General features: G+C 37.4%; 10 protein-coding genes and 1 pseudogene across 20 annotated transcripts; 6 read left to right on the plus strand and 5 right to left on the minus strand.

Annotated features, from left to right (window-relative positions):
* The first annotated feature begins 12,804 nt into the window (after positions 1–12,804).
* On the plus strand, positions 12,805–15,614 carry LOC142638790 (uncharacterized). 3 transcript variants are annotated; one of them, XM_075812868.1, is made up of 2 exons: positions 12,805–14,086; positions 15,236–15,614. In XM_075812868.1, the coding sequence occupies exon 1, from the start codon at positions 13,659–13,661 to the stop codon at positions 14,064–14,066; it is 408 nt and encodes a 135-aa protein (XP_075668983.1). In that variant the 5' UTR covers positions 12,805–13,658; the 3' UTR covers positions 14,067–14,086; positions 15,236–15,614. The 3 variants fall into 3 exon arrangements, with proteins under 3 accessions (XP_075668983.1, XP_075668978.1, XP_075668973.1); XM_075812863.1 differs by having other exon boundaries at positions 15,241–15,613; XM_075812858.1 differs by having other exon boundaries at positions 12,806–14,086; positions 15,208–15,613.
* Positions 15,615–19,431: 3,817 nt separating this feature from the next.
* Positions 19,432–24,842, minus strand: LOC142611210 (S-adenosyl-L-methionine-dependent tRNA 4-demethylwyosine synthase). Its single transcript, XM_075783261.1, has 8 exons — positions 23,847–24,842; positions 23,026–23,141; positions 22,478–22,653; positions 21,515–21,705; positions 21,285–21,371; positions 20,306–20,463; positions 20,022–20,232; positions 19,432–19,935 (listed from the first exon to the last, which is right to left on the minus strand). The coding sequence occupies exons 1-8, from the start codon at positions 24,699–24,701 to the stop codon at positions 19,792–19,794; spliced, it is 1,938 nt and encodes a 645-aa protein (XP_075639376.1). The 5' UTR covers positions 24,702–24,842; the 3' UTR covers positions 19,432–19,791.
* A 1,478-nt stretch (positions 24,843–26,320) lies between these two features.
* LOC142611198 (putative methyltransferase PMT28) lies at positions 26,321–32,727 on the minus strand. Of its 2 annotated transcripts, XR_012839980.1 has the most exons (9): positions 31,327–32,727; positions 31,075–31,224; positions 30,201–30,471; positions 29,946–30,038; positions 28,831–29,005; positions 28,304–28,546; positions 27,849–28,043; positions 26,489–26,769; positions 26,321–26,386 (listed from the first exon to the last, which is right to left on the minus strand). XR_012839980.1 is itself a non-coding variant. In XM_075783247.1 (8 exons), the coding sequence occupies exons 1-8, from the start codon at positions 32,203–32,205 to the stop codon at positions 26,571–26,573; spliced, it is 2,205 nt and encodes a 734-aa protein (XP_075639362.1). In that variant the 5' UTR covers positions 32,206–32,726; the 3' UTR covers positions 26,321–26,570. The 2 variants fall into 2 exon arrangements, 1 of the variants encoding a protein (XP_075639362.1); XM_075783247.1 differs by having other exon boundaries at positions 26,321–26,769; positions 31,327–32,726.
* A 12,834-nt stretch (positions 32,728–45,561) lies between these two features.
* Positions 45,562–52,958, minus strand: LOC142619482 (DUF21 domain-containing protein At1g47330). The gene is made up of 12 exons (XM_075792604.1): positions 52,591–52,958; positions 51,758–51,834; positions 51,557–51,640; positions 51,131–51,244; positions 50,866–50,952; positions 50,517–50,656; positions 50,340–50,427; positions 47,959–48,032; positions 47,597–47,787; positions 46,770–46,966; positions 46,301–46,347; positions 45,562–45,982 (listed from the first exon to the last, which is right to left on the minus strand). Exons 1-12 carry the CDS (start codon positions 52,763–52,765, stop codon positions 45,835–45,837), a joined length of 1,422 nt encoding a protein of 473 aa, XP_075648719.1. The 5' UTR covers positions 52,766–52,958; the 3' UTR covers positions 45,562–45,834.
* Positions 52,959–56,536: 3,578 nt separating this feature from the next.
* Positions 56,537–59,925, plus strand: LOC142644004 (VQ motif-containing protein 19-like). Its single transcript, XM_075818718.1, has 4 exons — positions 56,537–56,562; positions 57,777–58,035; positions 58,710–58,946; positions 59,896–59,925. The coding sequence occupies exons 1-4, from the start codon at positions 56,537–56,539 to the stop codon at positions 59,923–59,925; spliced, it is 552 nt and encodes a 183-aa protein (XP_075674833.1).
* Positions 59,926–60,370: 445 nt separating this feature from the next.
* Positions 60,371–62,381, plus strand: LOC142644212 (uncharacterized). The gene is made up of 2 exons (XM_075818872.1): positions 60,371–60,875; positions 61,615–62,381. Exons 1-2 carry the CDS (start codon positions 60,494–60,496, stop codon positions 62,241–62,243), a joined length of 1,011 nt encoding a protein of 336 aa, XP_075674987.1. The 5' UTR covers positions 60,371–60,493; the 3' UTR covers positions 62,244–62,381.
* A 1,722-nt stretch (positions 62,382–64,103) lies between these two features.
* Positions 64,104–66,592, minus strand: LOC142607404 (uncharacterized). The gene is made up of 7 exons (XM_075778877.1): positions 66,323–66,592; positions 66,128–66,235; positions 65,920–66,050; positions 65,489–65,589; positions 65,055–65,114; positions 64,491–64,669; positions 64,104–64,380 (listed from the first exon to the last, which is right to left on the minus strand). The coding sequence occupies exons 1-6, from the start codon at positions 66,540–66,542 to the stop codon at positions 64,585–64,587; spliced, it is 705 nt and encodes a 234-aa protein (XP_075634992.1). The 5' UTR covers positions 66,543–66,592; the 3' UTR covers positions 64,104–64,380; positions 64,491–64,584.
* A 9,074-nt stretch (positions 66,593–75,666) lies between these two features.
* Positions 75,667–85,962, plus strand: LOC142605542 (uncharacterized). 3 transcript variants are annotated; one of them, XM_075776962.1, is made up of 9 exons: positions 75,667–75,881; positions 77,625–77,684; positions 78,048–78,404; positions 80,476–80,587; positions 80,661–80,720; positions 82,073–82,177; positions 82,901–83,012; positions 84,568–85,031; positions 85,118–85,961. In XM_075776962.1, the coding sequence occupies exons 3-9, from the start codon at positions 78,130–78,132 to the stop codon at positions 85,730–85,732; spliced, it is 1,743 nt and encodes a 580-aa protein (XP_075633077.1). In that variant the 5' UTR covers positions 75,667–75,881; positions 77,625–77,684; positions 78,048–78,129; the 3' UTR covers positions 85,733–85,961. The 3 variants fall into 3 exon arrangements, with proteins under 3 accessions (XP_075633077.1, XP_075633062.1, XP_075633070.1); XM_075776947.1 differs by having other exon boundaries at positions 75,685–75,881; positions 77,625–77,676; positions 85,118–85,962; XM_075776955.1 differs by lacking the exon at positions 75,667–75,881 and having other exon boundaries at positions 84,550–85,031; positions 85,118–85,962.
* Positions 85,963–88,094: 2,132 nt separating this feature from the next.
* Positions 88,095–114,255, plus strand: LOC142608665 (uncharacterized). Of its 4 annotated transcripts, none has more exons than XM_075780369.1 (9): positions 88,095–88,259; positions 91,147–91,206; positions 91,566–91,922; positions 109,625–109,736; positions 109,814–109,873; positions 111,220–111,324; positions 112,044–112,155; positions 112,825–113,282; positions 113,369–114,255. In XM_075780369.1, the coding sequence occupies exons 3-9, from the start codon at positions 91,648–91,650 to the stop codon at positions 113,969–113,971; spliced, it is 1,725 nt and encodes a 574-aa protein (XP_075636484.1). In that variant the 5' UTR covers positions 88,095–88,259; positions 91,147–91,206; positions 91,566–91,647; the 3' UTR covers positions 113,972–114,255. The 4 variants fall into 4 exon arrangements, with proteins under 4 accessions (XP_075636484.1, XP_075636493.1, XP_075636479.1 ...); XM_075780378.1 differs by having other exon boundaries at positions 91,642–91,922; XM_075780364.1 differs by having other exon boundaries at positions 91,147–91,198.
* Positions 114,256–115,179: 924 nt separating this feature from the next.
* LOC142622220 (agglutinin-like) lies at positions 115,180–119,678 on the minus strand (annotated as a pseudogene).
* A 4,529-nt stretch (positions 119,679–124,207) lies between these two features.
* On the plus strand, positions 124,208–131,843 carry LOC142622346 (uncharacterized). Of its 3 annotated transcripts, XM_075795795.1 has the most exons (18): positions 124,744–124,881; positions 125,182–125,269; positions 126,425–126,741; positions 126,988–127,065; positions 127,171–127,391; positions 127,650–127,742; positions 127,888–127,971; positions 128,186–128,302; positions 129,365–129,470; positions 129,565–129,627; positions 129,775–129,828; positions 130,070–130,127; positions 130,454–130,530; positions 130,728–130,798; positions 130,880–130,937; positions 131,030–131,089; positions 131,212–131,274; positions 131,413–131,843. In XM_075795795.1, the coding sequence occupies exons 3-18, from the start codon at positions 126,454–126,456 to the stop codon at positions 131,533–131,535; spliced, it is 1,614 nt and encodes a 537-aa protein (XP_075651910.1). In that variant the 5' UTR covers positions 124,744–124,881; positions 125,182–125,269; positions 126,425–126,453; the 3' UTR covers positions 131,536–131,843. The 3 variants fall into 3 exon arrangements, 2 of the variants coding, with proteins under 2 accessions (XP_075651909.1, XP_075651910.1); XR_012841892.1 differs by lacking the exon at positions 125,182–125,269 and having other exon boundaries at positions 124,208–124,881; positions 129,565–129,677; XM_075795794.1 differs by lacking the exon at positions 125,182–125,269 and having other exon boundaries at positions 124,208–124,881.
* The last annotated feature ends 10,607 nt before the right edge of the window (positions 131,844–142,450 follow it).

Consider the following 142,450-nt stretch of genomic DNA (forward strand, 5'->3'; position numbering starts at 1 on the left):
CAAGAACAGTTATGGGCTCAGGCCCAATGAGCCTTAAACAATATGAATTTGTAGAGTGTGGGCTTGAAACCCAGGTTAGAAGCGTATGAGGATTAAATGACAAACTAAAGATTGCAAATGCTTGGAAACAACAAGGAGTATAGTCAATCAGCCTCCTCGGACATAAGCCACGAGTTGTTCTTATATTATCTCTCTCTTTGTTTCTTTTCTTTTTAGGTTACAAAAAGTCCGTCCCCCATTTCTGTCTTAAATTGCTCTTTATATATTACTCTTTTGAATGCTTTGTACACGTGTTGCCTCACCTCCCCCTTAGACTAGATATTTCTTTTCTCAGTGCCTTTGAATAGTAACCAGAAGTTTCTCTTCCACTGTTCAAGTGTCACTTCCCCATAAATGCGGCCAGGGTGGTAGGTGCAGGGTTTTTAATGTGGAGGTAGCAGCCTTTATCTTTGACATTTCTTCAACACCGGTGCTTCTGGGGCGTTCTAGGGTTCACCCCTTTTAACCATTGGCCTTAACTGTGTCATCCCCTAACCTTTACTATGAAATCCCGAGTTCTTCGGTGCTCATCCGAGGGTAAGTTCACCCTCGGCTGGATCCTCGGATCCTCGGCGTATGGGCCGACCCATAGTACTAACAACTTCTAAACCCAGGGTCAGGTCGGCCTTCCTTAACACGGCCCAAAAGGCCCACGTTCCCATCAGGATCTTTTTACTCCCCACAATAGCCCCTCAAAACTCTAATTTTCAACGTCCGAGGAGAAAAATAGGGTTTTGATCCGACGAGAACCTACTCTACTCACTTTGCGAGTAATGGCACGTGTGGAAATCGTTTCGCGTCCCAGAGTATGCCATTTGGCGGTTTTATTTTGAACAACGCGCGTATTTATTACTGCCAGTTACATTTTGTCCCTCACGTTCAACGGTGAGATGGACATCCAACGGCCCTCATCACTCCACGAAATTTTAGGCGGGACAAATATAATTTCGAGGCCGCCTTTTCGCACGTCGTGACGCTTCGGGAACCTGCGCCTTCATTTAATTCCTCTGGGGGTAATCCCATCAAGACATCAGCCATCATTCCTTACTTGCAGAAAACCGTGGAAATTTGCACTCCTTCAACCTTGTAAGTTCTTGCTCCTATTCTTAACCTTTTTCTCCCTGATATTTGTCCTCGGCTATCACTACAAACACTATCCCTTTTAGAGCTTAGTCTATCGTTCCTCTGTAATGGGAAAATTCAAGTGTCTAGTTGATACCGCCGCTGGGATGGAAGACTTTAGAGCCAAATACCGTATTCCCAGCGACGTAGGGTTAGAATATTGCCCGGCAACAGTCGTGGCCGGTTCAAAGAAGGAGGGAGAGGTTATCATTCCTATGATAGCCTTTATAGAGGGTGGGATGACCCTTCCAATGAAACCTGTAACAAGGGAGTACCTTTGCAACCACCGGTTGTGTCCCGATCAATGCCTCCCAAACGTTTTTAGAGTGTTGGGTAGTGTAGATGCTCTAAACGAGCAAATGGGTTTAAACCTCACATGGCACGATGTCGTGTTCCTATATGAGTCCCATAAACTCTCTAAGGTAGGTTATTATATTAAGTCTCGGTCTAGCACCGTTAGGCTAATCTCCTGTCTGCCCAAGTCAAACAAAGGCATGAAGGACGACTACTTGATCGTGTCTGGGAACTGGCACGACGGCTTCCACTGCCCAGTTGAGTGGGGGGACCCAGGTGCGACGCCGTAGGATTAATCTCCCCACGACACAACTTCTCCTAACACACACACAGAAATGCGTATTCGTACTTACTTAAATTTGTTAAACATCTATGTAAATCTGACCAAGTTTGTTTGTTTTGACGTCTTTTTTGCAGATAAGCAACACGTGCGTCCTCGTCTGAGTCACTGTAACATCGCAGATCTAAACCGGGTACTTCGCTCCGAGGTGTTCGTTAGTGAAGACCTACAACTCCGGGCTGCTCACCTTATTCTTGGGTACACCCCCCTTTCCAAAGACTTCCAGGAGATAGAGAACGCCATAATTGCGGGCGACCGAAGACGAAAGAGGATAAACGTAGCTCGGCCCCATTTTTTGGACGACCGTGACCTCCCGGACGCTCCTAACACCATTTTGTACAACCGGCCGATAGCAGCAGTCCCCCTCGCCGTGCACTCACAAGCAACTGTCGTTCCAGAAGAGCAGGTGTCTTCTTCACACACACTTGATGACGAGATAGACCAATTCCATCTCGAAGACACCGAGAGACCTCGCGGGAACCAGTTTGTGGTACTTTCCGACGAGGAGGAAGAAGCCACCGAGGCCTCTGGAATTGCAGGGTTTGTGGTTGCCCTTCCGGAGGACGAACTTGAAGAAGACATGGGAAGAATGGAGGGTCTCCTCACCAATAGGGCTGCTAAGGTTGCCGAGAAAAAGAGGGGGACATCTCAAGTTCCCCCATCCTTACCACCTCCCCTTCCTCCAACTGAGCCAAAACTTCCAACCGAGGATCCGAAGAAGAAGAGGAAGGGGGACAACGAGGGGACGATTAATAAAGACCCCAAGAAATCACGACAACAACTCCCACCGGCCCAGCAGCAGAAGGTGGATAAGGGCAAGGGTAGGGCCAGCTCGGTTGAAATCGGGGAAATCAGGGACGAGGCTGAAGTGCGCCGAGCACCGACCACCTGGTCCCCCGATTTAAGACTGGACGGCGCTCCCATCTCCTGCCAGTCCAGTATAAGGGCGGTTCAACAAGGCCATGCCCACCACCTGGCCGAGGTCCTGGAACGCCCTCTCCTGCTGCCCAAGGACATGGAGACCTTGGAAAAAATGGGCCAGCCACAACTATTCCTCTCCCTAAAAAGAGACTTAGCGCTGGTAAGTGTTTCTCCTTTTAACAATATTTATAAGTAAGTTTGTTTTTTTACTGTTCCTAACTCCATCATACTTTACTACAGGCTATTCAGGAGGTCTTCGTAGCTGAGAAGTTTATTGAAGACACTCGGAAAATAGCCAGGACTGAGCTCGAAATCAGGATGGAAACTGAGAAGTCCTTGGGCACAGCCCTTGCTGCGAATGAGAAGTTGACCTCAGAGGTGGCTGATCTGAGGAGAGAGAAAAATGGGGTCGAGTCAAATTTGAAGACCATGAAGACCCAGATAGAAGGACAGCGCAAGCTCCTTCGTGAAAGAGATGAAGAGCTCTCCCAAGCTCAAAGGGAGTGCTCGGATCTGAAGAAGGAACTGGAGTTAATGAAGAAAGAAGCCAGCTCCTTCCAACTTTCTCTCCTCGCCGCTAAGCAGGAAAGTTTCGATGAAGGGGTAGCAACCACAGAGGAGCAGCTGACAGAGGAGTTCGCGGCTTTATGCCGGGAATACTGTCAAAAAGTATGGGGGGAAGCTTTAAACGCAGCAGGAGTTCCTCCATCTTCGGATCTGAGGAAATCCGAGAACGTTTGGCTTCCTCTGGAAATACAGGAGATTGAAGAGGCTCCTGCTGCAACTCCTACCCCCGAGACAATTCTTCCTGCTCTTCCTCCGGTGGTAACACAGCAGATTCCTGATCCTACAGAACCTTCTGGTTCCCACAAAGAGAAGGAAGGAGGAGGGGATGCAGAGAAGGGCTTGAGCCAGACAGCAGAACCCAACGTCCTTTCAATGAAGACAGCAGATAAGGGAAAGCAAGTCTTGACTCCCTTTGAGCTAGAGTTGAGAAAGACCGAGGGCACCAGTACCTCTCAGCAAGATCCTCCTCCACAAGCTTAGGACTTTAACTTAGGGCTTCTCCTTTTCCATTTTTGAATTATATATGTAATGTACATTTAACGGATTAATGAAGAACAATCTCGTTTACTTTTTTATTTTGGGTTATATCTATTTTTACTTTATTCTTTTTGTACTTATTACAAAAGCTTCCCATTAAGCCATAGCAGAAGTTTCTCGGAGTACGCAAATCTAACTCCAAGGACTGCACAATCATAACTTCCACATAATCACGCGTATATTATTAAAGATTCAATAGAAGGTGACATGGTTAATATATTTGAATAATGCCTCGATTAAGAAGAACAGAGGGCCTGATCATACGATTAAACCTTTGTAATACATAGCTTTGTTTCTAGTAAGATGTAAGATCCGAGTTAGGAAACAGTAACGCCTTAACATCCAGACATAATAAGAGAATGACTTTGATAAGAGTTGTGGTCAGAAGATAAGATTTAATCAATTCTCCGTTTGACTCTTAAAGGTTATAACTTCAAAAGTAAAATTCCCCAAAGCAGGAGGTCCGAAAACCCAACATAACTGAGATTCTGTTTGATTCTAAAAATTGTAACTTCAAATGTTAATTTTCCCAAAGTAGGAGGTCCGAAGACCCGACATAACTAAGGTTCTGTTTAACAAATGACAAGACATCAATTTCCACAAGGTTTGTGGTCCGAGGACTGCATTTAACCAAGTTTCTGTTTGATTCTTAAAATTGTAACTTCAAATGTTAATTTTCCCAAAGTAGGAGGTCCGAAGACCCGACATAACTAAGGTTCTGTTTAACAAATGACAAGACATCAATTTCCACAAGGTTTGTGGTCCGAGGACTGCACTTAACCAAGTTTCTGTTTGATTCTTAAAATTGTAACTTCAAATGTTAATTTTCCCAAAGTAGGAGGTCCGAAGACCCGACATAACTAAGGTTCTGTTTAACAAATGACAAGACATCAATTTCCACAAGGTTTGTGGTCCGAGGACTGCACTTAACCAAGTTTCTGTTTGATTCTTAAAATTGTAACTTCAAATGTTAATTTTCCCAAAGTAGGAGGTCCGAAGACCCGACATAACTAAGGTTCTGTTTAACAAATGACAAGACATCAATTTCCACAAGGTTTGTGGTCCGAGGACTCGCACTTAACCAAGTTTCGTTTGATTCTTAAAATTGTAACTTCAAATGTTAATTTTCCCAAAGTAGGAGGTCCGAAGACCCGACATAACTAAGGTTCTGTTTAACAAATGACAAGACATCAATTTCCACAAGGTTTGTGGTCCGAGGACCTGCACTTAACCAAGTTTCGTTTGATTGTTAAAATTGTAACTTCAAATGTTAATTTTCCCAAAGTAGGAGGTCCGAAGACCCGACATAACTAAGGTTCGTTTAACAAATGACAAGACATCAATTTCCACAAGGTTTGTGGTCCGAGGACTGCACTTAACCAAGTTTCGTTTGATTGTTAAAATTGTAACTTCAAATGTTAATTTTCCCAAAGCAGGAGGTCCAAAGACCCGACATAACTAAGGTTCTGTTTAACAAATGACAAGACATCAATTTCCACAAGGTTTGTGGTCCGAGGACTGCACATAACCAAGTTTCTGTTTGAGTCTTAAAATTGTAACTTCAAATGTTAATTTTCCCAAAGTAGGAGGTCCGAAGACCCGACATAACTAAGGTTCTGTTTAACAAATGACAAGACATCAATTTCCACAAGGTTTGTGGTCCGAGGACTGCACTTAACCAAGTTTCTGTTTGATTGTTAAAATTGTAACTTCAAATGTTAATTTTCCCAAAGTAGGAGGTCCGAAGACCCGACATAACTAAGGTTCTGTTTAACAAATGACAAGACATCAATTTCCACAAGGTTTGTGGTCCGAGGACTGCACTTAACCAAGTTTCTGTTTGATTCTTAAAATTGTAACTGCGAGCGTCAGAGCTACTCATAACTTTGAAATACAAACTAACAAAAGCTCATTTTATTAATAATAATACCTTCTAAGATTATTTACATTCCATGGACGTGGCACAATCCGTTCATCTAGATCAGCTAGCCTATATGACCCTATGCCTGCTACTGAAACAATGCGATAGGGGCCTTCCCAGTTAGGTCCCAGCTTACCCCAAGCCGGGTTCTTAGAAGTGCCTACAACTTTCCTTAATACAAGATCACCAGGTGCAAGTGGTCTTAGCTTCACATGGGCATCATATCCTCGTTTTAGCTTCTGCTGATAATAGGCCATTTGGACCATAGCTACCTCACGCCGTTCCTCAAGTAAATCAAGATCTTTCTCTAGAAGTCCCTTGTTATTCTCTGGGCTAAAAGAACTTGTCTTTAGAGTAGGAAAACCAGATTCCAAAGGTATCACCGCCTCGGCTCCATAAGTCATAGAGAATGGCGTTTCTCCAGTGGATCTGCGCGGTGTGGTCCGATACGTCCACAGGACATGAGGGAGCTCCTCTACCCATCTACCTTTCGCATCGTCCAACCTCTTCTTGAGCCCGTTAACTATGACCTTGTTAACGGCCTCGGCTTGTCCATTTCCCTGAGGATAAACAGGGGTGGAATATCTGTTTATGATACCCATGTCACCACAATACTTCCTAAAAGCCTTACTATCGAACTGGACACCATTGTCAGAGATGAGTGTGTGTGGTACACCAAATCTAGTAACGATGTTTTTCCATATAAATTTCTTTGAATCGACATCTCGGATATTGGCTAAGGGCTCAGCTTCAACCCATTTAGTGAAGTAGTCTGTTCCCACCAGCAGCCATCTTTTGTTGCCAACAGCCCTCGGAAATGGCCCTACAATGTCCAAGCCCCACTGTGCGAAAGGCCAAGGGCTGGAGAGAGGGTTAAGAACCCCTCCAGGTTGGTGGATATTAGGGGCGAACCTCTGACATTGATCACATTTTCTGGCATAGTCCTGAGCTTCCCTCTCGCATATTAGGCCACCAATAACCCCGAGTCGTGGCTCTATGGGCTAAAGACCTTCCCCCAGTGTGGCTCCCACAAATTCCCTCATGCAATTCCTCCAGTAATGCCTCTGTTGATTCAGGGTGCACACATAACAAATACGGTCCTAAGAAGGATCGTTTGTATAGCTTCTGGTCCTCGGACAACCAGAAACGCGGCGCCTTTCGACGTATCTTTTCTGCTTCAACCTTGGCTTCGGGAAGAATGTCATTTTTAAGAAAAGATATGATCGAATCCATCCAACTAGGACCAGGCCTTATCAGATGGATGCGAGGTGCGTTAGCAGTTACAAGAGAAGGTTCTACCAAATCCTGAACGAGGATAACCCTTGGTAACCCTTGAGCCGAGGACGTTGCCAACGTAGCCAAGGAATCTGCATGAGTGTTTCCACTCCTAGAAACGTGAGCTAAGGAAAAGGAGTCGAATTCAGCCTGCTGGCATTTGACCTGAGCCAAATATTCCTGCATTCTGGGGTCTCTAGCCTCCATGGTTCCCATGACCTGGCCAACCACCAACTGAGAGTCTGAGAACACATGGATTTCCTTGCCACCCATCTTATGTACCATTTTCATGCCTACCAAGACTGCTTCATACTCGGCCTCATTGTTAGTAGCCGAGAAAGCCAATCTCAAAGATTTTTCGAAGACAATTCCTTCAGGGGACATTAGAACAAGTCCAACACCAGACCCTTTTTGATTAGCAGCCCCATCCACATAAACTCTCCAAGCCGAGGGCGATACGGTTGTAATCACACCAACTGATTTTTCACCCATGTGTGCTTCTTTTGAAGCTTCTTCTAGCAATGGTTCAATAAACTCTGCCACCAAATCAGCGAGGACCTGTCCCTTCTCCGAAGTGCGAGGCTTGTATTTAACATCGAAGGCTCCCAAAATGGTTCCCCATTTTGCCACCCTGCCAGAATAATCAGCACTACGCAGCACAGCCTTAAGAGGCAACTGGGTCAAAACAACCACAGTATGAGATTGGAAATAATGGGGAAGTTTGCGCGTGGCATGGACTACAGTCAGAAATGCTTTTTCCAAGGGCAGATAGCGCACCTCGGCCTCATTCAAGGACTTACTAACGTAGTAGATCGGTCTCTGTACTCCGCTTTCATTCCTTATAAGGACTAAGCTCACCGCGTGAATAGCCACGGCCAGATAAGCGAATAAAACCTCGTCCACCTCAGGGCGAGATAAAATAGGTGGCCGAGAAAGATATTGCTTAAGCTGTTGGAAAGCTAAATCGCAGTCCTCAGTCCATTGAAACCTTTTCTACTTGTGCAACAACTGAAAGAAAGGACGGCACCGGTCAGCTGACCGAGAAATAAATCTATTCAACGCAGCCACCATTCCAGTCAATTTCTGAATCTCTTTTGGGTTCCTAGGCGGCTGCAAATTCTGAATAGCCTTAACCTGCACCGGGTTTACCTCTATGCCCCTATGAGTAATCATATATCCCAAGAACTTTCCAGATCCCACGCCAAAAGAACACTTGGAGGCGTTAAGGCGCAACTTATACTTCCTTAGCATCTGGAAGGTGTCGGTCAGATCTGTCATGTGCGATGGTACTGCCTTACTCTTCACCACCATATCATCCACGTATACTTCGATGGTTTTCCCCAGTTCAAACATTCGGGTCATCATTCTTTGATAAGTAGCCCCAGCGTTTTTTAATCCAAACGGCATGACCTTATAATGATAGTTCCCGGTTGGAGTAATGAAAGCAGTCTTCTCCTGATCCTCCAACGCCAAGGGAATTTGGTGGTAACCCTGGAAGGCGTCCAAGAAACTCATCCGAGGATGTCCAACAGTAGCATCTACCAGTTGATCAATCCGTGGCATTGGGAACGAATCTTTAGGACAGGCCTTGTTCAGATCAGTAAAGTCCACACATACTCTCCAATTACCGCTCTTCTTTTTAACAACAACAGTATGAGCCAACCATTCAGGGTAGAAAACTTCTTTGATAGCCCCCGCCCTTTTGAGTTTAAGAACCTCTTCCTTCACAGCCTCAGAATGCTCTCGGGAAGATCGCCGAGGTGGCTGCCTCCTCGGAACAATGGCAGGATTGACGTTTAGACGATGACAAATAAAGTTCGGATCTACGCCTGGAGCCTCATAGGGGTCCCACGCAAAGACATCTAAATTATCCTTCAGAAATTTCAACAATTCTATCTTCTCTTGGGGTGGCAAAAGTATGCCAACTTGGAAGAACCTCTCTGGATCATCTGTTATTACAAACTTCTCTAACTCCTCACAAATAGCCTCGTCTCCTGTCATCGCTCCGGGTGCCTCCGGAGCTGTTAATTGCTATGACTCCTGGATGGGCAAGGTTGATGACTCAATTTCCGACTGACGAAGCACCGCAGCCGATATGCATTGCCTAGCCACTACCTGGCTGCCGAGGATTTCCTCAACATGCTCCCCCGAGGGGAATTTCACTTTAACATGTAAGGTAGAGGAGACAGCTCCCAGAGCGTGCAGCCATGGCCTGGCGAGGATGGCTGTATATGGAGAGTACGCGTCAACCACAATGAAATCCACCTCAACCGTTTCTGTGCCGGATTGGACGGGTAAACGGATCTGTCCCTTCGGCACAACGGCCCTCCCTTCGAAGCTTATAAGTGGGGAGTCGTAAGGGGTTAAATCTTCCAACTCCAATCTCAGCCCTTTAAATAGATCAGGGTATATGATATTTGCACCGCTGCCCTGATCTATCATCACCCTCCTCACATCATAGTTCCCTATCCTGAGGGTAACCACAAGAGCATCGTCATGGGGCTGGATAGTCCCTACCTTATCCTCCTCAGAGAAACCCAAGACAGGTAAAGTACACTTTAATCTCTTCGGCCTGCTACCTATATCCTCGGCCTGCGGATGGGAAACCGCCATCACCCTGGTGGGACCTGAGCCGGTCCTACCAGGTGCGGCGAAGATAACATTAATTGTTCCCAATGCTGGCCGAGATGAACTGTTCCTCTGGTTGTTTGACCCAACTTGACTGACCTCGCCCAGGGGCCGACACAAGTGCCGCTTCAACTTTCCCTCACTGACGAGCTGCTCTAGATGGTTCCACAGAGTCCGACATTTCTCGGTAGTGTGACCCACATCCTGATGATACTGACAAAACAGGTTTTGATTTCTTCTCGCAGGGTCCCCTGCCATCTTGCCGGGCCATCTGAAGAAGGGCTCTTTACGAACTTTTTCTAATAACTGATGCACTGGTTCCCGGAAGATAGTATTTACAGCCTGAGGTGCTGCCGAGCCAGATTGTCCGAAGTAATCCCTCCTCGGTTTGTTGTTGTGATATCTGTCCGACCTGAAATCCCTTCTCTCCTGTGGGATAACCTTCTCCTTTCCTTTTCCCTGTTGATGGTCTTCCTCTACCCTCTTGTATTCATCAATACGATCCATAAGACGGCATACGCTACGGACGGGCTTTTTCGTCAAAGACTTTCTTAGGTCGTGATCAGTAGGGAGACCCACCTTAAAGGTATTAAGCGCCACCTCATCAAAGTCGTCATCTATTTCATTAAACATCTCCCAGTATCGGTCGGAGTATGCTTTCAGTGTCTCCCCTTCCTTCATGGCCATGGATAGTAACGAGTCCAATGGCCGAGGGACTCTGCTACACGTAATGAACCGCGAAGCAAATGCCCTGGTTAGCTCCCCAAATGAGCCTACAGATCCTGATTTGAGACCGTTAAACCATCTCATAGCCACAGGTCCCAAGCTGGAGGGGAAGACTTTACACATCAAAGGCTTGTTGTGAGAGTGCACTGCCATCCTTTGGTTGAAGTGACTCACGTGCTCCACCGGATCAGTCCGGCCATTATAGATGGTAAACGTGGGCTGGGTGAACCTCCCGGGAAGCCTCCCCTCTCAATCCTCCGTGAAAACGGAGATTTAGAGAGTTGGTGCAACGCCCTACTCATGGTATCGTTGCCTAAGCCCCTAGAACGAAACTTCTTACGTCTGCTTGTTGGTTGATCGTCCTCTTCACCGGAGGATGTTGCGCTGGTGGGGGAACGTGACCTTGAACTGTAGACAACCCCCCTATCTTTCTCTGAGGAAGAACTAGACGAGGACGGGGAAACCTTACGTTTAGCACGGCGTAACTTCCTCTTCAAACGATTGATTTCCTTCTGCATGGATTTAGAACCCTCATCGTGAGTAGTGCTACCTCCTCCATGAGTATGGCTAGCGCCTGGGTATTCTGTATGGACGCTTCCCTCACGATCCCTACGATGTTCAAGACGTTCAAAGTGATCTTCCGGTTGTGATCCTTGTGACTCTGCATGGTGAGAGCCTAAGCCTGCCATAATATCCCTACTTCTTCTAGACTAGATTCCCACAGACGGCGCCAATTGTAAGCGCACACTGTACCTGATCCCAAGAACAGTTATGGGCTCAGGCCCAATGAGCCTTAAACAATATGAATTTGTAGAGTGTGGGCTTGAAACCCAGGTTAGAAGCGTATGAGGATTAAATGACAAACTAAAGATTGCAAATGCTTGGAAACAATAAGGAGTATAGTCAATTAGCCTCCTCGGACATAAACCACGAGTTGTTCTTATATTATCTCTCTCTTTGTTTCTTTTCTTTTTAGGTTACAAAAAGTCCGTCCCCCCTTTCTGTCTTAAATTGCTCTTTATATATTACTCTTTTGAATGCTTTGTACACGTGTTGCCTCACCTCCCCCTTAGACTAGATATTTCTTTTCTCGTTGCCTTTGAATAGTAACCAAGTTTCTCTTCCACTCGTTCGTGTCACTTCCCCATAAATGCGGCCAGGGTGGTAGGTGCAGGGTTTTTAATGTGGAGGTAGCAGCCTTTATCTTTGACATTTCTTCAACACCGGTGCTTCTGGGGCGTTCTAGGGTTCACCCCTTTTAACCATTGGCCTTAACTGTGTCATCCCCTAACCTTTACTATGAAATCCCGAGTTCTTCGGTGCTCATCCGAGGGTAAGTTCACCCTCGGCTGGATCCTCGGATCCTCGGCGTATGGGCCGACCCATAGTACTAACAACTTCTAAACCCAGGGTCAGGTCGGCCTTCCTTAACACGGCCCAAAAGGCCCACGTTCCCATCAGGATCTTTTTACTCCCCACAGATATTATAATTATTCAGTAGTGAATAAATTTTCACTTGGAAAAAGTATAAAAATATCTACTAATTAAGTATTATATACAATTTAAATTGTATTATTAGAAGGCTTTAACGAAAGACAATTCTTATATAGTACTAGAATAGTGCTCTGAACTCTCATAAAGGAAGTGAACCCCATAGTGAATTTCACATGTGAAGTTACCTTTTTGAGAGTTCGAAACACTAGTGCTTTGAACTCTCATAAAAGAAGTGAATTCCATAGTGAATTTCACATGTGGAGCTACCTTTGTGAGAGTTCGAAACACTACTTTGAGACTATATATCTAAACAAAAGCCAAACTTTTATGGCATTAAAGATTCTTGTATTTTTTACCCAAAATTTTTTTTATCGTATTATATTACTGGAAAGAAAAAAATTTGCATGAGCCAAACAAATAAAAATCGTACGTATTCTAGTTTATGATTCATCAAGTGTAGTATGTCTGACTTTTATTTTCTATCTTAAAATTTCATTATGTTATAAGAAAAGAAAAAATTATAGTAATCAGTGACATTCTGTCATCACACACAAAAATTATATGTATATGCCAGGTACACCATATACCAGCTCCATCACACATTCCTTTAGTTAAGTATAAAGATGAACAGACAGTATTCATTTATTAAACTCGGTTCTATTTTAATTCAACTCGTGAAAACAATGGACGACGAGGAACTAGGAAGCCAAACCAGATCAGTCTACCTCGTGGGTTTGGTTTATTTATGGTCTTGGTCTTGTTTTTTTTTTTTATATAACAATGAACTATGAACTAGGAAGCCAAACCAGATCAGTCTACCTCGTGGTCTTGGTCTTGTTCATATATGTAGTTCTATTTTATTTTATGTTTTTGGTTCATATAGTTGTATTGTTTATTTATTTTAACTCCGCGAAACTTGAGCCACACAATATCAATCATGATGTTGAAGCAGCGAATATTCATAGTCATCAACGATCAGTAACCACAGACCAGATTAGCCGTACACCTCAAGACTAGCTCATCAAACCTCAGAGACTCGAAACCCCGGAAGAGACACAACAAGTGGTCAGACAGACACTGAGTCCGAGTCGTACAGTGCACTAACCTTAGCTACGTAAACTAAACTCCGCATGCCCTTTTCAATCAAACCAAAAGAACAACCTTTGCTTCCAAGTTCCAACCCTTATAACCCTAACCATGGTTAACTAACCCTTCCCCTAAATTTTTTTTTTTTTTCCCTCTCTTCGCTGCCTTACAACCACACTTCCTTCCTAGTCTTTATAGCTCTGCAAGGAAAGAATATATGATACATAGGGATGGGTTGGATAAACAGTCATCAAGAGAGAAAAGGGAAAGATGAATTTAGTGGCTTTTCAGCCTTTAAAGTTTAAGGAATTTCTTATTCTATTCATTGGGCTTTGGATGAGAGAGAGAAAGAGAGGGAGAAAGGGATGGTTTCTATGGGGTTTTCAAAATCTAGATGTTGGTCAAAGATATTAGTACAGCTGCTTTAGGATCTTTTTATAGCGAGAGAGAGAGAAAGTTGTGAACTTGGGATTAAAAAAGTACTGGGTCTCTTTTGGAATGATTTTTGGAAACCAATACTAGAGGCAAAAAAGGATTTGAAATTTTGAACATCAAAGTTAATGAAAGATTTTGATTTTAAGTGGTGTGGTTTCTTGTTTGTGTTATAGGGATATTTGGGTACACATATTAATATAGCAATAAGATTATTTGTTTGTACTTTTGTTGATTGAGATATATATATCTATAGGTTTAGATTGAGAAAGATCGATGGGCAAGAAGAAGCCCCAAAAAACGAAGGAACTTTCAGTAGCAATAGCAGAAGCTTCAATAACAGGAGATGAAGGCCAGCAACAGCCACAGTCTCAGACACCCAGAAAGAGAGGCAGGCCTCGCAAGATCATTCCTGAAAGCCAAGATAAAAAAGAAGATGAAGAAGAATCAGTAGCTAAAGAAGCTGAAGATACTACTAATGAGAGTCAATCGAAGAAAGTTAAAACGGGTGAGGAAGAAGAAGAACAACAACAACAAAAGCTAAAAGGAGAGGGTTCTTCTGCCTCTATGGGATTGGGAGCTTCGAAGAAAGAAGAGGGTCAGGCAGGGAAGAGGGAGGTATTACCAAAAGAGCCTCCAAGAAGCAGAGCTAGGCGAAAGAGTAAACCCAGAAAGAGCAGCTAGCTGAGAGGCTTAAATTAGTGGTAATATTAATTTAAGCCCCACTCTTTTATTTTTCTTTATTATTACGTCTAGCAAATCAAGGAATAGATTTTTCCTTCCTTTTTGTTCCCTTCATGCTGTGCAGCTTCCCGATTCACTATTTGCTTCTCTCTTTTAATTCACAAAGAGAGATTAAAGGGCATAGCTTTCGTATTGATTGCTTCAAGTAATTGTGCTTATCATTCTGTATTTGACTATTTTCTTCGTTTTTCCTTTCTGGGTCCGAAAAAAAATCATTTTTCTATATAAGCAAAGAAGCTTTAAGAAATTTAGAACTATTGTTATATCATCTTCTTTACAATTTCTATTGTACAAAAAATTGGAATTACGGTTATTTTATTTAGCGTACATGGAAGCTTTGAGACCTGAAAGTAGAGGTCCATTTCTTAAGTTAGATTTGTTTTTCAGGGTTTTTAATGATACAGAATATTTTTTTGAGAGTTTTTGCTATGGTAGCTTTTTATTATCCGATAAAATATGGTAGAATAAGCTTTTTTATTCTCACTACAAAAAAAAGTCATATTAGAAGAAAAGAAGTAGTAAAAAAGAGGAGAAGGAAAACAAAAGAAGATACAAAGAATGAGTGAGTTGTGGGGGAAGCAAGAAAGAAATAGTTGGGAGAGATGTTGCCATATGAAAGGTAAGGTGGGAGAAGCAGCTGGTGTAGAGTAGCTAAGATTGGAAAACAGAAATCGAATTTTACGAATTCAGAGAGTTGGTGCCAGTGCCAGTGGCAGTGCCAGCTTTGTGCGATTACGAAGAGACAAACTAATATTTGATGCCCAACTCAATGCCTATTGCACGTGACGGTCACGTTCCAATAATGAAAAAAAAAAAAATATATATATATATATATATAGGAATTTACTAACATAGGCATATTTAGTAAATTATTTTAAAAAAAATTTTATTGAAAAACAAAGAAATAATTAACTATTTTAACAATTTTTTTAATTTTTTATAAAATGTAACTTGTCCAGTAAACTAATAGAAGACTGAGTTATGAATTTTAGTTAACTTAATTAATAAAGTTTTAATAATTGTATAAAAAATTTAGAGTTTAATTTTTGTTGACGCTAAATATTAACTGATATTTTAATAGGATGGTAATGGGCTATTATCACGCACAGAACAGAACAGACGCGGTCGAAGCTCTAAAAAAAATTTGGAGGACTGATAGTTGACAGGGCTTGACGCTTTTGAACGTGGAATCCACGGCATTTAAGGGCGCGTCAGTGACACACACAGGAGATGAGCCCAAGTTTCATAAACCAATGGGTCTTATAATAAATATATATTGGCGGAGTCAAAAAAGAAGAAAAAAAGTAGCAGAGCTGTGACGTTGCAGAGTGAGTGAGTGAGTTGAGAGAGACGTCCTGGATATGTCTTATGGACTACAGGATTTTTATGAATGACTCAGGACGTTCGGGTACACTAACTTTATTGCACACTTCTCTATTTTTTGTGCTGACAGAAATCATTATTATTTTTTTATTCAATAACTTAGGATTTCATCAAAAAGGTTAGAGATAGAGAGACTCTCTAGTAGTGTATTTTGAACAATAAATTTTAATATTTAAATAATTTTTTACATTTTTTTATATATATTTTTTTATATATATTTTTAAAATATAATAATATTATTAGAATAATATTACTAAACGGCCTCATACGTTCTTTCTTTCACTATTTTGCAATCCATGCTACAACTTAGACCGGTACACATGTCAAAGTGGCGATTGAATTGTGATTTTTTTTTTTTTGTGTAAATGACGTAATTCAATTATATTAACAAAGGCCGGTTTACCACTTACTTTTGAAAACTTTTTAAAAGGTTTGAAAAAACTATCAAAAAAAATTATTTACTTTTTCATTTTTTTATAAAATATTTTGTCAAATAATATTTTTATAGGGAAATGTTAACTAATGCTTTAAAGCAGAGCTATTTTTAGAAATTATTTATTGAGAAAATAATAAAATAATAAATATTGTTGACAGTTTTTTATATTTTTCATGAAAGATGTGAGGAATTTTTTTTATTATAATTTATTAACGATTGTCATAGGTATTCATTAACATTATTCTTCCTAATATATGCCCAAGCATACATTAGCAAAACTCTATTAACAAATATGCTATTAACAAGCATGTAATTATGTTTTCTTATTATTGTTTATTAACAATTATGCATTCATTAACGTGATCTTTTTTAATATATGCCCTGCCATACATTAGTAAAACTCTATTAACAAATATGCAATTTTTTAATATATGCCCTGTCATACATTAGTAAAACTCTATTAACAAATATGCAATTATTATGTATTAGGTAAGGATGTTTAAACAATAATTTTCAGTGTTTAAATATCCTCACATGTATTTTTACTATACTTTTTTACCTACATATATTTTTATAACACTTAAAACAACAAGAAATCTTTAACCAAATCACACCAAAATGTTTGTGAACTTTTATTTGATTACTTAAGGGAAAAGAAACACTTAATTGAAAATCTCTAACCAAACATCACCAAAATGTTTGTGAACTTGTATTTGATTACTTAAAGGATAAGCAACACTTCAACCAAAAAAAATAAAAAACAAAAGGGATAAAAAACACTAGCAGCTGTCAGGCCCAGGCTTTGACCTTGCTTGCTTTCGGTGGGACCCTAGCGTATCCCCATCCCCTAGTGGGGGTTTCGCTTTCAAACTGAAACTAGTGGGTACTGTTTGATTGAAGTATATTAAAACCGAAAACCAAACCAGACCACACCGAGTATGGATTGAAGATACATGTTGGTGACCGTTTGTTTTAAGCGACTATATCTATTGATTCTCAAAGGAACTAAAAAGAGAGACCTTCTCTATTTGGGCGACATGCAGAAAGGCTCGTGCGGATTGGGTCAATATCACACGCATCTATCCCCTATAGTTTAAATTTAGTGTTATTGATCTATTGGGTTTGACAAATGGTGAAATTGCTCGGGTTAATTTTTAAACAGACTATTTGATTAGAGGTATACGTCGGTGCTCATTTGAGTTGTCATAAGAAATTATCATATCAATGTCCAACCAAAATACCTAATACATTTTTGTTTTATAGAAGCAAATACCTAATACATTAATAGAAGTTCTAGGAAGGTATAGGCAAATGATCATTTGGCCTATTAGCACTTTTGCTAGTTGTGGGGTGAGATCCGTGAGTTGAATTTCCGTAATAGCAAATAAATTATCCAACAAACACTATTGTTTCTCGATTCCATTTAAATACATTCTTTCGTTAATTACCTACCTCTCCTTCAATCTCTCTCCCCAAGCCGACCCAACTCTTCTCGTTTCCTTTCTTGCCTTCACGGCAGCAATTTTGTCGTAAATGCTGCAGGGGCAATGGATGGGATCATGTGGTTGTGTTGATTGGCAGCAAGATTTAGCAATGGGTTCCTTTCCATTCAACTCCCCAACAAGATTACATTCCATTCTAGTCATTTTCTTTCAAACATAAGAAATATTAATTTCTTGACGTTCTTTTATATTCCATTCCGTTTCCTTTATAAACTCTCAAACATAATGCTAGGATATATTCATTTCCTTTATAAACTCTCAAACATAATGTTAGGATATATTTGTTAGGGAGGGAGACTGGGAGAGGAGGAAAGGGGGGATGGGAGGAGAGAAATGGAGAATACAATACGATAGAAAGAAAGGTGCCAATATTATACTCCGACCAACTTTTCCACTACTCTCCCCATCTCTCTCCATCTAAAACTAGGCTTAGACCCTCACATTCTCGGTTGCAAATTTCCCTTTAATAAATCCCATGGACCAACCACGCTTCTCTCATGCAAATCCAGAGAATTTCTTCTATTTTAGGGTAAAGCAAATAATAATAATAATAATTGAGAATACCCAGCAAGAAAAGAACAAAAAAAAGAAAGAAGAGAAAACAGCTGTCCTATTCCTCAATAATGCTCCTGAGATCATTTCAGTCCAAAAGCGGTTACCACTCGCTGCATCTTCTAGCTCAATTAAAAGTGAATGAAATTTGGCTAGGTTCGTTTATTAATTTTCCAGTTTTCACCAGTCCCCACCGCAGATGAAAGATCCCATGTCAGGGCAGAATGTTTTTCACTCCCTTGTTTACAATGTGACATGATTTTTCTTAACTAAATTAATAAGATATGAACCATATAAACATTTGACTCTTTAACCATTTTGTGAGAATTAACCATCTGATTACAATTGAAGGCATGATAATTTGTCCACAATCGAATAAATGTTCTTTTTCAAAAGAATTAATACAATGATAGCTCACAAACGAGAAAAAATGTTGGGAACTGGATAACGTATATGCCTCAAATTACATGATAATATCCCAATAATTCCCGAGAAAGAAAGTTGGAAAATGGATTGGATGGGATGAATATGGCAAGAATTGAATTTTCTTCACCCAACTTCCATGGCAATGGGTTTAGTACAAGAAGCCACTTGAAATTCAAAGGTTAGGCCATTTCTAAATATAGAAGGAACTTTCGCAGGTCAAGAAGTAGACAGGGATATACAGCGGCTTAAAGTATCATTATACTGCATAGAACACTATTATCATCATGACACTCAGAAAATTAAGAGAAATGCTGACTAGTCAGACAACTGGAGTTCAAGAAAGGTAACGCATACTTGGTCCATGATGAGCCAGTATCCTCAAAGTCGGATAATGAAATGGATGAACCTTAAGGTTCCAAATCTGTCTCGACTTAACATAATCAGGAGCGAACTTATCCAAATGCTTATGTACACTGCAACTAACAGCGTTGCTGACTAATCTGGACAGCTAGAGTTCAAGAAAGGCAAAGCATACTAGGTCTGTGATGAGCCCATTTCCTCAAAGTTGGATAGTGAGCCTTAAGGTTTCAAATCTGTCTTAATTTTTTCAAAATAGTGAACAAATTACCCAAATGCTTATGCACAAAAGTTAAGTGAGGTAAAACACTAGACTCATTTCTACTGCTCTATAATAGAGTTGCAAGACTCAGATAATAGCAGTTAATATCTGGTTCTGCATTCTATTCTCAAAAAAGCAGACAGCTGCAATTTGTCATCAGATGATAAACAGTAAAGCTACCCCAAGATATAGAAAGCAGGTTAAAAGGGTGATGCGCAAGCAAAAGGGGCCTACATTCTTGATTTTGGTAGTATTCAACCTATACCGTTAAAATTATGCAATTTGTCAACTACTGTCAACAGTTTCCTCATGAAAATAATTGATGGGACAAATATACATCAGACGTATTTTACTCACAAATAAGCAGTTTTCTTAGACCAAAACTAGTAAGCCAAAATCTTTGACACTCATATATTTAATTGATACATCAGATAAAACCACCAATAATGTTTTCCTTGAATTTCTAAGAATTGAATTTTCATACAGATGAAGCAATGATTGACCTCTCTAACCAAGCAATTACAAAGTATAACCTTGACAAAACACTAGGTACTACAAAGTAACTTTTTAAAAACATATTATTAAAAAATAAACAAAAATGTAAAAGACAAGGGCAACATGCTATCACATCAACCTGGACTTTTGGGCTCTCATCAATTGCCAGTTAGCCAGAGTGCAGTAAAATATAACCTATAACTAATATAAAATTTTTCCTGTCAACTCAACTAATTCAAGTGTCTAACCTGGTCAGTCAGTGCTGGATTTGTGGCGTCGCTCCTTCTTATACCGAGACTGACCCGGATCAAATCCACCTTCTTCTGCTCCATAGACAGCCCATGATGGTGTGGCAGCCATGTAATCCATGCTGCTAAACGGTTTTCTAGAAGCCACCTGCATTTCCAATGATAGTAAAATCAGTACCTAAAAAACCTATCAATCTAAATTAAACCAGAAACAAAAATGGTGCTGTTTCTAACCAAGTTGTGGAACTTTTCATAATCTATCCATGTGAACCACTTGCCGTTGACCTTAAACTTATCAGTTTTTGCCAGGAGTACACAACAGGAGTGCACATGTTCACATGCAACCTCGTACTCCCCTTGGCTTCTTTGAGCTAAGGCCTCAGAAAAAGATTTCACATCAGAATGCCAGGGTACATTTTCCATTGTCAATTTTGATGTAGCAGACCTGAAAAGTGATCAAAATGATCATGCAGTTCAAGAAACCAACAGGGATGGGGAAGAGTAGGGGGGCAACTCACGTTCCACAATATGTAACACCTTTGATTTCAACAAAATCAGGTTTTCCAATGCTAAAGAGCTTAGAATAAGCATCAATGTCTTCTGTATTCCAGCCTTTCACCAGAGTCAAGCGGTAGACAGTTCGCTGTTGTTTCTCCCTGAGAGCTTTTAAGGAGTCCTGCCAAATATTTCCACAGGTATTAAAATGATAGTTCCAGTCAGTTAAGTTATACCAAGTTAAAAGATCAAGAAAAGGAAAGCAGAGTGGCAGTGAGACATATTGTGTTACTTCATAACATGCATAGAAATTTGGGACCAATTATCAGATGGTTCACGGGTCCCAGAGATTGACATCTTTAAATAACAGCCATATGATAGTCAGTCACTTGAAGAAAAAAAAATTTATGATATGCAGTATTTTGAACCAACTGCTGTGCTGCTATCTAATTTATAACTGACATCTACATCAGGACATAGACAAAAGCAGTGAAGAAGTAAAGACAGAAACTGTGCTGCCCACCCCCCTTTTTCAACCTTCCAATTAGCCACAATTTGATCATTGCTGTTCATTTGATATAGAGAAAGCATCTAGACCTCTTTGGCTTTATACCAAGGATGGTGTACCATCATGTTTATATAGGATCTTTTCTCACTAATGGTTCATCAGTAGGATTTGTAAGTGGATTTCCATCAACTTTATTATTTTTCAAGTAAACCACGAAAAAAAAAAACAAAGGAACCATTGGAGCCAACCTCTCTAAAAATCGAAGAATAGAAAAAAAGTTGTATTTTCTTCTGTGATAAGAAGTAGAGCAAATAATGAATTCAGTAGGAGATTTTTTATTTATTTGAATTTATGCTTTCTTAAGAGTTGATCTCTACAGTGCATAGAGGTTAATCAATTATCTAAACAGTTTGCAAACAGTCAGACTACGATCACAGTAGAGGTTTTAGTGCCAAATAGTTTTAGCTCCTAAATACTGAAAGAAGTTTACATACAATGAAGCGCTCCCAAAAATCCCCAAAGAGTGGCCTATCAATTGCCTTCAAGCTATCCTTTGTCGCAGCATCTACGCTTACATATAACTGCAAAAGTCACAAAAAAAAAAAAAAAATATATATATATATATATATATATATATATCAATTGGGTTTGCAATTGATTAGACTTGCAAGGATCTTCTGATGCAAGATTCTTTTTGACAAAGAATTTACTGGGACATGCAAACCTGGGTAACAGGCCTCAGCATTTCAATTTTTTCAGGAAACTGTGCATTTGTTACAAGGAAAGTAGAAATCCGCCGCCGGTGCAGCTCATCCACAAGTGTATTGATCTCTGGGTACATAATTGGTTCACCAACAAGTGATAAGGCACAATGCCTAGGTGAGAGACCTTCCATTAACCGCTCCAATGTAACGCCTGCATGAACAGATTCTTGGGTCAAGGGTAGACAAGATTTTTTTAAAAATATCAACAAATATACCAACACAGAGATGGATATGGCTATATATATATATACATACACAGCAACACAGACATGCATAAAAGCTGAAAGGGATTTGCACAAAATGAAAAAGAAGCATAAGCCATGTGTGATGCAGGACAGTAGTAGGAAAAAAGAGACAAAAGGGGCAAAGGAGATAAACAGAATGAATCCTAAGCTTCACCAACTAGAATTTGTCTGTAAACCCAACACATCACAACCTAAGGGTGTTTGCCATCACCACCAAACAAACAGAAGCACATTCTCAAATAATAAAATTCTTATTCCAATTGTAATGTCCTTCATGATCACAAGAGCACTAGTTTAATAAGGTTTCAAGGATTACATCCATATGGAAATATCTAATTGAATCCCATAAAACCCTCAACATTAAAAACCAAATTCAAAAATAAAAATAACTTCACATTCAAAAATAAAATCTGAAATAATGTTGGTGCTCCTTGCATCAATGTGTTAAATGAATTGAAGTCACCATTTTTCAGCCAAAGCAATCACCATATATCTTTGACGATACCAAGGCCAGACCAGGCAATTTCATATAAGGGTCTACCATACTTTTCAATACCAGGGCTCAACCTGCAAAGAAAAAAGACCGCTACCCAGAATTCTTTCATTTGCTTAAACTATTGCACGCAGGTTTATTATTTTAAAGGATTATCCAACCAGTACAGAAATAAAATAAGTTACCAGGAACTCCTTTCATTTGCTTAATCATATTTGTATGCAGGTCTATGGCAGAATTCACAATCTCTAAGGGATCATCCATCTTCCACTGCCAACTCTTTCCAACAGGATTTGTATGATGTCTCCAACAGAAAACACATTTATTGGCACATGCCAAACTAGGGGTTGCCTCCATGCACCTGTGTCATACCATAGTTTGACAAATTTAAACTGCTAGCTGGGGCAACATGATATTTATAGTTTTATTAAACATGAATAAATTCAACAAAAAAGTATGTAGCCTCAGCAACCACCAAAAAAAAAAGAGAGCGAGAGAAGAAAAAATGGGCTGTGTAGAAACAGAGAACTCTATATTTACAAACATAGAAAACTACAGAATCTTGGTTATGAGATAGAAGTTCTCATTAGTTTTCGTTCAAATTTGATTATCTGACGAATGTTTCCTTAAAATTGGCCATATTGTTGGACAATCAAATAAAAATGGAGTCATAATCATGAAAACCTAATATGATGGCAAAAACTTCATAACAAGTTAATAAAGAACCAATTACCTGTGACTCTCAATTCCATAAAATGAGTGCTTGTAGCAACCTCCTCGGCCTCTAAGCTGAGACTTGGTCCATCTACAAATTTTCACACCACTATGTGAACCAATGATTTTATATCCCTGCAAATGTAATGTCATTTTAACAGAGCCAATAAAAATATATATATATATATATGTAGAAAATAATTAAAAGAGTGCAGCTCATAAAGTGCTAGACTGGAAGATGTGAGGGTAGTAAATTCATTCTAATGATCAAAAGAGGGAAACTGGAAATATATTATTTTCCAATTTATTAAGACCTACATTGCACCACTATCTTCAGAGCCATACAGAGTAAAAAGAAAAGAAATTCTGAACTGTCAATGTATAAGAGAAAGACAAAATTTAACACATACTACCTGTGTAACTTCTAATTGCAGCCTTCGCAGGTACTTCAATACAAGTAACAGATAATGTTTACTCAAGTATACAGGGCACGCATGAGAGACCCTCTAAAGAATTGCAACTTATGGTCAATGTAATCTTATAAAATCAACAATGGAAGGAAGAGAAACCCATTCAATGGTGAGAGACCATTCATACATTGACCGAATTACTAATAAGTTATAACCTCCTTATGCTTCGATTCATAAGCTAACCCACTGAGCAAGTTTTGATATGTGTTTGATATGTTCAAGAATTCTATAATAAGTACTAACATAAACATCTCTAGTAGCTCTAACTCAAGTATTGAATTGACCCCATTCAACGAGGACCGCAATTCAAAACTCAACGGTAATTCAAATCGACACATTTCTAAAAATAGCTACAATAAGACAGGCATACCTGCTTCTCTAAGCTTGCTCTAATCGCCGGAGTCACCATATCTTTTTTCCCATTCAACTTTCCATTAGTTTCAGCCACTGCCACCGCCTTCTTCCTCAGCGGCGCTTTCCCAGCAATATCCTCAACATCAACAATCTCCGAACCCTCGCCACCGCCTTCTTCTTCTTCACTATCCTCATCATCAGCAACACTCTCACCATCACTCTCAGAAACCAAAACTTCTCCACCACCATTTTCGACCACACCACCATGTTTCAAAAACCCAACCACCTTAACACTCCAAGCATCAAACACCTCATCTACATCACCGCTATCCACATCTCCTTCCCAAACAGGCAAAACCTCCCTAGCACCCATCGCTCTCATCTGCTTCGAAAAGTCCCTCGCAACCGAATTGAATGTGGCTCCGTAAGCCCCACTCCCGACGCCGAAAACCGCGAAATTACAATTCGAGAGCAACAGAGACCCAACCCTAAAGTCATCGGCGCTCTCCGCAAGCCAGTTCGCGAAGAACTTAGCACTCGCGGGAGCTTTACCATCTTCCCAAGTCGAAGTTACGATCAAAACTAGGGTTTCTTTCGGAAGATCTTCGGGCTCGTAATCTTTGGGATCGACGAGGTCGAATGCGAGATCGTTTATCGCTAAGAGATCGAATAAGCGTTGAGCTAGGGCTTTGGAGGTACCTGTTTGAGAAACGAAGAAGAGCTTCGGTTTCGAAACGGAGCGATCAGGTTTAGGGTTTTGTAGAGAGAGTTTGAGTTTTCTTAAGCGGCGAGATTCGTAGAAGCAGTAGAATGTTGAGGCGGAGAGGAGAGCTAAGAGAGTGAGTCGAGCTGAGACAGAGGAAAGGGACATAGTTGGTATTATTTTAATTATTTGAATTTTTTTTGTGTTTTTACAGAAATTTGAATAGTTTTAGGGACATGGCGGGGTTTATGCTCTCGGAAACGAATGAGAGCTTTGAGAGTGAAGAAGAAGAAGAAGTGGCGCTTTGGTACGCGAAGATGGTGGGCCGTGTCTCAATTCAACTGGGTGTATGGGCTTTATGGGCTTTAAGTTAAGGCCCTTAGTTTTGAGGTCAAGGGATATTTTACATTTTTACTAGCGCACAATGTGAAAACGTGACATTTATTTAAAAAAAAAAATTTAATCTTTTTTTTATAGATATGTGATGGAATGTCAACCTATGGTGTCAGTTCTATAATAACTATGACTAATTTTAAACATGTTTCGTGTTGACGATGTAAATATAAGACCGATTTTAAATACGTGTCGTGTCAGTGTCACATTCAATGCATTGGAGCACTGGATACAAACCAAACACTAGAACATAAAAGTAAGCGCCAAATCAATTTGTAAACGTGTGATGTGGGCATATGACCAATTTTCAACATGTGTCTTGTCAACAAGGAAACCCAATAATGGAGAGATGAATATACTGAATGCAAACATAAGATTAATAACTTTGCCTTTCATAGACTGTATGGTGTTGGATTATTTTGTAGGGCCTGCCCATTTTCATATTTGCATTGGGTCACCATGGCTTTTAGGTGTTTTAGGTGGAGTTTGTGATGTAATTTTGTGTTAAAACGTCTTTCCATCTCCCTTGTGTCTATGTATTTGTTTCTTAAAAAAAAACACCTGATCAATTTACATATCCTCTTAAAAGGAACAAAATTTGCATGTGAAGCTATAGGGGGAATATACTTCTATAATACTGGTAGAGAACGGTTAAGATCATTTAAAAACAAAAGGTCCTACATAGTGACATCTAGTTTTTAGTTGCTTTGCCTAGGAATTTTTTCTCATTTGCGTTGCTTCAGTCTTGTTATGAAGTATGAACATACTGCCAGAAACAATAGGAACCCATGGCATTTGATTAGACTTTCAAACTTCCTGGCCTTCGGCCATTTAATCTATCAGTGGACTTATTTCAGAGTCGGCTATATTTAGGCCTTGTAGGCAAAATATATTGCCTCCCAATTTTTCTTTCGGCGTTGTTTACAGATAATGCTCAAGTAAGTTCTAAAGTTCATTTCAAAACACCACATCTCAGAAGGAATGTGCTAGCTTGCTTGCTTTTCAGAGTATATCAGGAGTCAGGACAAGTGGACAACTTTCACATGAGAAATAATCTTATAAATTGCCAAATTGGAATCTTGATTCTTCTTGAACAAAAAAAAAAAAAAAATTGTGTAGTTATATACAAGGTACTGAAATCATTGCTAAATATGAGTATCAAATATAAATGATATCACTTTTCGGGATGGACTCATCTAGTTGCTGAATAATATATATTTTCTTGATAATTTCATAATTACAACAATGCAGAAGTGGGATATCTTGATTCATTTTTTGATATATGTTTTGACTAATATGAGTTCTGTCCCCCAAAAAAAAGCATCGATTGCAACACTCACCCCCCCCCCCCCCCTCTCTCTCTCTGTCTCTCCCCCTTCTCACTTTCTTTCCTCTTTACATTGCAGAGTCCAAAATAGAAACAGCCAGGAAAACCTAATATGGTGATGTCCAATTAGTATCTGTGTTAACACAATCAAGAATCAGTATAGTTCACACCAAAAATGAAAAATCAGTATATGTTTTTTTTGGGGGGTTACAAAAGGGAGCCGAAAAGCTTTCACCTTGTCTTCTTTGTAAAAGAGGACAGAGCATTTTCTAGAAGAATTTGTGGCCATATTGTCACAAGTCACATAGATAGAGATTTTAAGGTCGCCATAAGGTTTTTTGCGCGCATATGATACCCTCCTTGTCCTGAGCATAAGTCATTCGGATCTCCCAGTGCAAACTTCTTAATATTCCCTCCAGTGGGTCCAATATCTCGACCTTATCACGTATAATAGTCCAACCTCCAGGCCGCAGAATACGATCCATCTCAACAACAATGGATACAGGCTTATTACACCTGAAAAATAGCATTTAAGTGGGAAGACAAACATCACCAGTAAAGAAAGTACGTCTGAAAGTTCAAACACTAGCTTGGATAATTACAGAATAGACTACTAGGCGGTGGTTTAAAGAACACCTATAATAACAACAAAAACAGCCAAAAGTAAAGGGGTATAATGGCATCATGACATCCAAAGTCCTACAAGACTATCAAGCAATAGGATAACATACTTGAAGGCGAAATAAAAGCTATTATTTGCAAGATGAGGACTATAAGAGATCTGAATCCATTAGACCAACAATGATATTACACTTCAGTTTTTAACAATACAAAATATTTTTTGAAATTCTTATGTTAAATTTATATATTTTATTTTACAGCATTGGAAATCATTAATGACAATTTTATCAGAGAACATATACAATACCACCACAGTAAATTGCTACTCAAATACTGTCCCCAATAAGCAGAGCAAGGCCAAAGTATCTGCCTGTCTATATAATGTTGCTAGGGTGCATGTATTTATTAAACTCTTTTGAGTCCTTTTTCACGTACATAAAATTGATCTGTGTTCCCAATGTCTTCCCCCCAACCCATCATTATATGCACCAAATCCAAGAGTGGTTTTTGAGACCAAGGTATCTCCACATTGAAGTAACATCAAATCCCTACTATAACAATTTTCAGGGAAGAAAAGAATATCCCATATAAAAACATTGAAAGTTTGCATATATATGTAAACATCTTAATCTGGAATCATAAAACTAGCCAAGTAATGCTTACTGACAAGATGAGTGATTCAGGCACTAATAATCTAGGACATTAAAATAAATAAATAATTGAACCTACAAAATGAATATTGCCTGTACATCCAAGCAATGACCTAAGGGATGATTCATTTGTAGGGTGGTTTGGACAGATGGGTTTAAGCAGTCAACTAAGACTGCAATAAACTTAGTTAATGGGTAAAGCAAAATTAGATTGCAAACTCGTCTTCATGATACCCCACTAACATATATCCTTACCAAGAAAAATAATATAAATTAAAATAAGTTGCAATCTACAGATAAATTCACATAAAGTCTGTAACTAACCTGTTCTTGAGCCGCGAGAAGAGATGATCAGCATGCAAAAGATCATATGATCTTGGGTAAGTACCAAAAGACTCACACCAATCATGGTAGACGCCAACAAGCCCACGCTCATAAATGAAAGGAAGAGTATCAGGTGCATGGACTGGGACTACATTCATCACCCAAACCTTCTGTTGAGAGAGAGCTGCAGCAAATCTGTACATCACATGCACATTATTACTTTACTTTTTGATATATTTTATGGAGTTAAATATTAAAAAAATAATAATAACAAAAAACAAAAAGAATAAAAAAGCCCATGGAACCAGAAGGAAGGAGACAGGACTAAGTGTCTAAGCAAAAAGAAAATGCAAACATTTTGTACATCTTCTGACCCTTCAACACTAGAAATTTATATAAACAAGCAGTACAAGAATCATAGGAAAATTAATTATTGAATTCTTTTGGCTGCATACCCTCCATAGATGGCTTTCATGTCCATCACGTTCCGTATATTTGACCAGTCAATACCAACTCCAGTGAGATAAGACTTGTCAACAATAGCTTTCCAGTGTTTGGTGTCTGCAATCACTCTTTCTTTGTCATTCAACCAGTCAGGATAAGTGTCAAGCCTCTTAGGCCATTCCTCGGGCCATTCTGTCCCATGTTGTTCAATTGCAGATGGAATGGTGTGCAAGCAAGTCTTTATAGGAACATACCTGTTCAAAGAAAATATTGCAGTTACCAAGTAAATGGGTATAAAACTGATATAGACAACATGTAAAGGGGGAAAAAAAGACAGTTTCTCAAAGCTAGTAAACATATAATGATAAGGTGTATCCATCATTTTCCAGTCAGAATGTTGATTCTACTTTTTATTTCTAAAATGGAATTGTAGGTAACCCACACTGATAATGGCTATCACTTGTTTTAAATCTATATTTCAAAATAACAGTACTAAACAGGACGATAAATTTAGTAAAGCAAGCTCATCTTGGCATACCAGGCTGCATCTGGATTTTCATTTTCCTTGCATAGCGGTGGATTTTTCTTCCTTCTCAATTCATATATACCATTTGATTCAGGCTTCTGATATATTTTGACACCAACTTCACTGACTTCATCAGTTTTATGAGCCAGAATATTCCAACAGATAGATGCTGTTAATCTGGACATGGCTGGAATGAGAAGACTGTTTAGTAAATATAATACTTTTTTTTTATAGGCATAAATATAAAACTAACATGCGCCCCCTTAGGGCACACAATAATATACAATTTGTGGAAAAAGTTTTAGCGGGAATTGAAAAGGTTTTGATAGCTTTTTCAAATCCTGATAAAACTTTTCCAAAAACGGATTTGTTAATGTATGCCCTAATGGCATACATTAACCGGACTCTACTTCAATAGATTATGCAGAAACCAAATAAATTTAACCAGTTCTTGCACATGTGGCAAGAAGAAACAAAATAGAAGATTGGTAGGCATTAATGTAGCATAGGAATATAGGATCCATAAACTGACCCCAGAACAGCAGGATAAGACTTCCAAGTTCCAAGAAGTTCACCACACTTTATCCCACTTAACAAGTTAAAACCTAGTCGTGATCTACCATTATGTAATAACAAGTACATGCATCTGGCCACTTCTTTTTAAGTACAAAGCCTGTGAAGCATACCCCCTTGACTAGCAGAATATGACTAGCACATAAAAGCTATTGCAAAATAGTGGGTAAGGTGGTGGACCGTATGCACCATTCTAGAAGACATACTTGATTGCCACTGACAAGGGAGAAATGATAAAAAAGTGGAAAAGTAGAGGCACGTGCAACCTTAGTTGGCTGCATCATTTAGAACGAGAGTAGTCCTAGGTTCAACTCAATATACATGGGATACTACGAATGGCTGGGTACTCAAACCCACTGCACACATGCATCAGTATGTCAGTTGCTTATAAATTCTAGTCATCCATCTAATCCTCTCAAATGGATGATAGCCTAAAGAATAAAACAATTATATAGGTGATATAAATGACACATAACATTTTTAGGAGAGATACATGTGTTAAGAAGAAACAAACAACATCATAGTGTCCAAGGAAACCACTCTTAGATGCCAACCTTCCTCTTCTTCAATGCTTTCATATTTAGTTGACAAAATAAAGTATCCACCGGGCCTTAAAATCCGATTCATCTCTAGGAGGAGCTTACCCCCTGAAAGCAAAAAAATAATAAGAAAGCTCAACTAGTAATTTGATATTAAAAAAAAAATGAAGCTTAATAAATAAAAATAGAGAAGAAAATTTAATAAATAAATAAAGGCAAAAAAAAAGACAAAAATTGGAAAGAAGGAGAAAAAGGTAATGAAAGACAAACCATTAGAATGCCAAGACAAGCCACACCCGCCACAATGAATAGCATCGAATGCAGTACTAGGAAAAGGAAGCCTTCTAGTTCCTAAAGGGCTGACTAAAGCAGGAAAACCACGCTCAAGGGCAACCTGGGCTACGTCCACTAGGTCATCCTTAAAGCCTAGTGACAATGCTAGTACCTCCTTATCAAGAAGAGAAGCTGAAAAGCTTGAATCCGTACATCCGATGTCCAGTACCAGACGGATATTCTTTCCCCATTCAATGTCTGGCACCATCTATCATATGCCAATCAAATTTCAAAGGCTATATATGCTAAGGATGAAACTATGGTTCTAACATTTACTCATAAAATGCAGAGAACAAGGGATAAAAGAAATAATAATGACTTGCAGATTCCAGGCAGCTGAGCAGACAGAAACTTAATGTCATCTATAGGTGGATAAGTGTTTCAAAGTGTGTCTTGATTTGTCCATTGCAATTAGTGAGTACTGGAGTTTTTATCAAGGAAACATCATTAGCACAATGCTATATATTTGTGTGGTCTTAGTTGGGAAATTATAATATTCTTTACATTCTAAATAACTAGGCACACACAATTTGTTTGTGCATTGCATTGTCGTTGTCACATAAAATAGGATGGTGGGCAGCTGTGGTTGGGGTGCTGGAGGTGGGCGTGGGCATGGTCCATAGACATCACAGGGAGGTGAGAGCTGCAATGGTAAAAGCTAAAATCGCGGGGTATCCTGCATTGCAAGTGGTAGCAGTAGTGGGTGGTCGGGGTTATATCTATTTCTTGTGTTTTATAGATCAGCAAAATCACTAATATTCTCAAGAATTAATTCAAAAAAATCAAGACCTTTGGAACAGGAAAAACTCACCTCTTCAATGGACTCAAGGTAGTGAAGAACTCCACCCTTGAACTCAGATTGGTTTTGAGGAAAAGTAAGATACTCTCCAGACTCCACCACCCAACTGTGTTTCTTAACAAATGCTGCAAGTTTTGGATGGGCCACATTCTTGTGCAGTATCTGCACTAAGAGAAGAACATTACCATGAGGAAGCATCAGGCAAACTTGCCTCTCAATATAACAAAATACACAAACTACATCATACTAGACGCCTGCATATACCTTCAATTTGCTCTCAGGCCAACGCACTGGCATCCCATAACCATCATGAGGAAGTGGAACAAGACACATCAGAGATGTTCTTGGGCAACTCCTCTCTGTATGCCGATAGCTCTGCAGCTTAGTTGTGCCACTTTCAATATCAATACAAGGCATATAATTATGCTTGCTCCTTGTACTACACAATTTCCAAAAATAATGTGCTTTTGGATCAAACAATGGACCTTTTATCTTTCTCTTCCTTCCCCTATTCCTTAACTCACCACCCCCATCTTCCAACTTCTCCTCAGATTCCTGATCCACTGACTCAGCCAAATCACTGTCTCCTTCCTTGTCCCCATTATCTTCACCATCAATGTCTATCCCATCCTCACCATCCAAGACCTCCTCTTCTTCTTCTTCTTCTTCTTTTTCTTTCTGTAAATCTTCAGCCTCAGATTGCTTTGGCTCATCATTCTTTTTAGCAACTCCCTGAGGTAACTTTTTACCTTTCTCTCTCTTCTCCTTTGCTACTTCTTTCTCATCCTTTTTCCCAGACTTATGCTCCTCCTCAACAACCAAAGCCACAGAACCATTAACCCTTTTATCATCTTTCCTATCCAAATCAGATTCAACCTTCACCCTCTTATCTTCTTTACTAGATTCATGATTTTCCATTTGTTTCTTCTTAGATTGAGTCCCCGAATTACTTGGCTTAGTGTTGGTCGATACAGGTTCAGCAATGTCATCAAAACTTTCCCTTTGAGAGACCACAGATGAGGAAGTAGAAGAAAACATAGACCACACAAAGATGAAGCATAGACCCAATACAGCCACTGCTGTCATCTTCAAACAGAACCCATGTGGGCGTTTTGCTTGGCGACCAAACCGAGCTATTGCCATCTCTCTCTCTAACCCCTTAGTATGTAAATCAAACAAGGAAATCTATACCATACCCCAAGTATTCAAATCCTACCCAAAATGAAAATAAGATTCATATGATCTAGATTCTCAAAGTAAAATAAAAGGCAAAGAACTTAAGAATCATAAATAGGAAGACAAAGTTCAACTTGGGTTTTCAATTAAAGCAAGAAAAACTGAGTGCTCAAATGGGAAAGTCATGAATCAAAGAAGAGACCTTAAAATGTAAAAGATCTTAGAAAAAAAACAGTAGAATAGAATTTAGAGGTACCCCAGATAAGAAAATTTGCTATAGACAATGAGGTTTCAGCTAAAATTTTATTTTGAAGTAATGTCACCTAATGAGTTCCACCTTCAAAGTTTGGAGAAATTTCTTTTTCAGAACAAAAAAGTGAAAGAGAAATAAAGAATAGCAATATGTGAGCATAGAGTGAGTGAGTGACTGACGGAGTTTGTATTTACAGTACAATAATAAAAATCTAAATAAATAAAACAATTTTTTTTTTTTTTTTAGTATATTGCAAAAGCGGAGGAACTGTTGGGATTACATTGTCCCTTGGAAGAACCCCTTTTGTCAACTCGGAGAATCGGGACATGTGGGTAGACAGCGCTATTAGCGGAAAGGGCCAACGGCAAATGACCCGCGTTTGAAGCTTAAGAGGTACTATGAGTCAATGATGTATGACTCTGATGCGTTTTATGTTGTTTTTGTTAGGAAAAAATGAGTACTATAATTTATGTCTGTTTTTTTTTTTTTTTTGATAGGAATAATTTATGTCTGTTTGATATGCCTAATCACAATTAGTCTATTAATTTTCCCTCTATTGGTGGACTAAAATTAAATTGTTAGTGTGGGATACCCAAGGACCGAGGATGGAAAGCATCGTTGTAGCCTTCAATTGTTCTTCCAGAAGAAACATCCATGGCCCGAGGAGTGAGGTGGTCCAAGGAGAGAATGGAAAGTGACGAAGCGTCCTTGGGGGTTAAATGGGATCTTTGTGGGAAATTTCTTGTAAAGTCTCACATGTTCCTTCGCATTAAATGGTTGGCAACAATTTTAACAGTTGCATTAACGAGGAAGTGACCTGAACAGTGGATCTACAGCTCAGCAGCTCCTTCCACCACCTTCACCATAAGTCTAATGGGACAAGTGTCCTAAGGAAATTTAGGAGAATTGAAGATGGAGGGTTAGGATGCAAGATGCTATGAAGTATATAAAGGAAATAGACTATCAAATAAAGGGAATTCAGCGAGAATTGAAAAAGGGAGATAATAGCTAGAACAGTAATTGAGAGAGAGAGGGAGCAGTATTTGTAACACCCAAGAATATTGTCCTCGGGCAAACTTATAAAGATCTACTTACACATTTAAATCTTAGACTTCTGATTGATCCTATTCTACTTGTGTCCTCGGGCGAAACTCAAACTTGTTCATCCCACTCTCTTTACAAATATCTATTGATTTGGGCCGGGTTTGGGAGTATCGATCTCACTATTCTAAGTGGGCTTGGGCCCTAGAAATCTGTGCTCTTACAATTGGTGTCGTCTGTGGTGAGTTTGAAACTTTATCTGATAAGTCATGGCCAACCTGGAGCAGAATAGGGAAGAATCTGTTGCTTCACAAAGGGAGAATCTGTTTGTTAATCTAGAACAAAGGAGAGGCAGGCACCATACACTGAGTGTTGTGGTAAAGTCATACCATACGAAGCGCACTTAGTGGAGTCATTCGAGGTAAGGGAGCCAAGTCTCACACGACCATGAGACACGAAAGTTGCAACATGAGATAGATCACTTGCGCAAGAAACTACGAAGAAGGGAGCGTGACAGAAGGAATCCATCACCCCCATCAAGTGATGGATCAAGGGGAAGTAGGGACCGCTCGTATCACCATAGGTCAATAACTCCATCCAACGAGTCCTTCTTAACCTCCTCTCGTCGGGATAAGCTAGAAAAAAGGGCAAATACAAGCGCAGGCAAGGGTCATCTCACCAAAGCATGGGAAACGATGTGATGAGCAAGGCACTTCAACAAATTTCTAAATCACCCTTTGTAAAGAGAATTAACAAGGCCAAGCTTCCTCATTAGTTTTCACAGCCAACTTTCACCGTTTACAACGAGAGGACTGACCCTATGTAGCATGTGAACCTCTTCACTCAGAAGATGGCAGTTCATTCTAGTAATGAAGCCCTTATGTGCAAGGTTTTCCCTTCCAGCCTCAAGCTAATAGCCATGCGATGGTTTGATGCCTTAGAAAAGGGGTAAATAAAATCATTTGAAGAGCTGACAAGAGCGTTTAGCGTTAGATTTATAACATGTAGTAGAATCCTCAAGCTAGTAGATTCTCTTTTATCCATGACAATGAGGTAGGGAGATACTCTCAAGACTTACTCGGACAGATATTGGAAAACGTATAACGAAATAGATGGAGACTTTGAGGATGTGGCAGTGAGAAGTTTCAAGGTAGGGCTCTCGACGGAGCATGAGTTAAGGAAGTCATTAACAATGAAGTCTGCTCTAAATATGCGCCAGCTTATGGGTCGCATAGATAAGTATAAATGAGTGGAGAAAGATCAGATATAGGGAAAGGGTAAAGCTAAGATGTTCCCGGAGAAGAGGGATCCTCGGGGAAGAGGATTTTATAATAATCGGCCCAGAAGGGATTTCCCTAATCAGACGTCATCTACAGGGGCTCAAGTGGTTAATTCATTGTTTAAAGAGCCAGTCTATCAAACACTGGATAAGATAAAAATAAAGAAATCATATTTCAGGTGGCCCAATAAGATGGGTGGGGACCCATCTAGGAGGAACCAGAGTCTATATTGCAATTATCATTAGGACAAAGGGCACACAACAGAGGACTGCAAATCTCTACGAGCTCACCTAAATCAATTGGTGAAGGTAGGGAAACTCGATCAGTTCTTGGATCAGTCTACGAGTCATTATGGGCACTTGGCAGCTGGGTTTCAAAAAGGATGGAGCTCCTCGGCCGACATTAGGCACTATTAGTGTGATCTTTGCCAGGCCAAGAGGTGATGTTGGGGCCTGTTCGGGGGTTATGCCTGTGGTTGGGGGCCCTAATTCAGAGGACAGGAATCGAGCTCCTAAAAAAGCTAAGATGACGACTACCTATACTTTAGGTTTTTCTAAGAGGATAAAGTGGGAACACTCTAGCCGCATGATGATGCTTTAGTGGTCATATAAGGATTGGTGGGTATGATGTAAAAATGGTGCTAGTTGACTAGGGAAGTAGAGTAGAGATCATGTACCCTGATCTGTATAAAGAGTTGAATATAAAACCCGAGCAATTAGAAAGATATGACTCACCATTGGTGGGTTTTGATGAGAGGATGGTAGTCTCCCGTGGGATGATAAGGTTACTTGTGCAAACTAAAGACGAGGAGGTGCAGGTTAACTTCATTATGGTAGAAGCTTATTCTCCTTACATCGCTATTTTGGCTAGACCCTGTCTTCATGCTATGGGTGCAGTGTCTTCAACTTTGCATCTGAAAGTCAAGTATCCCACACAAGGAAGAGTAGGGGAGCTGGTTGGTAGTCAAGTAATGGCTGGGCAATGTTTGGTGTCAGCCATCACACAGCATCTTGTGGATCCTATTGTGAGGGAAGAAGAGTGAATCCCATAACAACTAAAAGGCCCCGAAATGGGACTTGGGACTGAGGTGCTTGAAGTGTTGTCTGATAAGCTAGAAATGGTTGTGATTGGATAGGACGAGGGAAGATATTTTCAGGTGGGGTCCCAATTGTCATCAGTGAAAAAGGCAGCGCTGGTGAAGTTTTTGGGAGATAATATTAATGTGTTTGCTTGGAGTACTTATGACGTACCCGGGATAGATCCTGAGTTTATATGTCACCGGTTGAACGTGAATCCAAAGGCAACCCCACGAAAGCAACCTCCTCGGCGGTCATCAAAGGAGCATGTAAAGGCAATAAGGGTAGAAGTAAACAAACTTAAACAGGCAAGGGCGATTAAAGAAATTTTTTACCCCGAGTGGTTGGCTAATACCATGGTGATAAAGAAGAAGAACGAAAAGTGGCGTGTGTGCGTGGACTTCACGGATCTGAATAAAGTTTGTCTGAAAGACCATTTCCCCATTCCCCAGATTGATCAATTGGTGGATGTCATTGTTGGACATCCTCGAGTGAGTTTCTTAGATGCATTCCAAAGGTATCATCAGACATCTTTAGCATTATCCGATCATGAAAAAACTGTTTTTCGCGCTTCTACTAGAAATCACCACTATCATGTAATGCCTGGTCTTAAGAATGCTAGATCCACATATCAAATAATGGTGACATGGATGTTTAAGTAACAAATGGGAAGGAAAGTGGAAGCGTACATTGATGATATGGTGATAAAGAGCAAGCAAGTTGCAAAGCACTTAACAAATTTGGGGGAGATGTTCTCAGTGTTGAGGGAACATGGATTGTGCTTAAATGCGTCTAATTGTTCTCTTGGGATCAGCACCGAGAACATCTCCCCCAAAGGACTGAGGGGCACAACAAATATTGCTTGAGCTCCTCAAAGGCCAATACACACTCCTCGGTCCATTGTTCAATAGGTTTATCTCTCGGTCAGTAGATAGGCGCCGTCCATTTTTCTAGCTTTTCCACAAATGGAAGAACTTTCAATGGACCAAGGAGTGTGTATTGGCCTTTGAGGAGCTCAAGCAATATTTGTCATGCCCCCTAGTCCTTTCAAGGCCCGAGAAAGAGGAAGTCCTATATGCGTACTTGGCAATCACAAATTATGCCATCAGTCTAGTTCTGGTCAGGAACGAGAGTAGGGTACAAAGACCTATATACTATGTTAGCAAGTCCTTGTAGGAAGCTGAGACACGTTATTTACCCCTGGAGAAGGCAATACTGGCCATTATGCATGCCACTAGGAAACTTCCTCATTATTTCTAGGCACATACTGTGGCTCAGCTTCCCCTATAAGCCCTTTTACGAAAATCAGACTACATGGGCAGAATTGCTAAGTGAGGAACCAAGCTAGGGCTTATGATGTCAGGTATATTCCTTGTACTGCTGTAAAGGGGCAAGCATTAGCAGATTTTGTGGCAGAGTTCACTGACAGGGTACAAGGTGAAAGGGAAGGAGTTGTAGGTGTTATAATTACTTCGGCCTCTAATATTCCTCCCTGGGAAGTGTACACTGATGGAGCAGCTAACCGAAAAAGAGAAGGGGTAGGGATTGTGCTGGTAACCCCTGAGAAGCTGGTAATAGAGAAATCGTTGCAGTTGGGTTTTTCGGCTATTAACAACAAGGCTAAATATGAGGCTTTGTTAGTTGGGATGAAAATGGTTGCACAATTGAGAGACGAGGTCGTAGAGCTGTAATTAGATTCTCGGCTGGTGGTTGGCCATGTCAATGGGGAGTTTAAAGCTCGGGATGAGCAAATGCAAGGGCATCTTTCTAAAGTTAGATTAGCTCAAGTCCATTTCAAGAGCTTTACTCTAAAGCAGATCCCCAGAGGACAGAACTTTCATGCGGATTCTTTAACTATGCTGGCAACTTCTCTGGGGCCAAATTTACCTATGGTCGTTATGGTTGAAGATATAACTAGTTCCAGTCTTGCAAATAAGCCCTTGGCCAAGATACGTAGCATCCAAGTTGGGCTGAGCTGGATGGACCCCTTAGTGACTTTTTTTAAGTGAGGTTTGTTACCCGAGGACAAGGGTGAGGTGGAGAAGGTACGAACGAAGGCTCCCCGTTATTGGTTATCTGAAGAACATAAGTTGTACAAACGTTCTTATACGGGACCATACTTATTGTGTGTGCATCCTGAAGCAGTGGAGCCCTTGTTGGAAGAATTGCATGAGGGGATATGTGGGAGTCATACAGGAGGAAGGTCTTTGGCCCAAAGGGCCCTCACCCAAAGATATTGGTGGCCAAGTATGTAGAAAGCTTCTTAGGATTATGTGAGGAGTTATAACCAGTGTCAGAGATATGCCCCAAATATTCATCAACCTAGGGGAGTCTTGAATCCACTTTCCAGCCCTTGGCCATTCGCTCAATGGGGCTGGGACATAATGGGACCATTTCCCCGAGCTATAGAAAATCGAAGGTTGCTTCTCGTTAGGATAGACTATTTTACCAAGTGGGTAGAAGCTGAGCCATTAGCTAACATCAGGGATGTGGATGCAAAAAGTTTTTTTATGGAGGAATATCATCACCAGATTTGGAGTCCCACACACATTGATTTCAGAAAATGGTCTCTAGTTTTATAGTAAAGCGTTCCAAAGAGATTGTGGGGAGTTGGGGATCAGAAACAGGTATTCTACCTCTGCTTATCCTCAAGGGAATGGTCAGGCTGAGACTACTAATAAGGTCATACTGTCTAAATTGAAGAAAATGTTGGATGATGCAAAGGGAAAGTGGGTGGATGAATTGCCCCACATGTTGTGGACTTATCGTACCACACCCCGAAGATCAGCTGGAGAGACTTCTTTTTCAATGCCATGTGGGGCAGAAGTAGTAATCCCTCTAGAGTCAAGTTTCCTACCCTAAGAACTGATCAGTTCAGCGTTGATGAAAATAACTGTTTGCTCTCGAACAGCTTGGATGTGCTTGAGAAAAGAAGAGGGGTGGCTGCAATAAAGATGGCACATTATCAGTAAAGGCTTAAGCAAGGATATGATAAAGGAGTGAAGTTGAGGCCACTAACTCCAGAAGATTTAGTTTTGAGAAAGGTGGTGGGGACCGCAAAGAACTTTGCCTGGGAAAAATTAAGACCCAACTGGGAAGACCCATATAGAATAACATCAGTGGCCGACATTGGAGCCTATTACCTGGAGGACTTGGATGAAAATGTAATTCCACGTCCCTGGAATGTAACTAATTTGCGACGTTCTTACTATTAATGATATGGGCTTCTTTTTATTCATTTCTAGCTCATTTGTGCTTTACTGTGGTTACAATCTGTGGGGTAATCGCATTGTGTGAAAAGTTTTTAAGTGTTAAACAGAACCTCTATCTTGTTCGACTCCTCGAGCCACAAACCTTGGGTAAATTAAAATTTGTATGAAAAGTTTCTAAGTGTTAAATAGAACCTCGGTCATGTTCGACTCCTCAGGTCACAAACCTTGGGTAAATTAACCTTTGTATGAAAAGTTTCTAAATGTTAAACAGAACCTCAGTCTTGTTTGACTCCCCGGGTCACAAACCTTGGGTAAATTAACTTTTGTGTGAAAAGCTTCTAAATGTTGAACAGAACCTCGATTTTGTTCGACTCCTCAAGTCACAAATCTTAGGTAAATTAACCTGTATGTGAAGTTGTCTAAGTATAGAGTGAAGTTATGAGCTTGCTTGCTTTCTCAAGGTACAGGCACAATGCAAATGGGCCTTTTAAGATTCCAAATTCAACTTAAGGTAAGTGTTGTTTGAAATTTATACTAAGTTTCAAAACGTTGCCTTAAGAGTCAGTCTAGTAACTTTCTTAAACTTCTTGCTAGAGTAAATAGTAAAGTAAAGGAAGTTGATTTAGTTAATCAAAGGTTAAAATATTATAAGTGTTATGAGGAAATGAAAATAGCTGGAAATACAATCAGACAAGTAAAGCTTAGATAAATGAAAGGTTATAAAATAAATTTTAATCGTTTTCATTGAAATTTGAGAATTGGATTACATTAGAAGGAAAAGGGGGCATAAACTAAGCTTAAGCCCATTTACACAGTTGGGTAGTTGCCTCTAAGCCCAGAGCTAAATTACGTTGATGTTTCTTTCTCTTTTCCTCCCTTATTTTCTTGCTCTTTCTCCTTTTTCTTCCTCTTCAGCTGAGCCACTTCAGCTACCTTTTCTGTCTCCACATCCACCACATTCACCGGGACTAGCTGTTCTTGCCCTTTCTCTATAGTTGATGTGGCAGATGGAGTAATGGTAGGCTGGGCCAAGGAAAGGGTGAGGGCAGAGCCAGGATCCACTAGAGGCTGAGGGGGGCTGGGGGCCAGGCGCAAGTTTGGGGGGTAATATACTTTATCGGGAGCCCTAAGCTCTGATTCAGTATCAACCCCAACGGCAGTGAGGGCCTGACCCCATAACTCAAGGCAAAAGGCCCAAGCGACGTCCCTAAGTTGGGCGAATAGACTTTGGGTAGTCTTAGTCATGCCCTCGTCATAGACCGCCTACTCGGCCTTAGTCATCTCGGTGTCCTTGGTCACCAGCTACTTTTGCAGTTGTATGAGCTCCACCATAGTTAAGACCAACTTGTTTTCAGCCTTCTTTTGAGCCTCTAGAGACTCTGCAACTTGTTTTTCGAAGTTGTACAAGGCAACTTCAGCATTTTTTCAAGACTTCTCTGCCTCGGTCAGTTAGGCGAGAGTCTTTATAAGCTTCTAATCAGCCTCGGCATGAGCCTTTTCAGTTACGTCTAGCTTGCCTTCAGCCTTACGAGCCTGATCTAGAGAGTGGTCTATCCATTCTTCGGCCATGAAGGCTGCTTGTACAGACTGCAAGATTGACACAAGTTAGTGTTTACATATTTGTTATTTTAGTTCATGAAAAAAGGGAAGTGATAATATACCTTAGCAAGGTCTCTCTTCAAAGACAAGAAGACCTCACGTTTCCTGAAGGACCTAAGCTCCTGCATGTCCTCGAGTAGGCAGAGATTTTTCTCTAAACACTCCGCCACAAGGCCTAACCTGCCCATTTAGTGGTCTCTTAAGTTGGTGTCGTCCTTAACAGGGCCTCTCAAACTCATCATAAAGAAGGGTCTCCAAGTAGAAGGTTTGGGCGGCTGCTCCCCTTCGAATTCTTTTTAGGTACCAGAAGAGGTACCTTTCTTCTGTTGGGCCCTAGTTATTCGGGCCTCTTTGTTTGGGGGTTGCTAAGAGGAGCAAGTGATTTATCCTTCCTCAGTACCTTTAGGGCCCTTGTCTCCTTGGCCCCTTTTCCTCTTTTTCTATGTGGCATCACCATAGGATGCGTGCCTGGGAACAGGAGTTGGTGGTCTAGGCACCATTGGCATCACAAGAATTGCTAGGGAAGAATCCCCAGTATGGGCCTTAAGTAAGGCCATGAGGTCTGGAGTTTTTTCTTCAAACACCATCCCTTCTGGAATATTAGCTTCTTTTTGGCTAGAGCTAGCTTTTGCAGGACATGAAGGGTGGTGTAAGGTACTAAGAGCATCTTGTTGGTAAAAGACCTTGAAATCTTTGTCTGTCACTTCTTGGACAAGTTCAAAAGTGGGCTCTTTAGCTTCTTCATCCGAAGGTAGGGGTTGCTCTTGGGAGTATAGTATTTTGGTTACGAGCGGGGCTGGAAGTTGAGCGTCCTAGGTTCCAAGTGGAGGAGGTCCTATTGTCAAGAAGTCAGGAACTGCAACGTCAATAAAAGCTAGTCTGGGGTCTTTAGCTTTGATTACGTTCTTAGGACTTTGGAAGTGTTTAGAGATAGGGTTGAACCCGAGGATCACGTGCACTACTTGAAGCTGATTGTCCTTGTGAAGAAAGATCTCTGATCTAAGGATTCGGTTTAGATTGAGAAAGTTCACAAGGTGCTTGCTCGAGGCGGTGTGATGTTCATCTGCCAAGAAACATGCAACATAAGTTATGAAAAGATTCTTATAAAAATTCTTTTTTATGCATAAAAATTCTTTTTTATGCATAAAAATTCTTACGTGTGTCTAGTGTCTGTAGAAACCCTACCTGGTTCCCCCTCTTAGGTAGGACAGTGCAATCCATCATGCCAGTCTCCCAAGACGATAAGAAAATCCTCGTCCATACCCTTATTTGATTCTGGCATGCATGAAATTAACCTCACGGAAGGAAACCTACATTTGATGTAATAATTGGTCCCTTTTCCCTTTTTCCCCTCTCTGGCAGCTGTGCAGTTGTACACCCAGTTTATGTCATGCCATGTGAGGTTGGTCCCCATTTTTTGATTTATCATATCTACACTGCCGAGGACTCTAAAGACGTTCAGGGTACATTGGGTAGGGGTTAACCTATAGTTCATAAGGAAGTCCCTAGTGATCCTACCCATGGGGATTTCCATCCCGCCTTCTATGAAGGAGATCATTGAAATTATCACTGATCTTGGAGCTCTATTCATAACTAACCACTCTCCTGACTCATAGTGTTGGAGTTCAACACCATCAGGGATCCTATATTTGGTCCTAAAGGTAGCCATGCCTTCGGGAGTATCTACTAACTTAGCAAATCTACCCATGGCAATTTATGGTGAAGGAGATAAATAATTTAAGCAAAAAATAAAAGAATCTGGACGCACCTACTAGCGATGGAAGAATCTCTCCTCAGACTGTTGTTTCAATGAAAAAGTGCGAAGTGAATAAATGGGGCAAAGGTACCTCTAGCCTCTCCTTATATAAAGGTGAAAAATGAGCGGTAAAATTTCCGCTCATAAATGAGAGTAAACCAGAGTCATAGGATCATCATCGTATAGTACAACATGGGGGGACAAGCAGCTGCCTGACACCGTAAATGTGAGATCATGGATACTAAAGTGTTAGGAGCGTGCTAATGACAGGTGAAGAGACGTTACTACGTGGGAACGTGTTGGGCATGTACAGATTGTGGTGGTACTGCTAAAACCTCACTTCTTACCTCAATGGAAAAAGCAAGGTTTTAGGGGGCTAGTGTGAGTAGGGTTGTCCACGGGTCGGGCCGGGTCGGTTATTGACCCAACCCAGACTCGACCCGCCGGCATCGGGTAAAGGGCGGAGTAACCCGAAACCGACCATCGAAAAAATCGATTGGTTCGGTTTCGGGTGATGGTTAGCGTCGGTCGGTTGCCGGAATTAAAAAAGACATCAAAATTTGAAAAAAAAAAAAAAAGTCGCTGGAATCTGGAATTTTCGCCGGAAATTGGATTTTTTTTTTTTTTTTTTTTTTGAAATCTGCATTTTTTTGGCTAGAAATTGCTGGAATTTGGCCGAATCTGGCTGAATCCCACCACATCTAGCTGGATCTAGTTGAGATCTTACCAGATTTGGCTTGTTTTTGCAGGATTTGGACGGATTTTTTGTAGTTCTGGTCGGGTTTGGGTTGCTCAGGTTTTGGAGATGCAAACCTGCCATTCGACTCGCCGGTATTGGTTTTTAAGAATGGAAACCTGCCGCCAACCAATTGGACCTTTAGTTCGAGCCAGAATCGGATTAGCGTCGGGCGAGTTAGCCTGGTTGTTGGGCTCCGGTCAGGTCTAGACAACCCTAATTGTGGGGACCCAAGGACCGAGGATGGGAAACATCGTTGTAGCCTTCAATTGTTCCTATAAAAGAAGCATCCATAGCCCAAGGAGTGAGGTGGTCCGAGGAGAGAACGGAAAGTGGTGGAGTGTCCTTGGGGGTTAAATGGGATCTTTGTGGGAAGTTTCTTGTAAAGTCTCACATGCTCCTCCACATTAAATGGTTGGCAACAGCTTTAACAACTGCATTAATGAGAAAGTGATCTGAATAGTGGATCTACAGCACGGCAGATTCTTCCACCACCTTCACCATAAGTCTAATGGGATAGGTGTCCTAAGGAAATTTGGGAGAATTGAAGATGTCGGGATAGGATGCAAGATGTCATGAAGTATATAAAGGAAATAGACTCTCAGATAAAGGGAATCCAGCAAGAATTGAAAAAGGGAGATAGTATAGCTAGAGCAATAACTGAAAGAGAGAGAGGGAGCAATATTTGTAACATCCAAGAACATTGTCCTCGGGCAAGCTTGTAAAGATCTACTTACACATTTAAATCTTAGACTTCTGATTGATCCTATTCTACTTGTGTCCAAGTGGGCTTGGGCCCCAAAAATCTGTGCTCTTACAGTTAGGATTCCGTCTAAAATAGACTCTAATGATTTCATTTTAACCCAAACTTTAAGAAGCCAAAATTTAACCGGTAAAGTTATTCGTGTGACTACCTTGAGAGTAGGTCAAACCTTAATGGAGTAATTTGTTTCTCCAAAAGATTTAAACTCTGTCAATTTCAACAGAAGTTTCAACCTTGCATCAAGGTGTGCAACATAATCTCCGAGATCTAATGTGAAGCGAGCGTGTTGTTTGTGAAGGGGTTCATATAAAAGAATTCCAAATGTTTTGGAGTTGCTATGCTGTGTTGTTTGTGAAGGGGTTCATATAAAAGAATTTCAAAGGTTTTGGAGTTGCTATGCTGATATCAATGAGTTGTATACTAAGTCAATAGAATCTAAACCCAAAGGTTTTATTATTAGTTTGTAAACTCTTTCGTTTATGCGAATTGTTTTGTTAGGGTACATTATGCTCAGAGTGGTTTTTTTTTCATTGTAAAGAAAATTTCCATTCATTTTTCACTTCACTACCAAATTGCTTTGTTACTTTACCAATATTGTGCTTGATTTGGTAATTGCGAGTAAACTGCTACATGTGATTAAATTTACAAAAGTTTCTAAAAAAAAAAGATTAAATTTACATAAAACTTTGTTGAATTCTTATAAGTTAAGTAGCATTGGGCTCAAAATAGAAACTCCAGTATATTTTTCCCAAATATAAATAAAAGGCAAAAACTATAAGGAAAGAGTAGAAAACTTTATTAAGGGTGTATATGAATTTAGGTTCATTAGAGCATTCAAATCCCGAATTCCTATCTTATTTTATTTTACCATCTCAAAAAGCTATTTTATCAATTATACCATATCATTTTACAAAACACTCAACATTCCAAATTTTATTTTCCTATTTTACTCATTAAAATAATATAATTCAATCTCTCTCTCTCCATCCCAACATAAAAAAAATATTATTTCATTTTACAATTGTGCTACAGTACCATCACAAATTTGTGATGGTACTGTAGCACAATTTTAAATTTTTTTAGGATACCAGACCAATACAAGGCCAAATTCTGGGGTTTGAAGAGAGTAGAAAAGTATTTCTGATGGTACTTACTCACAAATAAGTGTTCTACTTGATTATCAAATCCAGTATTCTGATGTGATTTTCACAGAAGATCTACAATACCATTTGCAAGGCCAATTGTGAATGCTCTTAGAATAGAAAAGTGCCTTTTTAAGTACTCCTTCCATTTCGTTTTATATATATATATATAAGATAGAAATTCTACTCTAACCTAATTTAAATGTATATATGAGTAAAACTTCCTCCAAAAAACTTGAACATCGGCCTTTGCTCCTCACAACCCACACCCCACAAACACTTATACTTATAGAGTGACCATCTCACCAAAGGTGTGCGGTGGTCTTCCATCGCGTATTGTTGATCCTCTACTCTTTATATAGTCATTCACACAAAGCTCCATTTATCTTTGAACTTTTGTTTGTTATAACTGATACCTTATTCTTGACAGTAAAAATGAAATTTTGTTTCCTCTCTTTTCTCGTGTGAAAGGCTGCATTAAATGGAACTGATTTACAGTTTGATAAATTTAGCTTATGTCTTCAGTAATTCAGTTTAATTTTAAATACAAAAAGCCACAATCAACTTAAACTGATCATCTAACAGACACATTACCGTGCATCAAAGACGAGCATCTCTTTCTATATAATTACATTACATAATTCCAGGCAGTCTAACTAAAAAATTCAAGTTGGGTAAGCCACTGTTCTTGCCAGGTAAATTCCCAACTTCTGTTTTCTAAGTAAATCAATGTTCCTATTACGAACCAATCCTCAATGAGTCCACTAAAGAAACTTGGTTTGTTGTGGTTGGTGGGGAGTTTGGGATTGGAGTGCTGGTGGGGGAGGGCTGTGGTGAATTCAACTCAGGAGCTTTTTCCTGAGATGCATGCATGTTGACCTTTATCCTGCATTCACAAGCAATAATGCCATTTATGAGGTTCATAAACAATTTCTTATTTGGTTCAAGCACTAAATACATCATGGAAAATCAAGGAACAAATGTGTTCTTCAATTTGCTGAGAAGCAACGGACTAGGCAGCCCCGTCCTTCCAGCTTAGCAAAAGAACCCTTGTCAAGATGCTTGTGATTATTGAAAAGTGAAACAAACTGAATGATACCGATGTTCACCCTTTCATCATTTTTGGTGGAAAGATAAGTTGCAGGCTTCACGTATATATGTAGGCAATATAACCAAATAATGCAACAAAATGGTTACATTTTACCTGTTATGGATGTTGACATACTCATCGGTTTCATCCAATATTTCCTCCTGACACAGGCAAACATTTAAATTGAGATCACCATATAAAACAAAATTCAAATAGAAACCCCACACTTTAAGAGGGGCTGTTCTACAGAAGCAGATCAGTTACTTATACCCAATATTTCTTTAATTAACTAAAAGCATCCTTGAGTATTGGGCTCAACCATGTATCCCTTTTACCCTTTTTAGAAAAGTAAATTGAAGAGAATTGGTCCATCAACAATCCCTATAAAATATGGGCATGCATTTCATTTACAATAACCATCATAGTCATCATCATCCTTGTCATTGGGAAAGCTGTCTAAGACAACACAAAAGCAGGACCAGAGGATGTTTGGTCCCAAGCCCATTGATCTGTTCCTCAAGTTTATATGGTCATGATTTTGTACTGAAGAATGCTTCTTCTTTTTTTAGTAAGAAAACGTTACCTGAAGAAGTTCTTCAATGACATCCTCCATGGTAATTACACCAACAACCTCTTCATTGGACGGGAACTCTGGAATTGGAAGATTTTCAATGTCCAGAATGCAATATGAACAACCTCTATGTCGCTTTTTATAGGCAGTAGCTTTTGATTCTGCCCCCAAATCTTGGGTAGCAGAAGTGGTACTAACATCAAGATTTTCTGGTTTTACATAAAGCAGATTAATCATAAATTGTTCAAAAGAAACAGATGGAGAAAATTAAGGCACTAGGTGTGACAAACATATAAGGCCATATCAATCACAATATATTTTTTACAAATGATAAAAGTACCATGAGTTGTGGCCTAACCAGTCATAATCAAATCATTAACTGGGGCATATTAATTAACCACATGGAGAAAATGACACATACATGAGTTGTGGAATGGAAATATTAGTATTTGAAATAAATAAAGCAGAGACACCTGCTGCAATTCCAGGATTCATATATTTCAGGAACCAATAAGGTATTGGAATTGTAAATAAGGTGGAGACATCACTGATCAGGAAAAAAAAGGGGTACAAAATTGGGACATGAGAAATCAGGAACAATTTAAGGGAAGAAAAGTTCATGAATCATAAAATGATTGAAATCACATGGAAAGATGGGACACATACACCCATTAAGAAATACAGTTGTTACACCACTATCAGTAGGATAATATGGTAAATTAAATTATCAAACATGTGATTTATGGTTCAAAAAGACCTGAAACGCAAGAAAGTTGCTGTTACAAAAATAGGATAAAATATGTACAGCATCCTTCTATTCCTGCTTCCTAAATCCTCACCTTGTTCTGGTGATGCCTTAGAACTGCCTCTGTGCTTTCTACAGCTATCCTTAAACTCAAGTTGTTCACTCTCTTTACCTTTATTTGATGTATCTTTTTTCTCATTTAGATCCTTATATACAACAGCAATGTGGCTGTGACCCTTCTGAAATTCATTTAGAATATCATACAGAGGCATGTCTTCTGATACCCTGAAGGATGGGTCAGAAAGTAAGACAAGAATATCAGGAATGTATTTATAAAACCGATTCAACAATTGCAAGGAAGCTACTTGTGCAAATTACACTTTAGGGGTATCATTATCACAGGCAAACATGTCCACTCCCATCTATGCAAAATTTAAAATTGATGTATTATCCTACCGAGGAATTTTCCGGATTATCATTTTTCTCAAGGAAACTGTAACTTTTGGATCAACTGTCAAGAGATTTTTAACCTGCACATGTTAGAAAGGGAATTAAGTTCAAGTGGATACAATCAAGAATTAAAGGCATCAGACAAGAATTACTACAATTCACTACTATCCTAGTGCACTGAGATCCAGGATTATCACTCCAAAATGTGGGAAATTTTAGTTGCTTATCAAAAAAAAAGAAAAAAAAAAGGTTGAAAAACAGTAGAATTGTTGATCCAAAAATTTTCATCTAGCTTGAAAGGCACTATGTTTGCTTCAATGATATGTATGATGGAGCATTAGTGTGAGAACAAATGGAGGAATTACAAGTGAGTTTCCTATCACAATAGGTTTGCATCAAGGATCCACATTAAGCTCATATATCTTTGCAATAGTGGTGGATGAGCTCACTAAATCAATTCAATAGGAAGTCCCTTGGTGTATACTTTTTTGCAGTTATGTTTGCATCAAGGATCCACATTAAGCCCATATATCTTTGCACTAGTGACGGATGAGCTCACTAAATCAATTCAATAGGAAGTCCCTTGGTGTACACTTTTTTGCAGATAATACAGTTTTAGTGGATGAATCTAGAAGTGGAATTAATGCCAAGTTAGAAATTTGGCAAGACACTCCAAAATCTAAAGGCTCTCGATTGAGTAGGACTAAAACAGAATACATGGAATGTAAGTTTAGCAAAAGTAGAAACAGAGAATAAGGGGCAGTAAGAGTAGATGGCCAGGAGATACTAAAGAGCAAGAGCAAGAGCTCTTGATATCTTGGATTAATAATTCATAAAAAGATGGAGAGAGTGAAGAAGATGTGAATCATAGGATAATAGCAGGGTGGACGAAGTGGAGAAGTGCATCAGGAGTATTGTGTGATCATAAAATGCCTTTTTGATATCTAGGATTAATAATTCATAAAGATGGAGAGAATGGAGAGGATGTGAATCATAGGATAATACAAGGGTGGATGAAGTGAAGAAGTACATCAGAAGTATTTTGCTAGAGTATTGTGTGATCATAAATTACCTTTTAAGTTTAAGCGAAAATTTATAAAATTGCTATACGACTAGCTATGCTCTATGGTAGCTAGTCTATGGTACCGAATGTTGGGCTGTTAAGAAGCTGCATATCCATAAAATGAGTGTAGATAAAATGAAAATTTTAAGATGGATAAATGGAATACACAAAAAGATAGGATTCAAAATGAGGAAATCTACTTAAAGATAGGGATTAAATCCTATTGATGAAAAGATGAGAGAAAGTCGCTTGAGATGGGTTGGTCATGTTCAAAGGAGGGCGATTAATGCACCTATAAAAAAGAATGAGTTTATTCAAGTTGAGAGAATGGAAAATGGTGGAGGTACGTCAAAAAGAACATTAATAGAAATAAAAAATAAAAAAGGACATGTCAATTATAACTTCAGATAAAATAGAATAGAGGAAAATAATACATGCGGCAAACCCTAACTATTTTGTTGAGGATCCATAGCTAACCCCAAAAATTTGGGACTAGGGCCATGTTGAGAATACTGTGAACATAGAGACCATATAACCTTATATTATTCTAACTTATACCTAAGCCATCTAGGTAAGATGTAAATTAGTGCGCCCATCACACCACATTTCAAGGTAAGTGGAATACCCCTGTGCCACAATTCCTGCATTCTAGGTAAAATGGCGTCGAAGACTAAAATTCATTTGAATAACATCTGAGCAACATAAAGTGAGGCATGCACCTTATTTGTCAAGTAACTAATTACTTTAGGAAACAATGATTTCAAATAAGTAAAGTTGTGTTAATTTCATTGAACATACATACAGTTGAGAGATATAATATTTAATATAAGATACCATCATACAACAACTCAACTGAACTTAACATTACTTAATCCCAGTCTGGATTCTGGTATGCAGATACCACCACATCCCCCCACCTACCATGCACATTTTACTCAGATACAGAAAGAACCATTAAGGCTGATGAAATTGGCAGCAACTTTCTCTTTGCTTTTCAAAAATTCTCATTACTCAACTGTTTTAACTATGTATGTCCAACAATACATGACACAAAATCAATGGAGGATTATCAGGCTACCATCTCATTGAATTTACCCATTACCTAGCTCTCATTAAAATATAAACATACATCAAGCATATTAGAATAAAAATATAAATAGAAGAAAAAAGCTTCAATGAATAGTTTTCACCATCTGCTGGGAGATACAATCATCTGAGCATGGTACAAACTGATAATATATATATATATATATATATATGTAGAATCATTGATATCAATAATCCAGAAAAAAAAGTATCACAATAACAGAAAGAAATGAATTACCAGGACAAGTCCAATTATGTTTGTTGGTTTTCCAGCATAAACTGGAACTCTACTATGACCCCTTGTCATTATGTCATTCAAAGTCTCCCTGCATAATGGAGATAGACGCCGGGGGTTAAAGCATACAAAGTGCACAAAACATGATAGAGAGAACAAAACAAGAATCCAGAAACCCACAAATTAAGATTTGCATCCAGATCAAGGGAAAATGCATTCGTTATGGGAGTCATGGCATCTCTTGCAGTCTTTTCAGTCAATTCAAGTGCCCCAGTGATGATTGTAGTCTCATCATGTGTTAAATCCCCGCCTTTCCCGGCCTAAACAACAAAACATATGTATACCATTTTACATCAGAGAACCAGGGGGGATGGGAGCTAGTCCAGAGCATCAAAACATATGCCCTTAGGATGACATTTCTCTGGCCATAAACATCTTTCATAAAATTCCACTGAGACGGTGTCTGCATGCCTAATTCAGACTATCTTTAAAGCTTAAATTGCAGAAACTCTAAAGTTCAAATTAATACCTCATTGCCATGAAAATTCACAAAAGTTTTCAGCTCTGCTCTCCGTAGCAGGACAGCATGTCCCTTACCCAACATCCAATCCAACATCTGGACTTAATATAATAGTGTTAATTGAAACGAAAACAAATAATATAAACTCCTTGATTATAAGAAAATAACAGAAGTTATTATTTTCTTCACAACTAAATCAAATATCCAACCCAACTTGCACAAAACACAGTTTATAAACATATAACTTTCAAATAATCATCTATATTCATTCTACCTTACTAATTGGATAAGAAATAGGCAAGAACAGCCAAAGAAGAACACGGACGAGTGGGGCCATTGTTGCTCCAACTGTCAAGCCATAGCGAGTACAGACTGCCTGTGGAATTATCTGTAATGAAACATACAAGCAAATAAATCCAGAATCATTTGTGCAAGTAGACTACATTACAGAACCAAAGTGATGCAATTCCTATTTCAAATTTTACTAATCAGTCTTCAAAACTGACGTGTTAGCACTTAAAAAACGCGCACACAAAAAAAAAATGTAATTAAGAAATTTATTTATTTATTTATTAAATTGTTGACAAGGCCCCAATTACATACATTGTCACATCAGTTTGTGAGCTTTTTGTAGTAATATTGGTAGTAGCTTTAAAATTTTCTAATAGAACAACTTACTCCCATACTGGTGATAAACTACCTCACCAAATGCAAGGATGAGAGTAACTGATATCAGAATCGCTGCCCATGGAGGCACTAGCTTGTCCAGGAATATGGGAAGAGCCTGCGGAGGATAGAAAAGATAATTTTTTTTTTGATAAGTAGAGAGAAAAGATAATATGAAAAGAACATTTTTTTTGTACCATATATCTATCAGCTATCTCAAGAACCACAAAGTTACCTCCATTGCTAATGCGTTTCCAATCAATAGTGTACATAGTAAAAGATGCTGATTCTTTACCACTGGAAATATCTTAGCTGAAAGCAAAAAATTAAAACACATCACTTACAACTTGGCTTCCTTCAGCACAATCCATGTGAAACTTGAACTCAGTGAGTCAACTCAGCCACCAAATGAAAAAATATAGAAAAAGATATGCAAGCTGAAATCTTAATCCAGGAAGGCAGTTCCAGATAAATTACCGATTGTTTTAAAAGTTTAAACCGTTAAAAAATAGTGAATTTAAACACTTCACCAATATTCTAACAATCCCCTCATGTGTGGGTGCAAACTCCCCTTAGTAAGTAAGATCTAACATATGGGAATTTCAATTTTTACCATGATAAGTTACCAATTGTCTCAAAAACTTGAGCTTTTAGGAAATAGTGAATATAATCACTTACCCAAATATTCTAACATTTCCAACAGAAAATCTAGTTGTCCAAATCATGAATTACATAATTTATAACATAAACAACAAGTTCTCCCACTGATCCCATAACAATACCACTAAAATATCCACAAATAACCATCTCAATTCATAAAAAGAGTTAAAATTTCCAAAGCCTTAGGAAGCAAGTAGTTTAAAATTATCAGCACCAACAATCCATTATATCATCAATTAACACAGGAACCAACTGGGTATTCGGATTAAAACAAATTAAGGGCAAAAGTTCATTTCCTTATCACTAACTTTAACTATATGCCCCTATTGGGTTTTTCATTTTCAGCTCAAAAAGGCTACCCACCTAAAAAAAGTTAAAAAATAAAAAAAAGAGACGGAAAAACAGTACCGGCGTGTAAACGATCCTGAGGACGACCAGACTTGATGAGAACCTCAAGGTCGACGAGGCCCAGAGACATGAGACCCAGGGTGAGACCAGCCATGAGCCCAGCAAAGGCCACCAGTCCTACTATGACCAACACATACAACCAGAACTCAGTCCTACAACACGCCAAGTTTCCCATCTCTCTCTCTCTATTTGTCACTGTTTGTTTTGTCTCTCGGCTTGAAGAAGATCTGCAACCGTGCAGGTTCGTAAGTCACTTTGTTGTGCTTTGTGTTTCACTTTTTCACACTCTCCAATTTATTTGGTTTGATTATCCCTAAAATTGGACAGATTGATCGCAAAATGTTTGTCAGAACACTTTCCTTGCGTGTAAAAAGCTGTAACACTGAGTTTAACATTTATACTCTCTTTTTTTTTTGTCGCCAATCAAAAGCCTACAAGAAGAGTCTTCGGGACCCACTTAAAGTCATCGAAATTGGTTTGGTTTGAACATCAATATCAGCCGTCGGATGGGAATATCTTTAGAATCTTGAATTTTATGCCTCGTATACGGTGGGCCCCAAAATGGACTCTCAATATTACAGCTAATTAATAAACAATGATATTGTACAACGACACGACCGTGTTCTATATATGCATATGTCCTGATCTGCTGCTGTTCTAGCTGGAAACCTATGTTTAAATGCTAATAACAGCATATTCATTAGTTTTGGCGGCGGTGGATTAATCAAGTGTTTAGGAAACAAAAACGAATATATGGGAGATATAAATGCAATCAAATCTAAACAGTAGTAGTAAATATATGCTGAATTAAGATCTTAAATTCTTTATATAGAAATCAAATTCTTAATATAATTTTAGTTAGTATTGGTTTAAATACTGATCACATTTGCAAAAGTAAAACTATTTATTTAAGCATAAATTATTAAGATTTTAAGAATTATCCTTAAAACCCTGGAAATGTCAATCAATTTCAATGAGGTTTGCCATTGTCCAATTAGTGAAGTAATTATTTAGCTAAGTTTGAGTAGTTTATTTATTTTTACTTGATTAATAAAATAAGTTGGAGTAAAAGTATAAATTTTAAAGAGTTAAACATAAGCTAAATAATAATCTTTCCTTGTGAAAACAAAAACCAGCATCAATTAAACCAGTATCCTATAAATAAATAATAAAAAAATCAAACCAGTATCAATTATCTATGAAGCCAATTACTGCCATGAATAAGTTTTTGTAAATCTTGATTATTGTTTTGATTTAGTAGTCAATTGCAATTCAAATTGGGGAGGAGGGGCATAGAAGTAGGGGTGGCAATTCATATTCACGTGTCGGGTTCGTGTTGTGTCAAGTCATGAGTATTCGACTGCATAGGTCAACACTAACCCGACATGTTTATTAAACGGGTCAAGATTCTTCAACCCTAACACGACCCATTTATTAAACGGGTCAGTCGTGTCGACCTGTTTATCATATTTTATCAAAATGAAAAATAAAAATTAATGAAAAAACAAACAAATAAATATTTTTAATATAAAATTCAGAACTAACGAGTAACAGCATCACAAATAATCATTCAAAATTAAAGCATATCACAATATCACAAATAATCAATCACAATATGTCAAAGAATATAAATCACAACAACTAATAAGTTCATATACCTAGAGTTTGAAAGGGTATATTGGTAAAATATCATTTAATTAAACGGGTCAGACTGATCAAACGGGTTCTATGTGTTCAACACTAACCCAACCCATTTATTAAACGGGTTAGCCGTGTCAACCCAAATATGACACGAACTCGTTAAGCCTCAACCCATAACCTGCTAATTTCGTGTCGTGTCGCGTTGAGTTCGCGGGTCGTGTCAAATTTTGCCACTCTATATAGAAGTTTCAAAGCTTTGAGTAATTGAAGGATTTTTTTTTTTTTTTTTTTTTTTTTGAGGAATGAGTAATTGAAGGATTAAGAAAAGAAAACAGTCCCAAGCAGTACATGACCAAAGTTTAGAAAATCTATAAAACAACACGAAGGCCGAAATTATTTGAGTGCTATTTGAAGTGGGGACCATTGCCTCACCGCGTCATTGGACAAAAAAAGAAAACATCCATTTAGCATTAAAGGAATAAGGATTTACCATTTCCACAAAGCGGGACCAACAATTGATGTGCGAATAACACACAAGTAGAACAGCTAAATTCCATGTAACTTGTAGCATTACAAATATCACTTCCATTCCATTTCCACACACAAGTTGAGAGCAAAATTCCATGTAACTTGTAACATTCCAAATATCCCCTCCATTCCATTTTCAATTTACTTTACATTTTGGTTTTAAGATAGCATTAAAGTGAAGAAATAATTATTTTTATTTCATATTAGATTACTATTTTTAATAACTCTTGTTCAAGGATAATATACAATTTTCAAGAAATAAAAAATTCCACTTTTAAAAAATAGGAATATACTTTATCTATCTTTTAAAAAAGATATTTGAATTAGAACTAGAAATAATAAACTAAGAAAATTATTATTCCACACTCCTAATGTTCACACTTAATACACACTACCCACATTGTGCGGACATCAAGTGTTCACAGTTTCCACCTAATGCCCACACTATTGCAGTGGCGTGTACCAAATGAGGAAATTGGGATGTGACGTATTCGAGGGGACTAGGGGCTGGGGACACGGGTGGAGGGGGAAGAAAATTGTGAGCAATCAAAAACCCTTCCTACTCGACAAAAAACCTATCCCCACTTGTGGCCGTGAATAATAAGTGTTTCTCCATTAGTGAGATATATAGATAAGCGGATTGAGACTCTCTAGAGTTTTTTTTTTAGATAATTGTATTATGAAAAATCTTAAAAGCCTAATCCTGCAAAATTAAACGAATGGTTCACATTTTAGTATATCATTAATATTTAAGCAAGTATTGACAATCATGATTTTGATTTCCATTTAAATGTTGACAAAGTAACCCTTCCTTAACCATGAATGATTACAATTTAAATAAATAATTTTTAAAAAAATGGTAAATTCCATTAACATACCTTGAGATTTGAGTTAATGCCAATTAGGTCCAAAACTTTTCAAAACTAACCAATTTGATTCCTAAAGCCAACTTAGTCCCTAAGATAGTTGAGAAAAATGATTAAGTAGTCTAACAATGTTTGTTGACTTAAGTTAGTTTTAGGGACCAAATTGATCAGTTTTGAAAAGTCTTGGATATGATTGACAATAGTCTAAATCTCAAGTATGCTGATGAAATTTACCCAAAAAAAAAAAAAATTTGGGACGAAATTACCTAAGAGCATCCACAATAAGGGTGTCCAACCAGACCCGGTATCCGCCCAACCTGCCCAACCCGGCCCGAAAACCGGCCGACCCGATGCTAGTGACGATCGGCGACGGGTCTCCGTCCCCAAAATCTGATACCATCGGGTCGGATGACGGGTCTGAGTGCAAAAAACCGATCCCCAACCGATCCGACCGTATTAACACCGAAAAAGTAGTTGTTCTCCACTGGTGGGTGAGTTTCACCGGCGTTTTGGTCCGATTAGTCTAGATCTGGGCTTATTTCTTCGAGATCTAGCGAGATCTCGTCGAGATCCAGCAAGATCTCGTCGAGATCCGGTGTGATCTCTCTAAGATCCGGCCTGATCTCGGCAGATTCGGCCCATTTAAATGTTGACAAAGTAACCCTTCCTTAACCATGAATAATTACAATTTAAATAAATAATTTTTTTTAAAATGGTAAATTTCATTAACATACCTTGAGATTTGAGTTTATGCCAATTAGGTCCAAAACTTTTCAAAACTAACCAATTTGATTTCTAAAGCCAACTTAGTCCCTAAGATAGTTGAGAAAAATGATTAAGTAGCCTAACAATGTTTGTCGACTTAAGTTAGTTTTAGGGACCAAATTGATTAGTTTTGAAAAGTCTTGGATATGATTGACAATAGTCTAAATCTCAGGTATGCTGATGAAATTTACCAACAAAAAAAAAAAACCGGGACAAAATTACCTAAGAGCATCCACAGTAAGGGTGTCCAACCAAACTCGGTATCCACCCAACCCAGTCGACCCGCCCCAAAAACCGGCCGACCCAACGCCCGTGACGACCGGCAGCGGGTCTCCGTCCCCAAAATCCGATACCATCGGGTCGGATGACGAGTCTGAGCGCAAAAAATCGATCCCCAATCGATCTGACCGTATTAACACCAGAAAAGTAGTTGTTCTCCACTGGTGGGTGAGTTTCACCGAAGTTTTGGTCCGATTAGTCTAGATTTGGGCTTATTTCTTCGAGATCCGGCGAGATCTCGTCGAGATCCGGCGTGATCTCTTTGAGATCCGGCCTAATCTCGGCAGATTTAGCCCAATCTCAACCAAAATCAGTGGATTTTGACCAAAATCAGTGGATTTCGAAGGTTCCAACTCTGACTGACGACCGACCGAAATCCGACGAGTTCCGACCACCCAATCCGACTCCCTTCACCGGTCGACGGCGGGTCCAGAATTTCAAGACCCGAACTGATCGAGTCGGTTCCGAGTTGGGCATAAACTCGACCTGGACCGACCCGTGGACAGGCCTAATCCACAGTAGTGGAGCTATTTTTTTACTTATTTAGCACCACAAAAAGCTACTTTATCTATTTTACATACTCATTTTACAAAACATCCAGCAGCAATGGATCTATTTTAGCTTTCAACACAATAAAATAATATAAACATCACAATAAAATAATATATTTACTACAATAAAATAATACATCCCACTACCAAAAAAAAAAAAACCACAAACTAATCAATGGCACAATCCACAACTACTGCCAACCAAGAACAACCACCCAACAACAACTAGCAAGCTTAGAACAACCACCGCCAAAAATCCAAATTAGCCAAAAACCACCACACAAATCACCACACAAAAAAAAAAAAATCAAATTCAAGCTAACTTGGCCAAATTGAAGTGATTTTGATATTTTTTATAGTAATAAAGTTTACTTTTAATAATGATTTCCTTCATTTTGCAACATTTTCTCACCAACCAAATGCCTCAGCAAAAAAAAATAAAATGATTTCTTTCATTACGGAAAATTTTCTCAGCAACCAAACGCCTTAACAAAATTACATTTCCGATTAGAAAAACAACAAAACAGAACAAAAAATCAACGAAATTCAAAAACAGAAAAAGCCGAATCTCAAAAATAGAAAAACATTCTAGTACGACCAATTCCATGAATTCACCAATAGCATCAACCTTTGTGCAAGCAGACACAGACTCCTTTAGAGACCTAATCCAGAAATTGATCGGCTTATCCGATGACTCTGACAAACTCCCAGTCACCATCCCTTCAAAACATCCCTCCAAACCATTCACTCCTGGTGACCCGCTCCACAAGCGAAGGCATACCCACAACATGAGAAAGCTCGGAGGGATTTTGCAGGTTAGCACAGTGAGAGGAAAAATATAATAAGTTAACATACAGTTGGAAGAATTGTGAAAACTAGCATCTCGAGTTTTTAAAACTCGAGATCGATGATGAAAATCGAGTCTTCCAAACTCGAGTTCTACTGCTGTCTTCAGCCACATAGATCTCGAGTCTATAAGACTCGAGTTCTAAAAAGCAAAACCGAGTCTTTGAAACTCGATTTTTGTCGAACTTGAAGAAGAACAAACCTGAAGACACAACGCCGAAGAAGACGAACTGGTTAGAAATCCGCAGCGCCGAAGAAGATGATCTGGTTCTAGGTGGGCGATCTAGTTGGAGAAGAACGCTAATGGACAATCTGATTTTCAGCGATTAGGTGGACGAACAGACGCGACTGGGTGAACGATGAAGAAGGAACAGACGCGACGATGAAGAAGGAACAGACGTGACGAAGAAGAAGAAAGGGAAAATAAAATGGTGGAACTCAAGTCTTAAAAACTCGAGTTCCATGTGGATATTTTTTCCACATCAGCCACCCAGCTTGCAAATCGAGACTTATAAACTCAAGTTTTATCTTGGAACTCGAGTTTTAGACATTCCAGATGCTAGTTTTCCAGATTGTTTTGAAACATAACAACTACCAAAATTATTTAATATTTAAGGTTAATTGGAAAAAAAAAATCAAAAAGCTCGAAATCAAACTGGGCCTAACCAATCTCGCCAACTCACCGATTCAGAGTCTGGTCACCCCACTTGGCTGCGACTCACCTTTCCTGCCAAGTTCTGGCACCGAGTCACCTTTGTCCGACAAGGACAAGGCCATAGCAGGAAAAAGGTTTTACTTGCACCAATCGCCGCTGTGTACGCTGAGAGGTACTGACCCGCCAGAGTTCTTAACTTTGTTTCCACTGAGTTCGCCGAGATGGGTCTTAGTGATGAGGGAGAGAGAAAAAAAAATGAGAAGGAAAAAGGAAGAAAGAAGAGAAGCCAGAGAGAGAGAGAAAAAGAATGAAAAGGTAAAATATTTTTTTAGCTACTTGCTACAATGCATACTATAGCAAGTAGCTAAAAAATTTTAGCTATAAGAGCATCAGCACTGGGGAATGCAAATGCCAAATGTAAGGAGAATTTGGCAATTCAAGCTCCAAAGTGCTTAGCATCTGGGAATGCAAAACCCAAATTTGCAATACTGCTACAGTGCAATTCTACATGTCGAATTGCATTGTAGAACAATTGCAAAAGAAAATATTAATATTTTATTTCTGTCTCTCATCTCTGTCTCTCTATCGCTAAAGCTTCACCGGACCGCAACCCACAGCACAGCCAACCTAGCACCACAGATCAGACACCAAACCACTGTTGTAGCCAGACACCGAACCACCATCGCTACCCAGCAACCCAAGCAAAAAAACCCAGCACCACAACCACGACCCATGGCCCATGGCCACATCGACAGTAACACCCACAACCCACGGCCAAACCGACGACGACGCCATCGAGCACGGCCAAACTCACAAATCTAACCCTCATAACCAACAAAAACCCACCGGAGCACAACAACCAACAAAAACCCACCGGATCACAACCAACAAAAACCCATATCACGAATTCACAATCCACGATCCACAACCGGAGCACAATCAAACCATAATAAGTAACAGAGAAGTGAGACAGGAGAGAGAGAGAGAGAGAGAGGAAGTGAGCACAAACCGGAGCACAATCAAACCAAAAAATGTTTTTTATGTTTGCTTCTAGACTTAAAAAATAATATTTTAATAAAATGGTAAAATAATAGAGTTTTAAGATGCTGAAGGTATTGTAAAATAATAAAGTGGTTTTTTGGAATGGTAAAATAGAGTAGAATTGGAATTTCAGGATGATGATACTCTAACACCATTGTTGTAACATGTATTTTAAGTATTAGTGGTATTAAAAATAGCAATATAACTATTTAGCACCATTATTGCTAGTGCTCTAAAAATCTCAATTCACAATCCCACATGGCATATGCAACCAAAAGGCTACGCACATGGCATATTTCTCAACAAAAAAAAAATAAATAAAATAGACTACGGAGTGCGCACTTGTCACACGCAAACAAAAAGCTACGGAGAGCTAGGTACTAGACAATATAAATACGAGAGTGGAGGGGTAGTTATTTAAGTTGAGAGCCACTCGCATTTGATAACATGTCATGTTTGGTGGAGCCATTATAGGTACTTTTCGATGCTAGAGACGGAAAGGGAGGCATAATAAATTGTGGTAGTCGTGGACTACATTGTTACCTTCCTTTTCAACAAGGCAAAGAAGCAGGATACGATAGACCTGTTTTTCTCAAGCGTTAATTTTGTGTGTGGCTCTCTTTTCTTATCTCTACTACCATTGTTCTCATTTAAATCTATGACTTATAAAGCATGCATTATCTCCTTCACTACTATCTATCAATCTTCAGGCAGTGGTGTAATTTGAAGGCATGTCAGATCAAGAAAATGCCTTACCTGAAGACCCAATGTGGTCCGAGCTAAAGCTTCCAGACTTGTTATCGACCGAAACTGTTCGAGAAGTCCATGCCACAATTGAACATAAATGGGATCCCCTCCAACGGTCAGCATGCCAAACAGCCGCAGGAAGAGCCCTGTGGAAGCATTTGATCCATGATCCACTAGCAGACTTGCTTGCAGGCGAGTCATACCTTAAAAGCCTATATGAGAAGATAAAGAAAGACCGCATCAATAATGCACGAGAAGTTTCTGGGGTGATTCTTGCAGTTCGAACTCTTTGGTTTGATTCAAAACTTGAAGCTGCACTTAAATCCTTCAATAGCAAAGAAGCCCAAGTTGTTATCCTCGGTGCAGGTTAGTAATTGATCTACCACAGTTCTTGCATTTGATTGACCAGCGTGTAATTGTCACATGGTAATATATATTAGACTAATACAGTTGAAACTAAAGAGAACCTAAAATTGTCATATTTCTAAGTAAAATGTGAGGTTTTTTTTTTCCCCCTTTTTTTATGAATTATGGTTCAAATCATTTTAACAATTCATTATCCATACCGCCAGAAGAGTGATTATTTACACTGCCTTGTCCTATGTGTTGTACGCTCACCCTGCTAAGTCTAAAGCAAACCAGGTGATTGAAACCACACTCTTCCTGAAGATTTGTATTTCAAAATTAAAAATAAAAATAAAAAGAACATAAGAAAAAGGGGGGCTGGAGGAGCCGCTCTAGCAAACAGTTTGCACACCAATCCAACTGCAGAACCACGCTTTAAAAATCTTTAATGATAATAAACACATGCATATGCACACCACTGTAAGCCTAAATATTCCAATTGATGCAACGTATGGACCATGGCCAATCTAGAGAGAAGATACTGTAAAAATTTACACTACCAAACAACTAGCAAATGTCTTAGGTTACCACCTTGATAACTTGTATCCTAGGCAGTGTGGTATTTTAACAAAATAGGCTGGCATTCCGAATCCAAAAATTTTAAGGGATCAACTTTAACTCTTTAACTTCATTGTTGGGCTGCATTCTTTATTATGAAATAATGAAATTGATCTTTTTTGGGGGGGTCCTTTTTCTTCAGGAATGGATGCAAGGGCGTACCGTTTAAGCTGTTTGAAGGATAGTGATGTTTTTGAAGTTGATTTTGCCGAAGTCTTGCAGGTGAAAACAACTCTTGTACAGGCAGCAATGGATTCCACATATGAACGCCAGCATCTAACGATGAAAGCAAAATCCCTGCGCAGAGTGGCAGCTGACGTCAGGGATGATGACTGGCTTGAAAAGCTTCAAATATCAGGGTTTGTACCAGAGAAGAACACAATATGGATTCTTGAAGGTATCCTATACTACCTGTCCCACCCCCATGCCATGCAGGTACTAAAGATCATAGCTGAGAAGTGTGCCCTTACCCCCACAGTCCTATTGGCAGATTTCATGAACCAACCATCAACCACGCTTTCAAGTTCAATCTTCCACTTCTACAGTGATTGGCCAGATCATCTCCTGCCATCTATTGGTTTTTCTCATGTTGAGCTTTCACAAATTGGTGATCCAGATGCTCATTTTGGGCTAATGCACGATCCACTAAATCTGTTCAACAAGCTTCGCAGCTTGCCTAGATCCGTACAACTCAACCCAGATGATGGAACACCATGCTGTCGCTTATATTTAGTGCAGGCTTCTGGTTCACCCAATCAAACCATTCTCTAGAGAGCCAAAAGATCAGTAATAATACAGACGGCTAGCAGTTGTATCATAGATGTAGGCATCATTGTTTGTAGTATTGCTTAAACAGTACATATTGCATTTGAAAAATAATCAGATGAAAAAACATGATTGCCGTTTGAGTTTGTTCTAGAAAATCACTAACTACCATTTCAAACATCAAGAGAAAAATGTTCAAGCATAAAGATTCGTTTTTCCTAGAGAAAATCTCTAATAGTTCTGTTCATTTGCATATCAAATTCAAATTAATATGAAATTCTACTAGAAGTACTTTTATTTAATGTTTTCATCTGGTTTAGCTGGAAAACCTAAAGGAATGGACCCGGGGGGGGGGGGGGGGGGGGGGGGAAATGCCCACATTGAAGCAGCTGATGAAGGTTTCTTCTTCACTAATTGCATTAAGAGGGGAACCAAAGCAGAATTTTAGACAAGGTCCACCCAGAAAACGGTTTTCACTGCCCCATCACCGTTACGACCATTTGTAACCTTTCATTAGCACCCAAAGCAGAGGTTATGGGGAACTCAAACTGTGTCCAAACACTATGGCCTGTATGATTGACATAAGTACGCCAACATGCTTAGCACCATCCATCAATCACTTCAAAAAATAAGTCATTAGCCAAGATATTATTGTCAACAATCTATCAATGCACCCATAGTGCTTATATTATTGTCCTCCTGTCAAGGACTCAAAGGAATGACTGACCTGAAATGGATCCTCTAAAAGCTTATAGTTGCGTGTCCTTGATCAAAATAGACAGGAAATCTAGCATGAGCTTCTTTTGTTGACAAGAGGAGATGCAGTGCACGACTCTCAACCAGGCAGAAAAATACCTTACTTTTATATTTTGCAAATCATGAGACAAGCTATACTTGAGCATTAAAAGTGCATATTTAACTCATCAACCATGACAGCCATTTTTCACAAAAAATGTCTGCCAGTATAATGTATAATCCATCCGGAAAAAATAACAATTTTTTCTCAACAAAGTTAGTACCATAATAATTCAAAGCAATATCATCCAAAAGATTAAGTGTACATCAGGTATAAACAGTTGTAACTTTACTCAGCCATGCTTGACATGTAGTCAAATCTCAGATGAAGTATAAACATAATAATTCAACAAGGCAAAATAAAACATCATGGGCACATTATTCCATATTGAAGATTGGAAATTTGCAGTAGCATATAATGCCTGGCATTTAATGGTGAGATTTCAAAGCATCCCTTTGGAAAGAGTTACAGAAAATAACGCTAAATCACGTCATTGATGTTATGTGCCACAATTTACAGACAACAAGCATACTTTTATTGATGATTGTTTCCTTGTTTCCTTACCATATTATAGGCCCTGCCTCATTAACTTACCAAGAAAGTGGTTATATTTTTGCCAAAGCTTTGCATATAGAAAAGCCTTTGTTTCACACAACACTCCCAAAACAAAAACTTGTTAACTTCATTATAAATGCAAAGAATTCTAGTAGCATGTGCAATTGTATCCATGGTCCACCACATGCAAATTCAAAATTAAAATTAAAATTTAAAAAAAAAATCATGACAAATCCCGATGCTATGTAAAGGTTTAATTTGTAGAAACAGGGTAGGATTTGACACTCGTCTAGAGATATGATATAAAATTAGATTCTTCACACTGGTTTTGATTTGAGGAAAGTGAGCTATGTGTGCTTTTGTCATGAATTCCACAGACAAACCAAGGAAGAGTCACTAAAAATGATCAACACTGAATTCCTTCAAATAATAGTGCTTAATTGCAAATATATTGCCACTTCCAAAGACTAGAAAAAAAATAATTTAAGAAATAACAATAATAACAAAAGGTGACATGACAGAAAGATAAACAATTAATACACAGCTAAGAACATGTCAAAATGGACATACTTCCACAATTCCAGTACCTTCTAATTTACATTTACTTGTAACAAAAAGCTTCAAGTACAATAAACATAAGATAATTTTTTTCTTTTGGAAGGCAAGGGGTGTGGATAAGAGAATGCATCCACAATAACCATTCCAGAGAACTTTAGCTCAGCAGGTGAACCAAGCAAAGGAAACTAACATCAACCTCCTTCCAATAATAACACTTCATTACTAAAATCTTGCCTGCATAGAGAAATAGTCCTGAACAATGAATATTGAGATCAAGGGAAAGGACACAATGGAAAGGAAAAAAACTACAGGATAACAAGGATTGAGTCAAAATATGGGCATACATTCATCATCTTCCAAGTTCCAAGTCCAACAGATTAAAGATGCAGAGCCTTTGAGCACAAAATAAACTAGAATAATTTAATCAGAGAATGATGGTCAAACTTCGAGACATTCTTTAACTCCCTGCTCAAACTTGTCAAGGACGGATATGGTATCCATGAGAGCAACTGCTACCTTTTCTCTGCAGTTGAAAAAGAAAATATATAAATTAGGAGATAGCCAGATGTCTTATGGCAACTTTCAGACTTGAAAACGTGTTTCTAGGAGACTTGAATTTCTAAAGAAAGTTAAAAAGTGATTAGAATTCTTTCATCGTATGTGTCTCTGAGATTAATGCTTTGTAAGACACTTGAATTAAGACACTTTGCCAGCTTAGAAACTTAGCACCTTATGGTGATAACAATCATTTGGCTTGGAAACTAGAGAAACACAATTTGAAATTTCAACAAATAAAATGTATTATTATCAATGCATTGATTACTATATGTTCAATGAGATACCAAATAATTTATGTAAATAATTCTCTAAACTCCATGTTTCTCGTACACTTGATACGCAGCGTATACCTATTGGAAGAAAGTTGAATGTCAGTTTCACTTGCTAGGCCATTAAGAGAAGTGAAAGATCTGCAATAAAAAATAATAATAAATTAAGAAACAAAGGAAAGAGACCATATATTCTTCTAGTAAAAAAAAAAAGGTCTTCTCTGTAAGTAAAAGGGGAAAAACCAATGTCAAGAGACTAATTTGTTTGATGATTTAAACATTGAGGAAAAGGAAAGACATGTTCTACAATGCTTAAATCTGGCTTCTTTTTCCTTAAGCAATATGGTCATTATCGGTCCCTTTTAACCTCCTCTCCAATACACAGATGGAGGCTACTAAGGTGAACAATTACCAAACATAGTTGTAGCAGCCAACTTGAGAACTTAAAAAATACATAGAGATGTTTAGGTTTACAAGCCAGGAGCATATGCACAAAACAATAGAGCAATAGCTACCTTATAAGATCATTTAGCATAGCTTCGGCTTCCAACTTCACAGGATCCTTCTTATCAAGCAAGGAAGCTGCATTCTTCACAATCAGTCGAAATGTGCAAACCTGCTCGTGATACAAATCTTAGCCATAACTATAACTAGTTTAAGGTCACAAATTCTTATCCCTCATTCAAGCTTCGTAGTTACCTTCATTACGTTTACTTGAACAAATATGAATAACAGGTATTCCTTATAATCAGTTTAAAGTCTTACATTCTTATCACTTCTCTAATCATTGTTCAAAAAAAAAATTTCACATTAGACATCGAAATTAATAAACATCTAGAAAATTCCACAATCTCAAAGCATTACTTGAATTCGTATCAAAAAAAAAATATCGTCGAAACCACAGTAATCTAAACCCTAAATTTACGAACCGAAAAAGAAATCGAACCTCGACTCCGGTGCTGGCTTGAAAGTTAACAAGCGAATTCCTCTCTTGTGGAACGCAATCCCTAGCGGCCGATCTCAACAGCTCTTGAATTTCCTCTAAATCCTTGTTAGTATATTCAGAATCCCTAGCCGCTATTCAAAAACCAATCAAATTAAACCAAAATAATTATAATAACACCAAAGAATCAGAGAGAAATAGAGAATCATACTGAGCGAGAGATAGACAGAGCGAAGAATTTCTCGCGAAGCGTCAATCGGTGCCAAGATGAACCTCGAGGACTTCCTCTTCTGCTCTTTTAACCAGTCTTTCGGTCCTGCTGTGTGCCAAACAAGAAATTAGGGTTTCAATAACAATAACCAGAAAAAGAAATAGGAATCGATGAGTGCAAAAGAGTTGTGCGTACAAATGCCGATGGAGAATGCAGATGCAGGAGCGATAGGAGAGAGAAAAGGAGAGAGAGCGATAAGTGAGAATGAGAGAGAAGCAATGTCTCTGCGAGAGATCCTGTTCTTAAGAAAGATGTTTTGTTTTGAATTCTGGGATTTTGGAGGGAACGGTATGAGGCCGTTGAGAGTGGAGGGTGAGTTGGTTTGTGATAAGGCGGAGAGCACAGCTGGCGTCATGGTTGATGCTTTCGTGTTTTACGCATTGAATGCAAGGCCCCTGTTTATATATACACTGCACAGTGTACTCTCTATATATTACCAAACTAGCCACCATCACACTTCCAATCCGAGCAGATGTACAAAAGTGAGAGTTTACTCTACATTGATTTGGAGTTAATGTAGCCATTGAAAAAATCATATATATAAACTTCTATAATAAGTTATGTAATTTGTATAAATAATACATGTTGATGGTTTAATATGTCGAAGGTCTAAAAACAATAAAAACAAAAAAAAATATGTCGAAGGTCTTTTATGGTTGGTACACATGTCGTGCTTTAGTATATTATTATACTCGAAAGATTTGAAGTTGTTGAGGAGTCAAGTTTGATACTCTTGCCAATGGATCACCCATTACGGTTAAAAACTTTTACAAGTTGGAAAATGTTTTTCCTTTGTATAACAAGTAAGCAATAATTAATAATGTTCGTAATATAAAGGAGAATGAAAATAATGATGCTTAAGACTTATCTTGTAGTTTGTTGGGAGTTGATCTTGCAATATATATATATATATATATATATATATAGCAATATAGAGTTCAGTGGAGGTGGGAAGCATTTGGTAGCAACAATGCAACATACCAAGGTATTATGTCGCGATGGATGGCATTTAATAGTGACAGACATAATGAAGAAGTCAGGGATATTGTATGGTTCATTATGAGATATTTTGCATCGTATGTAAAAGCTTCTATCATAAACATGTTGAAACCAATAAGTGGACTCGCCTCGCAAGCCCACACTTAACTTCATAAGATGAAATATGCAATAAAACATTCAACTTGTCACACATAAACTTAGTCCGCAAGGGGAAAATCAATATTGTGGGAAGAAGAATAGTCCCTCCACGGACTTAAAACCCAAGAAGTTGCTAGACCACAGTAAAGTAATTGGGTCTAGCCTTCGTGCGATGGGCTTAAAGCTAGTTCTTCCTAGGCATGGAGGACGAGGTTAAGTACCACGGGTAGTCCATTCCCGTGGAGAGGGTAAATTAGTAGCTTGCCTGAGACATGGAGCATGGATCATCAACACGTGACTTCTGGAAGATATTAGTGGTCACAGGAAGTTCCTGGAAGGTGCAAGAAGGAGAAAGATCTTTGCCTCCGCATTAATGAGGGATTCTTACCTAAACTCTGCGACATTAATGACACATAAGACAACTTAAATAGTACACGTTACTCCCAGGCCGTCAGAATTACAAGATAAGAAGGCAAGGAAACCGATAAAGTAAGAAAAATATCCCTACTACCCTAGGTAGAAGGGAACAGCTGTAAAGGTAAGAAGGAGGTAGAAGTCATAAAAAGAGAGGGAGGCCAAAAGAAGGGGGATGGAGAAATAAAGGAGGAAAAAACCTATCTAAGAAAAAGAGGAAGAGAGACCATGTGTACAACATCACGGGAACATAAATTAGAACTTCTTGTTGCTAGTAAAACTTAGATTGTAATAGTATTCGTTGTATTATGATGGTCAATGAAATACACTATTTGAGTTTCCCATTGTAAAGGGTTTTTTCCTACTAATTGTTAGTATTTTGATTAAGTGGGTAATTGTGACATATTTTCGAGGTGTGTACCCTGGGGGTTTATTTTTTGTGTCCCCACAGATATCATACATAATAAGGTAATAAAGCAAGAGAAAAGTTTGTTTGGAAGGGAGAAAGTGAAATCCAAATGGCTCATGCTTGATGGGATGTTTTTTGGAAGCTATGCGAGTTAGATAAAGAGGGGGGAAATGTGAAGGAAGCAAAATACATTGGTGTTTTTTTATTCTCTTATGTTTTATTGTTCCCTTTGGTCCCCATTATTCCATCCTTACAATGGGTACAATTTGGTTTTTGCAATAGAGACACCTTTGGTTTGTTGTTTGGATCCGGATCCTCTTCATTTTTCTTTGAAATGGAAAGTATCCATTTCATGGATAGGATATATTTGAAATAAATCAACGGTCTTAGCCACGTCTAGGGCTATCCATCCAATCCGGAGATCCGACCCACCTGAAGGATCCGACCCGAAAACCATCCGACCCGATCAAGTCATCGGTTGGCGGCGGCTCTTTTGTTCCAAAAACCGACGGCGGCGGATCGGTCTTGGTTTTCCTCTTCAGAACCCGAAAAAACCCGATCCGACCGATGTACTAAGTATTTCCAGAAAAAAAATTCCAGATTCCGGTAGTTGTTTCCAGATTCCGGTGACTTTCTCCATAATCCGGCAATATTTTCCAGATTCCAGCCTCAAATTTCCAGATTCCGACTTCAAATTTTAAGATTTTGGCAACAGATTTTCATATTTCGGTGACTTATCAAGTAGATCGAGTGATATTTTGTCCAAATCTAGTGGAATCTCACCGGATCTAGCGAGATCTCACCAGATCCGGTGAGATCTCCGCCAGATTTAACGTTTTTTCGCCTGAAATCAACAATTATGGCAGGATTTTTCACCATGGAAGGTTCCGACTGAACCGACCGTGCTTCCGGTGCAAAACCGACAGCACCGATCCGACTCCCTCGCCGGTCGGCAGCGGGTCAGTATTTGTTCAACCCGATTCTATCGAGTCGGTCTCAAATTGGGCACAAACCCGACCCGGACCGACCCGTGGACACCCCTAGCCACGTCAATTAAAATCTAAAACACCTGACTCTGAAAAACTTAACTGTGGTTAATTGTTCAGTTAACCCCCAGCAAACCCATTTGATCTGAATATTTCAAAATCTCAATTTCTCTCTCTTCTCCATTACCCCCCCCCCTCTCTCTCTCTCTCTCAACTTTGTTGTTGCTGCTGCCACAATAACCAACGTGCCAAGCCACTGTTATTGTGTTGGCTACGTCTCACACTAACTCAACATTGCCGAACCCACTGCCCAGTTAGTTTTCTCTCTCTGTCTTTTATTTCTTATTGATAAGCTCTGTTTGGTTGCTTGGAAAAATAAGGAAAATAAATTATTATACGGCTATTTTTTATTGATTTCTTCATGCTAATTTTGATCTCTTTTCCGTGTTTTTTTTTTTTGTTGGTTTTGAGCTTGGGGATTGATTGAAATTTGCTTGTAATTTGCTTCACACTCTCTCTTTGAACAAAAACCCATTGGAGTTTTGTAGTTTCAAACCGCCAGATCTGTCTCTACAGTGCTAGGTACATGTAGTTCTTGTTTGCTCTATGCTTTTCACTCCAATGGGTGTTCTGGGTTTTGCTAAAGATAAGATTTTTTTTATCAGTTTTTATTTGGGCTTTTCTAGTTGGGCTTTTAAATTAGGAAAGTTGTGAATTTTATCTGTTAAGTGCTTCACATTTGAATCTGGGTGCTTTTGAAAAGACTTTATCAGTTTGTTAGTGCATGTCCAAAATATTTTGGGTTTTTGATTCGAAATAATCTTCCAAAATTTGGTGATTCTATTTTTCTTCTAATAAAACATCAAGTATTTCTAGATGAACTTTGATTCTACTTGGACATTTATATTTTAGTCAGATTTGGTTCTGATTTGTGCATTAAAGCAAGAATTGCAACTAGTTTGTTAGGCATAGTTGATCATATGAATAGCCTAGTTTGTTTTATGTTTTCATTTACGAGGCTGAAATGTTATATGGAGTAATGACCATATGTCCCTTGTTTTCCTATTAACAGGAAAAAAATTTGGCCTTTACTGGCCAAAAGTTTAATGTATCTTTTGAGAAAAGCTTTTGAAACATTCCATGATCAATTGAAGCACCATGTATCTTGAAGTCAACCTAGGCTAATGCAGCAATGGAGTGCTTAATTTTTTTCCAGCTTTTTGGTAAGATGGTGGAGAAACTGTCAAAAAGGGAGCTAGAACAATGGGCCACTACGTCTAATCTGGAATGTAAGAATAAATCTTGACATAAAAACTGCTAAGAATATGAAGTTTTGGTACTCTGCCAGGAAAATAGTAGCTCTATCAAAGACGGCCTTCGGTTGTAATTGAACAATTTTGATATTGCCTATAAAGTCATGAATTGATGCAAGAGTTTTATCCAATAATGAACAAAACTTTATTGAAATATATACTTTGATTACAAGGCTATTAGAACAAGAGCCCTAATGAAATACACAGTCATGGGCAATGATTTATTTCCCTCAATAGGAACCTAAAACTTGCATTCACAAATTCTGTAAGGATGCAAGTTGAAGCCAATGTGTAATGAATAAGATAATAATACCCAAGCAAAATCTTCCATTCAAAACAATTTTTGAATCATACAAGTGGCTGCTAAAGGTAAATGTTGAAGTTTATGTATCCAAACGAAAAATATATTTCCACAATACTTCTTAATGGTAGAACTTATGTGAGAACAACAAAATACAACCCAATCATAACCCAAGACATAATCAAAGCAATCCTAAACTTGTGCACTTTCTCCTCAGCAATTCGGGTTGCAACTCTATACTTCTCAACTCTGCGCTTAGCTATCCGTTCTCGCTCTAATACTTCTGTTTCCATTCGTCATGCATTGTCACTCTCAATTTTGGCAACTTCTGCCTCGGCTGCCAGTCTCGTAAACCTTTCCCACACAATATTGATGAACTTGATGTGTTTAACTCTTAGTTCTTTGTAGCACCATTATTCAAGATACTTCGTTATCTATTTGAAAAAAGTACCAAAAATATTCAGCACTGGGCTCACTAATTTCAATGAAAGTCACATATACTGGGAGACAAACAAGTAGAACAACAAACTCATAATACTTAAACTCAATTTAATTTCCTATATAACTAAGATTGAGTAGGACTAAAGACTCAAGCTTTCTTTGACCAAACAAAAAAAGAAAAACTTGTGGAAAGAAGGATAATGAAAGATAAAATATAGACACATTTATGTCACACAAGGATGAGACAACGCACATATTTGCTTCAAAGACTAGCATCATTCTTAAGCATATTAACCAGTTTCATATCCTATTTCGAGATCCAATGATCCAATCAGAGGGCTAGCATTCCAAAACAAACAAATGGTAGCGAAGGTAAAGGCCAGCTTTTCTTTAAAAAAAAAAAGCCATTCCAAGGGTGATATGCGAAAAAGACATGCATATTCTTTGCTTCAAAGAAGGAAGCATATTGTCCTAGTTATGGGAATATAATGACACTACAACTAACTTTTGTTAAATAAGAGCATAAGCCACACCGACACTTGTACTACATAATCTAATAGTCGCATTGACAACCACTAGAGAAAAAGGAAACAACCCAACAAGAAAAGCAAAAAACAAATGAAGTTCGCAGCCATTAGGGCTGTAAAGGACAAACATTGAGCTACACATTTCCAAAGATATAAATTGTAAACCCCCCAAAAAAGGCCAAAACAAGAATGAAGAAAAGAGAGGTAAAATCACCAACACAAAATAAATGAATTAACCAAAACATCTGAAGCTACACAAAAACATGAGAACAAATATGAATCATACATATTCGAAAGTTACACCAGCTAAAAGTCTTTTCAGAAGCACCCAAAACCAAATGTGAAGCACATAACAGAGAAAATTCATAACCTTCCTAGTTTAAAAACCCAACTAGTAAAGCCCAAATAAAAACTGATAAAAAAAAAGTCTTATCTTTAGCAAAACCCAGAACACCCATTGGAGTGAAAAGCATAGAGAAAACAAGAACTACACGTACCTAGCACTGTAGAGACAGATCTGGTGGTTTGAAACTACGAAACTCCAATTGGGTTTTTGTTCAATGAGAGAGTGTGAAGCAAATTACAAGGATTTAACTGGGTTTTTGTTCAAAGGTTTTAACTTTCATCATTAGGAACCTAATAATAGCCCTTTGAATACAAATTACAAGGATGTAAGCATTTTGATACAATAACAAAAAATGCAGGCAATATAAAAACTGAATTTTAATTAAAACTCATAAAATTTCAAACTTATAACTAATAATAAGCATAATTCTGCAACCATTACATTTCCCATTACCAAAAAACACACGGACAAAGCCGCTAAATAGATTCTTTGACAATGGAATTTCAGAATAACTACCTTAGGGAAATAGTTGGCTGGAATAGCCCGAGTAGCGTGCTCAAGAACCACTCCAAGAACAGTCAGACTTCAACGGAGACAAACAACGAGCAGTTGATTGACATTATCTACTGCTTTTAGAATATTTCAGAGCAGAGTATGGGTTTTAGAGAATAGTGTGGGCGGTAGTGGGGAAAGAGATTTGTGGGTTTCAGGGTAATCTGACAGACCAAGCCCGCTCTTGTCAAAACTGGCGAGTGGGAGCAATGGTTGTGTTGGAAACCATATTCGGAATCAATAAAATGATAAATCAATCAACAAAATTGCAGTATCAAAGGTTTAATTTCCTTCATTTTCTTAGAAACCAAGCAGAGAGAAAAAACTTACTGGGTAGTGCCTGTGCCTGCAAGTGGGTGGCACTTTCCGATGATGCTAGGTTGGTGTGAGACATAGCCCGCGCAACAACGGTGGCTTGGCACGATGGCTAGTGGCACAGGTGACGGTGAGGACCATGGGATAGAGAGAGAGAAAGAGAGGGGTACTGGAGAAGAGAGAGAAATTGAGATTTTGAAATATTTAGATCTGAGTTAACCTTGGTATGCAGACCGTGGGATGCAGAGCTTTGCTTACCTCTCTCTCTCATCTGAGTTAACCTTGGTATAACCAGAGTTTGAATTTGTTGGGTTAAGTTTTTAACATTTTGATTGACGTGGCACATCTTAGACCTTAGATGTATTTCAAATTAATCCTGTCCATAAAATGGACACTCTCCATTCCACTTTGAAATGGAGAGGATCCGAATCCTAGTTTTTGTTGGGCAAATTGTGGCTTTCTGCTATAGGATTTGAATGGGTTCATAATGTTTCTTACATTGGCCCAGATGGTTGCTTTGAGTTACAGTATACTTAGCTCTATTACTTAGTTTGAAAATTATTATGGAGAAAACAACACTTGGTTTTAGCTACAAAGGGAGATATACTTTATTGAAAAGTTAGAGAATAGGTGGACGCATTTACTATAATGATAGCTAGTGGACAAATGAGAGGAAATAAAATGGAAAATTCATGAACGCCTGAGAGCATTTCCAATAGAGTAGGTAAAGCCAAAATATAAAGGTTTAGGTAGAGCCAAAATATAGAGAATGAAACCGGAAAAAAAGAGGAAAAGAGAGCTCCAACAAGCTCTCTAAAACTTTTAAAAAAATTTGCTCATGAACAATAGCTCATCAAGTTTGATGGGCTACTGTAGATTAGTAACTGATTTTTTTTCATTAAAAAATTTCAGCACTTAATATTTTATCACTTCTTTCTCTTTCTTCTTTGATTTGTTTTTGGGTCTAACACTCTCTCTCTTTGTTTCTTCTCACAAAACAATTCTTGCTCTCATAAAACCGATTTAATTTAAACAACAAATCTAAAATCAAACCAACAACAATAGATCAAGAACACGAAAAAAAAATAGAACAACAATAAAAAGATCAAGAAAAAAAAATAGAAGTCAATCTGACAAATCTAAAATCAGAAACAACAACTAATCAAGAACAAGGAAAAAAAAATAGAAGCCGATATGACCCCTGGTTGCATGCACTCTGCAGTGAGGAGGAGGAGCAGCGGTGGCGGTGTGGTGGAGCAAGGGCGATTTCTTCTTTTTCTCCACGAGTGTCTGTGTGTGTTTGAAGATAATGACACCAAAAGGCAAACAAGATTATGTGAGACGTATCACAGAGAGAGCTAGAGAATGTTTTGGAATCAAGTTGAAAAAGGGAAAGAAAAAGAGAGAGTAGAAAATGAGAGAGTTGGAGAAAGAAAGAGAGAGGGAGGTTCTGGAATCAAGCGGAAAGTAGAGAAAAAAGAAAAAGAAAAAAGGGAGAGGACGGAGATATATGGGTATACGTGTGTGGTGGAGATAAAACAAGAAAAAAAAAAGAAAAAGAAGAAAAAGGAAACATATGGACAAAAGAAAGGAAATGCTACCACCATATTTTTACAATAAATCTTAAGTAATATATTGTTATTAGTTAATATTGGTGAGTAAAAATATAATTTTGGTGGGTTCAAATTAAAATTAGTGATAACTTTGCATATAAGATTTTGTTATAATTCTTGTGAAAGTATTGCAAAAAATATTGTGAATGTAACACTTTTTGTTGAAAAATATAATTGTTAAGAATGAATAGAGGAAGAAAAAATAAAGATTAAAAAATAATAAATAATATTTAAATGAAATAGAGAAATGATAGAGAATCTATTAGAATGTGTATTTGAAAAAGTGGGTTGTTAAAAGGTAAATGTCACTGTTCATTACCAAACAGTACAATAGGCAAGCTGTTGGAAATGCTCTGATAGACTTTAGTTAATCTCTAGGTTGATGTTTTCCAAGCCAATACATGATTGCTATTAAGTTTGCCACCCATGAAAAATCACTCCCTTACTTGACATAGAGATTGTATCTTGTGAGACGGGAGCACCCAAGATTTGTTCACTTGTCATAATGTCTCTCCTTTTGTTGCAAACTTAAAAGTGTCCAAGGGCTTGGTCATGGTTTAGAAAGATTAAATGTTAACTTAATGGGCTAGAGACAAATAAACAAATTATTTAGTTTAAAAGAAAGGGGTAAAATACAAAAATTATTCATGAAACTTGGGCTATTCCAAATACTAATAAGGGTTTTCAAAAATATCAGATTTGTTTCCTAAGCACAAACAACACTTGACATTGTTTAAAAGTTTTACGCTTCTCACTCATATATTATATCCTAATTCTTCTTTTATTATTATTATTCTTCTTCTCTTCGAGGCAAGGAAAATTAAACAGTGTTAAGTGACAATTATGCTTAGGGTACAAATTTGGTATTTTTGAATTTTTTTATAGGAAATTTCAAAAAACTGTAGTTTTTTTTTTTTTGAGAACCAAAAAAAACTGTAGTTGTAACTTGTAAGCGGCGTTGGTCAAAACAATTTTGTATTTTAATGTTAAACCCAACCAAAAAAAAAAAAATCCATAACACACAAGAGTCGTAGCGGCCATTTTATTGACCGTTGCCACAAATTATGTTTTGGGCGCGTATTTGTCGCGCTATAATATCCAGGCCAAAAAAAAAAGCTAGCCCTTGCAGCTCAACGTTGACACGTCGTCACTTTTTCTTCCAAAAAAAAAAACCCTCTGCTCCTTCGTCCAAGGCAAACCCTTCTTCACTCTCCCTCTCCCACCACCACGGCGACACCGCAGCTCATCCACCGGAAACGACAAGTCGTTCGAATCGCCGATGCGGACTTTAAAGGACGAGCTTCTCTGCACTGTAATCGCTTCCATGCTATTACTTGAGAGTGAGTGGTCGTGGCTCACTCTTTTGGAATTTCATTTCTAAAATTGGATGCTATTTTTAGATTCTACTAAGTTTTAAAGTTTTTTTCGACTGTGTAGGTTTTATTTATTTTTGGTTATCTTTTACCTTTCTGAACCACTTCGGATACAGTAGCTTGACCTTTATGACAATGGATTGGTTTGCTAATAAATATTTTACAAATTGTAAACCTGACTGATAAATCGATTATTTAACTAAAACCCTGAAACCCTATTCAGAATTATGCTTGGGGGAATAGTATAAGAAGAACCGAATGAATGTGCTGAGGACTATCACTGTTTGATGGCGATTACTTGACACGTGGGTAATGTTACTATAACTACTAGAGTTGAAGTAGAAAGATTCGACATGAGATCCAGAGCGAGGTCACTAGAACATATTCCTATTGGGTGAGAGGGTATAAAATCTAGGAAGCACGGACATGGGAATGGGTAGTGGTATGACATGTAGATACCGGCAATTTCTGAAAGATTATACCATGACACGGTGGGTATGGCACCAAATACGACACGGGAATGGCACCCCAAATGAAGTGTCCGAGCTGAGAGTTACAAGATCTAGTGTTAACCTATTGAGGCAGAGGATATTAAGTTAGAAGAAGTAGACAGGGAAGATGGTGAGGATTACAAAATCTTAGGATGACAATGATGATCCTTACATACTCTAGGATTGCATTTCTTTGTTTATGTTAAGCACAGACGTTATTATTTGTCATTCTAGTGCTTTTTGGTATTTGCCGCCTTTGGATTTATTTTGACTCAACCATGTATTGCATTTTGATCATGGCTATCAAATATCACATTTGCAATATGGATATAATATATTGCGTTTAATGTTTATCAGATTAATTGATTGCTTGATTATCATATTGTTTGTCAATAATTATTTTCATATCTACTAAATTGTTTTTGAAAAATGTGCCATATACTTCAATTAGACTCATGCTTGCACTCAGCGCCCAAGCTCTAGGAGGCCTTTGCGCATATGAGTGCCTGGTGCTCTCTCCAAGATATAGTTTAATTATAATTCATGTGTTTCTTTCTAATTGAGCATGCCAATGTTGGGGTGTGAGGTTATGGGTCAGAGCACTTGAAATTGTTGTGCCTCTACGGCACATGATGTGAGGCTGGCTTTCTTAAATCACAAGACCAATTTGACCTATGCACTGCACTAAATTTTGGGAATGTAAGGCTAACCAAACCCCACAAATATCCAAATGTACGAGAGGATCTCACTCTTAACACCTTCAATCCCCCCCCCCCCCCCTTTTGTTTCTTCTTACCATGATGAAGGTGAGTCGAATTTTATCACATTGTGTGCTTCAGGTTGTGGAAAGCTTTCCTTTTGGCGCAATCCAAAAACGCACTAAAAAAACTCTATACATTAAATTTAATTTGTTGCATGTTGCTTCAGGGTGCTCTAATTAGTTATTAGGTCATCAGACGGACTGATAGATACAGGCCAATTGACTTTAAGTTGCACTTAGTCTTGTATAAATTTTGGAAATAGGTAATTGCCATTTAGAATTATTCTTCATCTATAGATAAATCGATTTTAACTTTAATCTGTTTGGCCAGCTGCCAATTGATTTTTTAAACATTAATCTGTTGGGCTAATTGATGGATCCATTTCAATCTCCTGTATACTTGGTGTGTTTAGTAATTTCGATCTGGAGTTGTTTGATTCATGTATTTTCTGATTGCAGTTTGTAGGCTTGGGAGGGACATGATCCATGCCTACTATCTCACACTCTCCAGGTTTGTAAGTAAGGATCCCTTACTCCTTTACTCTTTCTATTTTTGGTTTTAATTAAATGCTTTAGTGAAGTTGGTTGGCTATAGTAGAAAATAAGGACTATTAATTTGGTTGCTAGAAAGTAGAGGAAAATAGAGAAATGCAGCATTGCAACTTTGATCCATGGGTTTTATGGTTGTTTTAACTGCTTTGCACAATGAAAAACCCCACTTAGCCTCTTGGTGTATTAGGCTCAGTTGAGAATAGGGTTTTGTTTTCTTTAATACCCCATAATGAAAAACTTATAATTTGATTTTCTTAATTTATTGTACTAATATTTTTATATTATTTAGGGCCTCTATGACAGAGAGAATAATTCCATTTGTTTCTCTAGGAATTTTAGAGTGCAAGCCTTAGCAAAGTCATTGAAGTCTCAATCAAAATTTCCTCGCAAGTATCCTATTGGGCAGATTCAAATGGCAAATACCCATGATTCTATCCTTAGTGGTGGCAACAGTGAGTCAAGAGGTGCCTTGGTTGTTCTAGAAGGCCTGGATCGTAGCGGGAAGACTTCACAGTCTAGTAGATTACTCTCATACTTGGAGGGACTGGGGCATTCAGCTGAATTATGGAGGTTTCCTGACAGAAGTACAGATGTTGGGCAAATGATATCTTCTTACCTTTCCAACAAATCACAATTGGATGATCACATGATCCATCCTCTCTTTAGTGCAAATCGTTGGGAGAAGAGGTTTGTTATGTTACCTTTATGCTGTTTGATGTGTTCTGGTTTGTGGAATATTGGCTATAGGCTGAAATGCCTTGTTTGTTCTGATATTAGTTTCTTGCTTGTTCTGTTTCTTATGCCTACCTAAAGGGGAAAAGAGAAACAAATCTTGGAATTTGATAGTAAAACATACAATGCAAACCTTCAGTGCTTAACAATGATATGAACCTTAAGGTTCTTGAATATGGAGAATGGAACAATTATAAAGGCATTACCTATGACAAAGCTAAAAGTCTAATTTGAAAGCACTATGAGAGTGGACTTCGGCTTCTATCTCATTCTTGACATCAAATTTCATCACTTTTATTGATTCTATGAATTTTAGATAGCTTTTATTTTTCTTTTAGACTAAAGTACACTTTTGGCTCTTAAAAGTTTGGGGCTGTTTTCATTTTGTCCCTTCATGTTTCAAAATTTTCAGTTTGGTCCTTCATGTTTGATTTAGTTTTCTGTTTGACCCTTCACGTGTCAAATTTTTTATTTTCACGAAGGGCTAAAATAAAGGGTCACTATGTTTCATATTATTTATTTGTAGGAAGTCACATAAAAGTGTTGGATAACATGCTTGAAATTGCATTTATAAACCCAAGTATATTTTGGAAAAATAAATAATTCCTATAGCATTCCTTGGAATAAACCAAATATGGGTATCTCCCATTACCTGGAATCTTATTAATGTTTCAATCAAATCAAGTGTATATAGTTATATTTCCAAGCATCCAGGTTTCAAGTCATCACTTTCCCAAGAATTTGAATGTCGTGGTCATATTAGGTTTCTCAAACCAAACATTACATTATAACTTTATTCCATGCTTGGAATAAACCAAACATGGGTATCTCCTATTACCCGGAATCTTATTAATGTTTCAATCAAATCAAGTGTATATAGTTATATTTCCGAGCATCCCGGTTTCCAGTCATCACCTTCCCAAGAATTTGAATGTCGTGGTCATATTAGGTTTCTTGAACCAAACATTACGTTATAGCTTTATTCCATGCTTCCATAAGCTGGACTTGCCAACTTGGAATGGGTAGGTTCTTGAGTTATGGTCTTACTGGATATTGTTTCATAAGAGTTTTAGAATGTGATGTCACAAATATTTGTGAAGGTATCTTGGCTGCACTTGATGCAGAATGTGTATAGTAGATATGTGCCATATGGGAAACACCGACACAACAAAATGTCCCACATGTCTATGCTGGACATGTGTTGGACACAGACACGCCAGGGACATGGTTGCGTGCGTGTCTGTGGCGTGTCCCAAAATGAAATAATAATAATTTTATTCCAATAAGGTCAAGATAACATGGAGACAACTGTAAAAAAAACTCAGAAAAAAAAGAATAGGAAAAAAATATCAATGCTTCAGATCTTCATATGCAATCTGCTCTTTCTGATTCAATCTGCACTCCAGCCACTGAACAGCCTGATTGACGCCATTCGAAGCTCATCTGCACTTCTACAAGTCAATGATATCTTTTGTCCTCATCTGGTACATGGTTGTCCAAAGCCTGGAATGGATGGATCTGTTGCTTCCTCTATTGCTAATTGGCGCTTCTACAAGCTCATCAATGATCTCTTTCTGTTGTGGCTTGAATTGAAATCGAGCTCTTCTAGGTGTTTATGGCGACATCATCTTGCTCTCTCTTATTGCCTAGTTTTATTTTTCTCTCTTGAGACTTTTGGTGATAGTTAGCAAAAAATAACAAAGGGTAGTAACAAAATAAAGAATAAGAAATGAAAACTATAATTAGTACATAATAGGTGGTCCCTATTCCTTTAACCAATACAATCCATTATATTTCTTTTCCTTTTATTTTTTTGTTTCAACTTTGCACATTGACCTTAAAGAAAGAAAATCTAAACAAGAAATAAAAATATTATTTATTTCAAAAGTCTGAATGGCGGAGGGCTTGGTTTTATGTTTCCGCTGAGCATTTTATTTCTTGGGACAAAAGCTTGAGTGACTATGTGCACAAGAAAACTTTTGACTATCGTTGGACTTTTACTCAGTTAGCCATCGTGCATGTGCAGATCATTGATGGAAACTAAATTGAAGACTGGAACCACCCTTATTGTCGACCGCTATTCCTATTCTGGGGTAGCTTTCTCATCTGCCAAAGGACTTGGTGTTGAATGGTGTAAGGTGAAGATATTGTTCAGACTGTTCATAAATGAACTTTTATGTTTTCTGTCATGTTTTGAGAAGTCTTTTGCAGGCACCAGAGGTTGGGTTGCTGGCTCCAGATCTGATATTGTACCTTGACATACAGCCAGAGGTAAGTTGTAGCTACTACTCTGTTGACTTTTCTAATTATCAAAGACTTCAGCCATATTATCAACATGTGTTTCTTTGAGTTCTGTAGGATTTTTGTTTTCTTTGATAAGTTCTTTGAGTTCTATAGGTTTAAGGCATGAACTGTCCTGCCTGAGAGCTGGTTTGCCATGTGTTGAAAGATTTCAGCATGTTCATTTTTATCTAAACTGTATTTGAGACACATACTGCTTTATGTGGTGTTGGCTCCAGATCTGGTATTGTTTCTTACGTGCATAAAGATTCTAGGCTGTCAAGACCACCTCACCCAGCTGAATCTGAATAAATGACAGAAGAAAAGGGGAGGGGGTAAAAGTGAGATGGTAAGTATAGCCTTTTATGCAGGGAATTCATGAACCAAAATCAACCAACTCTAATAATTCTGTGAAATCAGATGAACATCCATTGAGCCATTGTGATAATTTGTTTCGAGACTTCTTTTGCATTTGGAAGATGTTATCAGTGAGGGGGAGCGAATTTAATAAATGATGGGTGAAAATATTATTTTTTACCCTAAAATGAATCCCGGGTTACTTTTTGTTCTTAAAATTATAAAAGTTCTAGGCCCATTGCCGAAAATTTAAAATGATCTACATTTTGTCCTCCATTCACTACTGTTATGTTTTTTTGCAGACGTGTCTGATTGAAGGGACAAAATAGAACTTGGGTCATATTTCAGGGACAAAAATAGAACCTAAACTATATTTTTTTCACAGCTGAAATATAGTCTAGATTCTATTTCTGTCCCTAAAATATGCATTTTGCCAGACATGTTGACAAAAAACTTAATGAAAATGAATGGACAGAAGGACAGAATGAAGGAAATTTTAAAATTTAGTTTTTAAACTTCAAGGACGATAATAGAACATCAACCATATTTCAGAGACTAAAAGAGTATTTTTGTCTACATGATATGTGCCTTACCAATTATAGAGATAGTATATTACTTCTGTGCATACTGGTGGAAGATAAACCTGATATAAAAACAGACACACACTCGTGTACCCCTGCATATACTTTTATTTTTTGAGAAACACACACACAAAGGAGAGGGAATGGGGTTTTAACACAAAGGCACACCACAAACTCTACTCAAAAGCCATTGTAACTTTTAAGGGAGGTTGGGAAAAGTTATACTATACACAACACTCTCTTAAGAAATTTGCAAGGGCAAGTTGTATTACCCTTGCATATACTTAAGTTCATAAATTTCTGCCCTTCTATAGTGTGCGTGCACATAACACATAATATACAAAGACATTCATATGTATAGATTTACATACTTCTAGTACTAAGAAGTCTTTTGAAAATCTTCAGAAGGCTACAGAGAGAGGAGGATATGGAGGTGAGAGATATGAGCAGCTTGAGTTTCAGAAGAAAGTTTCCCAATGCTATCAGGTCCTCCATGATGCCTCCTGGAAGGTAATTTTATGTTTCATGTGGTGATACATTCTGACTCTATTCTATCTGGTGGGACACCTAGGAGCCTTCTACTACTTGGAATAAAACCGTTCAAACAACTGTTTATATTTTGCAGTATGGCTTCATGTGATATTTCAGCTTTTGTTAAACATGTAGTAAAAAAATAATCCAGCCTTGCTCAATAATGACAATACAGCTAAGTTGGGGTAGAGTCTGTTATTGAATGTTGATTGATTTTCAGTATGTATTATCTTTATCCTTCATTCTATATTTTATAGAATGCGGAAATATAATGTTTTTGATAGTAATTGCATTTAATTCTATCTAAAGTTATGCCGTTCTTTGATTCCCATATATTTCACTCTGGGAGTTTGCTCATTTATTTATTTTTTATTGACAGAGAAAACAACAAGAAAAGGAGGCTATTAGATAATAATAGTGAATATTCCATTTTGAAATTATGTTGTTTGCTGGTTTATTCCTCCTTTACCAGTGGAGTTTTGTTTTGTTTTTTGGTTTTTAATTAATTTTTTGTTTTTGATTTTTTTTTTTAAAGACTGGCATTGTTAGATTAACAATGTTTGCTGCCCATAGTGTCTGCCCCTGGTCAATTCTGCTTTCTGTTAATAAAGTTTCATTTTGAATTTCACTTGTCTAGTTTCCTCTCTAATATCATATATGGATTGCTTTGAGTTTTGACCTTGTATCATTGATTCATTGAAGATAGTTGATGCCTGCCAACCCATAAAAGATATTGAGAAACAGCTGCAAGAGCTTGTGTTGGACTGTGTCATGACATGCCAGAAGGGCAAACCCCCAGCCAACCTCTGGACAGGTTAATCCTTCCTGCCTTTTGTTTATTTTTATACTTTTTATCTTTTCCCTCTGAGATTCTACAAATGCTTCTCCGCATAATCTGGTACCGTTTTGGAATCACTTTCAACCCTTTTTTTAATGACAAAGGAGGTATGTGAATTTTATAGTTCATATAAAACTGGGAAAATTGTATATTTTGCAAACAGTTAACTGAATATGAGAATCACTACTGGCTTGAAGGTAATTATATCTTTCTAATATTTTTCATAACTGAAAATCACTACTGGTTTGAAGGTAATTATGTCTTGCTCATATTTTTTATAGTTGAAAAAACAGAAAAAGAAGAATTTATTGTTCATACATCTGAAATCTGTCAATCATAATATCTTTTGAGGTCTGCTAAATTGACACCGAGTACTTACAGAGTTGGAACATCTCCAAGATTCTCCTCCAACTTAAGCTAGCTATTTTATAAAAAGCTACGGTAGTTGGCCAAATGCAACTAGCTCTGTAGCATCAGAAAAATAATTTCCCTCATTATTTTGTATGATCTCCACTTGTTGTGTTTGTATTTGCCTTTTCCCCTTTCTTCTTTCCTCCATTTTCTGCCGCCACTCCATTCTCTCTTCTTCTTCCATTCTGATCTCCCTCTCTCGCCTCCTTCTTCAAAGAGTTCCACCATGAAACTGCAACGACTTGGCACCAGTGAATGGGCCGGTAGAGGTTATGGTGGGGCAGTTTGGATGGTAGTTTGGCTTCATGCAATTCAAAAGGGATGGAAACTTTGGGTGGTGATTTGGTTGGTTTTGAAGGCTTAGGTGGTGGATTCTGGGGATTTGGCCAATTGATGTGATGGGTTGGCTGTTTTTGTGGGTTTTTAGTTGTTTTGTATGCGTTATTGTTGTGGTTTCTTTGGAGTGAGTTTCAAGTGGTTGGTGGTGATTGGGTTTTGGTGAGAAGCTTGGGTCGGGGGCTTGGGGGCCCAACTTCTTGTGGGTTTGGTGGCTGATTGGTGGTACTGGTGGTGAGTTTTGGTGATTTCGTGGCTCTGCATGTGTTTTTGATGGTTTATGGGTGTGGTTGGGCATGGTTTTGGTTGAATGTGTGTGTGCGCGCGCGCGTGTTTTGCTATGGGTAATTTGTGTTGTTGATGCTACTTCAGTTTTCTGGTTTTTGATCTGGTTGGTGCTGTGCCTGTCTTTATCGCTGGTTGTGGTTGATGACGTTTCTGTTCTTTTTTGGTTGATATCCTTCTCTCTTTTTGTGTTTTAACCTGTAGTTGTCTTTGGGGATTGAAGAGTAAAGTAGCATCTCCACCCTTATTCAGCTATTCCTTAAAATAATCTGTTATGGATAACTTCATGACTATATTTTTAAGTACTAGTTTCTGAGAAGCCAGATTTCGAATGTAAACGTGTTAGTTTAAACATTATATTAAGAAGGGGTAGATCAAGGCGCAAGTACTCTGCACACCGATTAACTCTTTCACTGGTGTTGGTACTAACTGTTATTTACTTTATATTAAACTTCATGTCTTATCCAACTGCGTTCATTAGATGAATATTTTTTTGTAGGGATAGTTTCGCAAATGCAAGGAGACACGTGCTTCACCAATCCCTTACAGAGGGAGTCTAACCCTGAAAATGAATTTATGATGGAATCTCCAAATCTAATGGGTCAGCATTTGAATCCACATGCTGAAGTATCCACCCAAGAGTCTCCATCCCAAGTTGAAATGGAACCCACTGTTAAGAAATCACAACGGGGCAGTAACTTCACCATAGAAGAAGACCTTCTCCTTGTGTCTGCATGGCTAACTATTAGCTTGGATGCAGTGCAAGGGAACGAGCAAAAACACAAGACATACTGGAGGAGGATTTGGGACTACTTCCAAAACAAGAAGACCTTTATTTCTGAACGTAGTCTGACATCTCTAATGAAACGGTGGTCAACAATTCAACTTGGCACTGATAAGTTTTGTGGGTACTTGGACCAGGTTGAATCAATGCATCAAAGTGGTCTAAATGAACACGACATGGTATACATTATATTGAAAGTGGTGTCAATGCATCAATGCATAAACAGTTTCACAATTCTAATTATTTTCTATTGTTGATTTTTCAGATTAGTAAGGCGAAACTTATGTATCAAGAATCACATAAAACCTCGTTCCAATTTGACCACTGTTGGAATATGTTGAGGTGTCAACCAAAATGGTTGGAGCATAATGAGAGGCAAAGAATTAAAAGAATTAGAAATGCAATGCCATCTTCTCCTTCTACCCCAGAGTCGATAAATATTGGAGAAGACGATGTCTCACATGATACCTTTGTAGATTTGGAGAGACCACTAGACAAGAAGGTCGAAAAGGAACGGGTGAGTAAACGAAAGAATGAAGATAATGCAAGTTTGAAACTTACAGGGATATTGAATGAGATAGAAGAAGAGAAAAACATAAATGATAAGGAAATAGAAATTCATGAGATAACATGTTTTAAAGAACAAGAGCAAGATTGCATCAAGCAAGAACAAGAACAAGAACAAAAGAGAATTTGTATAGAGAAAGAGCAAGTGCAAGAACAAGAGCGACTTCATATCACGCAAGAAAAGCTTCGAATGGAACAATTGAAAGAAGAGGAAAGAATTATAATGATGGATACAAGTAGCTTGTCCCAAATACAACAAGAATATTATCATCAACGCCAAATGGAAATTCTTGAAAGTCGAAGGAGTAAATAGTCACTATTGTTGGTTTAGGCAAACTAACATGCCATGGTAAAATGCAGGGCATATGTAGTTTCTTTTGCTAAGTGAGTATATGTAGTTTGTTGTAAAGCATTGGGGCCTTCCGAATGAGTATAATGACTTTCTTGTTAAGTACTTCATATGTTTTAATAGGTCTTGTTGAGCAAAATTAAATTCCTTGGCAAATTACAAATGAGCAAAATCAAGGCTAACATGATTGAGTCATAAGACCATGAAGTTTAACATAAATGAATTAAATAAATTCCGTTTTACTCTCAGGTGACATTGATGGGACTATTATTGATCTTGGTCTTCTATTTTGTTAACAATAATACTTACGATATTATCTAATTTTCAAAATTTTAAAAAAACTACTGGTCCGTGCCCAGTTGAACGGGCTGAAAAGCATTTTTAATTTATTTATTTTAAATTGGCTGAAAAACATTTTGTACTTATTTGTTATCAAGAATAAAATGTGTTGTAATGAAGTAACTTAACCAATTCAACGTTTAATTGCATGTTATTTATGGTTTTAATATGCATGTCAAAGTTCGTATCAATTGAATATTATTTATTATTTGATTTATAAACTTATTTTTTATACATAATTTTAGATTACAAAAACTTGATATTTGAACATTTGATATGACATAGCTACTGATCTTTAATCTTCTAAAATTTGTATAAGTATTTAGGATATAAGAAGAAAATATATTTTAATGGTGAATTTGTCAAAATTTATATCAAATTAACAAATATTTAGTGGAGTTGTAGTTCTTAACTACAATTGAGTTTGTGACCAAACTTTATCACCCTTCTATTGGTTAAAGTTTACAAATTGACAATACTAAAAGGTGAAAAACAAGGCTATGGTGGCTTGGCATCGCTTAAAATGAAGTCAATGTTTGATTTAAAACCTTGCCACCCAATGTATATACTCTTATGTCATAACAATTGCATATGACCCCTTATAATTAAAACCTTACTAATAAAATTTAAGTGGGAAAAAACAAGTGGCTAGGGTGTGCATCAATGATCAAACACACAAACTCAATGAATCGACTCAATCCAAAGTTTTGGGCTGGGTTGGGATGAAATTTTATTTTGAACGTTGGGTTAGATTGGGATGATTTTTTTGTTCAACCCATCTGACCCAACTCAATCTATTACGTATATAAACTTATTTTATTACCCTTTATTTTAATTTGATTGATTTTGGTATTTTGATAATTTATTTATTAATTTGAAATTTTGAAATATAATTTAAGCAAATTATATGAATTGCAGTAATAATTTATTGGAAAAATATTTAAATAATTGATGAAATTTTAAATTTTAACGTTATCTAACATCTCCAAAGTGTTCCAAATATATTATTTTGATAATTAAACATTGAGCTATTAAGGGCCTAAAACGACATAATTTTGTATCAAACACGATAATAAAATTGAACAAAATTAAAAGTTTGAAAATTAAATTGAATGAAAGTGTGAAGTTATATAACTGAATTAAATTTTAGGCAAAGTTCAAGGTGTAAATGTGCAATTTGTAATTAAGAAGGGTTGCCTCAACAACATTTTCACAATAAAATATAAATGGTAAATTTTTATTGGTTATAATTTTTTTTTTATACAAAATGAAATTCTACTCTAGCCTAATCTAAGTGTATATGTGTGTGAAGCTCCTTCCTGGAGACTTGAACCCCGATCATTGCCCCCCACACCCCACAAGCATTTATATTTGCAAAATGCAAAGTGACCACCACACCAAGGGGAAGCGGTAGGTATTGGTTATAATTTGAACCTGTCATGTAAATTAATTTTTCGCCTGCCAATAACAATTTACTACTTGAAATTTGTTATGAAATTGTTGTGTACGTAACATTTATTTTTGTAATTTGGCCTCCTATCTTTATTCTTCTTCTTTCAAGGTGCAAATATGCAATTTGTAATTAAGAAGTGTTATCTCAACAACATTTTCATAATAAAATATAAGTGGTAAATTATTATTGGTTATAATTTGAACCCATCATCTAAATTAATTTCTCGACTACTAATAACAATCTGCAATTTAAAATTTATTATAAAAGTATTGTGTGCATTATATTTATTTTTGTAATTTAGTCTCGTATCTTTGTTCCTCTTCTTCTTTCTTCCTTTTAATTTTATTTTATTACTATTTGTTTTTTGGAAAGTTTGAAAGCCGTGGGCCTTGGAGATATTATTGACCGTTACAACAAAATATATTTTGGGCGCGTATTTGTCGCGCTATAATTTTTTAAGATCTCCAGCCCAAAAAAAAAAAAAAAAAACCCTAGCAGCTCAACGATGTCACTCTACTCTAAAAATCCATAAATACATATATATATAAAAACACTGTTCTCCTCCGTCGAAGGCAAACCCTTCTGCCTTCTCCTCCTCTCACCACGGCACACCGCATCCCCGTCCACCAAAAACGACAAGTCGTGTAACGACGACGAGTTTCTTTGCATTATGTTCGATTCCATTGCGACTGCTTGAGAGTGAGTGTGTTTTTGTTTTTACCTTTACTTTTCTGAACTACTTTGGATACATTGAGTTGAACTTGCTATGTAACAATGGATTGGTTTACCGAAAATTTTGTGTGTGTTTTTAAATTTTGTTTTTTAAAATTCTATAATAATCAATCAAGGCCTTTCAAATCGTAAACCTCGCTGATAAATCGGTTATTTAGCTAATCCCTTGAAACTCTATTTACAAGTATGATATATCTTTGGTAAAGGATGAAGAAAATTACTTTCTGATTCTTGAGAAACCTCAAAAAATTTTTATTTACAGAAAATGATTATAAGAAAAAGTTGTAGTCAGAGCACAAAACTCTCACTTTTGCGGGATTTAAAAGAGGTTGCAGTGGGCGGCCTTACACCTAATTTATTGGAGAGACTAATTTCCAGACTCAAATTTGCAACCTATTGCCTTTGGTGGAAGGTACTTGCCATTGCTCCAATGCTTGACCTATTATAAAATGATGATTAATAAATTTGAATCTTAATACCTTACATAGCCGGTATACTGCTACTGTGTTACGACCGTTGTTGATGCTAAATACTATTGTGTTTGGATGACATTATTTATTTATTTATTGGGTAATTGCAGTTTGCCTACATGTGGTTAGACTTGTTTTAATAATGCATACCCGTGGTTTTGTTACCCATCTCTCCTTTTGCCGTTAAAAAAACACATTTTAACACAAACATTAAAGAAAACGGATCAAACACCTCTAAAGAAAATCTTTCTCACACCATTTTCCTGGGATTCATTAACACAAAGTTTAGAGCAAACTAACAGGCAAAATCTATGCTATTGGATCAACTTTTGCAGATTTGTACCCCTCTCCACTGAACTTTGTTCCTTGTTTGTATGACATTATTTATTTATTTACTTTTTCTTACTCAAAAGTCCACTGGTGGTGGAACATACAAGTATGCTGATATTTTCCAGTAACAGGCTTGATATTACTTTCGATAGAGTGAGTGAAATAGCTTAAATTGCTGCTGGTGCTAATATCTTACTACATGTATGATAGAAAGTTCTGGTGTGTCTTTAGTAAATAGTAAGCTATATTAATGTTAATTTTTTTGAGTAAAGTGCGTTGCTATCATATGGCAATGCATTTGCTTTGATTTCTCTTCTAGAATAGTTCATGTGCACAGTATGATTGCTATGGCTATGCTTTGCTGTAGTCACATGTGGGAAATGTGGTTATGTTGTGTTATAATTAGGATGGGTAGGTTATATTTTATATCGAATGTTGGATGGAAGAATTAAAATGTAAGGGCAGATATATATTGAGTTAATTTTCTTAAGTGGGACATTTGATGTCTACAAAAGCTAACAAAGTGTGATACAACACATAAGTGTATACCATATTATAAATTCTAAAATAAGGGAGGGAAAGAAAAACATCTAAGGGACCACATTTTTTAACATGATTGATCCAATTTCCTTGAAATATTTTGATGATGGCAACAAGTGATTGCTTGGAGAATAGAATAAGAACCCAATGAATGTGCTGAAGACTATCCGTGTTTGATGACGATTACTGGACATGAGTTAATGTTACTTACTATAACTACTAGAGTTGAAGAAGGAAGATTCAACATGAGATCAAGAGTGAGGTCACTAGGGAGAACTACGGTGAGAGAGTATTAATTAGATGAAGCAGATGAGGAAGATGATGAGAGTTACAAAATCTTGTGTTAACCTATTGAGAGAGAGGATATTAATTTAGAAGATGTAGACGGGGAAGATGATAAGGATTACAAAATCTTTTGATGACAATTATGATGATCTTATGCTTAATGAGGATGAGGATTGGATTTCTCTGCTTATGTTAAGCATAGACGTCATTATTTGTCAGTCTAGTGATTTTTGGTATTTGCCTTTGTATTTATTTGGGTTCAACCATGTATTTCATTTTAATCATGGCTATCAAATATCGTAGTGGTAATATTTTACAAAGAAAGAGAATTATATAATATGCTATGTTTAAATTTTATTAGATTAGTTGATTAGTTGTTTATCATATTTTTTGTCAATAACTGCTATCAAATTTACTACATTACTTTTGAAAAATGTGCCATTTACTTTAATTAGACTCATGCTTGTGCTTTGTGCCTAGGCTCTAGGAAGCCTTTGGGTGTAAGTGTGCTTGGTGCTTTCACCAACATATAATTTAATTATTATTCATGTGTTTCTTTCTAATCATGCCACTGTTGGGGTGTGGGGTTAGAGGTCAGAGCACTTGAAATTGTAGAGCCTCTATAGTACATGATGTGAGGCTGGCTTTGGTAAATCATAAGACCAATTTGGCCTATGTGCTAACTTTTGAGAATGTAAGGCTAACCAAACCCACAGCCTCCTTATCAACTCATATCTCACAAATATCTAAATCTACAAGAGGATCTCACTCTTAAAACCTTCACCTTTTTTTTTTTTTTTCTTTTCTCTTGCCATGATGAAGGTGAGATAAAGTTAATCACATTGTGTTCTTCTGGTTGTGGAAAGCCTTCCTTTTGGCAAATCCATAAACACACTGAAAAAACTCTATACATAAATTTAACGTGTTGCATGTTGCTTCATGGTGCTCTGATTAGTTTTTATGTCATCAGATACATTGATAGATACAGGCCAATTGATTTTAAGCTCCACTTAGTCTTGTATAAATTTTGGAAAGAGGTGATTGCTAAATTATACTTCATCTATAGATAATTGATTTTAACTTTAATCTGTTTGGCCAATTGCCAATTGATTTTTAACTTTAACGTTGGGCTAACTGATTGAACTATATCAATGTCTCTTTTGTATCCTTGGTGTGTTTTGGTATGTTGGATATGGAGTGGTTTGATTCATGTATTTTTCTAATTGCAGTTTGTAGGTTTGGGAGGGACATGATCCATTCCTACCATCTCATACTCTCCAGGTTTGTAAGTAAGGATCCTTTACTTGTGCCCTTTAGCCTTTTTATTTTTGGTTTTATATAAATCTTTTACTGAAATTGGTTGGCTATAGTAGAAAATGCGGAATATTAATTTGGTTGCTGGAAAGTAGAGGAAAATAGAGAAATGCAACTTTGATTCATGGGTTTTATGGTTGTTTTAACTGCTTTGCACAATGAAAAACCCCACTTGGCTTGTAGGTGTATTAGGCTCAGTTGTGTATAGGTTTTTGTTTTCTTTAATACCCCATAATTAAAAACTTTTAATTGATATTCTTAAATTATTGTACTAATATTTTTCTAATAGTTAGGGCCTCTATAATAGAGAGATTTATTCCCTTTGTTTCTCTAGGAATTTTGAAGTGCAAGCCTTTGGAAAGTTATTGAAGTCTCAAATAAATTTCCCTCACAAGTGTCCTATTGGGCAGATTCAAATGGCAAATACCCACAATTCTATTGTTAGTGGTTGCAACAGTGAGTCAAGAGGTGCCTTGGTTGTTCTGGAAGGCTTGGATCGTAGTGGGAAGACTTCACAGTCTAGTAGACTACTCACATACTTGGAGGGACTGGGGCATTCAGTTGAATTATGGAGGTTTCCTGACAGAAGTACAAATGTTGGGCAAATGATATCTTCTTACCTTTCCAACAAATCACAATTGGATGATCACACGATCCATCTTCTCTTTAGTGCAAATCGTTGGGAGAAGAGGTTTGTTATGTTACTTTTATGCTGTTTGATGTGTTCTAATTTGTGGAATTTTGGCTATAAGCTGAAATGCCTTGTTTGTTCTGATGGTAGTTTCTTGCTTGTTCTATTTCTTATGCCTATCTAAAAGGGAAAAGAGAAACAAATCTTGTAATTTGATATTGAAACATACAATGCAAACCTTCAATGCTTAACAATGTTATGAACCTTAAGGTTCTTGTGGACTACAGTGATGGTAACCTGCTTGGGAACAATGTTTACTTTGTTTCTTTAACTTTTCCTGATTGCAATTTCTTTATTGCCAATCTGCATATCTAAACCAATTATTTGAAGTATCATATGATATAGCTAAATTTCATTAATATTTTGACATGATTTCCTAAAACACTTCCCATTTACTTGTGTTACGATGTGTTTTCTAAATTACCGATTGTCTCAGAAGTTTAAGGAATTAGGAAATGGTGAATTTAATCATGTAATCATAATTCTAACACTCTCCCTCACATGTGGGCCTAAACTCTTCCTTTATAAATTGGGACTAACATTCTGGGATTTTTACATTTTAAGTAGGAGATGGAATGGAGACAGAGATTGAACTCAACATCTCATGTTGTCCCAAAAACTTCAGCTATTAGGAAATAGTAGATTTAATCATAATTCTAACAGTGTTCTTTTTTGTGCTGCTGCTATATGAATAAAATTTCTCACTTATATAAAAGAGAGTTCATTAAAATTTGGGATAATTAGAGTAAACCCACCTGTGGTATGACCCATTTTCACTTTGCCTACCCGTGGTTTAAAACTTTACACTTTGTCCATCTGAGGTAACTTCCGTTAGGGATCTGTTATCCACCTCTCCTTTTGCTGTTAGAAAAACACATTTTTAGGGAAAAACAAACATAACAAAAACAAAAAAATTAGGGTGATGATTGCTTAAGAACTTCTACAAGAATTAAGAATTTCTACTAGAACAAAGTGGAGGAATAGCACACAAATCCCACTCTGATCTTGGCTTCTCTCCCCACTGTGGTTGGGATTCAGAGTGGGTTTGAAGTTGGAATTGGGGGTGAGTTTGCTATTGTGGCTGGGTTTCACTTGAGCTGCCTCAAATGAAACTCCATGGCCGACCCTTCAAGCTCGTTTCCCTCAATCATTGACACCACCTCAGCGGCAAGCTCCTCCTCACCAAAAAACCTTACCAAGCCTTCACCAATCCCGAGCTCTCACTCCAATCTTTGAAGCTTTCCCAGGCCGAGCCTCCATCGGACCTCCATGGCCGACCCTTCAAGCTCCCACAATAAATCTCACCGAGCCCTCTCTCTCACTCTAAACCCGAGCTCAGTCTCTCTAAGCTATCGGCCTGAGCTCTCTCTAAACCCCTGTTCTCTCATCTCTAAAACTCTTTCAAACGAACTCCATGGCCGCCCCTCTCAAGCTCACCCCCTCACATCAACGTCGCCACCTTAGGCGGCCTTGCCTCATTAGACCCTCACCGAACCCTCACCAAACCCGAGCTCCCTCTCTCTAATTTCTAAAACCCTCTTAGGCCGAGCCTCCCTCGGACTTCCCAAGTCACCCATCTCCAATCATTAACCACCACCACTCCACGGTGGTTCCTTTACTCTCTGCGTCTCGGCCTAAACCGGATTTTGGGGGTTTGTTAATGGTGGGTTTGGGTGAATTTTCCAGAGGGTTTTCTTGTGTTGGACTGTGAATTAAGTTTCGGTTTGATTGAAAGGTTGGGATATAAAAATCTGAAATGGGTTATGGGAAGAAGGGATGAGTGAGACAGAGAGATAAATCAGAGATGGAGAGAGAGATGCAAGTGAGATAGAGAAATGATGAACCAAATGTGTTGGCCTGTTCATTTGATTTTGTTTTGATACACATCTTGTTTCTCTGCAAAACACCCCCCCCTCTTTGATCTTGTTTGTTGGAGTTTTTTTTGTTATTTTTTGTTTTTAGAGGAGAGAGACATAAAAGTAAAGATAAAATACATTTTTACCCCTGATTTTAACAGAGGTGGGTAACGGATGGGTAACAGATTAAAGTTTAGGTAGGCAAAGTGTAAAGTTTTAAATCACAGGTAGGCAAAGTGAAAACGGGCCATGCCACAGGTGGGTTTACTGTAATTATCCCTTAAAATTTTGATAAACTTTTTTAGCTTGAAAGTTATAGAATTTTCATTTAACAATCTGCATATTTAAATAAAAAGACAGACATATGTATGCTGGAGGAAAATATATGCTCCACCATTTTGTTTCCAAGGAAAAGAGTTGCTCTATTTTAGAACATCAAGACGACTGTCACCAGTCACAAACAAGTTGTTAATTGCATGGTTTTAAAAACCAAACCGAGAATCAAACCGTTTTTTTCAAAATTTTCGGTTTTTGACCGGTTTTGAGACATTTTACCGGACCGGACTGCACTGGTTTTCCCGGTTGAAACGGTCGGACCGGCCAGTCCGGTCCGGTTTTTAAAACAGTGGTTAATTGGCTTGAAACTGAACAGCCAATAAGTTTGTAAGGACAAACTTAAAAGTTTAGGAACTGTTATGGAACTTATGGTTTTCGGTAATTAGATATTTTGATGGCGTATATGATATATGAACTATTGCAAGTAAAAGTGGATCTTTTGAATGTGGTAACTTTTAGTTAACTGAAGTCTCTCATTCAACAAGATACTGCTTAAACGGAGCTAAGCAGTAGAGTGCATATAGTCATATCTTTTTATTTTTTTTTTTTTTATAATAAGTATGAACTTTTATTGAAAAAGAGATACATTATGTTCACAATGATGCATGTTGTCATATCTATGGTAGCATTGAATGGTAAATTCCGAGTTGACTTGGGAAGCTATCGTAATGCAGTGTATATTATAGAAAGTTTTTAACAATTATACTTGAACTGTATGGCTTGTGAGAAGTGTTAATATGTAATTGAAAATTTTTGGATTCTTGAATTGTTAGAAGTTTCTGACTCCCGGGCATGTATACAACTCTACATATTTCTTATATTTCCAAATACTGATGTTGAGATACTTGAGATTTGTTGCAATATTATTGAGCAAGGCTGGTTATTTCAGCCTTACATAATAGCCTTGATGGATTTATTATCCCTTGGAAAGCTATTGTGTAATGCTTAATGTGGTGCATATGGAGAAAGGAACAATGGTAAAGGTTTTACCTGTGATAAAGCTGAAGTCTGATTTTGAAGGCACTTTATGAGTGGACTTCGGCTTCTATCTCTTTCTCTACATCAAATTTTATAGGTTTTATTCATTCTATGAATTTAGATAGCTTTTATGGTGGCTTGGGTGGTAAAACCATGATCTTCTAGCTCAAGTGGTTGTCTGCAATACGGGCATGGTGGCTAAATTTGGACATAATGGTTTTTGAGACAACATCTAGATCCCATTTTATTCATATCCTCTATGGTCTTAAGCTGACGTAGGACAACCACAATATTCTAATAGAACAGAAAAATAATAGGATAAACCCTAGGAGTCAGCACCTAAGGGTTGCTTGGAGTCAGTACCAAGCAAATTGGAGTAGGCACTAGTGTAAAAGAAAACACATGTTTTTAATAATTTTCAAAAGCTGTCTTACAATAATCAGAAAAAGTGTTTAAATAGCTAACAACAAAATGCATAAAGAAACCCTAATTATTAAATGCTCGAGCTTGCTTAATCTCAAGGCCAATAACTAATAGGCTTTATCCATAAGGTCACAGGTTGGGCCGTCTTCTTTTTGCTCTTCCTCCCATACATGTGTATAATTAGGGGCCTGAATCTTGTGTCCGCACCAACTCCCCCCGTGTGAGAAGAACTTGACCCCGTCGAGTAGAAAGCTGAAGAGCTCTAATAGTACTCCAGTAAGTCAGGATCCAGTCACTGTAGCTCATCTCTAGTAATCCATGTGCAATCAGAATCTGGTCGCCCGCGCCACCGAACTAGGAAACGGTGAACTCCTTCATCCCTGGTAGAAACAATCTGCTCATCTAAAATAGCATCAATAGATTCTTTATGTGCATAGGGCAAATTTAAGGGTAAAGGGGTAGGCATAGGGGCATCAATAGGATCAAGTAAAGGCTCATCAAAAGGAGTATCAGGAATAGCTGTAGGGCTTTTATAAGCAACTAGATCCTCAATATTAAAGGAGGAGCTAATACCATAATCATGAGGAAGGTCAATGACATATGCATTTGGGCCCATTCGTTTCAATACCTTGAACGGACCGGCACTACGAGCCTGCAATTTCTTAACGGTCCCAGAGGGAAACCGTTCAGGTCGGATCCGAATCATGACATAATCTCCTACCTAAAACTCTGCATGACGCCGATGAGTATCAGCATGAATTTTATATTGAGAATTACTTACTTGAATTTTTTTTGTGAATCTCAATATGCAAATCATGAACATGTCGTGCAAATGCCTCAGCAGATTCAGAAATCCTAACATGTGGGGACATGGGCAAAAGATCTAAGGGCTTCCTAGGTGTATATCCACGCACAATCTCAAAAGGACTAACGCCTATAGACCTATTGACAGAGCTATTATATGCAAGTTGGGCTATAGGAAGAATTGAATCCCAATTCCGATTGGCTTCACCCACTAGACATTGAAGGAGGTTCCCTAGATTACGATTAACCACCTCAGTTTGACCATCAGTTTGAGGATGAAATGCCGTGGAAAATTTCAATTTGGTGCCTACTAAATGCCACAAGGTCTTCCAAAAATAACTCATGAAGCGAACATTCCTATCAGACACTATAGTTTTGGGAAGACCATAGAGCTTGAGAATCTCATCAAAGTAAAGTTTTGCAATCTTAGAAGTATCAGAAGTCTTAGAACATGGTAGGAAATGAGCCATCTTAGAGAAGCGATCAACAACTACTAGGATAGAATCATGCTTCCTAAATGTGCGGGGCAAACCTAGCACAAAGTCCATACTCACATCCTGCCACGGGCGATCTAGCACAGGTAAAGGCGTGTACAAACCAGTGTTTTGCTTGCGATGTTTGGCTAGTTGACATGTACGACACTGACCAACTATCTTGGCAACGCCCCTCTTAAGACCAGGCCAATAGAATTGACGTTCCATTTCCTCAATTGTCTTGTCTCGGCCAAAATGACCTGCAAGGCCTCCTGCATGTATCTCCCAAACTAGGAAATCTCTCACTGACGACCGATGGATACACAACTTGTTGGCTTTGAACAAGTAACCATCTTGAAGGGTATAATCATCCAAGACTGGCCGTGAGGCATTACTTAGGCTAGTGTAGAGCTCCCCAAAATCTAGGCATGACTGATAGTCATCCTTAAGTTGTTCAAACCCAGTAACCTTAACACTCATGACTGATAGCAAAGACACTCTTCGACTCAGTGCATCAGTAGCCTTATTCTCAACTCTTGCCCTATGTTTCACCACAAAGTAGTAGCGTTGCAGAAATTCAACCCAACTACTGTGCCTAAAATTCAGCTTCTTTTGGGAATTGAGATAGCGCAAAGCTTCATGATCAGAGTAGATAATAAACTCTTGAGACAACAGGTTATGGCGCCAATGCCAAAGAGCTCGCACAATGGCATAAAATTCTTTGTCATATGTGGAGTACTTTTGCTTAGCATCATTCAACTTCTCACTAAAATAGGCAATTGGGTGGTGCTCTTGACTAAGTACTCCCCCTATGCCAATACCTGAGGCATCACATTCCACTTCAAAAGGCTTGGTGAAATTAGGGAGACACATGACAGGTGCCTCAGTCATCTTTTGTTTCACCTCATTGAAGGCTTTAGTAGCAGCTTTTGTCCAAATAAACTCCCCATGTTTCAAGTAGTCAGTGATGGGGGACATAATGGTATTAAACCCTTTGATGAATCGGCGATAAAAGGAAGCAAGCCCATGAAAGCTTCGAATCTAATGTATATTTTTGGGCTCGGGTCAATTCATAATTGCTTGAACCTTCTGGGAGTCGGCAGAAACTCTTTCAGAAGACACTATGAAACCTAGGAAGACAACTTTATTGGTAAAGAAAGAGCACTTCTTGAGGTTACCATATAAACTCTCCTTCCTAAGGGTTGTACAAACTTGAGTTAGGTGGTCTAAGTGTTGCTCTCTAGACTTACTATAGATGAGGATGTCATCAAAGTACACAACCGGGAATTTTTCCATAAAAGGCTTGAGCACTTGAGTCATCACTCTCATAAAGGTACTAGGAGCATTGGACAATCCAAAAGGCATAACCATCCACTCATATAAACCATATTTCGTCTTGAAGGCAGTTTTTCACTCATCACCAGGACGAACCCTAATTTGATGATAGCCACTTTTCAAGTCTATCTTGGAGAAGATCGTTGCTCCAGCCATCATATCCAACATGTCATCCAACCGAGGGATAGGAAAACGATACTTTACAGTGATCTTGTTGATGGCACGATTATCAACACACAGGGCTCATCCTATAGTGAGGCAAGTTAGGTAGGGTCGCTCTGGGCACAAAATCTATGGCGTGTTGGATATCACGCATGGGCAGTAAATGATCGGGGAGTTCCTCAAGGAAAACATTCTTAAATTCCTGGAGCACGGACCTCACTTCTTCAGGTTGCTCCTCACAGGTCTCTCCATAAAGTTCCCTAGCAACTAAGACAAACACAATGGATTCTTGAACTGCTACCCTCTCAAATGCCTTTGGGCTTATGATGTTCAGACCTTTCGCCTTTGGGGCTTTTGGCTTCTTGTTCATGTCGATTGGCTTGGGTTTCAAAGGATTAAGCACAATCTTCTTGCCTTCAAACATAAATGAGCAAGAATTGGATCGCCCATGAAGGGTGACATCCAGATCATAAAGCCAAGGTCTACCTAAGATAATATGCCCTACATCCATGGGAATTACGTCACAACATATTTCCGCCTTGTAGGTGAGGAATTGAAGTGGGACAACACATCTTTCTTTTATGGCTATGGAGGAAGTATCCACCCAAGAAACTTTATATGGGTTAGGGTGTGGGATCAATTTCAAGCCTAGGCGGGAAACAACGTTAGAGGACACCGCATTAATGCAACTTCCACTATCTATAATAACCTTGCAAGTTTTGTCTTCACACTTAGTATAAGTCTGAAAGATGGCACTCCTTCGCCAATCATCAGTGTCTCTTTGTTCTGTCAAAGCACACCTTACCACATTCACTCTAGGGGCACCAAAAACAACCTTGGAATCATCAACCTTGGAATCATCAACCTAGGGAGAGATGGCTCTAATGCACGCGAGGTAGCTAGGATCATCTTCCCATCCGGCCTCAACATCTTGGACTTCTTCAACATTTGGATCATACACTAGCTCCTCAACATTTTCTACCCTTTCGTCATCATCTTGAATGACAAGGGTCTTAGAGGGACATCTAGCTGCGACATGTCCAATCCCATTGCATTTGAAGCATTGGAGGCGAGAGCCTAATCTTGAGGGTTCATTGATCACACCTTTTCCCTTGTCCTCTTTTTCTATTGGAATGCTATTGGGGTTGACCTTAGGGGGTAAGGCAAGTCTAGATTTGCTACCAAAAGGTTGAGGGTTGGGAGGAACGCTTCGAAGCTCAGAGCGTCGCCAAAAGATAGATTTGGATGCTAACTCACAATTCCTAGCAAGGTCATAGGCTTCTCTTAAGGTAGTGACTCCTCGGGTGATAATCTCGCCTAGTAGGTTAGCATTTAAATCTTTCTTGAACCTATTGAGTGTGACAACCTCTTCCTCAACTATTCGAATTCGTCTCTTGAATTCCTTGAATTTCTCTATGTATTCGGTTACAGGAGCAGTGCCTTGTTTTAGGCGATCCCATTCCTTAAGGAGGGAGCTCTTATAAGTTGGAGGAAGATAATTCCTTGAGAGGGCGTCCTTCATCTCAATCCAATCAATAATGAGGGGCTCACGTCGTCGCCTAAGGGTTTCCTCAAGGTCCTCCCAGAAAAGATCAGCTCTCCCAATCAACTTCATCCTAGCATACCTCACTTTCCTATTCTCAGCCCAATGGTAATAGTCAAAGAATTTCTCCATTTGACGTAACCAATCAGTGAAAACCCATGGGTCTAGGCAGCCATCAAAGGTGGGTGCTTCTATCTTTTCCTTAGACATCCTATCATCATAATCCCTAGGGCTATAGTGATTATAGTGACCATGTTCAAAGTGTGGAGCCCTATTAAAGTGACCATTGTTATTTTGCCCAAGCGTGTTATCTCCTTCATGGTTAATGGTCTCTTTTTGAGATGTTTCAATTCGCTCTACCCTATCCAGCAAATTACGGACACTCTTTGCTAGGTCTCCTATGGTTTGCTCTAAAGAGGGCCTAGATTCGGAAGTGGATTGATGTTTAGGGTTTGACATGATGTGACCATTACGTAGATGCATGCAACACAATATTTATGAATGCAGTTGAGATTCCCAAAAAATTCGAGTAATCAATTCTCAATGTAAAATTAAAAGTCAAGCAAGAGTGCATGTAGAGACTACATCAATGAATCAAAGGAATGAATTGCAGACAAATAGTGACAGTGTTCACAATATTAAGAGATAGCCCAAATAAAAGTCAAATTCCAATAAGCTCCACAATTAATAATAAGAATTAGATATTTCAAAGAAATTGGGTTTTTTTTTTTTTTTTGGAATTTTAGAGTGGGTACTGAAAGAAAACACAAACAGTCAAACAGCGAATTTGAGCACAAAATGGATAGGCAAATGGAGTATGGTAGGATATGCACATAAAAAACATAAAGATAATATTTTTTTAATGAGACAAAATTGAATCCGCCAAAAAAAAAATAGAGTCAGAATTGTACCCTAGTCAGTGGCTCCACTTATTGCACTAGATAGCCACGGTCTGCTCCTCAAGTGAGTGAATTGACTTGGGCTGAATGGACCTGTGAAAACAATTTAAGCCCAATACAAGCAATGGGCTGTCACAGCAACAGTGCTTTTTTTTTTTTGCAAAATAAAAAGTACACTGTGCGTTTAAGACATTACAGACTTGAAAAGATATTCATACGACAAACTCAAATAGAAGAAACCAAACTACAGACTTAAAAAAAGGAAAGACAATAGAGCTAAGATGAAAAGGAGCGGCAGAGCAAGCACGAAGTGGCGCTGGAGTCAACGGCGGAGATGCGGCCTGGGTTCATTGGCGTCACGATCAGTGGTGCTCGATGGTGCAGATCGGAGCTCGCTTGTCTCGGCCTTGGCATCGGCAGCGGTTGATGTCCTCAGCGGCAATGGTCGAAGGTGAGGTGTTGGGTTTTGCAGCGGCTGATGGCTGGTGGCTGTTGGGTTTTGCGGCGGTGGGCGTTGGTTTTGTGGGTTTTGGTGGCTGGTGAATGCTAGGTCTCGCGTGGGTTGTCTTTTTTTTTTTTTTTGTGGGCTGTGGGTTCTGTGATTAAAGGCGGGCACGGATGGTGGTCACCGGTTTGGGAGGCGTCACTGGCTTCTCTGTTGGCTTGGGAGTGAGAAACTTATGTGGGGCTTGGGGGAATATACGGATTGCAGGGGCTGGTTTGGGCTTATTCAAGATCTCATGGGGCAAAAACTTGAAAGTTACTGTCATATTTAGTTGGCTTGCTCTCTAGATGGTTTTGCTTTCAAGTAGTTGGCTACAGTGGTGTTGTATGGACCGGAAGTCTGCTCTGATACCAAAACTGTTTCCGGTTAATGTTTCTTTTCTGGTTTGGATCGATATGGGTGGATTTCGCAGTTTTTTTATTGAATCGAAGTTGTTTCAGTTGGTGGTTGAGGAAGGGGGGAACTTCTTCTCCCTTAAGATTTTTGAACGAGGGAAGTATTTCATGCACTCAGTTTTTATGGGTAGGAACGCAGCACGTTGGTTAATGCAGAGCTTGGAACAAACGGTGATTGGGGTTAACCCCAAACAGTTTTTCACGCTAAGGGATGGAGACACCGCCTACACAGTGCAACGGGGTTCTAACCTGTTTGGGCAATTTATACTAGTAACAGAATTAAAAGTTGGCGGGATGAGAAGATCGATTATTATTCCGGCAGGCAAGGCACAACAAGGATGGAGGGCTTTTGGAATTGAATTACGGAGAACGTTGGAACCTTCTAATTATGCGTTGGGGTCAAAAGTTTTACCGTGCAAGGCTAAGTCGGGTTCAGTGATTCATCCTTCTCGGTCCTTTGCTGAAACGGTAAAAGCGTCTGTGCAAGTAAGGAAGCATTTGCACCAGCCCCCCATTAGTGAGATAGGGAAGTTTCATGTGGTGGAGAACACAACGCAGCCTCCGAGAGACGAAGTTGGGTTTCAGGGGGTGGCTGCTGAAGTTCCGGCTATTAATGCTATGCCGTGTGCCGTGGGTGGTGTGGAGGGGAGTCTCCGTGGTAGTAATGGGGATGCTTGGTCTAAGGAGAAAATCCTGGAACATAATAAATTCAGATTGAATAATTTGAATTTGAATGGGGTTGTTTCGTAGCGAGCGTCAAAGTAGGAGGGTGGGGCTGGTTAGGGAAAGGTTTGACTGTTGAAATTAATGAATTTGGTAAGAGGCGGGTGTCTTGGCAACATTCCAGGGGTGATAAGCAAGCTGTAAAGTGGGTGGCACGTAAGGATATTTCTGCCCAGGTTGTGATTAAAGGAATGGATAATGGGCCTTCGCCCATGCGGTTAAGAGTTGTTCGTGCCCATTATTGACTAGCCCATTTGTTTTTGAGGCAAGGCTTGCTCCAAGCAAATAAAACAATTCCAGCCCAGGTATTACGGACCCACTTGTTGAGGATGGTAAGTTAGAGTCAAGTGATTCTGGCCTGAGCTCATTATCGAAGGGTGCGAGTGCTAAGGTGCTCTCAGTGAGTTCGGCGATGGACTCTTTACCACAAAGTGGGCTGACGGTGGCTCCGATGGTCAATATGGGCTCGTTTTCTTCCACATCGGCACCGGAAATTGCTGGCGGAAGTGGGCCGAGCATTCCGGTGAGGTCGAGTTGGCTTACCCAGGTTCCTGACATGCCGATATGGACAGCGGATGAGGTCATTGCTGACGGTGAGGTGGTTTCAGCACCAGTAACTACGAATTGTCCTTCGGTGGAGCTGCCGGTGAAGGAGGTGTTGTCTGCAGGGGAACTGTTAGAAGTGATGGTGGAGAGGACGTCATCTCCGGCAACGACGAAGGATGTGGATGATGATTTATTTGGTCCGAAGGTAAGGGTGACGGAGCAGGAGGCTTCTGATGGTAAGGTGGTACTTCATCCTTCTGTCACTATTAGGGAATGGGTCAGTGATTTAGACAAATCTTGGGGTAATTCCAAAGAGTGGATGCTCCAATTGCGGGATGGTCGACAAGTAGTGATCCCGTTATCTATATATCGATCTCCAGAAAGTGTGTCGGAGGGCTCATCCACTGATATAGAGACAGTAACAGGTAATGATTCTTTTATCCATGACGGTCAGATGGTTAGTTGGGCAGAGGACTGTGATGGGTTAGTTGATTCTTGGTCTATTGTAAAGGAGGCAGAGGAGGAGCTGGGGGATTTTAAAGAGAGGTCGATGAATTGGGAGTGTAGTGGCAAGCCTTTAGTTGTGGTACCTTTGGCCACAGAAGTTCCCTTGGAACTGGAGTGTGGTGCTGAGCCGGGGGTTGGGTGTATGGAGTCGATTGATGGTGATAATTTATCACAATGGGTAACAAATCGGATTAAGGCTTTTAGAAAATCAGTGGGCACTTCGTTGGAAGGTTTTGAGGACGGACATTACGGGTTTGTTGCCGGCTATAAGAGGCCAGAAAAAGGATAAAAAGCTTAAGGCAAGAATGATCAAATGAAACATGGCAGTCGTGCGGTAAAGGGGCAGCGGGAGTTGAAGAATTTATTGACTTCTATGAATGTCGAGGTTGGTTCCACGAAACAGAGGAATGTCAGTAAGGAGAGGGTGTGGTGGTTTATCAATGAATTTGAAGATTATTTCTTGGAATGTTAGAGGGCTGAATGATCGGGATAAAAGGCTTCGGGTTCGAAATTTGGTCAGGAGATGGAAGCCGGATGTTATTTGCCTTCAAGAAACTAAAATGGAGCTGATAACTAGAGCTGTAATTCATAGCTTGTGGAGGGAGCCACATGTCGATTGGTCTTATCTAGGCTCTTGTGGAGCTTCTGGGGGGTTGTTATTGATGTGGGATACACGGGTTGTATCTAAAGAGGAGGAAGCTGTGGGGCGATTTTCAGTCTCTTGTAGATTTACATGTGTGACAGATCAATTTGTTTGGGCATTTTCTGGCATTTATGGTCCTAACTCTGTGAGTGAAAGAAGGTTCTTGTGGGAAGAATTATGTGGATTGAACAGTTGGTGGAATGTCCCATGGTGTGTGGGGGGGGACTTTAATGTGGTAAGGTTTCCTTCTGAGCGTTCTGGTGTAACCTCTTTTACTACTGCTATGCGGGAATTTTCCTATTTTATTTCTGAGCAAGGCCTCATGGATATTCCGCTTCAAGGGGGATCTTTCACTTGGTCTAATGCTCGTGAAGTTGCTTCGAAGGCTAGGCTGGACAGGTTTTTGTTTTCTGCAGATTGGGATGATAAGTTTCCATCTGTATCTCAACAACGCTTGCCTAGGTTGTTATCCGATCACTTCCCGATTGTTCTTGAGGGTGGTTCTTTTCAGAGAGGTAGGAGCCCGTTTCGATTTGAGAATATGTGGCTTAAAGATGAGGGATTCGTGGAGAGGGTGCGCGGTTGGTGGGAATCTTATAATGTCCGAGGAGCTCCAAGTTTTGTGTTGGCCACTAAACTGAAGCTGTTGAAAAATGATTTGAAGAAATGGAATGTGGAGGATTTTGGAAATGTTGAGGATCAGGTGAGAAAATTGTGGCAAGAGATTAATGATTTAGAGATGATTGAGGATAGTCGAGCTTTAGTTGTGGAGGAAAGGCTGGAGTTGGAGAGAGTTCGGGGTGAATTAGAAAAGGTTACCTTGATGGAGGAGATATGTTGGAGGCAGAAGTCTAAAGTCCTTTGTATTAGAGAAGGTGACAGGAATACCAGATTCTTTCATCGTATAGCTAACTCTCACAGAAGAGTTAATTCCATTGATAGGCTCATGGTGGATGGAGAATTGTCTTCAGATCGTGAGGCTATAGCACGTGGTATTTCTCATTTTTATAGGCAGCTATATGCTGAAACTGTGGCTCAGAGACCTTTATTAAATGATGTGGAGTTCTCTTGTATCTCGGAGGAGGATGCACTTTGGCTAGATAGGCCATTTGATGAGGAAGAGGTGTTTGGGGTGATTAGTGATTTTAAGGGTGATAAGGCCTATGATGCACGGACACGGACACGGACACGGACACGACACGGACACTGATACGGCGATACGGCAATTTTTGAAAAATAAGGACACGACACGGCATGGACACGGCAATTAAATAATTAATTAAATTTTATATTTAGGCATATTTTTAGACATAAAATACGTTTATGTCTAGAATTTAAATTATCTAAGAACTACAAATAAGTAAACTAACACTCAAAGTAGTACAATAATACACATAAAATGTTTAAAGTACAAACCAAAAGTTTAAATAAGCTACATTCAAAAGCTATCATATTCATTTTCAATTTATACTTTTAGTATTCATTTTAGTAAAATCATCTATAATATTTAAGTTTAACTTTAATAAATTAATAAAACTATAGAAATAACAATATTATATTATAACAATTAACAACATTATATTTGGCACATAATGACAATAATAACATTACATTATATCCCACTCTCACAAAGTGACAGTGAGAGTGGGATTTAAAAAAAAAAAAAAAAAAAACAAAAGCAAAAGCACAAGCACGTTGTGCTTATAAATAGTCACTTATAATAAGTGACTATTTATAACTAACCCATTCACCCAATGACCCAAACGTCACCGGCCAAATATCTAAAAGAAAAGAAAAAAAAAAAAAAAAAACAACAACAACAGAGAGAGAGACGGGACGTTTATGGAGGTCGGGTACAGATGTCCACGCCGAGAGAGAGAGAGATCGGGAGGGACGGGCACGGCGGCGACGTCTACTTGGAGCTCGCCGATCGGTCCGATCTAGCTCCGGCGATGGACGAGGGCAACGGCGGCGGCAAGGCGGCAAAGGTGGGCGAGAGGTCGAGGGAGGGTGGGTGGGTTGAGAAGTGAGAAATTGAGAATCTGAGATGTGGGTTTCGGTCTGACTTGAGAATCTGTGATTTTCTTCTCTTTTTTCTTTTTTTTTTCCACTGCTGGCGTGTCGGATGTGTCGGCGCCGCGTCGGCGCCGCGTCGGAGCCGTGTCGGTGCTGTGTCGGAGCCGTGTCGGAGAAGCGAAAAAAAAAAAAAGACACTGCTTGGACACCGGAGTCCGGCGAATCGTACCGGTTCCGGTGTCCGATACGTGTCGGACACCGACACGATGCCAAAAATGGCGTGTCGGTGCAACCCAGGATAAGGCTCCTGGCCCGGATGGTTTTTCTATGGCGTTCTTTCAGTCTTGCTGGTGTATTTTGAAAGCTGAAATTATGGTTGTGTTCCATAATTTTCATACTCAGGCTGTGTTTGAGAAGAGCCTGAACGCTTCTTTCCTTGTTCTTATTCCCAAAAAGGTGGATGCTGTGGAGATTAAGGATTTTCGCCCTATTAGCTTAGTTGGTGGGATTTACAAGATTATTTCTAAAGTGTTGGCCAATCGACTTAGAAGGGTGGCACATGGGCTTATCTCTAATTCCCAGAATGCATTTGTGCAAGGTAGACAGATATTGGACTCCTTTTTGATTGCTTCAGAATGTATTGATAGTAGACTGAAGTCAGGTGTTCCAGGAGTGTTGTGTAAGTTGGATGTGGAGAAGGCATATGACCACGTGAGTTGGGGTTTCTTACTGTATATGCTTCAGCGATGTGGGTTTTCAGAGAAATGGAGGAAATGGATAAAGTGTTGCATCGCTACTGTTAAATTCTCCGTTCTGATCAATGGTAGTCCTTTTGATTTTTTTGGTAGTACTAGGGGGATTCGGCAAGGGGACCCCTTGTCTCCGTTGCTATTTGATATTGTTATGGAGGGTTTGAGTCGTATGTTGGAAGTGGCTGCTACGACTGGTCGGTCGCTGCTTTCTGTAGGTAATACAGTTGGTAACTCGGTGATGGTGTCTCATCTTTTGTTTGCTGATGACACTCTTATTTTTTGTGATGCTGATCCTACGCATATAGCGTGTTTGAGAGCAATCCTGGCTAGATTTGAGGAGGTCTCAGGTTTAAGGATTAATTTGGGGAAATCTGAGTTGGTCCCTATAGGGGTGGTCGACAATATGGATGTTTTGGTGGGGATGTTGGGTTGTAGGCAATCCTCTCTTCCTTTGAGATACTTGGGGCTTCCATTAGGAGCTAAATTTAAGGAGTTGTCAATTTGGAACCCTATTTTGGAGAAGATGGAAAGGAGATTAGCAGGGTGGAAGAGGTTGTATCTATCTAAGGGGGGTAAGGTAACTCTTATTAAAAGTACCCTCTCCTCCTTACCTACATATTTCCTTTCCCTTCTGCCTATACCTGGGAAGGTGGCAAATCGTATGGAGAAGATACAACGAGATTTTTTGTGGAGTGGTATTAATGGTGACCCTAAATTACACTTGGTCATTGGGCTCGTAGTTTGTAAACCGATGCAGGTTGGAGGGTTGGGTATTAGAAGTTTGAGGAGTTTTAATGCTGCCTTGTTAGGGAAATGGTTATGGAGGTATGGCTTGGAGACCGATGCTCTTTGGAGGAGGGTCATAGAAGTGAAATATGGGAATGATTGGGGTGGTTGGTGCACAAAAAAGGTGACCAGTGCTTATGGCGTTAGTTTGTGGAGACATATTAGGAGTGGTTGGATGAGTTTTTCTAAACTAATTCGGTATGAGGTAGGGGATGGTACTAGAGTGAAGTTTTGGAAGCATGTATGGTGCGGAGATCGTACTCTCCAAGAGGCTTTTCCGGAGTTTCTATTGTATTTGTAGAACAAAGGATTCTTCAAGCAGCGGAGATTATGTGTTGGTCTGGTGGGAGGATTCATTGGGATGCTAAATTTCGTCGTCCTCCACAAGATTGGGAACAAGAATCCTTTGATTGTTTCATGGATATGGTTTACTCTTCGTCGGTAAGGGGATTTGGGTCCGGATCGGTTGTGTTGGAAGCCGCGCAAGGAATAGAGGTTTTGAGGTTGAGGATTCTATCTTTCTTTCTTCCCTCATAGCATCTTATCTTTCCCTTGGAAGTTGATTTGGAAATCGAAGGTTCCTCCAAGGGTAGCTTTCTTTTCGTGGTCTGCTTCTTTGGGTAAGATTTTAACAACAGATAATCTTCGTAAACGACGTGTGATTGTTCTTAATTGGTGCTATATGTGTAAGAATTGTGGTGAGTCGGTGGATCATCTGCTTCTTCATTGCCCCATTGCTTGTGAGCTGTGGTCGTTGGTGTTTTGCTTGTTTGGAATTCAGTGGGTTATGCCTCAGAAGGTTATTGAGTTGTTTGAGTCGTGGCAAGGTAAGTTTGGAAGACATAGAAATATAGAGCTGTGGAGAATGGTGCCTCATTGCGTGTTATGGTGTGTTTGGCGCGAAAGGAATGCGAGATGCTTTGAGGGCTATGAAAGCTCTATTTTAGAGATTAAGTCTTCTTTCTTACACACTCTCTTAGATTGGAGTGGGGTTTTTTGTCATTTTTCTTGTTCTTCCATTCCTGTTTTACTTGATCGTTGTAATCTTGGTTTTTGATTTATGCCCCCATAGTACATTCCCAATGTACTCGGGTTGGCTATTCTTCATTTTTTTAATAAAATTTTGTCGTTACTTATCAAAAAAAAAATATTGTAATAGAACAGAAAAATAATAGGATAAACCCTAGGAGTCAGCACCTAAGGGTTGCTTGGAGTTAGCACCAAGCAAACTGGAGTCGGCACCAGTGTAAAAGAAAACACACGTTTTTAATAATTTTCAAAAGCTGTCTTATAGTAATCAGAAAAAGTGTTTAAATAGCTAACAACAAAATGCATAAAGAAACCCTAATTATTAAATGCTCAGGCTTGCTTAATCTCAAGCCCAATAACTAATAGGCTCCATCCATAAGGCCACAAGTTGGGCCGTCTTCTTTTTGCTCTTCCTCCCATACATGTGTAAAATTGGGGGCCTGTATCTTGTGTCTGCACCATAAGCATTTGGACTGAATGTCACAAATTTATGTGCATTCGAATGTGGCATGGCACTTGGTGTTAACCTGTCTGCAATGCTGCATGTATGTAATAAAAATGTGCCATTTTAAGCTGTGAGCATGCGTAAGATAGTTTTTTTGTAGTTATGCATGGCAATGGTCATGATCTTGTGGCTTGAGTTGTTGCTTGCAGTTTTGTCATGCTGGGGTTAGTTGGGCACTAGAGGCTCTTGAAACTTTAAAATTAACCTGTGTAGCCATGATTTTGTACAAAATGATATTATGTTATCAAGTAGCAATAGGTTGAATTCTATAATTCCACTATTAGTATTCCTACAAGAATGATTGATACCTTCAATCTGAAAAAAAATTCAATTGTAGACCGGATGGATTTCATTGTACCTTCTAAAAGGAAAGAAGGAAAGAGTACTTGGGTTTTTATGTTTCCTCTGAGCATTATTTCTTCGGACAAAAACTTGAGTGACTATGTGTACAAGCACACTTTTGACTGTGGTTGGACTTTTACTCAGATCATTGATGGAAACTAAATTGAAGACTGGAACCATCCTTATTGTCGACCGCTATTCTTATTCTGGGGTGGCTTTCTCATCTGCCAAAGGACTTGGCGATGAATGGTGTAAGGTGAAGATATTGTGCAGACTGTTTTAAAATGAAGTTTTATGTTTCCTATCATGTTTTGAGAACAAAGTATTTTGCAGGCACCAGAGATTGGGTTGCTGGCTCCAGATCTGGTATTGTACCTTGACATACAGCCAGAGGTAAGTTGTAGCTACTAATATGTAACTAAATAAAGTAAACACCAAAGAATTCAGCCATATTATCAACATGTGTTTCTTTGAGTTCTGTAGGATTTTTGTTTTCTTTGGTAAGTTCTTTGAGTTCTATAGGTTTGAGGCATGAAACTGTCCTGCCTGTTAGGTAGCCTGCCTAGTGTTGAAAGATTTCAGCATGTTCATTTTTATCTAACCTGTATTTGCGACACACATACCCCTTTATGTTGTGCTGGCTCCAGATCTGGTATTGTTTCTTACATGCATAAAGATTCTGGGCTGTCAACACCACCTCACCCCTCTGAATCTGAAAAAAATAAAAGAAGAAAAGGGGAGGGGGGAAGAAACAAGGTGGATATGTATAGCCTTTTATGCAGGGAATTCATGAACCAAAATCAACTGACTCTAATGGTTATGTGAAATTGGATGACTGTCCATTGAGCCATTGTGATAATTTTTATTGCTTTTGCATTTGGAAGATGTTGTAGCTGAGGGGGAGTGAATTTAATTGATGATGGGTTAAATTTTTTTTTTCCTTGAAGATCAATGCTATAGAGACAACATTTTTCACAATAGTTGAGTTGAGAAGCTTTTGTTGGTTATTATCTGAATCCACTACTAATATCACCTTTTAACTTATCACTAACAATCTGCCACATCAGCTGGGTGTGAAATTTTTGTCAAATTTGTTGTGTTTATAGACTCTCTTCCCTAAAATATAGCCTGGGTTCCATTTTTTTTCCTTCAAATTCTAAAAGTAGTACGATGGCCATTGCTGAAAATTTAAAATGATCTACATTTTTTCCTCCATTCATAACTGTCAAGTTCATTTGCCGATGGCATCTGATTGAAGGGGCCAAATAGAACTTGGGTGATATTTCAGAGACAAAAGTAGAACGTAAACTATATTTCTTTTGCCCCTGAAATTTAGTCTAGGTTCTATGTCTGTCCCTAAAATATGCTTTTTGCTATACATGCTGACAAAAAACTTATTGAAAATGGACAGTAGGACGAAATGAAGGACATTTTAAATTTGTGTTTTTAAACTTTAAGTATGATAATAGAACACAGCTGAATTTTAGGGACAAAAAGAATATTTTTGTCTACATTATATGTGCTGTACCGATTATAGTGTATATTACTTCTGTCCATTCCGGTGGAAGATAAACCTGATAAACACACACAGACACACACTCATGTACCCTTGCACATGCTTACATTCATAAATTTCTACCCTTCTATAGTGTGCGCGCATACACACATAATATGCAAAGACATTCATGCATACAGATTTACATAATTCTAGAATTGAGAAGTCCTTTGAAATTCTTCAGAAAGCTGCAGAGAGAGGAGGATATGGAGGTGAAAAATATGAGCAACTTGAGTTTCAGAGGAAAGTTGCCCAATGCTATCAGGTCCTCCATGATGCTTCCTGGAAGGTAATTTTATGTTTCATGTGGTGATACTTTCTGACTCTATGCAATCTGGTGGGACACCTAGAAGCCTGCTACTACTTGGGATAAAAACTGTTCAAACAACCATTTATATTTTGTAGTATGGCTTCATATTCAATTTCAGCTTTTGTTAAACATGTAGTAAAAAAATATTCCAGCCTTGCTCAATATTGGTAACACGGGTAAGAAAGAGTTTGTTATTGAATGTTGACTGATTTTCAGTATGTATTATCTTATCCTTCCTCAAGTCTATATTTTAAAGAATGTGGAAATATTATGTTTTAGATAATAATAGCACTTAATTCCATTGAAAGTTATGCTGTTTGTTGATTCCCATCAAATTCACTCTTGGAGTTTGCTCATTTATTTATCTTTTATTGACGGAGAAAGCATCAACAAAAAGAGGCTATTAGATAAGAATAAAGAATACTCCATTTTGAAGCTATGTTACTTCTTTGTTGGTTTCTTACTTTTACCGGTGGTGTTTTATTTTGTTTTTGTTTTTGTTTTTTTTTGTTTTCCTTGTTTCTTTTAAGACTGGTATTGTTAGACGTGCAATGGTTGCTGCCCATAGTGTCTGCCCCTGGTCAATTTGGCTTTCTGTTAATTGAAGTTTTGTTTTGAATTTCACTTGTTTAGTTTCCTCTCTAGTATCATTTATGGATTGCTTTGAGTTTTGACCTTGTATATTTGATTCATTGAAGATAGTTGATGCCTGCCGACCCATAGAAGACATTGAGAAACAGCTGCAAGAGCTTGTGTTGGAATGTGTCATGGCATGCCAGAAGGGAAAACCCCTAGCCAACCTCTGGTCAGGTTAGTCCTTCCTACCTTCTACCTTCTGTCTATTTTTACACCTTTTATCTTTTCCCTCTGAGATTCTGCAAATGTTTCTATGCATACTGGTCAAAGTATTTTTTAATATCTTAGTATGTTCTTAATAATTCTGGCACTGTTTTGGAATCACTTTCAGCCCTTGTTTTAGTGACGAAGGAGTTATGTGAATTTTATAGTTTATATTAAACTGGTAAGGATGGTTAAACTGAAGATGGGTTTGGTCGAATGTGTGTGTGTGTGTTTTGCTATGGGTAATTTGTGTTGTTGATGCTATTTCAGTTTTCTGGTTTTTGATCTGGTCGCTTCTGTCTTTATCTCTGGTTGTGGTTGATATCCTTCTCTCTTTTTGTGTTTTAGCCTTTAGTTATAAGTTGTGGATTGAACAGTAAAGTAGCATCTCCACCATTATTCAGTTATTCCTGAATATCACTCTTATGAATAACTTCATGTCTATATTTTTAATACTATTTTCTAAGAAGCCAGATTTTGAATGTAAGCATATTAGCATAAACATGATATTAAGAAGGGGTTGATGAGGGCACAAGTTCTCTGCACGTCAATTAACTCTTTCACTAGTGTTATTTAGTTTACACTAAGTGAAGTTAACTCTTATTCAACAGAATTCATTAGGTGAATATTTATCTGCAGGGATAGACTCAAAAACGCATGGAGACACATGCTTCACCAATCCCTTACAGGGGGGGTCTAACCTTGAAAATAAATTCATGATGGAATCTCCAAAAAAAATGGGTCAGCATTTGAATCTACATGCTCAAATATCCACCCAAGAGTCTCCACCCCAAGTTGAAATGGAACCCATTGCTAAGAAACGGGGTAGTAACTTCACCATAGAAGAAGACCTTCTCCTTATATCGGCATGGCTAAATATTAGCTTGGATGTAGTGGAAGGGAATGAGCAAAAACACAAGTCATACTGGAGGAGGATTTGGGAGTACTTCCACAAGAACAAGACCTTTGTTTCTGAACGTACTCCAACATCTATAACGAGTCGGTGGTCAACAATTCAGAATAGCACTGAGAGGTTTTGTGGGTACTTGGCCCAGGTTGAATCAATGCATCAAAGTGGTTTGAATGAACATGACAAGGTATAGATTATATTGAAAGTGGTGTCAATGCATCAAAGCACAAACAGTTTTACGATTCTAATTATTTTTTATTGTTAATTTTTCAGATTGGTAAGGCGAAACGTATGTATCAAGAATCACATAAAACCCCGTTTCAATTTGATCATTGTTGGAATATGTTGAGGTGTCAACCAAAATGGTTGGAGCATTGTGAGAAGCAAAGAATTAAACGAATTAGGAATGCAATAACATCTTCTCCTTCTACTCCAGAGTTGATAAATATTGGACAAGACAATGTCTCGCATGATACTTTTGCAAATTTGGAGAGGCCACTAGACAAGAGGGTTGAAAAGGAACGGGTGTGTAAACGAAAGAATGAAGATAATATCAGTTTGAAATTTACTGGGATATTGAATGGGATAGAAGAAGAGAAAAAAACAAATGATAAGGAAATTGAAATTCTTGAGAAAACTTGTCTTCAAGAGCAAGATCAAGATTTCATGAAGAAAGAGCAAGAACAAAAGAGAATTCGTATGAAGAAAGAGCAAGAACAAGAGCGACTTTGTATTATGCAAGAAAAGCTTCAAATGGAACAATTGAAAGAGGAGGAAAGAATTATAATGATGGATACACGTAGCTTGTCTCAAATACAGCAAGAATATTTTCATCAACGCCAAATGGATATTCTTCGAAATCGAAGGAGTAAATAGTCATTATTGTTGGTTTAGGCAAATTAATCATGTCATTGTAGAATGCAGAGTATATGTAGTTTTTTGTTAAGTTTTAGGGCCTCTCTACTGAGTATGGGAACTTTGTTCTTAAGTACTTTTAATAGGTCTTGTTGAGCAAAATGAAATTTATTGTCAAAGTACAAATTAAAATCAAGACTAACACAAATGAGTAATACGACAATGAAATTTAGAATTACTAGTTTTTACAATTGACTACATAGTTGCATAAATGCTCAACAAGAGTCGATTGAGAACAAGTTTCTTTGTCTCTACTGGGAAATGGGATGAATTACAAGTCTTCTGCTGGTTAAAAAAAGATTTTTTATTTTATTTTTAATAGTGATTGTTTAGCGTAGCTTATTATGGCCTCTTAATTATGTATCAACAAACTCTCATCCAATGTGAAGTTGGATATAAAATGATTTTATATCTAGCCAGATACTTAGGAATGGAAAATCCAACAAATCCCTCCTTTTACACACTTTGCTGCCGTCTTATGTGAATGTATGAAGATCCAGGAATTCATTGCTGCACAATGGTGTTGAAGTTTATCCAATGGAATTAGCACGCTAAACAATCAGCATTTGCAGTGGAAGGATTTGAATAGCACACCATATTGCACTCCTCCCATAGAAATTCAATTTTGATGCTACCATCCGAGATAATTGCTCTTCTTGTAATGCCTGGGGGTTTATCCCCATCTCCTGCATACCCTCTTGGTTTTTATTTATTTTTTATTTAGGAGTGAGATGTGCTGCCCCTATTTTGTCTTTCTTCTAATTGGTCCGTGGTTGGTTTCTTTTCCTATAGTGAACTCTTTCTCCACTAATTTTCGAAAAGAAATTACAAACTTGGATTGGACCCCATTGGGCTAGTTGAACTAGTCGGTTTGGTCTAGTTTTTAAAACCATTAAATTTTATATTGCTTTTGGAGAGGGAAAAAAAAAGTAATTTAGATTGATTTGCTTTGTCACTTCGGCGTTGAATCCTATCTCTGCTACTTACCTAGAATTTTATCCTCACAAAGGTTTAAGAAAGAACACTCATCAAATTTGGTGAAACCTCCGATCTAGAGAAGAGAAAAAAGTGAACACTTTCTTTAGGTCTTATTTGAATTAATACAATTTTATACAATAGATTCACATTTTAATTGAAAACGTAATAGCCAAAAAAAAAAAAAAACCTGGTTCAACTTGCAGAATAAGAATGTGCAGATTTTTAACAATTCAATTCAGCGCTTTAAAACCAATAATAAATAAAAAAAAAGTAGCACATTATAAAAATAAAATATTACAGGAAAAGTTCAATTCTCAAGCAACACGCTCAGAAGTATTCCATATGAATACCAATTGCATCTAAATAAATACCACTTCTTCCATGGAAACCAACTACCTTTCCTCTAGAGGCACTTGAGGTGAAAGAAGTACCAATCTCCTCTCCAAAGGGTCCATATCTTCCATTGTTAGTATATAAGGTAATAGAACGCAATGCTTCGTAGTCATCATTTCCTTTAACAGGCCCATAAAATCCCATAATTCCAACCAAGAATTCAGTTGATGCATCAAGCTTTATCTGCCAACCCAAAATTCAAAATAGGATTAGCTAATACTTCATTTTTTTTACTATCAAAATAGAAAAGTAACACTACACACGTAACGCTCTATTTGTTTCAGCGATAATTTTTTCTAAAAAATGAGTTATTTTCTAAAAAATATATTATATAAAAGTACATCATTTTTCTATGTTTATTAGTAAACTTAAATAAGTTAAAAAATAATCTTCAAACTTTAACTATTTTACACAAAGTTTTCCATCGAAACAAATAGAGTGATATGTTTTGTTTGTTTATTGTATAGTATTTAAATCTCATAATTGGATTACACGATTTCATTATTTTTGACATATTCGTATAATGTTTAATTACATCCTAATTTCAAAATCATATAAAACTTCTAATTCATTAAATTTTTTTGGAGATAATTTGAAGATGATTAATCTTTCTTTACCTTATGTATTTGGTCCCCGCCAGTTCCGCCATGCTTCTGTGACCTGACAATCTTCCCTTCACTACTTTCATAAAACAATTGTATTGCATGAACCGCGGAATCTCCTACATGCAAATGCAATTCATGGATTGAAGAAAAGACTCCATCATCCCATTGCTTCCCACCATTACCGCCCCAAGGCCCTACTCCTCGTGGTACAACCACATTCATTGTATTATCATCCAACTATATTAAACAAGTAAAACAAAGGCCAAGAGTCAAACATCACTTAATTTAATTTATGCCTGGAGTAATCAAGCTAGAATAGAAAAATGAACTTAGGGAAACTATAACGTCCAAACCTCTTGTTGCATTGTGTAATCTGGGTTTGAAGCACAAAATGGAATCAGAGATTTGACATAAACACCTATGGAGTTGACGAAACATTCGGAACGACCATGGAAACCAACAATTTCACCACCCTCAGCTAGGAAAGAGAATGGTGTACCAAATTCATAACCATAAGGTCCATACTTTGTCACATTTGTAATAATGTGTAGTGATTTGATTACAACCGGTCCAAATGGCCAGACAGATTGATATGTCCCGATAATGGATGTCAAATACTCTCTAGGCCAGTCTATCATAATCTACACATAATGCACGAAAAGAAATTCAGCTTCATTTGAAGGCACCTATCATTAATGTTTTAAAATACATATATACAAACTGTAAACAATTTTCATGAATAACATATATTCATGATTATCAAAAATATTATTTCAAATAAAAAATCTTGTGATTGTTAGAAAATTTGAGTTTTAAAGGTGAGAACTACACCAGAGAACAAGAACCAGACACAAGTCAAATGGAGTGAAGAGAAAGATAGAAATAGAGATATGAAATATAGGTTAGAGGTTTGAGTGATCGAGAAATGAGTTCTGAGTTTTTGCCTAAACCAATTCTTTCAAGGCATGATATTTTTCAAAAAAATATACATGTACACATAAATCTTTTAATTATAGCATCATAGTTTTTACCTTTTCAGTTTTGCCGCCATTACCACCAAACTTATCTGAATACTGGAACGTACCAGATCTATCATCGCTTTTGAATGAGATGGCATCGATGGCCCATCCTTGCATAATCACTATCTCACTGATCCCGCCTTTATTTGCCTTGAAGCTCCAACTGTTCTTTCCATCTTCACCTCCCCATGGCCCAACCTTCAAGTTCTCCTCCATGATCTGCAACAATTACACATATAAATAGTAACCACAATTACAATAACATGTAAAAAAAGCAGTAAGTGTAATGCTGTTGTCAGCTATGTACCATATCGTTTGCAGAACTCGAAGTTCCTGATAAGGTACAAAATATAGTAGTAGTATTTTGTTAGCACATGAATAGGGTTAACATATTTCCCTTGGGATGGAAATATATATTGAGGATTGGAGGGGTGAACTTTAAAAGATTGGAATTAATTTGGTCCATAAAGGCTTTGGAAACGTAGAGAAGAAGCCGCAGAATTGATAGTAATAGCTTTAGAATGATAAAGTTATGAAAAAGACTACGTTTATAATATTTTCACAACATTTTCATAACAAATTCTATGTGATAGGTTATTATTTGTTGTTACTAGTGGGTAAGAAAATAATTTCCATGGTGGATTCAAGTTAAAAGCCTGTAATAACCTGCTAATTAGGATTTGTTGTGAAAGTATTGTGAAAATATTGTGGAGGTAACACTTCTCTAAGATTATATTACCAATGAAGATAAGTAAATGTAGAACACATGTAATCAGATTTCTTTGTGTCTTTGTCCTTTAACTTTAACTAATTTTCTTATGTATTTGCCATGTTAAGTAAGAGGTCATGTTAACGTATGTCTTTAAGGCAATTGTTAATAAATTATTTTAAGAAAGTTTTGATGCAATTTTTATGGAAAATGGAAAAAAATTTCAAAACATTAATTGTTTTTTTTCCCATAAAAACATTCTTAAAAGGGTTCACTAACAAATGCCCTTAGGGCATTTATTAACTTTTTCCTCAAGTAAGTTGAAAGAATTGAGTGAAAGAAGCTTTTGAAGCTTTAAACTTTCTAGATTTAACTATATTTTAACCAATTTTCAACAAATAAGCAAATAAACTTTCAACTAAAAATTACATACAAAATCAAAGAAAGTAAAGATCAAGTAGAACTTAAAAAAGTAGAACTTTAAAAAGAATATACACGTGATATAAGCTTAAAAGAGAACAAAGTAATTACCTACTTTTACAAAAGATCATGCCATACAATCTTAAAAGAGAACAAAGTAACGACTTTTACTAAAGATCATTTTGCTATTGCAAAAGCTTTTGTGCTCAGCCATATAACTTAAGGCTTAAGGAGGTAGCAACTTGAGAGTAGGCAACTGTGGATCTATAAATTTTTTCTATGGTGTTTTTTAATAAACTTAAATTATACAAAAAAGATATTAAAAAAAAAAAGACACAAAAATACAAATTATAATTATACAAAAAAAAAGATACAAAAATACATGTAATTTTTGTGTCTTAAATTATAAAATTATACAAATTTTTTCTATGATGCAATTTTTTCTATGGTGTTTTTTAAAAAAGAGAACTTGAATATATTGACATCACACAAAAAAAAAAAGACACAAAAATACATGTAGTTTTACCATTTCTTTCTATTGAAATTCAATTAAACTCAACTTTAATTTTTGTAGTTATAATATTTTTGTTGTGTTAATAGCATTATAATTCTATTAAAAAGAATTTTTTTAATACTTTAATTTTCATAGTGTCCATAGCATTACTCTATTAACAATTTAACTAAACTCAAAATTTTTGTTGTCGCATTTTTGTTGTGTCAACAACGTTATTTTTGTTGTTACCCAACTTATTGGTCTTTGTAACTGTGTTTAAAATTATTATTCTTTGTAATTGTCCAATTGCATTTGCTCTTTTATCTATTAACTTGCCATATGATTTTAAGATTCTTGGAGTGGCAGCCGTATGACTGTCTTTTAAATCTCTCTCTCTCTCTAAAATTTTCTTTTACTTTTAAGTGGTAAGTTTGTATAAAACGACCAAACCTTTTGCATTGTGACTGGGCTCAAAGCACAAGATGGTATAAAAGTTTTTACATAGACACCAATGGCGTCAAGCAAAGCACCCGAGCGACCATGGAATCCAACAATTACGCCACCCTCCATCGGGAAGGAGAATGATTCACCTCTCTCAACTCCATAGGGTCCATATTTGGTCCTATTTGAATAAAAACGTAGTGATTTGATTACAGTATAATTCCAAACATTCCCATTTGTACCGGTAATTGATGTCAGATTGTCAGGTACTCTCTAGGCCAGTCGAGCAATATCTACGTACAAAGTGTCACACACAAAAAAGAGAGCTTCATTTGACGTATCATTCATTTAAAATGCATGATTGTAACTGAGTTAATAATTTTGTGAGGGCAGTATCCGTATGTACCTTGTCAGTTCGATCGCCACCATCGCCACCATACTTATCAGAATACTCGAATGCACCATCTCCATCTTCACTTTTGAATGAAATTGAATCGATGGCCTCTCCATGAATAATTATTATCTCACTGATCCCACCTTTATTTGCTTTGAAGCTCCAGTAGCTTCCCGCTACGCCTCCCCATTGCCCAACCTTCATGCACTCCTCCATGCTGCAACACATACAGATATATAACAGAAATGACAAGTGTATATATATAAAACGATAGCCAATAATAATAGTTGAGTATAAGAGTAACGATTGTGGTACCATACATTTGTGGTACTCGAAGAGATGCAGTTCCTGGATCTAGAAATGGCTTTTAGCTAGAACATGAATTGGGTTAACATGAATCCTTGCGAGTATGATATAAAGTAGATAGAGGTGACTCCTCCAATCCTCTATGTAACACTCTATATTTCGAGGAGAGCAATAGCCGCAAATTAATCTCAAAATTTTAACAGTCATTTGATTTGATGACAGTATAGAGAGTGAGAGTTATTGCAAATAGAAAACAAGATGGGCCGGGCTTGAGTCTGTAAAATCATTGCCCATTCCGAAACCAAGTATTCTAATTGAGCTTGCTGACCAGAAATTAAAAAACAAACAAACAAACTGGGGCTTATTTATAACTTATAACCTATTTTTCTTTTTTCCTTTTCTTTTCCTTTTAATTTTGTCTCTGTGTCTATTATTATTATTATTTTTATTTTAAATTTTGTGGTCTATACTGAGGAAAGGGACTTTCTGTTTGGATAAGAAAAAAACAATAAAAAAAAGAGCGTCATTAAATCCCAGTTACATCAAAAATCATCAAGTGAGCTTCATTTAGACAAAGAAATTTGTAATCAATATCGAAGCACAATCAATATCAAAGCACAGTATGTCCAAGTTCACAGACTCCACACACAGTAGTAAATGAGGAAAAAAAAATCACCCTCTAATTATATCTTCATTTTATCTGGACGTCCTTATTTATTCCCTTATTACTGTAAATTTCATAATTGTTGAAGTGATAGATTATGATTAGTACAGTATAGTTTTTTTATGAGACTACCACAAACATTATTTTGTTGTAAACCAATAATAACATAATATCATCTTGGTAAATTGTGAAGTTTGTTGTGGTTTTAAACTTATCAAATTTCAAGTGAAAGAATAAGTTGATGGTTTGATCATGCTTATAGGAAAGCAATTAAATGCACTAGTGAAAAGAACATCGTCTGTTTTATGGATTTCATTTGATAGATCAACATTTTTATTTTATTTTTTATTTTTTTTAAAAATTGATAATGATAAGGAGCAAGGACATCTTTTTAAACATTTTAAAGTAAAATAGCGATTTCACGCGTTCAACAAATTACTAAACAATTCGTGTCACAATTTGTGCAATTGGCCAATTGCTTTAATCATATCACGTGGGTTGTGCAAATTCATCTTTAAGAACTAAATTTATTTTATTCGATGGTGATCCACGTGAATAGGTAAAATAAGCTATAAAACTATAAAAATAAGTTAATCGTTAATAGACACTTGATCAATCTCCGCAAGAGAATCATTTCCACTAATTTGGCTTGGGTCATTCATAGATTATATTAGTGGCCTACATAGAGAAAGAATAACAATATAAAATTCCACAACTTTATAGGAAGTTAGGATTTAGGAACCTAAAGAATCATGAAACGCATGCCCAGCAAATTGGCCCCTTGAAGCGATAGATTGAAACGTAGAAGCCTCACCAATAGCAACGTTTTATTCTATCATCATCATTTTATTTCTCTCTTAGAGCAATCACACCAGATCATGTAAAAGTTTCCTCTATTTTACACAAAAAACCTCCTTTTAAAATTTTACACATTCATTTTTACAAATTACCTACATCAGTTCATCTATCCTACTCCATCTATTAATTAAATAATAATTTTCTCACTTTTTTATTAACTCTCTCAACTAACCTATGCGCCTATTCATTTCTTCTTCTTCAGTTCTGATTAATTTCTCTCTCTCTCTCTCCTTCTCTTCATTTCTCTCTCTCTCTCTCACTCTCTCTCTACCCAGATCATCTCTCACTCTCTCTCTACCCAGAGCTCCGATCATCACTACCCAGATCATCTCTCTTCTTGATCCGAGCTCTGATCCAGCGCTCGGAGCGCGATCCGAGCTCCGATCCAGCGATCCGAGCTCCGATCCAGCGCTCGTAGCGCGATCTGAGCTCCGATCCAGCGCTCGGAGCGCGATCAGAGCTCCGATCCAGCGCTCGGAGCGCGATCGGAGCTCCGATCCAGCGCTCGGAGCGCGATCCAAGCTCCGATCCTGCGCTCCGAGCGCGATCCGAGCTCCGATCCTGCGCTCCGAGCTCCGAGCGCGATCGGAGCTCCGATCCAGCGCTCCGAGCGCGACCCGAGCTCCGATCCAGTCGCTCCGAGCACGATCCGATCTCCGATCCACTCCGATCCAAGCTTCGACCGGTCCGATCAAGCGCCGATCTGTATTTGTGTATCTATGTTTTTTTTTTTTTTTTTTTTTGAGCAAGTGTCTGTGTTGAGTTTTAGTTGGGTTGGTTGAGAACGGAAAGGAGAGAGAAAAAAAAGAGGGAACGGAAATGATAAAATAATGCTATAAACGAGCTACAGTAACCGTGTATATTTACACGGTACTGTAGCTCGGGGATGAGTTTCCACGTTTTTACCCAGTTTTAGATACACTGATGTAGCTCAAAATGAGTAAAATTGAAAAAAATTTGCATTATACATGATTTTAGATACACTGATGTGGATGCTCTTAGTTATGCATTTTGCATACTATAATCGTTGATTCTTCATCAAGGAACATTGCCACTCAACCACATGGCCTCACTTTAAAATTTAAAGGTGCCAATATCACATGGATCACCATCTAATAAAATAAAAAGTAGGTTCATAAAGATGAATATGCACAACCCACATGACATATTTTACATTTGATAAAAGCAATTGCACAAATAGTAAATTGTCAATGCATTGCACATGTGTTCATGTATATATAATTACATTTTTTTGGGCCAAAATTGGGTTTTGCCCCTTTCAACAAAAACAAGTAGCAAAATGCTCTTGTTTTGAAACTATTTAGGTATATGCTCCTGTTCTGAAATTTTTTTGGCATATACTCCTGTTTTAAACTCGATTTTCTTAAAATTGAGTTTCAATGAAAAACTCGATTTTTAGAAAATCGAGTTATAGGCAAAAAACTAAAAAAAAAAAAAAAAAAATTTACATGGAACTCGAGTTCCATGTGACATTTTGCAAGTAACTCGATTTTCGTTAAATTGAGTTTCAAAATAGGGGCATATAGCTAAATAGTTTCAGAACACTGAGAACAAGGGCATTTTATTATTTGTTTTTGCTGAAAGGGGCAAAACCCCATTTTCTCTATTTTTGTGGTAAACCTAAGACCTTTATATCAAACCAGTCATTATGCTTCAAAATGTTTTGAAAAAAATGTCCTTATCGTTATCAAATCAATAAAAATGTTAATCTACCAAACGAAATTCATAGAACCGACATCACTTAAATGACATGTTGCTTATGATGTGGTGTGAATTTCATTTTCAAAGTTAGTATTTTCTATCAATCAAATCACATTAAGAACCTTTTTGAAACAATATGGACTAAAGTGAAATATCTTAAAGCATAATGATAATTTCTAAATATGCTAAGTTAAACTTTTTTGGAAAAATTACATTTTAAATGTTATATAATTTAGGAAGGGTAACAATACTTATCTTCTTCTTTAAAACAAATTTAGAAAGGTAACAATACTTATCTTCTTTCTTTAAAAAAATTAAGAGCCTAACTATAACAATTTAAAAACATTATAGTTTCAAAGTAACAATTTAAATCACAAGATTAAAAAGGTTGCAAATTAACCCTCAATTTTTTTTTTTTTTGGGTGGGGTTTTAACTTGGTTGGAAATATTACTGCAAAAGCACTCCACCCCTCTCCTTCGAGGTTCAAATTGAGGAAAAAATATTTTGCATCAAATGTGACCACGTCATCCGTATCAAAATCTAATAAACGAGAGACACGTGTACAAAAATAATTATCCACTAATACATGTTTTTCAATTGGTAGTGGGTTAATTATTTTTTACTGACATGTCTCACACTTATTGAATTTTGACATCGCTGACATGGTATTATTTGATACTAAATATCTTCTCCAAATCGAGACCCAACATTCCCCTTCTCCCTGACTCAAAACCTCAACAGATATTAAATTATAAAAACAACATCATTCTACTTAAATAAACTAAAATTTAATTGGTTACTTTTAAAATGTAAGTTTAATTTATTGCTCTCCTAAATTTAAAGAGAAAATGTTATATCCATAACAAATTCTAAGTGACATATTGTTACGGGTTGTTATTAGCAGGGGCAAAAAAGTAATTAGAATGATAAGCTCAAATTAAAACTAATAACAACTAACTATTTATAATTTATTGTGAAAGTATCGTAAAAATATTGTGGACATAGCACTTTTTAAGATTTATAAATTAAAATTTTATTTTCTATTTTTTAATCTTTTACTCCCAATTATTTTTAAAGAAAACGAAAACGCTTAGTTTACCCGCCAGTTTTACTTTACACACTAACCAGTCTTTTAATTTGTTTGGTTGTTTGCATGAAACCGGAAAAGATAACAACAGAAAAGAAAGAAGAACCATTCATACAAAATTTCCAAACCATCCGACGTGGCAGAGCAATCCATTACCCTTCAAGAAAACCAAATTCCCAGTTGTCCTTCAACGTTTTCCCGCTGAGAGAAAAAATTTCTTTTAATTAATTAAAAAAAAGAAAAGAAAACCAAAACCCCAACCCCGGAAAACGAATCGCACATTCCCACACTGGTACTGGAATTTGATTCCCCTTCCGTCAAAATGGATTTTCCAATTCTAGAGTCTGGACAAGAATCCTAAATCCCCAAGAATTCCTCTTTCCCATTTTCCCACCAAATGTTCGACTTTCCAACTCCTTGTAATTATTATTATTATTCTTCTTCATGTAATTATTATTGTAGTATTAGAAATAGTATCTCATTCTTATTCTCAATCCCAATCCCAATCCCAATCCTAATCGAATCTTTTCCATCAGTATCAGATTCCTCTCTTCTTTTATTTCTAGTCTTTCCCACTCCCTCCCCAACATTCCCAACAACACAATGCCTATATAAATTCCCACCATGCGAATTCCCAGGAACCCCGTTTCCGTTTCCGTTTCCGTTTCATTTTGTCTTTCTTTCCTCTCTCCCTCTCCCTCGCCCTCCCTCACTTTCTCCTCCCAATTCCTCTCCAAATCCACTCTCTCCCCTGGAAAAAGAAAACGTTTTCACTCCTCAGGTTCGTAATACGTACTCGTATTTTTGTACTGTTCGTACTCGTATGTTTTGCTGCGTGTTTGGCTGTTTATGCACAATTAATGCGTTAATTTTTGTTTGGTGAGTTAGTTATTAGTTAGTAATAGATAGATAGATAGCCAGATAGGGTTTAAGCTTTCAAAGTCTTGTGGAATTGGATTCTTAATTCTTGGGATTCTTTTTTCATAATATGGGTGAAAGTAATTATTTTGGAGTTAGAATATTAGGTTTATAGGATTGGTTTAGATTGTTTAATTTGAGAAAAAAAAATTGATTTTTTTAGGTGTTTCTTGGAGCCTAGCTTGGAGGATTATTCCTAGAGTTGGAACTTAGCTTGGTGCACTTTGTGCTTTTTTGGTTGGACAACACAGGTAAGATCAGTCAAGTTTGTTTGTTTGTTTGTTTTTTCTTGGTTTTTGTTTTGTGGGAAAAAAGAATTTCAAGAATGTTGGTTTCTTGTGTTTTCTTTTTATTATCATCTTTGTATAAGAAAAGAATGTGTCAGACGAGGAGGAGGAGGGAGTGAGTGACTAGGAAATGAGGATGTAGATAGATTAAATTAATTTAGAAAGAGAGTGAGAATTAAATTAATTTGGTAGGTTGTATTATGGAACATGTATTCAAAGAATGTGATTGATTTTCTTTGTATGTGGCGGTTGGTATCCATATGAACATGCCTATGCATTATGTGGGCATTTTGATTTAGATGAGGTTCACCTAATTTTGTTGCTTTTTTAATAGCCCTCGGAGCGAGAAAATTGTAAAGGTTTTTGTTTTGTGCAAAAAGAATTTAAAGAATTGGTTCTTTATTTTTTTAATGTTCTAATCATCTTTAGATTGAAGTAGGCAGACTTACCCAGCTGCTTAAAGAGAGTGCGGATTAAATTTATTAGTTCTGTTGTATGACTCTGTATCATGTATTCACACAATGTGATTGGTTTTCCTCGTATGAGGTGGTTGGTATCCATCTGAACATGCCAATACAGAATTAATCAGAATAATTTTTTTTATTTTAAATTTCTTGGCCTTTTGCAAGTGTGGGAAATTTGATTTAGATTTGATTAACCTAGTTTTTCTTTTATAGCTTTTGAAGTGAGAAATTGTCATGTAGAATGGATTTAATAACTAAAATGGATCTATTTTGATACTGTAAAGTGTAAACTAGATGTGTACTTCTAGGCAAACTAGTTAATTTTTGGAACTTTGGTGCACAGCATCTTTAAATATATGGACATAATGTCATAAGCAATGTAAATATGAAAGACATATGTATTATGCAGTCTTGATTTATGTCGATCAATCTATCACAAGCAACTTGGTCATTCTGTTTTTTAGTTGTCTGATCACACTCAAAATTATGTATCTACTTACCCTATTCTCACCCATGATGTTTGAATATTTGATCCTTACTTGGCCTAGGAGTTGTTCCAACTTTCATACTAATATTATTTTCAATCACCATCAGAAGCTAATTTTTTTTAAAAAAAATTTATTCTTCCTCCCCTTCCCCTGCTAAAAACTGTCAGGATCAAGCCAATTGCATGCCAGTTATCCAATGAACAAGAGTCGTGGGACTGTTGGTGATCAATCATCAAATTTTCTTCATATGGGAAACATTGATCAAGGTCAGAAACCATGTGTATGGTCATCTCCCGAAGGTGGACGTAAGATTGAAATAGGAAAGCGTATCTTTTGCAACAGATCGTTAAACATGAAGAGCATCGTTGCTGTTGGTTTTGATATGGATTACACTTTGGCACAATACAAGCCTGAGACTTTTGAATCCCTTGCTTATGAAGGCACAATAAAAAAATTGGTGAATGATTTGGGATACCCTCGTGAGGTTCGTCTATTTTCTCATCTATGCTTACAGTTCCATGACAAAATTTGATAGTGTTTTGCATAATAAGTAGCTTAAATGATGCCTAGTTAATATGTGTTTCAATTGATCTAGCAAATATTTCTTATGTTGATATGTTATGTGTCCATTACTTCTTTACTTTCGTATCTTTTACTAAATTAAATTTACTTATTTACTCTTACAATTGCACTATGTGGTTGGCTTATTAAGAACAATGATCCTCTGCAGTTGCTGAGTTGGTCATTTGATTGGAAATACATGGTCAGAGGCTTGGTGCTGGATAAAAAGAGAGGCAACATCTTGAAGGTCAATCCTGTTTTGTTGCCTAATTTAACTTAGGTATCATTTGTAATTTTTTTGCTTGATTTCATGGATATAGTACTTGAAATAATTGGTGTGTGCCTTATGCAGATGGATCGGCATAAGTATGTGAAAGTAGCCTACCATGGATTCAAGGAGCTGTCAAAGGAAGAAAAAGTTGGGACTTATGGAAATACTTTGATACGGGATTCATTTGACGAGCCTGACTATGCTCTTATTGATACCCTTTTTTCACTAGCTGAAGCCTACTTGTTTGCTCAACTGGTTGACTACCGGGACAATAATCCTGGAAAAGTTCCAGCGGGTGCTGAGTAAGAGCATTGCTTCTTCTTCATATACTTACCTATTCACATGGGTCATTATAATATTTGAATTAAAGCGCAATTGAAAAATATTTTTAACTTCATCCAACTAGGATTACATGTGACGATTTTTAAAAAGTAATGTTGCCAGGTGGTGATCACTGATATGAGCTGGCATAGACCACTACTTTTATTATTTAGTTATGTTCATTATTATGTACTTATTCACTTTGTGCTATACCAATGTTTAATTAATTGTTCTTCCAGTTATTCTCGGATGTACAAAGATGTGCGAGCGGCAGTTGATTTGTGCCACCGTGATGGAACTTTAAAGCAAATGGTTGCAAAAGATCCTAAAAGGTAAGGATTGAACTATACTAATTTGTAGTGAAGGTTGTTCATGAGTATTCAGTCTGACGTCAATTGATTAGTAAAATTATTAGATGCTTATGTCAATTATTAATTAAATATATTCTCACGATTTTTTTGTTAAATTCCCAACTAGATATATCAATGAAGATACCGCAATTGTGCCAATGCTGAAAATGCTCAGAGATTCTGGTCGTGCTACATTCTTGGTGACAAATAGGTATTTTGTTTCTCTTAACCCTTTTCAAATATTATAGTTATATCTAGAGCACATCGATCAAGAATTAGTTCACTTTTCAGATGTCTTTTAATGGAATTATGCTTGAGGTTAATGAAGTTTAGTAAAGAAGACATAAAATTAAAATACTTGTATGAGAATTTTCACTTATTGTTTGAAGTGACATGATGGGGAACCTTGATTATATCTCTTGCAGTTTGTGGGACTATACGAATATTGTGATGAATTTTCTGTGTGAATCCCGTACTATCAATGGTAGTAACCAGATCAATTTCGACTGGCTTCAGTACTTCGATGTTGTAATCACTGGCAGGTATATTATGAACTGTAACATACTACACACTTTTCTAGTTTGTTTTAACCTCAATTATTTTTTTCTTAATTGTTCTTTAAGCATTTCTTTAGCAATCAATTTTTACTTTTCTTTGTTAAATTTTGTGATAGCCCACAAGATCTCTTCTTTGAAATGTACATCTTTGCATTCCTTAAACATGTCACTGAGTTTGGAGTCAAGTTTAGGGTTTAAGTAACAATTTTGAATAAGTCCGGTACTGGCTTGAGTGAATATTAAGTTTTTTTTTTTTTTGATAAGAGAATGAATATTAAGTTTTTACAACCATATAATGAGCATGCAATGGTCATCAATACTTGGATAAATGTTGTTTGTCAAGCCTGTGATGCCCTAATTTGATTGATTGTGTTGTGTGCGGGTGTCTGATGAGTCCCACATTGGGTAGTTATTGGGTTGAACTGGACTTTATTAACAACTGCAAGGAGCCTCAATTGTGACTAGCCTTTTGAGGTATAATACAGATGTGGCTAGCGCTTTTCCTTGGGTCGTTACATATGGTATCAGAGCCGGCTCGGTAACTACGTGTGGGCTCGGAGACACTACTCCACAAAGTGGGCCCTAACGAGGACGTTAGGGATTTAAGTGAGGGAGATTGTGATGCCCCAATTTGATTGATTGTATGATATGTGGGTGTGTGATGAGTCCCATATCGGGTATTTACTGGGTTGAACTGGGCTTTATTAACAATTGCAACGAGCCTTAGTTGTGACTAATCATTTTAAAGTATAGCGCAGACGTGGTTAGTGCTTTTTCTTGGGTTGTTACAAAGCCACTATTTAGTAATGAAGTTACAACATGTTTTAAACTTGCATCAAAATCAAGCAACTACAACTAAAACAAGTAGTCCGTGTATCCTGTAATATTCAACTGGATCTAAACAAATTCCATCATAATAGAAATTGCTCATTTGAATCAAGTTGGACTTTGGTTTAATTTATTGAAATATTATTTTACATATACAGCTTTTTGTTTATTTGCTTAGTATTTCCACTTCTAACCCTATAGAGGCAATTATCCATACAGTGCAAAGCCAGGATTTTTCCATGAGGACAATCGCGCGAATTTATTTGAAGTTGAACCTGAGTCTGGGATGCTGGTTAATACTGATAATGGCTCTCCTATGGCTCAGGTCAGTATAACATTGTTGTCAGTTCTTGTCTAGCATTTGATTTTTTTTTTTTGTTGGTATTTTTGCTAATTCATTTTATATTTTTATTAATAAGGTGGGAAGTTCTTCACCAACATTATCATTGAAGGGGCCAAATAAGATGTGCAGAGTTTTCCAGGTTCTCTTGTGCATTGCTATCTACTTTGGCTGCTGTTTTGATATGATAATGTGACTTCACTGCCAGAGTTTTCATTTTATTTTTAATAAATCATTGTTATACTTTTATAATTTGAATGAAGATTGAATCATAGCTTATAATTTTCAGGGAGGCAGTGTTGGTCATCTGCATAAACTACTCTCAATTGGGTCAAGTTCACAGGTGAACTGTAGTTCTGTAGAACATAGATGGCAAGAAGGAATAATGTTAAACTTACCTATTAAACTGGCTTCTGTTTTGATATTTTAAAATTTGATCATTGCAATCTTAGCTTCGGATATTAGATAGATTTCATTCCAATTTGTTATTGATCCTTAGGGGCAGTTATTAAGCTGTTGTTTGCTAACTCTTGATTCTTGTACATCTAGGTACTTAGTTCAAATGTGTTTTACTTTTTTTTCAGGTTCTCTATGTTGGGGATCATATCTATGGAGATATTTTACGCAGCAAAAAGGTTCTTGGTATAATATGTTCTTATTTTCCCTTTTAAATCTCTCTCTCTCTCTCTCTCTCTCTCTCTCTCTCTCTCTCTCTCTCTCTAATTGAAAAAAAGAGGTAGGATTGTGGATTTTTTTATTCTACATGACAAGATATACCTTACATGGCATGGATATTATTTTTATTAAATCTCATTTTCTTATTATTTGTACCATTACTTATCTTATATTAAATGATGCTTCCATAATACTATATCAAGGTCCTTTTAGGCTATTTGTAAAATGATTAGTATAATATTGATTATATCTTGTACATTGGTTTGGTTGCTGATTTGTGTTCTTGTGAACAGGGTGGAGAACAATGCTTGTTGTACCAGAGCTTGAGAGGGAGGTCGAACTTCTTTGGGAATTAAGGGATACCCGCAAGGTTTTTGTTGCAAATTTTATCTTTTGCTTACTTTTAACAGAAGATCAGTTCATTATAATTGTCAAGTGAATTGGTTTATTAAGTATGCTTATGAAATGATTGGTAAGCAGATGGGGACAAAAGGTTCTGTCACATAAACTACTTAGTGTGCTAGTATTTATCGGAATCATAGTGTAATTTACATTGGTTTTGTGCAGCAACTACGATTGTTAAGGAACCAGCGCGACCAAATTGAGGACAAAATACATCGTTTGAAGTGGTCTCTCAAGTAATTATCTATCTGGACAGTCATATCTCATGCTTACTAGCTTTGTAGCTATTTTACATAGTATTGGCATTCCTTTTTCAGGTTTGAAGATGTCAATGTTGATGAGAAAAAGATTTCTTCAGAGCTAGATGAGTTGGAGGTTAGGCCATTTAAGTGCTGAGTGTAGCCATGGTGAATATCACTGTGTAAAATTTATTAATAGTTTTTGTTTTTATTTTTTAAATTTGATAGTCTCAAAGGGAGCAAGTCCGACTAACTCATCAACAGAGCCAACGGGAATGTCACCAAAAGGTAGACAACTTTTCTCAGGAGATTATTTTCGCTCACTTTATGTTTTAGTATTCTGGTACAGAGTATATTAATTAGACTTTGCATCAGTTCTGGTGACATCTTTTGTTTGTGAATAATTACAGTTTCATAAAGTCTGGGGACAACTCATGAAGACTGGTTATCAGAACTCACGCTTCGCGCATCAGGTAAATTTGTACTATTTTCTGGCAGTTGTCTAGACCATTGTTTTGTAAAACCTTTTTCATAATTGCTGGACGGTAACATAAGGCTTGTGGGACATAATCTTAGTTTTAATTTTCTTTCTTGTGTTTTGCATGATGCAGGTTGAGAGATTTGCATGCCTTTACAGTAGCCAAGTATCCAACTTAGGCCTGTATTCCCCAAATAAATACTACAGACCAAGTGAAGATTTCATGCCCCACGAATTTGATATAATTCCCTGGTGATTGCATGTTCGCACCCTGAAAATTCGTTGTGTAGCTTTTGTTACAAAGCGTGATTAATCATTTGGGCTTGGTAAGCCTAAAAATGTGCTTTACCAAAGACCGTTTCATTGTCCTCCCTCCCCTACTCTTTTTCTCACTTGTACATGTATTGGTTGCTAAACTACATATGATGTGAAGCATCATCTTCCAATAACAAATTACTGTAGTAAGATCTTTTGTGCATATTTTAGAGGTGGAGAAAAGAAAAGAAAAAGAAAACACACTTGCACTAATTGAAGTTGATAAAAGAAGATTTGTTAATTGTTTCATTTGGTTCCACGTATAGTAATTATGAGCTTTTAGCTTAACAATGCTCCTTTTTAGCCTGGAAGTACTCCTTTTCAAGATGCGTTTTTTAGGTTCCACTTCCACCCATTGCAAGGGTGGGAGGATTTTCACCTTAACCCTCCCTTTACAAGCTGTTCTGGCAAGCTTGGCCATTCCAGACCTCATTGTCCCATGCCAGTAAATTCACTCTTCGGTCATAATGTTGGGCATAAAGCTCTTTTTTTGGATTGAATTGTTGATAGAGGTAGCTATTGAAGCCCAACTCAAGCTCAAATTCTAGTAAAAATTATGGTGTCATTGCGGTGGCACCATTATTAATAGTGCCTCACAGTCACAGCAGTAGCTATTTTTTTCCATACACATTAGTCTCGTCAAAGAGTCAAACCTATAAACAATTAACAAGAGCATTCCATTAAGGTATCTCCAAGTACGATATAACACTCATCAATTACCTGATCACATAATACCTATCATCAATCAACTTGTGATATTTGATTGTATAAGTATGTTTTACGGGCGTATGGTTAATCTCACATTAGACAGAAATAAATCAAATAATGGAGGAAATTATTGTATTTCCATGAAGGTATAATGTGATTAAGTCTCATTTTCTTAATAAGAGTGGTGGCGTGATTGTTACTCTACTGCTATGTTTGGAAGTTTGGAGGGGAGGAAAGTAGAGGGAATGGCTATCCTCCATTTAGTTTGGATGGTTTTAAAATTAAGTAAGGGGAGGGGATATAATTATCCCTTCCTTTTGTTTGGAAATTTTAAAAATTAGAATGCAAAGGAGAGAAAATGATTAAATATATTTAAAGAGAGATGCTACATCCACAAAATTTTTACAACAAATCACAGATGATTAGTTGTTATTGGTTTAAATTTGAACCTAACAAAAATATTACTTTTTTGCCCCAATAATAACAATCAGTAACAATTTGCCACTTAAGATTTGTTGTAAAAATGTTGTGAAAATATTGTGGATATATCATTTCTCATATTTAAATAGACAATTTTATCCCTATTTGAAAAATGGACTTGCAATATTGGTCTATTTGCAAATTGCAACATCCACACGCTATAAAATTTAAAACAAGGACAAAGAAATTTTCAATCATCCTACCCAAAGGCTGGTTCCAAGTCAACCAAACAAACTAGAACAACTCGATTTGCAGCATAATATGAAGAGGGTTGTACACATTTATGCCAGACTATTAGAAAAAAAAAAAGACCTGACCACAAAATCAAACTTATACAGTATACACAATCACAAAGCCCTAGGATTAACCAACAATAGCTCATCTTGTTATCAAAAAAAAAAAAAAAAACCAACAATAGCTCATGCTGTTCATCCATATATCAATAACTAACAGGATTGCAAGTGTTAAGAGAAAAATAAACAAGAAACACAAATCCATATAGCTACAATCCCCATTGAGATAAAATTTATGCAAGTTCACAATCTAGACTCACTCTAGCATTATATCTTACACGTTGTGAGCAACACTTTGAAGCTTTAAAATTTAAGTAAAAAGAGCCCTTAGATCTGAAGCCCACTCACAAATAGCATGTTATTACCTCCATAAAATCACACGTTGGGTAATTCATTTGGTCAAGAATTTTTGTCCTCTACTCTCTCTCTCTCCAAATCTCTCCAATTTGGGAGAATTAAAAATGAGGGGGGTTAGAAGTAGTTAGAACTCCTTCAAACTCCTCTAAATCCCTCCCCCTCTTCTCTTAAAAAAAAAAAAAAAAAATCCAAACATGGTAAATTAAATCATTCTCCCTCCTTCTTCTACTCCCCTCTACTCCCCCTCAATCCAAACGGAGCATACAAGTATAAGTTTTTGTGGGGTGAGAGCTAAGGGTTGGAGTTAAAGTCTTTAGGAATAAATTTTACACACATATACATTTAGATTCTGCTAAAAATGATTTTTATCTCATATAAAAAAATGGTAAAAATTTTCAATCAATTATACTTGAGAGTGGCTAATGGAGGAGATCATGTGATTGCTTTCTTAAAGGGCTCCTATAAAATTTGTGGTTGACAAACAACAATTTGGTATCGTAGGAGGAAAAATTCTTAGGTAGTCCCGGAGTATAATGAAATGGTGCTCCCTCCTCTCACATTTATAGTAGACCCATCATGAATTTAATAAGCAGACCCCACCATAAATGTGAGAAGAGGGAGCACCATTCTCCTTACTTTGGAAGTACCTAAGAATTACTCTCATAAGAGTGATTGTTTGGAGGATATTGTGCGATTCTTTCCTTAAACGATCCCAATATATAGATAGTAGTCAGTCAGACATGTGCTAGATAGGTGCAATAATGCAATATTAAACAATCCTAACATGTCCAATGCATCACAAGCTTAATCCATTTCATACTAGTTCTGAGTTAAATACAATATTTTTCCATTTATGAACCATCATAAGAGAAAGGAAGAATTTCATTGACCTTTTAAAGAACAATGAAGGGCAATTGATATCAGATAGGAAATCCATTACTGAATGTTTCATTAATCATCTCACAGTTTTGTTCTCTCCTTCAAATACTGTCACCACTAGCATACAAGAACTTAAAACACCTCATCCCTTAATGCATAATAAATGAGGATAATTAAATGCAATCGTTTGCCTAACGACAAGGGGGAAAATGTTAGTTTTCAGCTTTGTTTCAAGTTTTCATCAAAGCACTAAAAACTCTTTTTTTTTTTTTACCAAAGCACTAAAAACTCTTTTCTTTTTTCTTTTTTTTTGACCAAAGCACTAAAAACTCTTAAGAGGCTTTCAAAGATATCAATCATTCCATGATTCCATCAACTCTCTCTCTCTCTCTCTCTCTCAAGATTGTGTTTGGTTGGAGGGAAAAAAAGAAGGATAGAAAATAAATGAGAGGAATTAGGTTTTGGAGTTGTTTAGTAAAAAGAGAAGAGTAGAAGAATTTTTAGTGGGGTCCATAGATTTTCTCCCTTAACTCACCAAAAATAAGTCTCTCCAAAATAGGGAAAACATGGTGGAGAGCTTGGCTGTTGGTTTATCCAATTACTTTTACAAAATTAACCCCCTTCTTTAACATTAGTTATGTTACATGCCTTTGTCAATCTTTGTATTTTTCTTTATTTGTTTTTATCTTCTATCTCTAAGAAACACTGCAAAAAACGCTAGCTATAGCCCATTTCTGTAGTCGACTTTGTAAAATTTTTTAAAGATGTCCTATAGCCGCGTTTAATAAACGCGGCCATAGGCACACCTAAGCCACGTTTTTTAAAGGCGTGGCTATAGCATTGTCTGTAGCCGCATGTTTTAATTGCGGCTATAGGGCTCACAAAATTTTTTAAAGGGTCTATAGCCGCGTTTTCAAAACGCAACTATAGCTTACCTACATCTGCGTTTCTTTAAAATGCGGCTTACACAAATCTATAGTTGCGTGTTAACGTGCTGCCTTTTTTTTTTTTAAATTTATTTTTTCCTTTTTCTTTTTGGTTTGTTTCTTTACTTTTATTTTTTTTAATTGGTCATGATTTTTGTTTTAATAAACTTGGTGGGATTTATTTTTTATTGATCGATCGATTGTTTATTTTTTATTTTTTAATTGAGCACAATTTTTAATAAGGCCATATAAATCAATGTATACCAACTTCATTTTTCATCCTCTCATTTTTCTTCTTAGCCAAACAAATGAGTTTTCCATCTCTTCATTTTTCCATCCACCAAACCAAACACATATGAGAAAAAACTAAAAATTTTCATTCTCATACTTTTCTATTTTTCTCCATTTTCTGTTCTCCCATTTTTCCACCATTTCAACCAAACAGACCCTTAAAAATCTATTCATGTTAGAGCATTCACATTGGGTCTTGTAAATGCCGGTTGCTAATATTCACATTTGCTACAGTGCTCTCTTACATTTAGAAGTTACTGTAGACTATTGTATTTGTTTTCAAATCCCTTTTATTCTTTCTCTCTCCTCTATTTCAAAATCATTTTCTTTCTCAACTCTCTCTCTCTTTCCTCATCTCAGTATTTTGTCTCCCTCTCTCTCTGTAACTTGCTCTCAACTCTCATTCTCTTCCTCTTTGTATCAGTAGTTGGGCCTCCACGTTGGTAAGAAGCAAAGGCCGTGGGTTGTGATCCGAGTTGTGAGTTGGATCTGGCGGCAATTGCACCTGGGCAGTGAGTTGAATCTGGTGGGTAAGGTGACGGGTTTGGATTGGTGGATTGGTTGTGTGGGTCGTGGGTCAGTGGATCGAAATCTGGGTTCTGAGGGTTTTTATTTTCCTTTGCTATGACCGGTGCTTCAAGGAAGAGGTGGGTATGGGTTTGATATGGATGGTGGTTGAATTTTATCTTTGCTCTTTCTTTCTTTGTGAGTATGGCTGAATTGGCATTGGAGAAAAAAAAAATCAAGGGATTTTTTCAAGTTGTAGCAAGCTGTGTATTGGTGGGTGGTTGTTCTGGGTTTGGGTTGGTGGTGGGTGAATGAGAAAGAGAGAAAAATGGAGAGAGAGAGAGAGAGAGAGAGAGAGAGAGAGAGAGAGAGAGAGAGAGATAGATAGATAGATTTTTTTTATATTTTTTTATTATGTAATTTATATTATTTTAATGTGTTATATGTAAAAATAAAATATGGGATGTTGAGTGTATTATAAAATGGTATGGTATAATTGATAAAGTAGATTTTAAGATAGTAAAATTGGATATTTTTTACATACGGGATGCGAAATGCTCTTACCATTATTACATATATATCAGCCCAAATAATCAAGGCCCAAGCCCAATTATGCTTGGTGTGCAAGCCAAGACATATACTTGTAGTGCAAGTTTATTAACTATAGTTAATGTAGAGTTAAGCCCCTTATAATTTATTGTTTTTATTGAAACATATGAATTTTGCTTAAAATAAGGACATAAGGAACTATCCAATTCAGTCTTAAGTATATGTCTTGGCTTGCACACCAAGCATGACTAGACTTGGACCTTGCTTACTTGGGCTGATACGTCTCTGACAACAACAATACACTACTTCAAATCAATCATCCCATACAACATGGTTTACAAGGTGATTTTAAATTTCTTGCCAATCAATTGAAATATATATATATATATATATATTTTTTTTTGGAGAGAGTTTTAACTTATGGCGTCCGCTCTTGATGATGCTCTTTATCATCAAACTAAGACACCAATTGGTTTTTGGTGTAGGCAGAGATTGAACCCCAGATCTCTTACTCAACCATCAGAAACTTTACCAGTTGAGCCAACTGGAACCCACCATCAATTGAAATATCTAGTACCTAATATTACAATTCCAATGCTGGCGAATCCAGGAATTTTTCTCAGGGTGTTCCTGGGTGGGTTTGCTCTGTTACAATTTTTTTTTTCTTCAGATTCTCTGTTACAATTTTTTCTTTTTTAGATTTTAGTTCAAATTTTTTTTAGCTTTTTTCTTTTTGCTTGAAAGCAATGTTATGAATACCATTTTGGACCTTGTTTTGGTTTGTTTAGTAGAACAGAATATTTCGCTACCGATCTATTTTGAGGTACCATTTCAAAGTGTTTCGGGGTTTCTAAAAAAAATTAAAAATAATATATATTTATATTTTCTTATACAACATAAAATTATTGATCAGTAAACCTCAAATAAAACAAATCATTTAGTTTTTTTTTTTAACACTCAAATCATTTAGTTATTACATAACAATTATTGTTTTAGAATATTAAAACATAAAGATATAATTAAATAATAAAAAAAAACAAAAAATAGTACAATAAGAGTGTGTATATATATATATATATATATATATATATATCAACCCACTGCACAATTGCGTAACATAAATTTTCTTTATTTTTTTTGTCTTTTATAACGTGTTTTCACTTACTTTTAAGGGACTTAGGACCACAGACCACTACCCTAATTCAATGCTGGCCCCATCCACCCCACATGGAGAGACAAGAGCAGATCAGCAATTTCAACACAATTAAATATTTTTATATTTACATACACTTACATAAAAAGACAAAAGCTAAGCAATTTATATTGTAAAAAGATAAGTCTAAGTCATAAGACTCACCACACAAGTCAGAATGTATTGAGTATGAGATAGAGAAAAACTGAGAGAGAGAGAGAGAGAGAGAGAGAGAGAGAGAGAGAGAGAGAGAGAGAGAGAGAGAGAGAGAGAGAGAGTCAAAGCAGAGATGAGATAGGGAAAAGGAGAGAGAACTGAAATACTTGATGTTGCCTGAGGTCAGGGGCGTCGTCGCCGCGGCACGTTGAAGGTTGAGGTTCTTATTTCCCGATCTCGCTTCGCTTTTGTTGTCACCGATTTCGCAATCTCCGATTTGGGCCAAGTCAATCTCGGATCTCGCCGTCGCAAAGCTGCTCTGGGTGTTTAGTGTTGCTGTGCAAGCCTTGCTTAGTCTTTTTTTTTTTTTTGAGAATCGTTGCCTTGGCAGCCTTGCTGATGCTAAGTCACTACTGCTGCTGCTGAAACGTGACTCAAGTGAGGTTCATATTAGGTTAGGAATTGGTAATGGGTAATGGGTATACAGTATATGGATTAAGTTTACAAATTTTTTATTATTATTATATTTGTTGAGAATCTGTGAGTTTGCTCTTTGCTGGGCTTGCACCAATCAGAATTTTTTTTTTTGAGAATCCGTGGGTTTCTGTTTTTAGTAGATTGGGCTTTTTTTCCTGGTGGGCTTGCCTGATACAATTTTTTTATGATTTTAGTTCAATTTTTTTGGCTTTTTTTTTTTTTTTTGGCTTGAAAGTAGAACAAATAATTTTTATTTATTTATTTGAGGGTGGTCCTAATTTTGATTGACGGTGTTCCTAATTTTTTTAGAGGGTAAACAAATCAAAAATAATAATTTTTATATAATTTTTTTTTTCAAGTCATGTTCCTGGGAACACCCTAACATTAACGTGGCGTCGCCGACTCGCCACTGCCAGTGCAAGCCGCATTATGATGAATCGAAGCATCAAATTTATTTTTGACATTGATTTGTCATAATGGATTTTTCATGGCAACGGTTTGAAAATTTTCTAATATTATTCATGTTATAATTGCAGATGATTTGCAGGGTATCATTCTTTGGGCTGAGACCAAATCTACTCTCCTTGTTATTAAACCTACTATTGACATAGGTCTGAATTATGTACTTTTTGAAGTAGACAGAAGACACTAATTATTTGCCTCTAGCCATTGCGAGATTCATAATCTTGTAAAAGATAATAGCAATATTCTATCTTCGCTTGAACACTCCCAAGCAGTCTTCTTCCTTTTTTTTTATTTAGAGAAAGATCATCCAAAATATTATTAAGATACTGGTAAATCAACAGCAAAGAAATAACAGAAAAGAAATTCTTACTTTTTAGGCTAAGGCATAAGCGACTGCATTACCTTACCTAACAAAATGAGAGAAGGAAAAACTCAGGTAGCTGACAAAAGACAACCTGGCAACTTGCCAATTCATAATAATCTTGGCAATTTATTATTAAAATAGCATTTGTACTCAAGATTAAGAGTTTATAATACATCACACCATAGAAATAGTATTAGGTGCTTGGAGTGCAAATACAAAGAATAAGAAGGCTTATAATTTATTGCCCCATAGAAATAGTAGAGTAGGCATCGGGCATTGCAGAGTTGAAGCAAGAGGTGACATTTAAGTAATAGTTATTGTATGGGCTAATAAAAGGCTTAGTTCTCAAGGATTAGTATTATGAGCGGGAGCGGGAGGGGGAGGAGCGGCAAGCCTATTAGGCTTAGCTACAGGAGCATAGGGATTTACGAACGGAAAGGGTGTGCGTGGGCTAGGCCCAGATGGAGGAACAGGGCCTCTTTGCAACGTCCCATAACTCAGCCTCTCAAAAAGAACCCTTTTTGCATTCTTTGCATGCACCAAGTTGGTTTCTTGATCCGTTGAAAGCATTCTACCCTCAGTAGGAAAAGCGAGGACAATCACAAAGGTCACCCATAACAATTTTTGAGTGGTTACCACCATCTTGTTCAATGCGCACGGTTCTATCTCTTAGGCTAGTACTTTAGAAAAAACTTGAATATGAGAGTATTTTAGGAAATTCTTAGGATTTACAACTTTGAAGGTTATTAAATAGCAGTATAGATATATATAGATGATAAATGAGAAGTTATTTTTTATTTTCTATTTTATACGGTATCTTTTAAAAGTTTGTAATTAGTAAATTTTGAAAAGTTCAATGCGCTAAAAATTTGGAAAGTTAGTTGTTTTAAGTTTTGCTTAAAAAAAAAAAACCTTAAAATTAGAGAATCTAGAAAAATGAGAAGTTTTTAACTGTTTAATTTTAGGGTAGTTTGCCGAAATTTTGGTGGTGTAAAGAACAAAAGAAAAGAAGACTTATGGACTAAGACTGCTACATTTGAGGGTGAATAGAACGTGAAAGAATTTGGTTTTTTGACCTTTTCAATTTGAAAAAGGAGAAGAGATACAAAATGTAGTGGGAACTGGGAAGTGAGAAGAGATGAGGTTTAAATTTTGGGGTTGGCTCTTATGGATCCAAAATATTAAAAAAAATCATCATTCAATTCCTTCAAACTTATGTAATCATAGGGAACTAACCATAAAATAATGTATCATCCAATTCCTTCAAACTTATGTAATAAAAAAGGTTCCTATGACAATCACACAACTTACACCCAAAAAAAAAAAAATCTAAATCTTATATCCAAGAAAATACATAAAAATATTGTCATACCATGAAAATATAATTCACTGCAAAATGAAAAATCTATTCTATCAAGATTGAAATATACTTTTTTTAAAAAAAAATTGGAAACAATACTGTACAAAATAAATGATCTAAAACTTTTATCCAAGAGATGAATAGATATATTGCCATACCATGAAAATATAAGTAGTTGCAAAATGAAAAATCTATTCTATCAAGATTGAAAAAGACTTTTTTTTTTTTTAATTGGAAGCAATTTCATACAAATAATGTTGTTCCTGCATGGTTCAAATATACTTAGAAGCTTTTTTATATTGTCAAAATTGTTCATATATCTCCATTTAGGTTTGTATGTTTGTTGTGTAATTAATGAGTTTGCTGACCACCAAATTCTCTAGGAGTGTGATGAGATTTAGCTCAAAGTAAAATAAAAATGAACATCAATAACCTCTTTTATATCTATAGAAAAATTAAAAAGGACAAAGTTTGGCTATAAGTTGTAATCAATGATTAAAATTTTCGCTAAAAAAAATTAATATAGCTATATATTTTGAAAATCTAACTATTGGATTGCGTGTTCTTTATATTTTTAACATGCATACTAAATTTCGTGTCAATCGAATGTTACTTACTATTTGATCTATAAACTTATTTTTTATGCATGATTTTATACTACAAAAAATTGAACTTTTAACATTTAATTGATGACATAACTATTGATCTCTGATCATTTACAAATTTTGCATTCATGGAGAATATAAGAAGAAAATTTAATCCAATGGTGTATTTGTTAAAATTCAAATCTAATAAAATGATATTGAGTGAAGTTGTAGCCATTTGCTACAACTAAGTTTGTAGACAAACTTTGTCAAATAAAAAAAAAAAACAAATATTGGCTTCTAGAGAAATAAATAAGTTGTAATTTATTAAAAACGTACCCATACTTATATGACATGGATAAAGTTCATGTAAATATTAGAGCTTCAAACACATAAAGGAGTATTAATTGACAGTGTTTGTATCTCCCTCCTCCATGTAAATGTATTATAATGAAAAACTTATCCATGTCGAGAGGCTCAAGCTCTGGAGAAATTATGTCTCAAAAATCTTTGAAGAACTTGAAGCATCTTTGAAGAACATTAAAAGGATTTGAAGAACTTGAAGGACAACAAATCTCTAACAAGCTCAAGGCTAGAGATTCGTTGTAAAGACCGTTCAATCCATCTTCCAACCAAAGTCAAGAATATCTCTTGTTCGAGTTCTTTGAAGTTCTATTGGAATTAAGCTAAAAAGCCTCCATAAACTTCAACAAACCCAAATCACGGATCAAGCCTCTAAAGCCTTGAAGACTTCAACCTAAGAGCCTTCACATTCAAAGACTTGAAGAACAATAAATCTCTAATAAGCTCAAAGCTAAAGATTTGTTGTCAAAACCATTCAATCCATCTTTCAACTAAAGTCAAGAAGATTCCTTGTTTGAGTCAAGTTTAATGAAGATAGAAAAAGAATTGAAATAGAGATTGTACTCATTATTCATCAATACAAATTTATATTTGCAAATCATATTTCTTTTCAATTGTTTGATTTTCTGCAATTGAGAAATTTTGCGTTTACAGATACAGTTTAAGTTTTTTAGTTTAAATTTGAAAATATGCATGTTTACATCGGCTACGTGCAATGTGGATTTTAAAAACTTTTTTTTTTAACTAATCACCCCATTAGCAAGAAATCTAATTACATTAGCAAAAACTTGAAATTGAAAGAGAAACTGAAAGGTACAGTTTGAAATTGAAAGAGATTTTTCCCCCCAAAGAAAAGACAGGAAGAGAAATCTAATTGCATTAACAATTTAACAAACAAGACAGAT

Source organism: Castanea sativa, chromosome 1 (genome assembly GCF_040712315.1).
Source record: "Castanea sativa cultivar Marrone di Chiusa Pesio chromosome 1, ASM4071231v1".
Lineage (NCBI taxonomy): Eukaryota > Viridiplantae > Streptophyta > Magnoliopsida > Fagales > Fagaceae > Castanea > Castanea sativa.

Bases quoted from the DNA above. Each gene is read 5' to 3' on its own strand.
- LOC142644212 (XM_075818872.1), top strand. From the start codon at position 60,494: ATGTCAGATCAAGAAAATGCCTTACCTGAAGACCCAATGTGGTCCGAG. The intron at 60,876-61,614 runs GTTAGTAATTGA...CTTTTTCTTCAG, and splicing joins AGTTGTTATCCTCGGTGCAG to GAATGGATGCAAGGGCGTAC.
- LOC142644004 (XM_075818718.1), top strand. From the start codon at position 56,537: ATGATTGACAATAGTCTAAATCTCAG. The intron at 58,036-58,709 runs GTTAGCACAGTG...AAAATCAAAAAG, and splicing joins AGCTCGGAGGGATTTTGCAG to CTCGAAATCAAACTGGGCCT. The intron at 58,947-59,895 runs GTCTTAGTGATG...TTGGAATTTCAG, and splicing joins CACTGAGTTCGCCGAGATGG to GATGATGATACTCTAACACC.
- LOC142611210 (XM_075783261.1), bottom strand. From the start codon at position 24,701: ATGTCCCTTTCCTCTGTCTCAGCTCGACTCACTCTCTTAGCTCTCCTC. The intron at 23,142-23,846 runs GTATGCCTGTCT...TTACATTTGCAG, and splicing joins GAGCAAGCTTAGAGAAGCAG to GGATATAAAATCATTGGTTC. The intron at 22,654-23,025 runs GTAATTGGTTCT...GGTATGACACAG, and splicing joins TATGGAATTGAGAGTCACAG to GTGCATGGAGGCAACCCCTA.
- LOC142619482 (XM_075792604.1), bottom strand. From the start codon at position 52,765: ATGGGAAACTTGGCGTGTTGTAGGACTGAGTTCTGGTTGTATGTGTTG. The intron at 50,953-51,130 runs GTAGAATGAATA...TATTAAGTCCAG, and splicing joins TTTCTTATCCAATTAGTAAG to ATGTTGGATTGGATGTTGGG. The intron at 50,428-50,516 runs GTGGGTTTCTGG...TCCATTATGCAG, and splicing joins CTGGATGCAAATCTTAATTT to GGAGACTTTGAATGACATAA.
- LOC142622346 (XM_075795794.1), top strand. From the start codon at position 124,725: ATGCGAATTCCCAGGAACCCCGTTTCCGTTTCCGTTTCCGTTTCATTT. The intron at 127,066-127,170 runs GTCAATCCTGTT...TGCCTTATGCAG, and splicing joins AGAGAGGCAACATCTTGAAG to ATGGATCGGCATAAGTATGT. The intron at 129,829-130,069 runs GTGAACTGTAGT...CTTTTTTTTCAG, and splicing joins CAATTGGGTCAAGTTCACAG to GTTCTCTATGTTGGGGATCA.
- LOC142605542 (XM_075776947.1), top strand. From the start codon at position 75,821: ATGCGGACTTTAAAGGACGAGCTTCTCTGCACTGTAATCGCTTCCATG. The intron at 77,677-78,047 runs GTTTGTAAGTAA...TTGTTTCTCTAG, and splicing joins TACTATCTCACACTCTCCAG to GAATTTTAGAGTGCAAGCCT. The intron at 83,013-84,567 runs GTTAATCCTTCC...ATTTTTTTGTAG, and splicing joins CCCAGCCAACCTCTGGACAG to GGATAGTTTCGCAAATGCAA.
- LOC142611198 (XM_075783247.1), bottom strand. From the start codon at position 32,205: ATGGCAATAGCTCGGTTTGGTCGCCAAGCAAAACGCCCACATGGGTTC. The intron at 29,006-29,945 runs GTTGGCATCTAA...TTCTCATTCCAG, and splicing joins AAGCATTGAAGAAGAGGAAG to CCATGTCCAGATTAACAGCA. The intron at 26,770-27,848 runs GTTAGTTACAGA...GCTATTTTTCAG, and splicing joins TTCTCGCGGCTCAAGAACAG to GTGTAATAAGCCTGTATCCA.
- LOC142608665 (XM_075780364.1), top strand. From the start codon at position 91,167: ATGATCCATTCCTACCATCTCATACTCTCCAG. The intron at 109,737-109,813 runs GTGAAGATATTG...AGTATTTTGCAG, and splicing joins TTGGCGATGAATGGTGTAAG to GCACCAGAGATTGGGTTGCT. The intron at 111,325-112,043 runs GTAATTTTATGT...GATTCATTGAAG, and splicing joins TCCATGATGCTTCCTGGAAG to ATAGTTGATGCCTGCCGACC.
- LOC142607404 (XM_075778877.1), bottom strand. From the start codon at position 66,542: ATGACGCCAGCTGTGCTCTCCGCCTTATCACAAACCAACTCACCCTCC. The intron at 65,590-65,919 runs GTTCGATTTCTT...TATCACGAGCAG, and splicing joins AAGCCAGCACCGGAGTCGAG to GTTTGCACATTTCGACTGAT. The intron at 65,115-65,488 runs GTAGCTATTGCT...TTTTTATTGCAG, and splicing joins ATGCTAAATGATCTTATAAG to ATCTTTCACTTCTCTTAATG.
- LOC142638790 (XM_075812868.1), top strand. From the start codon at position 13,659: ATGGGCAAGAAGAAGCCCCAAAAAACGAAGGAACTTTCAGTAGCAATA.